This window comes from Cetorhinus maximus, unplaced genomic scaffold (assembly GCF_964194155.1).
Source record: "Cetorhinus maximus unplaced genomic scaffold, sCetMax3.hap1.1 HAP1_SCAFFOLD_315, whole genome shotgun sequence".
In the NCBI taxonomy this organism is placed as follows: domain Eukaryota; kingdom Metazoa; phylum Chordata; class Chondrichthyes; order Lamniformes; family Cetorhinidae; genus Cetorhinus; species Cetorhinus maximus.
The window spans coordinates 337695-467510 of NW_027596265.1; the positions used below are offsets into that span (position 1 = coordinate 337695).

General features: G+C 49.0%; 1 protein-coding gene across 1 annotated transcript; it reads right to left on the reverse strand.

Moving 5' to 3' along the window:
- Positions 1-23920: 23920 nt before the first annotated feature.
- On the reverse strand, positions 23921-116856 carry LOC144673213 (insulin receptor substrate 1-B-like; the record flags this gene model as incomplete). Its single annotated transcript, XM_078535159.1, has 2 exons — positions 23921-24611; positions 114373-116856. Coding segments are annotated over 2 exons (2492 nt in total), but the record flags the coding sequence as incomplete, so codon positions are not given.
- Positions 116857-129816: the final 12960 nt, after the last annotated feature.

Genomic DNA, 129816 nt, shown 5'->3' on the forward strand with positions numbered 1-129816 from the left:
AGTTCTATCAAAGTTTTGCCTATGGGCTGGTGGGGTGGGGTGGGGTGGGGTGGGATGGGGTGGGGTGGGGTGGGGTGGGATGGGGTGGGGATGGGGTGGGATGGGGGTGGGGTGGGGTGGGATGGGGTGGGGTGGGGTGGGGTGGGGTGGGGTGGGGTGGGGTGGGGTGGGGTGGGGGTGGGGTGGGGTGGGATGGGATGGGATGGGGTGGGGTGGGGTGGGATGGGGTGGGGTGGGGTAGTGTGGGGTGGGGTGGGGTGGAATGGGGTGGGGTGGTGTGGGGTGGGGTGGGGTGGGGTGGGGTGGGGTGGGGTGGGATGGGATGGGGTGGGGTGGGTGGGGTGGGGTGGGGTGGGGTAGTGTGGGGTGGGGTGGGGTGGGGTGGGATGGGGTGGGATGGGTGGGGTGGGGGTGGGGTGGGATGGGGTGGGGTGGGGTGGGGTGGGGTGGGATGGGGTGGGATGGGGTGGGGTGGGGTAGTGTGGGGTGGGGTGGGGTGGGGTGGGATGGGGTGGGGTGGGGTAGTGTGGGGTGGGGTGGGGTTGGGGTGGGATGGGGTGGGATGGGGTGGGGTGGGGTAGTGTGGGGTGGGGTGGGTGGGGTGGGGATGGGGTGGGATGGGGTGGGATGGGGTGGGGTGGGGTGGGGTGGGGTGGGGTGGGGTGGGGTGGGGTGGGATGGGGTGGGGTGGGGTGGGGTGGGGGGATGGGGTGGGGTGGGGTAGTGTGGGGTGGGGTGGGGTGGATGGGTGGGTGGTGTGGGGTGGGGTGGGGTGGGGTAGTGTGGGGTGGGGTGGGATGGGTGGGTGGGGTGGGGTGGTGTGGGGTAGTGTGGGGGTGGGGTGTGGTGGGGTGGGATGGGGTGGGATGGGGTGGGGTGGGGTGGGGTGGGGTGGGGTGGGGATGGGGTGGGGTGGGGTAGTGTGGGGTGGGGTGGGGTGGGGTGGGATGGGGTGGGGTGGGGTAGTGTGGGTGGGGTGGGGTGGGGTGGGATGGGGTGGGATGGGGTGGGGGGGTAGTGTGGGTGGGGTGGGGTGGGGTGGGTGGGATGGGGTGGGATGGGGTGGGGTGGGGTGGGATGGGGTGGGATGGGGTGGGGTGGGGTGGGGTGGGGTGGGGTGGGGTGGGGTGGTGGGGTGGGTGGGGTGGGTGGGGGGGGTGGGGTGGGGGTGGGGTGGGGTGGGGTGGTGTGGGTGTGGGGTGGGGTGGGGTGGGGTGGGGTGGGTGTGGGGTGGTGTGGGGTGGGGTGGGGTGGGGTGGGGTGGTGGTGGTGTGGTGTGGGGTGGGGTGGTGTGGTGTGGGGTGGGGTGGTGTGGGGTGGGGTGGGGTGGGGTGGTGTGGGGTGGTGTGTGGTGGGGGGGTGGGGTGGTGTGGGGTGGGGTGGTGTGGGGTGGGGGTGGTGTGGGGTGGGGTGGTGTGGGGGGGGTGGTGTGGGGTGGTGTGGGGTGGGGTGGGGTGGGGTGGGGTGGGATGGGGTGGGGTGGTGTGGGGTGGGGTGGTGTGGGGTGGGGTGGGGTGGGGTGGGGTGGGGTGGGGTGGGGTGGGGTGGTGTGGGGTGGGGTGGGGTGGGGTGGTGTGGGATGGGGTGGGGTGGTGTGGGGTGGGGTGGGGTGGGATGGGGTGGGGTGCAGGGTGCTGGTGGGAACAGAACCAAGGAGGAAAGGCCTCTGTGGTCAATGTCCCAAATACGGAACTTTCAGACTGTCCGTCCAGCGAGTAAGGCCCAGTCATGACGTGTGCTTGTGGCAGGTGAGTGATACAACCACCATGTGGGCAGTGAGTGAGATGGAACTGCTGGTGAAACTGAGGGCACATGAGGACAGACAGAGAGAGAGAGAGAGAGAGCTGGAGCTGGTATGAAACTCGGAATGAAGGTACACAGTGTCCCTGTCAGTCAAATCACGTACATCAAAATACACAGCTTGTTTTTACTTCAGAGGGTTATGCAAACATCTCAGCTGATAATCTCATTACTCTCTCCCTCTCTCTCTCTCTCTCTCTCACTTCACAGCCTCTCTCTCTCTCTCTCAAACTCTGTCAATCAGCCTAACACTTTCCTACACGGTCTCTCTCTCTCTGTCTCTCTCTCCGTCAGCCTCACTCACTCTCTCTTTTACACAAGCAAAATGCTGCAGATGCTGGAAATCTGAAATAAAAGCAGAAAATGCTGGAATAACTCAGGTCATTCAGCAGTTGTGGGGTGAGAAACAGAGCTAACACCTCAAGACCAATGGCCTTTCACTCTGGCTTCTGATCATAAGATCATGACTCGGGAAGTTAACTCTGGTTTTATCTCTCTGCAGAAGTTGCTGAGTATTTCCAGAATTTTCTGTCTTTATCTCTCTTTCTCTAACTCTTTTTCTGTCTTTCTCTCTTGCTGTCCATCTCACTGGCACCCTCTCACTCTCGCTATTTCTCCCTCCTACTGTCCCTCTCTTACGCTCTCTCTCTCTCTCCCTCTCAGTCCGTCTCTCTCTATAAGATGCACTGCAGCAACTCACCAAGGCTCCTTAGACAGCACCTTCCAAACCCACGACCACTACCATCTAGAAGGACAAGGGCAGCAGACACATGGGAACACCACCACCTGGAAGTTCCCCTCCAAGCCACTCACCATCCTGACTTGGAAATATATCGGCCGTTCCTTCACTGTCGCTGGGTCAAAATCCTGGAACTTCCTTCCTAACAGCACTGTGGGTGTACCTACACCACATGGACTGCAGCGGTTCAAGAAGGCAGCTCACCCACCACCTTCTCAAGGGGCAATTAGGGATGGGCAATAAATGCTGGGCCCAGCCAGCGACACCCACATCCCATAAAATAAATGTTAAAAATCACATTTGTTACAGACAGGCAGGGGTCAGTTCAAACAGCACTATTTCCCTCCTACTGCCTGCCCTTAAACAGAAGGTGATTTGAATTAGCTTTTTTTAAGAATAAGCGGTGGTGGGTTTTTTTCCCAACCTCTTGGGTTTTTGTGGGATCCAATTTCACAAACAATTTTGCCCACAGCAAACTCGAGTTAGGATTATCTCAGAGGGTTAGTTTACTCACACATTCAAACCCTGTGAAAGGAGCATTAGCAACATCCCACTCTGCATTCGCACAGTAAAGCAGGGGTGGGGGGAGGGTGGATAGAGAAAAGGAGGTTTTTACAGTACAATGACCACAGAGAAAACGAACATTGATTCAGGTGAGTTCCAAAGTCAGAGTCCAATGAGGCATTCTCTCACGTGGGCCATCGATGGTCAGCCGGCTGCAGACCAGTGTTGTAAGATTCACTTTCCAGGTGGTGTCGAGGTCCCCAGGTGAAGGAGGGAGGCAGAGACTGACACGGCTCTGTAGGCGATGACGCAAAGTCTTCCAGCAGAGTCAGGTTAGATGGGCAGGGGGTCAGAGCTTGCTTCTGTGTGGCCTGTCAGCTGCATGTTAAATAGCAGACTGACTGCACAGCCCAGGAAGATAATATTAAACTGTTCAAAAGGCCAGAGTCTTGGGTCACCTGACCTTCCTTCTCCACAGTGACTTCAACAAAGGACGTTTATCCAGCTTCTGGAATTTGGCTTTATTTTCAGGACTGATAATGTCTCAGCCATTATGGGTTGAAAAGGTGTTGAGTGTCTGGTGCTTGGGAAGCCATTGTCTCAACAGACACATGGACTCTGCTTAGCAAGGTTGGCTTATCAAGTGTAAATGGTGTTCCTGTAGCTGGCTTTGTAATTGGTCTGTCCAGTCCCGGGTGGTCTGTTGGAAACTCTTTAGGGAAAACGAGGTGGGGACATTCCCGAAACTGAGAAGAGAATTCTTTTATTCTGGTAACAAGTTTCAGGCAGAGGGTCGACCACCTTAATCGTCTTTGTTCAGTAGAATACACCAGTTAAAAAATAAGGAATAGTAATGAGGAGAACGTTATTAAATATCTACAGGGTAGGGTTTCTGTTTCGTGTCGGAATCCCAATACGATATTACCTCAATTTTAACAAGACGATGATAACATTCTCACCAAAACTCCATCGAACAACCAGCCTCCATCTCCTGCATGCCTTCTCACTCACTATGTGCATGCTGAGGTTTATAATGCTGGAATCTGTTCTAATGCATTGCTGGCAAGGACCTTAAACCTGTGGAACTCCTCCCCAGTGACCCTGTCCCACCCTCGCCTGACCCAGCCTCCAGCGGCTCAATATTCCCATAATTGGCAGCCACACCAGCTCCCACCTGAACACCCATCCTGATTCACCTCAACCTCCTGCTGCAGTTTAAAAATGAGACCTTTCATCAGAGTTTCAGATCGAGAACAATTCAGACAGTTCCTCGGAGGGCGAGGTCATCTGGAGGGTTCATCCACCCAACACATCTACTGGTGGGAGTAAACAGAGCTAGAAAGTGTTCACAATCCTCTACACTGTCCCCATCAAACACCCACAGGACAGGTACAGCACAGGGTTAGATACAGAGTCAAGCTCCCTCTACACTGTCCCCATCAAACACTCCCAGGACAGGTACAGCACGGGGTTAGATACAGAGTAAAGCTCCCTCTACACTGTCCCCATCAAACACTCCCAGGGCAGGTACAGCACGGGGTTAGATACAGAGTAAAGCTCCCTCTACACTGTCCCCATCAAACACTCCCAGGACAGGTACAGCACGGGGTTAGATACAGAGTAAAGCTCCCTCTACACTGTCCCCATCAAACACTCCCAGGACAGGTACAGCACGGGGTTAGATACAGAGTAAAGCTCCCTTTACACTGTCCCCATCAAACACTCCCAGGACAGGTACAGCATGGGGTTAGACACAGAGTAAAGCTCCCTTTACACTGTCCCCATCAAACACTCCCAGGACAGGTACAGCACGGGGTTAGATACAGAGTAAAGCTCCCTCTACACTGTCCCCATCAAACACTCCCAGGACAGGTACAGCACGGGGTTAGATACAGAGTAAAGCCCCCTCTACACTGTCCCCATCAAACACTCCCAGAACAGGTATAGCACGGGGTTAGATACAGAGTAAAGCTCCCTCTACACTGTCCCCATCAAACACTCCCAGGACAGGTACAGCACAGGGTTAGATACAGAGTAAAGCTCCCTCTACACTGTCCCCATCAAACACTCCTAGGATAGGTATAGCACGGGGTTAGATAAAAGAGCTATAAGAATTTTGTTTTTAATCGTGTCTTTAACGTAGTTAATCGTCAACAGGCAATTCATAGGAGTGTGAATCTGACAAAGTATGACAGAGAGCCACAAAGGACATACTCAATCAGATGAAGTTGGTTTTAAGAAGCGTCTTAAAGGAGGAGAGAGAGAGGCGGAGAGGTTTAGGGAGGGAATTCCAGAGCTTAGGGCCCCCAGGCAGCTGAAGGCAGGGCCGCCAATGGTGGAGCGATGGGAATCGGGGAATGCTCAAGAGGCTGGAATTGGAAGAGCGCAGAGATCTCGGAGGGTTGTGGGGGCTGGAGGAAGTTATGGAGCGAGGGAGGGGCGAGGCCATGGAGGAATTTGAAAAGGAGGATGAGAATTTTACAATCAAATGTAGCTTGACCGGGAGCCAGTGTGGGTCAGCGGGCACAGGGGGTGATAGGGGAACGGGACTCGGTGTGAGTTTGGACACGGGCAGCAGAGTTTTGGATGACCTCAAGTTTACGGAGGGTAGAATGTTGGAGGCTAGGAGGGTGTTGGAATGGTCGAGTCTGGAGGCAACAAAGGCAGAAATGAGGGTTTCCACAGCGGATGAGCTGAGACCAGGGTGGAGTCGGCCAATGATACAGAGGACCACAGAGACAGTGCGAGATTGTCAGACCAGAGGAGGTTGCGGAGATGGGAAGGGCCGGGGCCGTGGATGGATTTGAAGATGAGAATGAACGTATTATAATCGAAGCATTGCGTGCTGGACCAATCCAGGCCAGCCCAGCACAGGGGATGAAACCTGGTGTGGATTAGGATTCAGGCAGCTCCAGGGGTTTCGGAGAAGCTAATGTTTATGAAGGTTGTAAGATGAGCATTGGAAAAAGTTGAGGCTGGAGATGATGAAGACATGGATGAGGATTTCAACAGCAGGTGAGGAGTGGCAGAGGACGAGCTGGATATAGAGATATTACAGAGGTGGTTATTCCGGTATGAAGACAATGTGGAGTTGGAAATTCAGCCTGAGACAGGGGCCTGGGAGTGGGCTGGGATTCAGTGGCTTGGGAATGGAGTTTGTGACGGGGACTGGTCTCGGGTTTTCCGAAGGTTTGGCTCCCTTCAGGCTGGCTGAAGATTTTGGGAAGCAGCCATGAGAGTCCATTTGAGGATTGGTCTGAACGAAGCTTAAAATGGCCATAAATTGCTTGAATGGTTACGTTCAGTCAATGAGTTTTTCGAAGATGCCCTGTGTTCTGATGGTTGGGAACACGTTGCTCCTGGTACCTACCGAGACTTGAAGTGATGAATCTGAGTGATCATCAAACAGCCCGAGAAAGTGCTAAAAACATTGGTCTCCACCATCACCATAGCGATTTCCCCTCTCCCTCAGGCCCTGAACACAAAGATAGAAGGGTAATTACACCCACCCTGGGATGGGGGCAGATTTAATTGCTGCTTCTAGATAGACTCCATCCGGCTGCTAATGGGGAGAGAGAGGAGGGGTGGATAGAGAGAGGGAGAGAGAGAGAGCGAGAGAAAGGGGGAGAGAAGATGGGGATGGAGGGAAAGGAGGCAGCACGAAGAGGAGGGGTGAGAAAGAACGAGAAGGAGACAGAGAGAGAGAGAGGGGTAAATGGAGAGGGGAGGTGAGGGAGAGAGGAGCAGAGAGAGACATTAGAATGGAGGGAGGGAGACAGGTGGAAGGGGAGGTAGAGAGGAGGGAGGGGTAGAGTGGAATGGGAATGCAGGGAGAGGAGGTGGCGAGGGAAGGGAGAGAAATAGAGAGATAGGAAAGAGGAAGAGAGGGAAAGGGAGGGAGTTAGGGCAAAGAGAAGAGGGGGAGAGGGAGAAAGGAGGGGAGGAGAGGGAGAGAGGGGAGGGAGTTGGGATGGATATGAGGGAGAAGGGGAGGGGTAGGGTGGGAGAAAGTAAAGGAGAGGAGTGAGGGAGAAAGGAGAGGGAGACAGAATGAGGGAGGGGAAGAAAGAAGTGAGTGTAAGAGAGGAGAGGAAAGGACAGAATGGTAGAGACGGAGAGAGGGAGAAAGAGAGATAGAGGGAGAGTGAGAGAGAGGAAAAGGGAGGGAGAGAGAGAGAGAGACTGATCAGGACAGGCACCAACTCAACTGTTGACAACTAAGCTTCACAATCACAACCAAAATATCACATGTAGGAGTCTGTGTCCATGGCAACCAGTTGCCGACGTTCTGCTTTCCATTGGCCTTTGAGGTCAGTCACCCACCACAAGACAGACAGCAACAAAGCGGCATGCTGCAGAGGCACAGACTGGCACTGACCTGGGCATGGCAGTGCCAGCAGAGCGGTCAGTGGGGGTGGTAGGGGCACTTTCCAGCCTCTAGTCCATTTACTAAATGTCACACAGCCAGGCCTCCAGATTCATCACTCTCCTCCCCTTCCACCTCCACCTCCCTCCCATCCTTATCTCGCCACTTCATCGCAGCTACACATCTGGAATTAAAGAGCACCCAGGGTTTCCATCAATTTAATAAACGATCCAAGTTTCGGGCAGCAAAACCTTCCCTTCAGCTTTTTGAGTGAATGGTCTAGAATTTTCTAAAACGTAACCTAGACACCAACGACGTCCATGTTTAAAATCTTATGTTGTGAGATGAAGTACGTGATAGGTCATCACGTTTTTCAGTCAAGATCGATCTGTAACCAAAGGGCTAAAGTTAAAATCCCACCCCGGTCTCCTGCTCCACTCTCAGACCCCTACCAATTGCCAGGATGCTAACTCACCCTCCTGTTCACCCATCACACCATCTACATTGGCTTCCAATTGGCAATGCCCCGTTTTTAAAATTCCCATCTTTGTTTTCAAATCCCTCCACGGTTTCTCGCCCCTCCCTATCTCTGTAACCCCCTCCAGCCCCCTACAACCCTCCGAGATCTCTGCGCTCCTCCAATTCCGGCCTCTTGAGCATCCCCCGATTCCCTATCGCTCCACCATTGGCGGCCGTGCCTTCAGCTGCCTGGGACCCTAAGCTCTGGAATTCCCTCCCTAAACCTCTCCACCTCTCTCTCTCCTCTTTTAAGACCCTCCTTAAGACCGACCACTTTGACAGAGATTTTGGTCACCTGTCCCTTGTATCTCCTTATGTGGCTCTGGGTTAAATTCTGTCTGATGGAACTTCTAAGAGACACCTTGGAACATTCTACTACGTATTCAGCCATGAGATGAGTTTCCAGCCTCTTATCCACGCCATCTCTGAGGCCGCCCATTTCCCCCTCTGTAATATCGCCCAACTCCACCCCGGTCACAGCTCATCCGCTGTGGAAACCCTCATTCCTGCCTTTGTTGCCTCCAGACGTGACTATTCCAACACCCTCCTGGCTGGCCTCCCACATTCTACCCTCCGTAAACTTGAGGTCATCCAAAACTCTGCTGCCCGTGTCCGAACTCACACCGAGTCCCGTTCCCCTATCACCCCCTGTGCTCGCTGACCCACACTGGCTCCTGGTCAAGCAACGTCTTGGTTTTAAAATTCTCATCCTTGTGTCCAAACCCCTCCATAGCCTCACCCTCTCTCCCTATCTCTGTGATCTCCTCCAGCCCCCTACAACCCTCCGAGATCTCTGCGCTCCTCCAATTCCGGCCTCAGGAGCATCCCCCCGATTCCCATCGCTCCACCATTGGCGGCCGTGCCTTCAGCTGCCTGGGAGCCCTGAGCTCTGGAATTCCCTCCCTAAACGTCTCCACCTCTCTCTCCTCCTTTAAGATGCTTTTAAAAATCGATCTCTTTGACCTAGCTTTGGGTCACCTGATGAAATATCTCCTTGTGTGTCTCGGTGTAATATTTTGTTTTATAATGTGAAACACCCTGGGATATTTCATTCCGTTAAAGATGCTATATAAAAGTAGTTATTGTTGTTAATGGCACTGCTTGAATGTTGTTGAATAATCCCCCACATTTTTTACTCTATGTTTTCAGTAAGTTTACAGGGTGTTTGTATATTGTGCGAAAGTGACAGGCTTTTAATAAACCGAAGATTCTGAGGGCCTGAAACTGTCTCTGAATTCCCAGTCAATAAGCACCACTTCACACCTTTTCCAACACTATCACATTCATCTCAGGCTGAGACTGAGACTCTGTATGGATCTCCCCACTCAGGGATCGTTTCATGTCCTTCTTAAAAAGGTATATCGTCCTTGGTTTGCTTTCTGAGTGTGTCCACTACTCCCCTTGCCTTAGGCAGCCATTTCCCTGAAGCATTGCAGAAGAAATGACCCTTAAGACATAGGAGCAGAAGTAGGCCATTCGGCCCATCGGGTCTGCTCCGTCATTCAATGAGATCATGGCTGAACTGATAATCCTCAACTCCACTTTCCTGCCTTTTCCCCATAACCCTCGGTTCCCTTACTGATTAAAAATCTGTCTATCTCAGCCTTGAATATACTTAATGACCCAGCCTCTACAGCCCTCTGCAGTAAAGAATTCCACAGATTCACTACCCTCGGAGAGAAGAAATTCCTCCTCATCTGTTTTAAATGGGCACCCCCTTATTCTGAGATTATGCCCTCTGGTCCTAGACTCTCCCACTGATTAACCTCACCTAAATGGACACCTGAAAAAGCACTGTGCATAGTGTACACAGAGTTGGTCCATGACGGACACAGGCCCAATCTCACTTTGCCTTGGACATTCTTCCAAAAACACCAGAGACATTAAGGTCTCAGTTTAGGCCGTTTTGAGGTAGCAGGCCGAAAAGGTGAAAGGTCAGACTTAAGCCTAATCCACCACCTATCGACACTGTCCCAGGATGCACCCTTTGTTCATTCATTAAGACATCCCTGGCACATTCAACCCACACACTTTACACAGCCCTGGTTACAATATCATTAGATTCAGCCCGAGAAGCAGCAGCACAACCAGAGCCTCAGGACAGTGACCCTCGAAAAAACTGACTGAGTTAGGATCTCTTAAAAGACTGGGCTGAACCCTCACAAACCCCTCCGACAGGAATCTTTCACCGTCCTAAAAGGGACACTCACTATCACGGTCCCTTTAAAAGGGGATATCCACTGGCATGGCCCTTTTAAAGGGGGGAACTTGGCATTTGGACCCTTTTCACAAGGACACTGACCATAAGGACCCCTTCCTAAAGGAGTCTGTGAATTGGAACCTGACTAAGTGGAAATCGTTTAACCACAAGAACTTGCTTTGTTGCAGAGTCTTTAATGGACCAAAATATCCACTTCACATGGACCACTAACTTAACAAAAAATGTTTCTGACACCGACTCCGGGAAAAGAGATACCAGGGCAGGTGGTCAAAAGCTTGGTCAAAGAGGTAGGTTTTAAGGAGCGTTTGAAAGGAGGAGAGAGAGAGAAAGAGAGAGGGAGGGAGGGAGGGGGTGGAGAGGGTTAGGGAGGGAAGAGGATAGGCACAGGAGCTGATCACGGAGCAATTAAGAATCGGACAAACTCAAGAGGCCAGAGTTGCAGGGGTGCAGAGGCCTCAGGGGTTCGTAAGGGTGATGGTGGTTTACAGGGGATGGGCCATGGAGCGAGGCGAGGGCATGGAGGGGCCAGAAAGCGAGGGGCAGGAGTTCCCCCTGATCGGGTGGGCAGGCCTGGGAGCAGCCGCAAAGCGAATTAGCGGCCAGTCAGCGTGAAATGCGCGCTGAGAGCGGGAGGAGCGCGAGCGCTGAAGTGCGCGCAGGGCACGGGGTGGGGAGTGCGCACACTGACAGCTCCCTGAAGGCACAGAGGCTGCCTCAGGGAGCTGAGGGGCTTTTAAATGAAAAATGAAGATTCGACAAATAAGATGAACACGTCCCCACGCGTGTGTGGCTCAGTCACACGGAGAGGGACACGTTAAAAAATGTTATTGTTTTTCCAGTCATTGTTGGAAACCTCATCCCGCCCGTGGTTGACGTTTTGCAAAACATGTCAAGGCCGCCCGGCCTATTCGCCCACCGTAAGGTTGGATGGGCAGCGAAAAATCCTACTTAATTAGCTGCTTAAGGGCCTCAATAGGCCTCTTAATTGTCGCTGGGCGTACACGAGAGTCAAAATACCGCGCAGGGTGCTCGTCCGAGGTCATCGCACGCTGTTTCACGCTCGGGCGCGCGCCTGCAGGCCAAGCTGGAAATCCTGGCCAAGGAGTCGGTGCTGTCAGCCTGGGAGGCGGTGTGGATCCGTGAGCACAGAGCTAGTGGGCGAGTGGGACCTGGAGCGAGATAAGATAGGGGCAGCAGAGTTTTGGGTGAAGACAAGTTCACAGAGGGTGGAAGATGGGAGGCTGACCAGGGGAGCGTTGGGATAGTGGAGTGGAGAGGTGATGGACCCGGGGTGAGGGTTTGAGCAGGTGAGTTGAGGCAGGCTCAGAGTGGAACAGTGTTACGGAGGAAGAATTAGGCAGCCTCAGTGATGATTGAGCACGTGGTCAGAAACTCGGTTCGGTTCAAATGCAACAGCGCAACACAACAGCTTGTACCAGCTTCAGTTAACAGGGATGGAAATGGTGGAGAGGGAACAGAGTCTGCAGTGGGCGTCAAGGTCAATGGCTTCAGTTTTTCCGATATTTAGTTGGAGAATATTTCTGCTCATCCGATATGAGGTGTCGGACGAGCAGCCTGGCACATTAGAGACAATAACAGGGGTTATTGAAGAGATGGAGCTGGCCGTTGACAGAATACACGCGGGAGCTGGTGTGGTTACAGATGGTGTCGCTGAGGGGGCAGAGTGTAGGTGAGGAATAGGAGGGGGGCATCAAGGACAGATCCTTGGGGGAGACGAGTGGCAATAGAAGCAGGAAGAGAAGCCATTGCAAGTGTTACTCTGGCTGTGGTGAGGATGGAGCCAGGTGAGAGTAGTCCCGCCCAGCTGGACGGCAGTGGAAGGTGCAGCAGTTTGAGAGGAAAGCGCTGGAAGGTATGGTCAGAGGAAGCTTCATTAAGAGGAAAGGTGCCATCACCCTTCAGCCAGGTCTCCGTCAAGGCCATAATATCAATGTGATCATCCACAATAAAAATCATGGACAGAAAGGGCCTTGTTCACAAGTGAGTGGACATTCTGGAGGGAGATGTAGTGAGGAGCAGAGAGAGTCCACCTATTGGCAAAGCCCACAGAGTTAGAATTGGGATTAATGAAAGGAACGGGGAAGAGGTTGGCAGGGATAGCCCCTGGCAGGCACAAAGGATGAGGACACACTTGGATGGGACAGTTGGAGTTGCTGCTTATTAGGAGGCTGGGACAAGTGCCTTGGACAGTCCTTGGGAGGATTCCAAGACAGGAACAGAGGGAAGCTATAGCAGAGTAGGAAAGGTGGTGAATGCTAAAAACAACCTCTTCCCATGAGTACCAATGGAAGTACGACACACATCCTCCACATCCAGGGCTATCAAGGACTCAGCTTCTGTATGGACTACACAGTGTGAATTATAGAGGGCAGGAGCAACTCAGGTACTAACCGCTACCTGTGCTGATTCCACAGATTCCAATCAATGTGCCAACACGGGGGTCGCTATATTAATGCCCACAGAAGGTGAACAAAATTTTCCAGGGTAAATTTCTCTTGCTCAAAAAAGGGGTGCAAGGATAATGCCAGCAACTACAGACCAGTCAGTTTGACTTCAATGGTAGGGAAACTTCTGGAAACCATAGTTCAGGGCAAAATCAATAGTCACTTAGACAGGTGCGGGATCATTAAGGAAAGCCAGCATGGATTCATTAAGGGAAAATCATGGTTAACTAACTTGCTGGATGGGGTTTTTTGAGGAGGTAAGAGAGGTTGATAAGGGAAACGCTATTGATGTGGTGCATATGGATTTGCAAAAGGCTTTTGACACAGTGCCACACGATAGACTTGTAAGCAAAATTCTAGCTCATGGAATAAAAGGGAAAGTAGGCACTGAGATAAGAAATCAACTGAGTGACAGGAAACATAGTCATAGTGATAAATAGTTGTTTATCAGATTGGAGGAAGGTAGTGGAGTTCCCCAGGGGTCAGTGTTGGGACGCTTAATCTTCCTGATATATATTAATGACCTAGGCTGTGGTGTGCAGGGCATGATTTCAAAATTTGCGGATGATGCGAAGATTGGAAGCATTGTCAACTGTGATGAGGATAGTCTTGAACTTCAGAAGGACATAGACATGTTGGTGGATTGGGCAGACAAGTGACAGATGGAAGTTCAATGCAGAGAGGTGTGAGGTGATTCATTTTGGCAGGAAAGATATGGAGAGACAGTGTAAACTAAAGGGAGAAACTCTAAAGGAGGTGCAGGACAGAGGGACCCCTGTGTTTATGTACATAGGTCATTAAAGATGGCAGGGCATGTTGAGAGAGCAGTTAATAACGCATATAGTATCTTAGGCTTTATTAATAGGGGCATTGAGGACAAGAGTAAGGAGGTCATGTTGAACTTGTATAGGATTAAGGATATAATGTTGGAATTGTATAAAACACTCGTGAGGCCACAACTGGAGTATTGTGTGCAGTTCTGGTCACCACATTACAGGAAGGACGTAATAGCTCTGGAGAGAGTGCAGAGGTTTACAAGAATGTTGCCAGGGTTAGAAAAGTGTAGCTATGAGGAGAGATTGAAGAAGAACAAAGAACAAAGAAAAGTACAGCACAGGAACAGGCCCTTCGGCCCTCCAAACCTGCACCGATCATATTGCCTGTCAAACTAAAACATTTTGCACTTCCGGGGTCCGTATCCCTCTATTCCCATCCTATTCATGTATTTGTCAAACTGCCTCTTAAACACCACTATTGTACCTGCTTCCACCACCTCCTCTGGCAGCGAATTCCAGACACTCACTACCCTCTGCATAAAAAACTTGCCTCGCACATCTCCTCTAAAGTTTTCTCCTCTCACCTTAAATCTATGTCCCCTAGTAATTGACTCTTCCACCCTGGGAAAAAGCTTCTATCTACTCTGTCCATGCCACTCATAATTTTGTAAACTTCTATCAAGTCGCCCCTCAATCTCCGTCGCTCTAGTGAGAACAATTAGAGTTTCTCCAACCTCTCCTCATAGCTAATAACCTCCAGACCAGGCAACATCCTGGTAAACCTCCTCTGCACCCTCTCCAACGCCTCCATATCCTTCTGGTAATGTGGCAACCAGAATTGCACGCAATATTCCAAGTGTGGCCTAACCAAGGTTCTGTACAGCTGCATAGGTTGGGGTTATTTTCCTTTGAACAAAGAAGGCTGAGAGGTGACTTGACTGAGGTGTACAGAATTGAGTGGACAGGATAAAATTGTTTCCCTTGATGGAGGATTCTGGAACCAGGTGACATAGATTCAAGATAAGTGGCAGAAGGTGTAGGGGGGACATGAAGAAGAACTTTTTTACGCAGAGGGTAGTGGGTGTCTGGAATTCGCTGCTCAAGTTGGTGGTAGAGGCAGAAACTTTAAACTCTTTTAAAAAGTACCTGGATCTGCACCTAAAGTGCTGTAAGCTGCAGGGCTATGGGCCGGGTGCAGGAAGGTGGGCTTAGAAAGGGTACCTGGGTGTCCTTGGGCTGGCATGGACAAGATGGGCCAAATGGCCTCCTTCTGTAACTTTTCTATGGTTCTAAGACACCAGTTAGGCCTCAGCTGGAGTACTGCGTCCAGTTATGGGTGCGATACTTGAGGAAGGATGTGAAGACATTGGAGAGAGTACAGACAAGATTCACAAGAATGATTCCTAGGATGAAGAACTGTTGATGTGAGGATAGATTGGCGAGGTTGGGACTGTTTTTCTTGGAGAAAATAAGGCTGAAAGGAGACTTGATAGAGGTATTCAAGATCCTGAGGGGTGTGGACAGGGTAAATAGTGAGAAACTGTTCCCACTCAAGAGAACATCAAGAATTAGAGGGCACAGATTCAAAATAATGGGCAAAAGGAGTAAAAGTCATGCAAGGAAAAGTTTTTTCACGAAGAGGGTGGTTGGAGTGTGGAACGAATTTCCTGAGAGGGTGGTGGAGGCAGGTTCGATCGAGGTATTCAAAAGGGAATTGGGTTGCTACGTGAAAAGAGAGAATGTGCAAGGTTACGGGGATAAGGCAGGGGAGTGGGACCAGGTAGAATGCTCCTTCAGAGAGCCACTACAGACTTGATGGGCTGAATGGTCTCTTTCTGTACTGTAAAGATTCTGTGAGTCCCCCCCTCGATGAACAGTGCTCAATGACTCCTGGTGGAAAGTGTGTGAAGGTAGGACAGAGTTCAGCTCTGATTCTCCTAGGGTGACACTCAGTGTCAGGGCTTACCCATTGTAAAGTGATTCATAGCTGAGGTATTGCAAGATGCCAGGCACCTCACCTGAGTCCCGTTCATCCATCATCCTCCCCCATGCTCGCTGATTGGTTCCTGGTCTGACAATGCCTTAATTCTAAATCTCACCCTATCTCTGTAGCCTCCCCCAACCCCAGAATCCTCCAGCTTCTCTGCACTCCTCCAGTTCTGGTCTCCAATCCCCAATTTCCATTGACCCACCATTGACGGGCATGCTTCCTGTTGGCTTGGCCCTAAGCTCTGGAATTCCACCCCCTCCTCCTGAACCATGTTTGGTTTCTGACCATGTCAATGGAGAGCAAATGCTTGTGATTTTGCCACATCCGTCATTGTCATTATGCCAATGACACCTCTGTAAAGAACAGAAACATATGGAATGTGTGCCCCCACCCACCTCGAGCACGTTACCTTATGGAGCTTGAGGACGGTGGCCTTCTTTGAGTGCGATGAGCACTCGGTAAATTCTTCAATCTCCTCTTGAACCTCTTTACAAATGGCTCTTCCGAACTCAAAGCCCATTTAGAGATGAGGAATGGAAGGGGAAGCCATACAGCATGTCAAATATGGCCATTCCCTGACATCAAGCGTCAATGGTGTTGAAAGGATGATTGGCAGAGAGTTAAACACCTCAACGCTCTATGGTAATAAATAAAATACTTACATTTACCATCTCGCATCGCTCCTCCAGGTCTCAAAGTGCTTCATGTATGAAGAGACGCATTGCAGTCCATTGTTAATGTGTGCAATCATGGCAGCCATTTTGTGGCCAACTAATGTGCTTTCAACGGTATTGGCTGAGGGATGAATCTTGACCACAACAACCAGTGTGAACTCCCTGCCCTTCAAAACATGCCGTGGGATCTACAAACAGCAGAACGGCGCCTCGTTACATCTCACCTGAAGGATGGCACCTCTGACAGTGCGGTACCGCATGAGAACTGGCACTGAATTGCCACTCTAAATCACGTGCTCAAGCCTCTGAAGGGAGACTTGAACCCATGACCTTGCATCCCGCTGCAAGATTGTTTGGCTGTGCTTTAATGTCAAAGTTAATATTTATGAATGGAAATAACTGTATGTAAACAGCAGCCTGTCACAGTGCAGTTGCTGGGTCTGGCCAGTAGGTGATGTGGCAGGGTGCATTTCTGAAGTCACTCCAGCAAAGAAAAGACTGAGGATGGAAGTCTTAAAGACTATGAAGCTGTTCAACAGGATAAACATAGAGAAGACGTTTCCACTTGTAGGAGAGTCCAAAACTCAGGGTTGTAAAGACAAGATAAATCTCATAAATCTAATCGGGAATTCAGGAGAAATTTCGATAGCCGGAGTGTAGTTAGAATGTGCAAAACAGAAGAAATGGGAGCAACAGTAGGCCATTTGGTCCGTCAATCCTGCTACTCCATTCAATACAATCGTGGCTGATCCTGGGCTTCAACTCCACTTTCCCGTCCGCCCCTCACATCCCTTAATCCCCTGAGAGATCAAAAATCTGCCTATCCCAGCATTCAATGTATTCAACGATGGAGCATCCACAACCCTCTGGGGTAGATAATGCTAAGTATTCACAACCCTTTGAGTGAAGAAATTTCTCCTCATCTCAGTCCTAAATGATCGGCCCCTTATCCTGAGACTGTTCCCCATGTTCTAAATTCCCCAGCCCGGGGAAGGGGGGGAAACAATCTCTCAGCGTCCACCCTGTCAAACCCTTTCAGAATCTTGAACGTTTCAATGAGATCACCTCTCATTGTTCTAAACTCCAGAGAATCTAAGCCCCAATTTACTTAGCTCCTCATCACAGCACAGGCAGCGGTTGAGGTGAATAGCATAGACGCATTTAAGGGGATAAACTGGATAAACACATGAGGGAGAAGGGAATAGAAGAAAATGGTAACAGGGTGACATGAAGTAGGGGTGGCAGGAGGCTCATATGGAACAGAAACATCAGAAACAGACCAACTGAGTCAAACAGCCAGCTTTTGCGCTATGTAACTGAGTTGGCGCAATACCCTTCTGCTAATGAACCACGGCGAAACTTACTGGTCTGCGGCTCTTTTGAGTCAACCAAATAAACTAAATTAACAAAACTGGGGACAAATTAAAGAGCAGCCCCTTAAAGGGGAACTGCAAAGACAAAGACAAAATGTAAAGGAAGCTTATAAACATTAAACCAATTTACGGATTTGCAGATGAATAGGTCACATTAAAAAGGACAAGGAGCTGGTCACTGCCAATAATACAGGGAAACCTTTATTGCCAATCAGCATTAGTGACATGTGAAATGATCAAGACGAGAGAAAACATGAAATACCTCGCAAACAAGCATTGACACATCTTTACGCAATCTGCCATAAAATCAGACTACCGCATTTCTCCCCAAAGTTTAATTTTTTTTTTGAGGAAAAGGAAGGTTATATACTTCACTCCAGAGATTATGTACAAGAGAAAGCACAGGTGGCTTTACAAATCATTCAGCCAGTAAAAATCATGGGCTCAAGATAGGCCAATGAGAGTTCATCGTATTGAGAGGTCTGGTATGTACATTTAAGTGTTGAGTAGAACGGAATAGAATCTTTTCTTTTTTAAAAAAAAAAAATACGCACCACACAGATCTTAAATTCTTTTTCTACATCAAAGGTAACCAGAATGGACAGGTTAAGGAAAATTAAAAAAACAAACAAAATGAAAGTATGTGAAAGTATTCATTGCTCTCCTGCAGATAGGCACTTTAGAAATGATCTTTTTTTGCTTCCTCAGTCATGCGAAGGGGGGTCGCAGGATGTGGGATGCTCGAAGGAGTTTATGTTTTAATTCCTCCACCAAGTCCCAATTTACATGGCGTTTTGAGAAAACGACACTGGTTTTCAAGTCAGGGATCCATCTTGGTGAAGTCACGTGAGGGAGAGACAGACCGTTGACAATCCTCCACCTTTAAGACTGGAGTCTCCGGGGCACTGCTGTGAGCGGCAGTCCGGGCAAAAAGTAAATTTTTTTTTTTAAAAACTGGCGTTCTTTCTACATTTTCTTTGCGTTTATAAAAATATCGGATGGGCAAAAACGAAGAAAGAAAAAAAAATCCAAAACGGTGGCTTGACTGACCGCCAAGAATCATCCAATCAGATAACAAAGGTTCTGTTCGCTGTCCAATTGGTATGAGAAGACGGGTCTCCATGTTGATGGATGCGTGGACTATCCACGGTGGGAGGAGAGGAGAGAGTGACGCGATAAAAACCACCCGCCCAGGGATGACCCTAGCGGGGGGAGTGCTGGACACAAAAGCTTCCCAGTAGCCGGCATCGCTGCATCTGCTCAGCACTGAGGGAGGGGGGTGAAAAGGACAATGGTTGGCGGCAGAGATTCCTATGGCTGCTCACTAGGTTTAGCCATAGGGTTAGCCTCCACTTTAAGGCTCTCTGTGTGGATAAGCACTGATCAGTGGCGACACCTCCCCTCTCAGGAGGCACTGGTGATTTTAAGACGACTTGTGTAGGTGGTTGAAAGCTTTTAAAGGACAGGCACAGCAGTGTGTGAGGCGCCCAGACATGGACGGTAAGTAAGGCACCAACCGTCTGTGTTATGAACAAAAGCAATCTTGAGTTGCCAGCTGCAGTCTGTTACACACCGATCCTGTGACATTTGTGGAGCCCATCTATAAAAGCAGACATAGATTTACCCAGTTTGTTGCTTCACAATTCATGGTCATTTCCCGCACCCCAAACTTTCCCCTGCAATGCAAGTAATTCATATTTCTTTCATGTTTATCCCGGGCAACTGCGAGGAAGGCAGAGTTTCTTGGCATCCACCATCTCAACCCCTGACCTTTACCCATAAGTGATACCCCTCATTAATAATAATCTTGTTTCTTTTATAAGGCTGACCCTGGTATCCCCACGTAACCAGGGCTTGGCATTAACCACAGCCGGTAACTGGCAGCCCAGAAGGGTAACCTGTGCGACATGTCAGGTCGATCATAGGCCCGGGAGGGTGAGGTAACCATAGCGACAACCATACACAGGGTTAATCGGCATGGCAAAGATGTGCGGTGGTGACGCAGAAGGTGGTATTGGTGTGTAAGTCTGGGGAGTGTGGACAGGAAGGTGTAGCAGCCGCAGAAAGTGTACATCCTAGACAACAGCGCTGCTGTAAGGTATACAATCATTTGGGGCCTTCCTTTTCACTTGGCTGTCCTGGGTTGGGATGATACTGTGGCCGGTGCCACTCACAGGGGTGAGAGATGGTGAAGTAAGTTACCAAGGTCGATTTATTCTGCGTTGGAGCAACGATTAAAGCAATGGCGGGGGGAGGATAAAGTTTTCTAAAGCTAAGTGGGAGAAGGTCTCCTGAAGGCTCAGCTATTAAATGCACCAGCCAATGTGGGTGGTGAGTCGCACAGACCACGTGTATGATACTCTGGCTGTGCCAAATCACCTGGCCTCACTAAGGTGACAGCAGAGGTGCTACAATGTGCCCCCTGGTCCCTGATCTGTGAATGGGGAGAGGGGGTGGGGGTTGAATCAGCCAGGGTTGATCTCCTGCTTGCTGTCCAACACTCGGCTGGAAGTGCGCGAGAGCCACGTCTGGCGCAGCAGGCCAGTTTCAGGCTTCGCTGTGACCCCCTCTGTGGTCAAACAGCCTGTCAACACCCCAGGCCTGGGCTTCAACCTGAGGTACGCAACCCAAACATGTCTTTTCAGTACCTTAAGAGCAAGAGGATAACTAAGGAAAGGATAGGGCCTATCAGGGGTGTACAAGGTAACTTAGGCATTGATGCAGAAGATATGGGCAGGGTTCTTAATGAGTACTTTGCCCCCCCCATCTTCACAAAAGAGAGGGGATGGTGTAGACATTCTAGTTAAAGACGAGGAGTAGTGAAATATGAGATACAAGCACAGTGAGAGAGGACGTACTGGAGGGACTGGCATCCTTGAAGGTGGATAAATCACCAGGGCCGGATGGATTGTATTCCAGGCTGCTGAAGGAAGCCAGGGAGGAAACAGCGGGTGCTCTGAGGATCATTTTTCAATCCTCACTGGATACGGTGAGAGGACTTGGAGGATTGGAGGTCTGCGAACGTTGTACCAATATTTTAAAAAGGGTGTGAGAGATAGGCCAGAAAATTATAGGCCGGTCAGTCTGACCTAGGTGGCGGGAAAACTATGAGAATCAATTCGGAGGGACAGGGTAAACTGTCACTTAGAAAGGCAGGGTTTAATCAGGCTCAGTCAGCATGGTTTTATTCGGGGGAGATTGTGTCTGATTAATTTAATTGAATTTTTTGAGGAAGTAACAAGGAGGATTGATGAGGGTAGTGCAGTGGATGTGGTCTACATGGATTTCAGTAAGGCATTTGACAAGGTGCCACATGGCAGGCTGGTCAGGAAAGTGAGGTCTCATGGGATACAGGGGAAGGTGGCGAGTTGGATCCAAAATTGGCTCAGCCACAGGGAACAAAGGGTAAACGGATGTTTCTGCGAATGGAAAACACTTTCTAGCGCCATTCCACAGGGCTCAGTGTTGGGGCCCTCGCTGTTTGTTGTATACATTAATGATTTAGGCTTAAATGTGGGTGGCATGATTGGGAAATTTGCAGGTGACACAAAATCAGCCGTGTAGTTGATAGTGAAAAGGATAGCTGTTGACTAGTTCTTTCAGCTGGCGCAGACACGATGGGCTGAATGGCCTCTTTCTGTGCCATGACCTTTCTATGGTCGCTTGGGGCAAGGTATGGGAGGAGGGAGTGGGGGCTTGGTGCCTATTTAAACGTGTAACCCGGAAAGAGTCAATACCTACAGGAAAGGAGGTGGAGGTTGGCGAGTGGGCCATGGGAGGCACATTCTAGGAATGTGACTGGGCAGCGATAGACATGGATACCAGAGAGCGCGGCTACTCTCCAGCGACCTTATCAATTAAATGATCACTTTAACTAAAATATATAAAGTCATTACTAATCTTTCCGTGAGTTATTACGTCCCCTATTTCAACAAAAGTGGACGAGTTTTGGAGGGGTTGGACGAGTTTACTGACCAATGAAAGGCAGTGTCTCTATTAGAGGAGAGTGGAGCCATTGGCCTATGATTCCCTCCAGTGTGTGTGTGTGCGTCTGAATGTGTGTTAGAGAGAGAGAGAGAGGAGAGAGAGGGAGAGAGAGAGAGAGAGAGAGAGGAGGCTTGATAGAAGTTTTCAAAATCATGACGGGTCGGGACAGAGCAGATAGGGAGGAATTGTTCCCACTTGTAAATGGATCAAGAACCAGAGGACAGAGTTTTAAAGTGTTTTGTAAAAGAAGCAAATGCGAGGTGAGAAAAAACTTATTCACACAGCGAGTAGTTAGGATTTGGAAAGCACTGCCTGGAAGTGTGCTGGAGGGAGGTTCAATCAAGGCATTCAAGAGGGAATTGGACGATTATCTAAATAGAAACAATGTGCAGGGTTACAGCAGGAAAAGGCAGGAGATTGGCACTAAGTTAAAATGCTCAGAGAGCCTGTGTTGACATGATGGGCCAAACTGCCTCCATCTACACCGTAATAACTCTGTGTGTGTGTGTGTCTGAATGTGTGTGTATCTGACTGAATGTGTGTTTCTGACTGAATGTGTGTCTAACTGAATGTGTGTTTCTGACTGAATGTGTGTTTCTGACTGAATGTGTGTTTCTGACTGAAAGTGTGTCTGACTGAATGTGTGTCTGACTGAATGTGTGTGTATCTGACTGAATGTGTGTCTGACTGAATGTGTGTGTATCTGACTGAATGTGTGTCTGACTGAATGTGTGTTTCTGACTGAATGTGTGTCTGACTGAATGTGTGTGTATCTGACTGAATGTGTGTCTGACTGAATGTGTGTTTCTGACTGAATGTGTGTGTATCTGACTGAATGTGTGTCTGACTGAATGTGTGTTTCTGACTGAATGTGTGTCTGACTGAATGTGTGTTTCCTACTGAATGTGTGTGTCTGAATGTGTGCGTGTGTCTGAATGTACGTGTGTCTGTGTGTGCGCGCCTGTGTGTGTATGCGCGTGTGTCTGTGTGAGTGTGTGTCTTTGTGTGTGCATGTGCTTGTGTATGAGCGCGTGTCTGTGTCAATGTGCGTGTGTGTGTCTGTCAATGCCAGTGTGTGTCAGTGTGTGCCTGTAAGTGTATGTGTCTGTCTGTCAGTGTGTCTGTGTCAGTATGTGTGTGTGTGTCGGGGGGTGGGTGCCAGGGTGGGGCTGACAGCCAGGCCTTCAGTGAAGGTCATCCCAATGGGTAGGAGGGTATTCACCCACAGGGACAGGGACAGGGAGAGGGAGAGGGAGAGAGAGAGAGAGAGAGAGAGAGAGAGAGAGGAAACAAAATTGAAGGAAAGCTGGAAAGAGAGGGAGGGGAAGAGGGACAAGAAAGAGAGAGAATGAGAGACAGGTGAGAGATGGGAAGAAAAGATAAGTGAGACAGCGAGAGATAAGAGATACAGAGATGTGACAGAATGAAAGTTGAGAGTGAAGAAGAAAGGGATTGTTGTAAATTAGGAGAAGGAAGAGGGATGGAAAGAGAAATGCAAAAACAGAGCGAGAAAAGGCAGTCAGGGAACTGGGCTTTGTGAAGTTACTGCAAGGACAATTGGGACAACCTCTTTGTTATAATGCAAATATAGGCTGGTGCAACATTGATATTTTGCCAATAAATGCCAATAGCCCAATAATTAAATACTCAATTTCACTGTGACATCCAGGCGCATAGCATCATCCCACTGAAAAAACATCTCCACTGAGTCTGTCTGGATGGTAGGTGCAAACTCAAGGTGCTCCTAGCTTCCAATTCTGGGTGCAGCAGTGGCTGCTTACACAGGCAGGAGGAGGGGGTGCCAACACTCCAGCAGTCTCCAGGAATTGAAAATTAATCTCCAGGCTACTGCTCCAAGCGTTACTCCAGAGAAATGTCACAGTGGCTTTAAAAACGCTAATATTTTCATTGAAAATTTATCATAACATTGGGAGGATGAGATAAAGAGGCTGACAGTCACCGCCATCCAATCAGTTAATGAGGAGTCTGTTCACTGGCCAATTAGTGGCGGGAAGGCGGGGTGCTACGAGGATGGACATACCGGGTGGCCAATGATGAGAGAGTGCGGCGACTGGAGGTCGGGAGGTCATGTGCGATGAAGGCTCCAGGGATACGTCTGACCAGTGTGGGTAACGCTAGGCCGAAGACCCCTTCATTGTCACGAGAACTATCTTACGCGGTCGGGAAAAACACGTGGGTGCCATTATTTTTCTAAACGCAAATGTGGCGTCAGCACTCTTTACGGTTTGAGAGGTCAGTTTGTGCGTGTAGGGTACATGGCACCTGGATGGCGTTGGCTGGTTCAGCCGCTGTGCTGGTGAAGTTTGAGCTGGTAATTGAAGCTGGCTTCTGCCCCATCCCAGTCAAGGCAAGTGGCCAACTTTGTTAGATCGAGAAGGCACTGGAAGTGTCACCTTTTCGACAGTGCATCTCTTACAGGTTCTCTCATGATCAGCTGTAGACAGGAGGGAGAGGACATGAAAATGAAAAGAGACTCAAACTGATTGGCTTTACATCTGCTCTCCCTCTACAGAAAGGCATTTATGAGCCGACTGTGGCTGATTCAACAAGTAACGTTAAATAAAAGCATCAAATACAGTCACAATGGCAATGTTCTTGAGTTTGGCAAGGGCAGGTTGCAAACATTCGGCCCTCGCAGTACAGGAGGCGTTGGTACATCTGTACTCCAACGTCCTGGCCTCTTGCAACTTGCCACTCAACATTCCTATGTCGGCCTGTGACCAGGCACGGAGGAGTTCATACAGAAATCGGGAAAGAAAGCTAGTCCAGTTTGCATCCGGTTGATGGGACACTTGCCGTTTTGAAGATTGGCTCGGCAATATGTTTTTTCTCGGCTCCTCCGCACCCCCCCCTCCCCACCTCCTCAGCCCACCTTTCCTCTCCTGAAAGACTTGACGGTAGTTCGAAGCACACTGAGGATGTGGCTAAGTGCATTGCCCATGATGCAGAATGTTTCAATGTGCAAAATTAAAGTAATAACTTATTTCTCAAGTCCGGCTCCTGAGGTGAGTTGGCTGTAGCTTGAAATGGCTGAAAATTGCATCTTGGTTGTAAACGTAGCTCGGATGAGGTTTGGTGGGAGGCGGGATGGTCGGGCTGGGGGGGAGAGCAGTTGCTTGGCTGCAGAACATTCCCTCAATGCTTCAGAAAACGAGGGAGCGCCTGATATCAACAATCTGAAGGAGAAAGGAAGAAAAACAAATTAGACAGGGCTTAACTGGGTAGTTACCACAGTAACTAGGCTTGCCAGCTGCAGTAGGTACCTCTGCCCTGGCAAGGTGAGGACAAAATGGCGCAATGCCAGTCAATAATGAGACCTTTAACGTGCACGATTGACTAAATGATGCCTTTAAATGCCACCCCCTTGTTGCTAAGATAATGATATCAGAAAAGCTGGCTCCTAGTACCAGCACCAGGTAGGCCTCAGGCTCCCGCCGGGGGTTAACTTGGTGCAGTTGCCCTTTTTCAGATTGACATGTTTAAAGGATGGCGCTACTCAAGGCAATCCCACTTCAAATGCATCCAACGGCAAGGTTCGATAAGTCAGATCCTGGAGTTGGTACCAAGTCCAAATCGAGACAGCGCACAGTCTTTGGGGAGGGCTAAATGATTTGAGGATCCCACCCGCTGCCAATCTCTAGGAACCCAGGCTTCACTCAAAAGGGGGGCTTGATGATTTCAGGAAGGCTATTTGAATGTCCTTTTTGTGGAATTTTAACATTTCGGGGCATGCTTACTTTGAGATTAAGGCTTTCTCACAAAACGCAGCAGAGGGTAACTCAAGTGACAACAGGAGAAAACGGATAGGGGCTTCCCAGCCCTCCAAGGGTTGGCTTCGTGTCAGTAGGAAGAGAAGATTAACCTTCAGGGCACTGCTGCAAGGAACACCCAGGAGGCTGTGGGTGTCGTTGGCAAGGCCAGCTTTTGTTGCCCATCCCTAACTACCCTGGCATGGCAGTGCTGAGGACTGAGGGCAGCAGATTTCCTCTCCCAAAGGGCATCAGTGAACCAGATGGGTTTTTACGACAATCGATGATAGTTTCACGGTCACTATTACTGAGACTAGCTTTTAATTCCAGATTTATTCGATTCCTGCTGCCGTGGCGGGATCTGAACCCATATTTCCAGAGAATGAGCCAGGCTCTCTGGATTACTAGTCCAGTGACACTGCCACTACACCACCATGCAGCATTGAACAAAGTTGCGCTTATTTCAATTTCTTTCAACACTTCAATTTGTTAGTTACAAAAATATCGGGGATAGGAGACAAAATGGGAGTCAAGAATCGTCCAGTCCGGTAAGGAGGACTCTGTTCACTTTGCCTTTGGCTATGGGATGGTCCGATGGTGGGAGCGTAGGGGGCAGGACAGTGAGAGGTCGCATGACAAAACCTCCAGGAATGCAGCCAGGCCGAGTTGGGGATGCCGACAGTAGGTGACAGGCAGGCAGGCCTCAGTGTGAGTCTTAGCTCAGCGGTAACATATGAGGAACGTTTGAGGACTCTGGGTCTATACTCGGTGGAGTTTAGAAGGATGAAGGGGGAATCTGATTGAAACTCACAGAATACTGAAAGGCCTGGATAGAATGGACGTGGGGAAGATGTTTCCATTAGTAGGAGAGACTAGGACCCGAGGGCACAGCCTCAGAGTAAAGGGAAGACCTTTTAGAACAGAGATGAGGAGAAACTTCTTTAGCCAGAGAGTGGTGAATCTATGGAATTCATTGCCACAGAAGGCTGTGGAGGCCAGGTCATTGAGTGTATTTAAGACCGAGATAGATAGATAGGTTCTTGATTGGTAAGGGGATCAAAGGTTATGGGGAGAAGGCGGGAGAATGGGGTTGAGAAACTTATCAGCCATGATTGAATGGCGGAGCAGACTCGATGGGCCGAATGGCCTAATTTCTGCGCCTATGTCTTATGGTCTCAGTCTCGCCTGCCGTTGGAGCAGGAGTGGGCGGTGGGAGCTGATGTTCACTGCACATTTCAGCACTGCCATAATGCTTAACAAAGGCTTTGCTGCAGGTTGCTGAATGACCATCTCTGCATTCATCCAGCAACAACTCGCAATCCAGACAACGCACTGAACACAGTAAACACCCCAAGGCGCTACGCACAGGAGTATGATCAGACAAAAACTGACACCGAGTCACATGGGTACAGATGAGCGACGAAGTAGGTTCTGAGGAGGGTCTTAAAGGAGGGAGAGAGTGCAGAGAGGTTTAGGGGGAGAATTGCAGAGCTTAGGGCCCCAGGCAGCTGAAGGCCCGGCCGCCAGTGGTGGAGCGATGGGAATCGGGGATTGTGGAGAGGCCAGAATTGGAGGAGTGCAGGGAACTTGAGGAGTTGTAGGGCTGAAGGAGATTGGAGAGATAGGGAGGGGACAAGGCCATGAAGAGAACTGAATTGGGCAATGAGAAATTGTTTCCTTGCACCAGAGGAGATACAGCCGCAAGTGGAAGGACCAAACAGAGGAGATTTCCTCTCATGCTGTGGCAGGCTGGCTGCAATAAGTAACATATCACTGAGTTGTGAAAGTCTGCTCGTTGGATTGATTTAATTTTGGGGGCTCCCTAGACTCCCTCAGCCTTCAGTTCTCTGGCAAGACAAAGTATCATGACCAGCATTTCTTAATTATAATCTGGTACAGTCTGTGCTTCCCAGTCAGCTTCCCCTGTCCAACTGGTCATTTGCCAGTGCATTGACAATTCTGCAATACAGCTAACAAACACTGTCACTCACCCCGCACACTACCCCCACCGTCACCCACCCAACCCGCACCCTCCCCCCACCCCCAACACCGTCCCTGCACCCACCCCCATCCCAAACACCGACACCAAGCGCGCGCACGTCCACACACACAGGCATATACTGACCCACACACACAGATACACACACACACACTGACACACACACACACAAACACACAGATACACACACACGCTGACACACACACGCACTGATGCACACACAGGCATCAATGTTTATTGAAGTGAAAAGATTTTCACTGTAATCTTGTCAGATGAGCACCCATCAGGTATCCCTCCCCTACGCGTTTGAACTGTGCAAGCTTGCTGTAGTTTGGAACAGTCTGAATTCGTGGACGGCACAATATAAATGGAAGTCTTTATTTGTTCCATGAATGGGAGGCCTCACTCATGCACAGCACAGAAACAGGCCATTCGGCCCATCTGCCCTGTGCTGGTGTTTCTGCTCCACATGAGCCTCCTCCCACCCCCCTCTTCATCTCCCCCTATCAGCATATCCTTCTATACCTTTCTCCCTCAAGTGTTTATCCAGCTTCCCCCTTAAGTACATCTATATATTTGCCTCACAACTCTATGTGATCTCTCTGGGTAAAGAAGTTTCACCTGAATTTCCCATTGGATTTATTGGTGACTGTCTTATGCTGATGGTCTGAAGTACTGGTCTCTCTCACAATGGAAACATCTTCTCTCTGTCAACTCCTTTATTATTTAAAGGAGCTCGATCAGGTCACCCCTATGGACTGCCAGACTCCTGGCGGAACAAGGATTTGCTGCTGAGATTCTCACAAGGAGCGCTGTTCAAACAAAGGACTTCCAGTTCGATAGCACCTCGACCTCAGGACGCTCCAGAAGTGCTTTACAGCCAATTAAGAACTTTTTAGGAAGTTGTAACGTGGCAAACACAGCATCCAATTTGCGCACAGCAAGATCCCACTAACAGCAAACCGACAACGACCAGGTATTCTATTTTAGCCGTGTTGGCAGGGCGCCAATGTAGAGGGTAAACGTGGGCCCCAGGAAACTGCAACTCTACTCTGAATAGCGGCTACGGTGTTTTCTTCAGCTCCACCCGAGAGAGCAGATGGGGCCCTCGGTTTAACGCCCTGTGTGAAAGATGGTACCTCTGGGCAGTGCAGCGAGGCGTGTTCTCACTGCGGCCATCGGGAGTAGCGGCTTGGATTTTGCCCTCGAGTCTTTGGAGTGGGACTTGAGCTTTTCTAACTCACAGGAGAGAGTGCACGTCACTGAACGTTAAAAATAGGTTCTGGGCTGCGAGGGATATAAGTTTATATATAAAACTGTTAAGTATAACCCCTAGCTAAATCTGTATGAGGTTCATGGAAAGTGGGGGCTGCAGTTAAATAGACAGACGCACATTCGCCACATGATTGTAACACGATCTGACATAAGGCCCTGAATTATGGGATGTTTGGAGCGTGAGTCATAATTTCTGTTTCGAGTTAATGGACATACTTAGGATTCTTAACTGGGTCTTTCAACCAACTCGGGCCCACCGAAGGCTTTGCCCACCTTTGCCCAATTTAACTGCTCGATTGTATGGCCCACTCCCTGAGGCACTGGACTTAAAGATTAATCACCAGGTCACTACAGCAAGCGAAGCCAGGAGAAAGAATTGGGGCCTTTGAACACAAAACATGCATTGTTTTGCTTTTCCATGAGCAATTTCGATTATTAATTGTAAAAATATTGGAATTAGGGTCGTCAAGAATCATCCGATAGAGTAACAAAGACTCTGTTCTTTCTCCAATTGGCCGTGGGAAGATGGGCACTGCGAGGATGGACATGTCTGGTGGCCAATGGCAGAATTGTGGAGAGGGGCGATGGGAGGCAAGTGGACATTTCATGAAACCTCCAGGATGAAGTCCAAACAGACTAGGCACCTCTACCTGCATCCCAGCCCTCAAGTCTGCTGCCTTCATCCGCTCTTCGCTCCACCGTTCCTAGACCACAGGGTTCCCCTCCGAGACCCTCCTCAGGATCCACCCCTCCCTGAGCTCTTGGTCACCCCTCCAAATGCCACTTCTTGGCTCACAGTCAACTTCTGCCTGATTCACAAAGAATCTCCCAGCACAGAAACAGGCCATTCGGCCCATCTGCTCCGTGCTGGTGTTTCTGTTCCACACAAGCCTCCCCCCACCCCCCCTCTTCATCTCTCCCTATCAGCCTATCCTTCTATTCCTTTCTCCCTCATGTGTTTATCCAGCTTCCCCCTTAAATGTATCGATACTATTCACCTCGACCACCCCCTGTGGGAGCGAGTCACACATTCTCCCCACTCTCTGGGTAAAGGAGTTTCTCCTGAATTCCCCCATTGGATTTATTAGTGTTTGTCCATGGAAAATAAAATGAGAAAGGTTGGGATCGGAACAAGAGGAGGCCATTCAGCCCCTCAAACCCAATCAGTCCCTCAAGCCTGCTTCACAGTTCAGATAGATTACAGCTGATCTTTATCATAACACCTTTACTTTGTCTTTGCTCCAGAACTCCCCTACCCAACAAAAATCTATCGGTCTTAGTCTTCAAATTTTCAATTCATCCCCAGCATTCACAGCCTTTTGAGTGGGCAAGAGAGTTCCAGTTTTTCACCAACAGGAAGGTATTCCAGTGAAGAATACCTGGCCTGGATAGCCTAACGCTCATTTTAAGATAGTACCTTCCTGTTGTGGGCTCCACCACCAGAGGAAATGGTTTCGCTCTCCATCTACGTGACTAATTCCCTTTTATCATTTTAAACACCTGGAGCACATCACCCCTTCATCAATAGCAAAGATGGACTTGCATTTCTGTAGCGCCTTGCATTGCATTTTACATCCAATGAAGTACTTTGAAAGTGTATTCACTGTTGACTTGCAGGAGGACTGAGAGCCAACATGTGCACAGCAAGCTCCCACAACACCCAACGGGATGACCTTATCATCTGCTTTCCAGTGACGGTTGGTGGAGGGATAAGTATTGGCTCCAGGACACCGGAGAGAACACCCTCGTGCTTCTTCCAATGGCGCCCGTAGGATCTTTTATGCCCACCCCGGGAAGGGAGACAGGGCCTTGATTTAACAGCTCATCCGAAAGATGGTACTTCCAACAGTGCAACACTCCCTCAGAGTGTCCAACTAGAAGGTGCTCTCGTATCTGGGAGTGGGACTCGGCGTGAGAGAAGCGTAGTCTGTCCGACAAATAGAGTGAAGTTAAAACAGGGACAAGGGAAGGATAGGGTAGGGTTAATGTAAAATGTCGGGCTACAACATGGCACAGCCAGGACTGGGTAGCATGAAAGGATTAGACTGTTTGCTAATACTCTGAGACATTCCTGCTGGAACATTCGACGAGATGAAACTGGCTCTCCAGTCAGTCTCTCAGCCACCCTCACGATGGGCCCCAGTCATTTCTGATTCTGTGAATTGCAGGGCAGACGACTGACGGGAGTTATTTTTTTCCCCTCTCTCAATGCAATGCGAATGTTTCTCAAAACTGCAGTTAAAAAGTAGTGGGTAGCTGTGGCGGGAGCAGGTGGGGTAGGTGACTGGGGTGAAGAGGAAAGTGGGGAGGTGTAGAGAACAGAGAACGGAAAGTAACGCGCCGAGTGGTTTGCTGATCAACCAGTCCTCACCCCTCCTTTCCCCTGCCCCGGTACCCAGCGCCCTTCCCCCTCCAACTTGGTCACTCATGACCCACGATACAACCCAACGATGCACACCCAAGCTTTGGGTCACCTGACCGATAATCTCATTATGTGGCCCAGTGTCAACGTTATTCTGATTACCGGTACTGGGAAGGGCCCTGGGATGTTCAAAGGTGCTAAATGAATGCAGTTGTTTACAGCCTCACGGTTGCAATGTCAGAAAGCACGTGGAGATTGGGTGAGGTGGACGGGGTGGAGGGCGGGGGGGCGGGGGGGGGGGATCGGCAGCCAGACTGGAGAGGCAGCGAAGCACCCTCAAGTTGCACAGCCTCGCTGTCTGAACTCTCAGACAAAGGAGGGTCAGCTGACTGAGGCAGGGGCTGTGGGTGAATGTCAGTGCCTTCAGTAAAGGTGGGGGAGGATGGGGGATTCATGCAGGGAGGGAGTGAAACAGGAAAAGAAAATTAGCGAGGAGAGGGGGCGGGTAACTCTCCTCCCGAATGACGGCAGCGGCTCCGCTGGAACACAGACCCTCACTGGCAGCGGGTGGCTGATCCAATACAGGTTGAAAATTGACATAAAGTCAGATTTTGACACTAAATCGGGCCCCTCTCGTATGGCGTTATTTTTAATGTTCAAGACTTTAAATAGTTTTCAAAAATTTTCTGAATCAAGCAGTGCGTTGGGCCAGAATCACTGCGAGAGACATTTCAGCCATGCAGTTAACTCAGAGCAAAAGGAGACCCAGCTCCTGTAACCTTTATCATTGATGGAAATGACAGCTGTTAATGTGCGATTTGGCTAAAAGCCCACAGCTGCTGCTTCTCAGCTCACAGCAGTTCAAGCACCAAAAGGGCTTTGAGCTGTTAGTTTCCATACAATGTTCAACAGGGTCTAACCTTCTTCCACTGTCCCCATCAAACACTCCCAGGACAGGTCCAGCCCGGAGTTAGATACAGAGTAAAGCTCCCTCTACACTGTCCCCATCAAACACTCCCAGGACAGGTACAGCACGGGGTTAGATACAGAGTAAAGCTCCCTCTACATTGTCCCCATCAAACACTCCCAGGACAGGTACAGCACGGAGTTAGATACAGAGTAAAGCTCCCTCTACACTGTCCCCATCAAACACTCCCAGGACAGGTACAGCACGGAGTTAGATACAGAGTAAAGCTCCCTCTACATTGTCCCCATCAAACACTCCCAGGACAGGTACAGCACGGGGTTAGATACAGAGTAAAGCTCCCTCTACACTGTCCCCATCAAACACTCCCAGGACAGGTACAGCACGGAGTTAGATACAGAGTAAAGCTCCCTCTACATTGTCCCCATCAAACACTCCCAGGACAGGTACAGCACGGGGTTAGATACAGAGTAAAGCTCCCTCTGCACTGTCCCCATCAAACACTCCCAGGACAGGTACAGCACAGGGTTAGATACAGCGTAAAGCTCCCTCTACACTGTCCCCATCAAACACTCCCAGGACAGGTACAGCACGGGGTTAGAAATGGTATAAGAGCCATGGTTTGCATGGCTAGCTTGAGGGTGGTGGGGTGTTGCGGTGGGGTGTTGCGGTGGGGTGTGCATTGTTGGGGTGTGCATTGTTGGGGTGTGCATTGTTGGGGTGTGAATTGTTGGGGTGTGAATTGTTGGGGTGTGCATTGTTGGGGTGTGAATTGTTGGGGTGTGAATTGTTGGGGTGTGCATTGTTGGGGTGTGAATTGTTGGGGTGTGAATTGTTGGGGTGCGGGGCAAGCCTTCCTGGCTAATAATAATCCCGCTACCAATATTAGTAAGAAAATATGATCTGATTCCTGGTTGTGTGAGCTAGCTGCGATTCCTACATTACTACAGTGAGCACACCTCAGAAGTGCATCATTGGCTTTTCGGCATCTTGGGACATCCTGAGGTTGTAAAAGGCTCAAGAGAAGTTCAAGATTTTTTAAAGTCTCACTCGTCTTCTACTTGGCATTGAGTGTTTATAATGGGAAGTGTTTCTATCCCTCGTACTGACACCCCTCACCATTAGGAGCACCGAATAGAAAAATATAACTGGCTACTGATAGAAAACAAAATTACATACTCACAAACCACATCCCAAATATACATGTTCACATGCATGACATATACAGACAAACCTACATGCTTATCGCATACACATAAGTACCTACACAAACCCCTACACTCCCAGCAGGTAAGGAGTCCATACACGCTGGGAGGATGTTTCACCTCAAGGAGAATCTGGAACTGGGGGGCACAATTTCAAGATAAGGGGCCTCCTATTTAAGACATACAGGAGGGGGGATTTCTTCTCTCTGAGGGTTGTTTGAAATTCTCTTCACCAGCGAGCAGTGGAGGCTCATTGAACATATTCAAGGCTGAGTTAGACAGATTTTTGATTGACAATGGAGACCATTGGGATTGTGTACAATGGGAGAGACTGGGAAGGGGTTTGGGTCCATTGGGATGGTGTACAATGGGAGTGAATGGGGAAGGGTTTTGGGTCCATTAGGATTGTGTACAGTGGGAGTGAATGGGAGGGGGTTTGGGTCCATTGGGATTGTGTACAATGGGAGTGAACGGGAAGGGTTTTGGGTCCATTAGGATTGTGTACAATGGGAGTGAATGGGAAGGGGTTTGGGTCCATTGGGATTGTGTACAATGGGAGTGAATGGGAAGGGGTTTGGGTCCATTGGGATTGTGTACAATGGGAGTGAATGGGAAGGGGTTTGGGTCCATTGGGATTGTGTACAATGGGAGTGAATGGGAAGGGGTTTGGGTGCATTGGGATTGTGTACAATGGGAGTGAATGGGAAGGGGTTTGGGTCCATTGGGATTGTGTACAATGGGAGTGAATGGGAAGGGGTTTGGGTCCATTAGGTGACTAAATGTAGTGTCAACAGGAAGGTATGTGGACAGGGAGTGTGTGCCCCAGGCAAGGTGTTTTATATAACGTGCCTAAGTGGTTAAGCTCAGTTTCCTTCTTTGCTGTAAATGTACTGTACACTGAGGTAATTCAGTTAAGAATCCCCATGGGCACAGAACAATTATTGAAATATGATTTCTAATTGGATTCACCTTGGAAATAGTCTGATCAAATCTGTGCACATTGACTGACCTCAGAATACACCCCACCACCCCCCACCTTTCAACCTTACTTCCCCGGCACTAAATGCCCAGCAAGTCGTGGTTATTTTATGAATCCCTTCTTGATGCTGGTGGTGTGATCGAGCCATTCCCAAGATTTGATGGCTTGTTTACATGTGACAGGCAGCTCCAAAGAACCTTTCTGTCGTTAATGAAAACACAAGCTGGGTTAGACTCACAAGTTCGATGTCTTTCAACATGCCAGACTCAGCTGCAATGCAACTTAACTCTTTCCTCCCAACCCAATGGTGAAGGCAACAGGGTTGTGCCCTCCCTGCATCCTCAATGCGTTGGCATCAAGACACTTACATTGTCCCCGACTGTATATTCATTCTTTCCACGGGCTCTCAAAACTCCTCTTATCTGTCTCAGTATTACTTCCTCCAACAATCGGCTAATTTTTAATACCCAAGGTTGACGTGGTTGAGGAAGGGGCAGGATTGGCAGCTCAACGTTCCGGGATATAGAATCTTCAGGCGAGACAGGGGAGGGGGTAAAAGAGGAGGAGGCGTTGCATTATTAGTTAAGGAGTCAGTTACTGCAGTAGGGAAAGATGATATCGTGGAGGGGACATCGAATGAAGCTTTGTGGGTAGAGCTTAGGAATAAAAAAGGGGCAGCCACATTGTTAGGTGTTTATTATAGACCCCCAGATGGTCAGCGGGAAATTGAGGAGCAAATATGTGCACAATTTGTGGAGGTGTGTAAAAACAATAACAGTAGGGTAATTATATTAGGTGATTTCAACTTTCCCAACATTAATTGGGATAGACATAGCGTTAAGGGCTTGGATGGAGTCGATTTCTTGAAATGTGCACAGGAGAACTTTTTAGGTCAACATGTAGAGGGTCCAACAAGGGACGGCGCAGTGCTGGACCTAATTCTCGGGAATGAAGCCGGACAGGTGGCTGAGGTGGTGGTGGGCGAGCATTTTAGTGATAGCGACCACAACATGGTACAATTTAAGTTTGTTATGGACAAAGAAATAGACAAGTTGCAAAAAAATGTTTTGGATTGGGGGAGAGCGGATTTTAGTGAAATAAGGCAGGATCTGGCTAGGGTAGAGTGGGAACAGCTACTTGTGGGGAAATCTACAGAGGAGCAGTGGGGGGGGCGTTCAAAAAGGAAATGGGGAGGGTACAGGCCCAACATGTTCCCTCTAGGGTGATAGGAGGGAGTAACAAGCCCAGAGAACCATGTATGACCAGAGAAATTCAGGATACGATGAGAAGGAAAAGAGAGACTTTTAGTAGGTACAAGGGAAGCAAATCAGCGGAGGCATTAGTGGAGTACAGAAAGTGCAGGGTGGAGCTTAATAAAGCAATTAGGAGAGCAAAGAGAGGATATGAGAAAGCTCTGGCTGGTAAAAATAGGGAAAATCCCAAGACATTCTATAAGTATATCAATGGGAAGAGGATAACCAGGGATAGAGTAGGGACCATTAGGGACCAATTTATGGGTGGAGCCAGAGGACATCGGTAGAGTGTTGAACGAATACTTCACATCCGTCTTCACCCAAGAGAATGAGGATGAAGGTATGGGACTCGGGGAGAGAGACTGCGAGGTTCTTGAGCAAATTGATATAAGGAGTGACAAGGTATTGGAGGTGTTGGCAGGCTTAAAAGTGGACAAACCTCCAGGTCTCGATGATTTGTGTCCCAGACTGCTGAGGGAGGCAAGGGAGGAGATCGCAGGGGCTCTGAGCCAAATTTTTAATTCCCCTCTGGCCACAGGGGAGGTGCTCGAGGACTGGTTCTGCTATTTAAGAAGGGTTGTAGAGATAAGCCAGGGAACTACAGGTCAGTGAGTCTCATGTCAGTGGCAGGGAAACTATTGGAGAAAATTCTGAAGGAGAGAATCTAATTCCACTTGGAGAGGCAAGGTTTGATCAGGGATAGTCAGCATGGCTTTGTCAGAGGGAGGTCATGCCTAACAAATTTGATTGAATTTTTTGAGGAGGTGACCAGGTGTGTAGATGAGGGTAGTGCAGTTGATGTAGTTTATATGGATTTCAGCAAAGCCTTTGACAAGGTCCCACATGGGAGACTTATAAAGAAGGCAAATGCACATGGGATATAGGGTAATTTGATAAGGTGGGTTCAAAATTGGCTTAGCTGTAGGAGACAGAGGGTGATGACAGAAGGACGCTTTAGTGACTGGAAGCCAGTGTCCAGTGGCGTACCACAAGGATCTGTGCTGGGTCCCCTATTATCCGTCATTTATATAAACGACATAGATGACTATGTGGAGGGTAGGATTAGTAAGTTTGCAGATGACACCAAGATTGGCCGGGTGGTTAACAGTGAGGTTGAGTGTCTTGGACTACAGGAAGATATATACGGGATGGTCAAATGAGCAAATAAATGGCAGATGGAATTTAACCCTGAAAAGTGTGAGGTGACACACTTTGGAAGGAGTAATTTGACAAGGAAATATTCAATGAGTGGCATGACACCAGGAAGTTCTGAGGAATAAAGGGACCTTGGCGTGTGTGTCCATATATCTCTGAAGGCAAAGGGGCAGGTTAGTGGAATGGTGAAAAAGGCATATGGGACACTTGCCTTTATCAATCGAGGCATAGATTACAAAAGTAGGGTGATCATGTTGGAGTTGTATAGAACCTTGGTGAGGCCACAGCTGGAGTACTGTGTGCAGTTCTGGTCGCCACATTATAGGAAGGATGTGATTGTACTGGAGGGGGTACAGAGGAGATTCACCAGGATGTTGCCTGGGATGAAACATTTAAGTTATGAAGAGAGATTGGATAGACTTGGGTTGTTTTCGTTGGAGCAGAGAAGACTGAGGGGCGACCTGATCGAGGTGGACAAGATTATGAGGGGCGTGGATAGGGAGCAGCTGTTCCCCTTAGTTGAAGGGTTGGTCACGAGGGGACACAAGTTCAAGGTGAGGGGCAGGAGGTTTAGGGGGGATGTGAGGAAAAACTTTTTTACCCAGAGGGTGGTGACGGTCTGGAATGCGCTGCCTGGGAGGGTGATGGAGGTGGGTTGCCTCACATCCTTTAAAAAGTACCTGGATGAGCACTTGGCACGTTATAATATTCAAGGCTATGGGCCAAGTGCTGGTTAACGGGATTAGGTAGGTAGGTCAGGTGTTTCTCACATGTCGGTACAGACTCGTTGGGCCAAAGGGCCTCTTCTGCACTCTGTGATGTCACCAAACCAACACTCTTTGGTCCATCTTATCCCCTCTCATTTCTAACTCAATGGTGCCCTGCACTATGGCCTTTGCCCTTTCGCTTACCCTTGAAGCTGTCCTACACTATGAATTTTGCCCTTTTGTCTAGCCTTGAAGCTGTCCTGCACAATGACCCTTGCCCTTTTGTCTAGCCTTGATGGTGTCCTACACTATGACCCTTGCCCTTTTGTCTAGCCTCGATGGAGTCCTGCACCATGGCCCTCAGCCCTTCATCTGGGTTCCCAAGTAATGAAGTGTTTGAACATAGGTCACTTTTGGCTTCCTCTTGCTCACTGTAGCCTTTATCTTTCTAGGCGGTTGCACAAGACACGTTAGCCAAAATTCAGCTGGTTCACCTGCCCCAGCTCTGGCCTCCAGCGTTCTTAGAGTAGGCACGAAAAGGTTCATTCAGTGTGGTTCGCCTACTAATTATCTTTCCTCAACATTTTGTTTCTGCTTGTCACACATGCCCCAACTGAGTTTGGGAACCAGTGCAAACTAAACCCCCCTACTCATCTACTCCTATTGTATTAAATCGCATTAGACTAAACCACTACAATTCTACACAATCCCAATGGACCCAAACCCCTTCCCATTCACTCCCATTGTACACAATCCCAATGGATCAAACCCCTTCCCATTCACTCCCATTGTACACAATCCCAATGGATCAAACCCCTTCCCATTCACTCCCATTGTACACAATCCCAATGGATTCAAACCCCTTCCCATTCACTCCCACTGTACACAATCCCAATGGACGCAAACCCCTTCCGTTCACTCCCATTGTACACAATCCCAATGGACCCAAACCCCTTCCCATTCCCTCCCATTGTACACAATCCCAATGGACTCAAACCCCTTCCCATTCACTCCCACTGTACACAATCCCAATGGACGCAAACCCCTTCCGTTCACTCCCATTGTACACAATCCCAATGGACCCAAACCCCTTCCCATTCACTCCCACTGTACACAATCCCAATGGACCCAAACCCCCTTCCCATTCACTCCCATTGTGCACAATCCAAATGGACCCAAACCCCCTTCCCATTCACTCCCATTGTGCACAATCCCAATGGACCCAAACCCCTTCCATTCACTCCCACTGTACACAATCCTAATGGGATTCATTCACTCTCAGTGTACACAATTCTACTGGGCCAAAACCCTTCCAAATCACTCCCACTGAATAATAATTCTGATCTAAGTGCGCACTGCAGTCCCAAATCTCTGACTGCAAATACTGTGCTCACTCCACTGTGATAATCTACAAAACTAGCTGAATGCAATGGTTTACAGTATTTCTGCAGGTTCTGTTTGAGTTCAGTTATGGAATGAGGCATTCGATGGATCGGAAGGTGCAGATCCAGCTATTTTTATCTGCAGCTCACAGGAAATCTGCTTTATGTATAATCCCAAGCAAGTGTGACACTTCCTGGCACTGAAGTTGTGCACTTATTCACGATGGAGATTGTGCCAAAACATGGCAGATTCTGGGGGTGGGGAGGCGGGTGGGATCTGAAAGAAGCTCAGGTTGGGGTGAGTTCCCATTTTAATGTTATTGGCTTTCAGGGATGGACGGGTCTCACTAAGAAAGAACTTGCATTTTACACAGTGCCTTTCAGAACTTTCCAAAGCGTTTCACAGCCAACTTTTGATGTGTGGTCGCTATTGTAATGTAGGAAACTCAGCAGGCAAACTGTGCGGAGAAACCCCAACCTGATAATGACCAGACCATCTGTTTTCAGTGATGTTGGATGAGGGATCACTATTGACCCCAGACACTGAGGAGGACTCTCACGCTCTTCTGCGAATAGTGCTTTGGGATATTGGGTGGTTTAGTCCTAAGAGAGGGCAGAAGGGGGTCTCGATTTAACATCTCCCCCAAAAGATGGTACCTCTGACAGTGCAGCACTCCCTCAGTACCACACTGAAAGGAAGCTAAATGTTCTGGGCTGCAATTTATTGGGTCACGTGAGGTCCCAGTGAAACTTTAATTTTGGAATTTGAATCTTTGCTTTCAAATCCCTCCATGGCCTTGCTCCCCCGCTCCACCCCCTTACCCCAATCCTACAACACTCCGAGATCTCTGCATTCCTCCAATTCTGATCTCTGGTGCACCCCCCAGAACTGATTCCCATCACTCCGCCATTGGCGGCCGTGCCTTCAGTTGCCTGGGTCCAAAAGCTCTGGAATTCCCTCCCTAAACCACTCCGCCCCTGTCTCCTCCATTTAGACGCTCCTTAAAACCGACCTCTTTGACCGAGCGTTTGGTCTGGTCACCTGTCCCTCATTATCAACTGTCCCTCATATCACCTTCCGTGGCTTGGGTCAAATTCTGCCTGATTGATGCTTCACTGTGTTAAAGGTGCTATACAAACGTAAGTTATCCTTGTTGCAAGGGGATAGTGCAACAGACCATCCGATACCGTACTCTCGTTCAGCTGACCAGAGTTGTTCTGAGGCAACTCGAACAAGGGACTGTTGTGTTGAACAGCAACTCCTTCCCCCTGACATGTTCCCAATGTTTTCTGTGCTGCCATGCCAACAGAATGAAAAACAGGTTCCTGAGTTCCCTCTTCTCACTGATATGTATTTTCATTTTCCCTTTCCTTGGCTTCAAGGTAAGGTTTCCGAGTTCAAGTCAGGTCCCTAAAATCAACATTCATCTGGCTTGTCTCGTCTCAGAATCCAATGTCGCAGGAGAAACTCCATAAACATCAGGGGCCTGTTTGTACCACACACACGCGCACGCCCCCATAGACACACCCCCAACCCCACACACAGACACACGCCTGACGCAGCTGATGATCTGATGCGGGTACCTGACTGATATGGCTCTGGAGAGATGTACATTTTAAACACAAACCATCACCTCCCAAGAGAGCAATTGAACTCCTCGCCCGACTCCTGCAGCAGCTAACTCTCCAGCTGAGCGGTCAGGTGGGGAGATCGGGCAAAGGCAGCGCCTGCCACACCTAGGGCTTTTTCTCCAAAGCAAAATGAGACTTTGTTAGGTGGGGATCGCTGGCTAATGGTTCTCGCCCAGTCCTTGCTGCCCCGGTCAGCATTTGGAATCAATGACATTGCGTGGATCTGGAACCAGGCCAGACGGGATAGGATTGGCAGCTCCCACGAGCTGAAGGGAATTAGTGAAGCAATTCAGAGTTTGCTGGCAATGTGTGGGGCTTTGATGCGAGTCCAGCATTACTCAGGGCACCAGTCGGCACTTCATTGAATACAGTGCCTCAAATTGCCAAAGGGCGATATGAACTCATGGTGCCCGAGTCGCTGACCAAGTACCATAGCCGCCAGTTGATGCTGAGGCAGCGTCACTCTCGAGCTGGGTCAGTCCTGAGAAGCCATTTCTGCCAAGGTCACTAGTTACAAACTGGATTCTCAAGCAGTTTAGCCACAACCATTGTCACGCTTAAACACGCTCCCCACACACACCCGAGCCCATCTACGCACACACACAGACACCCGAGCCCATCTACACACACACACACAGACACCCGAGCCCATCTTCACACACACACACACCCGAGCCCATCTACACACACACACACACACACCCGAGCCCATCTACACACAGACACACACACACCCGAGCCCATCTACACACACACACACACACACACACACACAGACACCTGAGCCCATCTTCACAGACACACACCCGAGCCCATCTACACACACACACACACACACACCCGAGCCCATCTACCTACACACACACACACACACACACACACACACAGACACCCGAGCTCATCTTCACAGACACACACCCGAGCCCATCTACACACACACACGGACACACACCCGAGCCCATCTACACACACACACCCGAGCCCATCTACAAACACACACACACAGACACCCGAGCCCATCTACACACACACACACACACACACACACCCGAGCCCATCTACACACAGACACACACACCCGAGCCCATCTACACACAGACACACACACCCGAGCCCATCTACACAAACACACACACCCGAGCCCATCTACACAAACACACACACCCGAGCCCATCTTCACAAACACACACACCCGAGCCCATCTTCACAAACACACACACACCCAAGCCCATCTACACAAACACACACACACCCGAGCCCATCTACACAAACACACACACACCCGAGCCCATCTACACAAACACACACACACCCGAGCCCATCTACACACACACAGACACCCGAGCCCATCTACACAAACACACACACCCGAGCCCATCTACACAAACACACACACCCGAGCCCATCTACACAAACACACACACCCGAGCCCATCTACAGACACACACACACCCGAGCCCATCTTCACAAACACAGACACCCGAGCCCATCTACACAAACACACACACCCGAGCCCATCTTCACACACACACACACACCCGAGCCCATCTACACACACACAGACACCCGAGCCCATCTACACACACACAGACACCCGAGCCCATCTACACACACACAGACACCCGAGCCCATCTACACACACACACATACACACACCCGAGCCCATCTACACACACACACACCCGAGCCCATCTTCACACACACACACACACCCGAGCCCATCCACACACACACACAGACCCGAGCCCATCCACACACACACACACACCCGAGCCCATCCACACACACACACACACCCGAGCCCATCTTCACACACACACACACATACCCGAGCCCATCTACACACACACACAGACACCCGAGCCCATCTACACACACACACAGACACCCGAGCCCATCTTCACAAACACACACTCGAGCCCATCTTCACAAACACACACATACCCGAGCCCATCTACACAAACACACACACACCCGAGCCCATCTACACAAACACACACACCCAAGCTCATCTACACAAACACACACACAGACACCCGAGCCCATCTTCACACACACACACACAGACACCCGAGCCCATCTTCACACACACACACACCCGAGCCCATCTACACACACACACACACCCGAGCCCATCTACACACACACACACACACACACACAGACACCCGAGCCCATCTTCACACACACACACACCCAAGCCCATCTACATACACACCCGAGCCCATCTACACACACACCCGAGCCCATCAACACACACACCCGAGCCCATCAACACACACACCCGAGCCCATCAACACACACACCCGAGCCCATCAACACACACACCCGAGCCCATCAACACACACACCCGAGCCCATCAACACACACACCCGAGCCCATCAACACACACAACCAAGCCCATCAACACACACACCCGAGCCCATCTACACACATACCCGAGCCCAACTATATACACACACACACCCGAGCCCATCTACACACACACCCGAGCCCATCTACACACACACCCGAGCCCAACTATATACACACACACACCGCCAAGCCCATCTACACATACACACACACACCCGAGCCGATCTACACACACACACTCATGAGCCCATTTACACACACACACGCCAGAGCCCATCTACACACACACACATATACACCAGAGCCCATCTACACACGTACACACAAGAGCCCATCTACACACACACACACACACACACACACACAAGAGCCCATCTACACACACACACACAGACACCAGAGCCCATCTACACACACACACCAGAGCCCATCTACACACACACACACCAGAGCCCATCTACACACACACACACCAGAGCCCATCTACACACACACACACCAGAGCCCATCTACACACACACACACCAGAGCCCATCTACACACACACACACACAGACACCAGAGCCCATCTACACACACACACAGACACCAGAGCCCATCTACACACACAGACACACCTGAGCCCATCTACACACACAGACACACCTGAGCCCATCTACACACACAGACACACCTGAGCCCATCTACACACACAGACACACCTGAGCCCATCTACACACACAAGCACACACACACCTGAGCCCATCTACACACACAAACACAGACACACCTGAGCCCATCTTCACACACAGATACACCTGAGCCCATCTACACACACAAACACAAGAGCCCATCTACACACACACACACACCCACACACACACACCAGAGCCCATCTACACACACACACACCAGAGCCCATCTACACACACACACACCAGAGCCCATCTACACACACACACACACACAGACACCAGAGCCCATCTACACACACACACACACAGACACCAGAGCCCATCTACACACACAGACACACCTGAGCCCATCTACACACACAGACACACCTGAGCCCATCTACACACACAGACACACCTGAGCCCATCTACACACACAGACACACCTGAGCCCATCTACACACACAGACACACCTGAGCCCATCTACACACACAGACACACCTGAGCCCATCTACACACACAGACACACCTGAGCCCATCTACACACACAGACACACCTGAGCCCATCTACATACACAGACACACCTGAGCCCATCTACACACACAAGCACACACACACCTGAGCCCATCTACACACACAAGCACACACACACCTGAGCCCATCTACACACACAAGCACACACACACCTGAGCCCATCTACACACACAAGCACACACACAACTGAGCCCATCTACACACACAAGCACACACACACCTGAGCCCATCTACACACACAAACACAGACACACCTGAGCCCATCTACACACACAGACACACCTGAGCCCATCTACACACACAGACACACCTGAGCCCATCTACACACACAGACACACCTGAGCCCATCTACAAACACAAGCACACACACACCTGAGCCCATCTACACACACAAACACAGACACACCTGAGCCCATCTTCACACACAGATACACCTGAGCCCATCTACACACACAAACACACACACCTGAGCCCATCTACACACACAAACACACACACACACACAGATACACCTGAGCCCATCTACACACACAGACACACCTGAGCCCATCTACACATACAGACACACCTGAGCCCATCTACACACACAGACACACCTGAGCCCATCTACTCACACAGACACACCTGATCCCATCTACACACACACACACCCGAGCCCATCAACACACAAACACACACACCTGAGCTCATCTACACACACACACACACACACACACACAAACCTGAGCCCATCTACACACACACACCTGAGCCCGTCAACACACACAGGCGCACCTGAGTCCGTCTACACACACAGGCGCACCCGAGCCCGTCTACACGCACCCGAGCCCATCTACACGCACGCGACTCCATCTACACGCACGCGACTCCATCTACAGACACACACACACTCGAGCCCATCTACAGACACACACACACTCGAGCCCATCTACAGACACACACACAACTGAGTCCATCTACACACACACACAGCTGAGTCCCTCTACACACAGCTGAGTCCCTCTACACACAGCTGAGTCCCTCTACACACAGCTGAGTCCCTCTACACACAGCTGAGTCCCTCTACACACAACTGAGTCCCTCTACACACAACTGAGTCCCTCTACACACAACTGAGTCCCTCTACACACAACTGAGTCCCTCTACACACAACTGAGTCCCTCTACACACAACTGAGTCCCTCTATACACAACTGGGTCCCTCTACACACACACTACTGAGTCCCTCTGAACACACACTACTGAGTCCCTCTAAACACACACACACACAACTGAGTCCCTCTACACACACGCACATAACTGAGTCCCTCTACACACACACAACTGAGTCCCTCTACACACACACACCTGAGCCCATACACACATGCCTGAGCCCATGTACACACACACACCTGAGCCCATCTACACACACAAACACAGACACACCTGAGCCCATCTTCACACACAGATACACCTGAGCCCATCTACACACACAAACACACACACCTGAGCCCATCTACACACACACAACTGAGCCCATCTACACACACACAACTGAGTCCCTCTACACACACACAACTGAGTCCCTCTACACACACACAACTGAGTCCCTCTACACACACACAACTGAGTCCCTCTACACACACACAACTGAGTCCCTCTACACACACACTACTGAGTCCCTCTAAACACACACACACACAACTGAGTCCCTCTACACACACACACACCTGAGCCCATACACACACACATGAGCCCATGTACACACACACACCTGAGCCCATCTACACACACAAACACACACACACCTGAGCCCATCTACACACACACCTGAGCCCATTTACACACACACACACACGAGCCCATCTACAGACACAAACACACACACACCTGAGCCCATCTACACACACACCTGAGCTCATCGACACACACACACACCTGAGCCCATCTACACACACACACACACCTGAGCCCATCTACACACACACACACACACCTGAGCCCATCTACACACACACACACACCTGAGCCCATCTACACACACACACACCTGAGCCCATCTACACACACGCACACCTGAGCCCATCTACACACACACACACCTGAGCCCATCTACACACACACACACCTGAGCCCATCTACACACACACACACACATAGCTGAGCCCATCTACACACACACACACATACCTGAGCCCATCTACACACACGCACACATACCTGAGCCCATCTACACACACACACACCTGAGCCCATCTACACACACACACACCTGAGCCCATCTACACACACACACATACCTGAGCCCATCTACACACACACACACACACATACCTGAGCCCATCTACACAAACACACATACCTGAGCCCATCGACACACACACACATACCTGAGCCCATCGACACACACACACACCTGAGCCCATCGACACACACACACACCTGAGCCCATCGACACACACACACACCTGAGCATATCGACACACACCTGAGCCCGTCGACACACACACAACTGAGCCCATCGACACACACACACACAGAACTGAGCCCATCGCCACACACACACTTACCTGAGCCCATCGACACACACACACACACACACACACACACACACACACACACGCGCACACACACCTGAGCCCATCGACACGCACAACCACACCTGAGCTCATCTACATGCACACACACACATACCTGAGCCCATCTATACACACACACACACAAATAAGTCCATCTAGACACACACAACTGAGCCCATCTACACACACACACACACACACCTGAGCCCATCGACACACACAGACACCAGAGCCCATCTACACACACAGACACCAGAGCCCATCTACACACACACACCAGAGCCCATCTACACACACACAGACACCAGAGCCCATCTACACACACACACACACACACATCTGAGCCCATCTACATACACACACAGACACCTGAGCCCATCTACACACACACACACACCTGAGCCCATCTACACACACACACACACCTGAGCCCATCTACACACACACACACCTGAGCCCATCTACACACACACACACCTGAGCCCATCTACACACACACACACCTGAGCCCATCTACACACACAAACACACACACCTGAGCCCATCTACACACACACAACTGAGTCCCTCTACACACACACAACTGAGTCCCTCTACACACACACAACTGAGTCCCTCTACACACACACAACTGAGTCCCTCTACACACACACAACTGAGTCCCTCTACACACACACAACTGAGTCCCTCTACACACACACAACTGAGTCCCTCAACACACACACAACTGAGTCCCTCAACACACACAACTGGGTCCCTCTACACACACAACTGGGTCCCTCTACACACACAACTGGGTCCCTCTACACACACAACTGGGTCCCTCTACACACACAACTGGGTCCCTCTACACACACAACTGGGTCCCTCTACACACACATACACCTGAGTCCATCTACACACACACGCAACTGTCCATCTACGCACACGGAACTGAGTCCATCTACGCACACGCAACTGAGTCCATCTACGCACACGCAACTGAGTCCATCTACGCACACGCAACTGAGTCCATCTACGCACACGCAACTGAGTCCATCTACGCACACGCAACTGAGTCCATCTACGCACACGCAACTGAGTCCATCTACGCACACGCAACTGAGTCCATCTACGCACACGCACCTGAGTCCATCTACACACAAACTGAGTCCATCTACGCACACACACACACCTGAATCCATCTACACACGCAACTGAGTCCATCTACACACACGCAACTGAGTCCATCTACACACAAACTGAGTCCATCTATGCACACACACACATACACCTGAGTCCATGTACACACACACATACACCTGAGTCCACGTACACACACATACACCTGAGTCCATGTACACACACACACACACATACATCTGAGTCCATGTACACACACACACATACACCTGAGTCCATGTACACACACACATACACCTGAGTCCATCTATGCACACACACACATACACCTGAGTCCACCTGCACACATACACCTGAGTCCACCTGCACACACACACACCTGAGTCCACCTGCACACACACACACCTGAGTCCACCTGCAGACAAACTCACCTGAGTCCACCTGCACACAAACACACCTGAGTCCACCTGCACACAAACACACCTGAGTCCACCTGCACACAAACACACCCGAGTCCACCTGCACACAAACACACCTGAGTCCACCTGCAGACAAACTCACCTGAGTCCACCTGCACACAAACACACACCTGAGCCTACCTGCACACAAACACACAAAAAAAACAAAAACAGAAATACCTGGAAAAACTCAGCAGGTCTGGCAGCATCGGTGGAGAAGAGCACTGTTGATGTTTCTAGTCCTCATTACGCTTCAACAGAACTAACTAAAAATAGAAAAGCGGTGAAATATAAGCTGGTTTTAGGGGGCGGGGGGTGGGTGTTGGGACAAGAGGAGCTAGGTAAAGGGCCAGTGATAGGTGGAGATAACCAATGGATTTCAAAGATAAAATGACAGAGGTGTTGAACGTGGTGATATTATCTAAAGGAATGCGCTAATTATGGGTAGAAAGCAGGACAAACAAGGTACAGATAGTGGGGCTGGGGTGGGGTGAAGGAATACTAAAAACGCTAAAAGGTAGAGATAAGACAATGGATGGAAATACGTTTAAAAATAATGGAAATAGGTGGGAAAAGAAAAATCTATATAAATTATTGGAAAAAACAAGAAGGAGGGGGAAAAAACGGAAAGGAGGTGGGGATGGAGGAGAGAGTTCATGATCTAAAATTGTTGAACTCAATATTCAGCCCGGAAGGCTGTAAAGTGCCTAGTCAGAAGATGAGGTGCTGTTCCTCCAGTTTGCGTTGAGCTTCACTGGAACAATGCAGCAAGCCAAGGACGGAAATGTGGGCATGAGAGCAGGGTGGAGTGTTAAAATGGCAAGCGACAGGGAGGTCTGGGTAACGATTGCGGACAGATCGAAGGTGTTCTGCAAAGCGGTCACCCAGTCTGCGTTTGGTCTCTCCAATGTATAGGAAACCGCATTTGGAGCAACGAATGCAGTAGACTAAGTTGAGTTTGTTTTTGTTTTGGATTTCCAGCATCCGCATTTCTTTGCTTTTATCTCTGCACACAAACACGCACCTGAGTCCATCTGCACAAAAACACACACCTGAGTCCATCTGCACACAAACACGCACCTGAGTCCATCTGCGTGCAAACACGCACCTGAGTCCATCTGCGTGCAAACACGCACCTGAGTCCATCTGCGTGCAAACACGCACCTGAGTCCATCTGCACGCAAACACGCACCTGAGTCCATCTGCGTGCAAACACGCACCTGAGTCCATCTGCGCGCAAACACGCACCTGAGTCCATCTGCGCGCAAACACGCATCTGAGCACATCTGCGCGCAAACACACACCTTTGAGCCTACCTGCGCGCAATCACGCACCTGAGCCTACCTGCGCGCAAACACGCACCTGAGCCTACCTGCGCGCAAACACGCACCTGAGCCTACCTGCGCACAAACACACACCTGAGCCTATCCACGTGCACACACGCACCTGAGTCCAATTGCACACATGCACATGAGTCCACGTGCACACACGCACTTGAGTCCACCTGCACACAAACACACCTGAGTCCACCTGCGCACAAACACACACCTGAGCCTACCTGCACACAAACACACCTGAGTCCACCTGCACACAAACACACCTGAGTCCACCTGCACACAAACATACCTGAGTCCACCTGCACACAAACACACCTGAGTCCACCTGCGCACAAACACACACCTGAGCCTACCTGCACACAAACACACCTGAGTCCACCTGCACACAAACACACCTGAGTCCACCTGCGCACAAACACACACCTGAGCCTACCTGCACACAAACACACCTGAGTCCACATGCACACAAACACACCTGAGTCCACCTGCACACAAACACACCTGAGTCCACCTGCACACAAACACACCTGAGTCCACCTGCACACAAACACACCTGAGTCCACCTGCGCACAAACACACACCTGAGCCTACCTGCACACAAACACACCTGAGTCCACCTGCACACAAACACACCTGAGTCCACATGCACACAAACACACACCTGAGCCTACCTGCACACAACACACAAAAAAAACAAAACAGAAATACCTGGAAAAACTCAGCAGGTCTGGCAGCATCGGTGGAGAAGAGCACTGTTGATGTTTCTAGTCCTCATTACCCTTCAATAGAACTAAGTAAAAATAGAAAAGCGGTGTAATATAAGCTGGTTTTAGGGGGCGGGGGGTGGGTATTGGGACAAGAAGAGCTAGGTAAAGGGCCAGTGATAGGTGGAGATAACCAATGGATTTCAAAGATAAAATGACAAAGAGGTGTTGAAGGTGGTGATATTATCTAAATGAATGTGCTAATTATGGGTAGAAAGCAGGACAAACAAGGTACAGATAGCTCTAGTGGGGGTGGGGTGAAGGAATACTAAAAAGGCTAAAAGGTAGAGATAAAACAATGGATGGAAATACGTTTAAAAATAATGGAAATAGGTGGGAAAAGAAAAATCTATATAAATTATTGGAAAAAACAAGAAGGAGGGGGGAAAAACGGAAAGGAGGTGGGGATGGAGGAGCGAGTTCATGATCTAAAATTGTTGAACTCAATATTCAGCCCGGAAGGCTGTAAAGTGCCTAGTCGGAAGATGAGGTGCTGTTCCTCCAGTTTGCGTTGAGCTTCACTGGAACAATGCAGCAATCCAAGGACGGACATGTGGGCATGAGAACAGGGTGGAGTGTTGAACTGGCAAGCGACAGGGAGGTCTGGGTAACGATTGCGGACAGATCGAAGGTGTTCTGCAAAGCGGTCACCCAGTCTGCGTTTGGTCTCTCCAATGTAGAGGAAACCGCATTTGGAGCAACGAATGCAGTAGACTAAGTTGAGTTTGTTTTTGTTTTGGATTTCCAGCACCCGCGTTTCTTTGCTTTTATCTCTGCACACAAACACGCACCTGAGTCCATCTGCGCGCAAACACGCACCTGAGTCCATCTGCGCGCAAACACGCACCTGAGTCCATCTGCGCATAAACACGCACCTGAGCCCATCTGCGCGCAAACACGCACCTGAGCCCATCTGCGCGCAAACACGCATCTGAGCCTACCTGCGCGCAAACACGCACCTGAGCCTACCTGCGTACAAACACGCACCTGAGCCTACCTGCGCGCAAACACGCCCGAGTCCATCTGCGTGCAAACACGCACGTGAGTCCATCTGCGCGCAAACACGCACCTGAGTCCATCTGCGCGCAAACACGCACCTTTGAGCCTACCTGGCAGCAAACACGCACCTGAGCCTACCTGCGCGCAAACACGCACCTGAGCCTACCTGCGCGCAAACACGCACCTGAGCCAACCTGCGCGCAAACACGCACCTGAGCCAACCTGCGCGCAAACACACACCTGAGCCTACCTGCGCACACACGCACCTGAGCCAACGTGCACACACGCACCTGAGTCCACGTGCACACACGCACCTGAGCCCACGTGCACACACGCACCTGAGTCCAATTGCACACATGCATGAGTCCACGTGCACACACGCACCTGAGTCCACCTGAAAACAAATATACCTGAGTCCACCTGCACACAAACACACCTGAGTCCACCTGCACACAAACACACCTGAGTCCACCTGCACACAAACACACCTGAGTCCACCTGCACACAAACACACCTGAGTCCACCTGCACACAAACACACCTGAGTCCACCTGCACACAAACACACCTGAGTCCACCTGCACACAAACACACCTGAGTCCACCTGCACACACACACACCTGAGTCCACGTGCACACACGCACCTGAGTCCACCTGCACACAATCATACCTGAGTCCACCTGCACACAAACACACCCGAGTCCACCTGCACACAAACACACACCTGAGTCCACCTGCACACAAACACACCCGAGTCCACCTGCAGACACACACACACCTGAGTCCACATGCACACAAACACACACCTGAGCCTACCTGCACACAAACACACAAAAAAAACAAAAACAGAAATACCTGGAAAAACTCAGCAGGTCTGGCAGCATCGGTGGAGAAGAGCACTGTTGATGTTTCTAGTCCTCATTACCCTTCAACAGAACTAAGTAAAAATAGAAAAGCTGTGAAATATAAGCTGGTTTTAGGGGGCGGGGTGGGGGGGTGGGTGTTGGGACAAGAAGAGCTAGGTAAAGGCCAGTGATAGGTGGAGATAACCAATGGATGTCAAAGATAAAATGACAAAAAGGTGTTGAAGGTGGTGATATTATCTAAAGGAATGTGCTAACTAAGGGTAGAAAGCAGGACAAACAAGGTACAGATAGCTCTAGTGGGGGTGGGGTGAAGGAATACCAAAAAGGCTAAAAGGTAGAGATAAAACAATGGATGGAAATACGTTTAAAAATAATGGAAATAGGTGGGAAAAGAAAAATCTATATAAATTATTGGAAAAAACAAGAAGGAGGGGGGAAAAACGGAAAGGAGGTGGGGATGGAGGAGAGAGTTCATGATCTAAAATTGTTCAACTCAATATTCAGTCCGGAAGGCTGTAAAGTGCCTGGTCAGAAGATGAGGTGCTGTTCCTCCAGTTTGCGTTGAGCTTCACTGGAACAATGCAGCAAGCCAAGGACGGAAATGTGGGCATGAGAGCAGGGTGGTGTGTTGAAATGGCAAGCGACAGGGAGGTCTGGGTAACGATTGCGGACAGTCCGAAGGTGTTCTGCAAAGCGGTCACCCAGTCTGCGTTTAGTCTCTCCAATGTAGAGGAAACCGCATTTGGAGCAACGAATGCAGTAGACTAAGTTGAGTTTGTTTTTGTTTTGGATTTCCAGCACCCGCATTTCTTTGCTTTTATCCCTGCACACAAACACGCACCTGAGTCCATCTGCACAAAAACACACACCTGAGTCCATCTGCGTGCAAACACGCACCTTAGTACCATTGCGCGCAAACACGCATCTGAGCCCATATGCGCACAAACACGCACCTGAGCCTACCTGCGCGCAAACACGCACCTGAGCCTACCTGCGTGCAAACACGCACCTGAGCCTACCTGCGCGCAAACACGCACCTGAGACTACCTGCGCGCAAACACGGACCTGAGCCTACCTGCGCGCACACGCCTGAGCCTACCTGCGCGCAAACACGCACCTGAGCCTATCCACGTGCACACACGCACCTGAGTCCACGTGCACACACGCAGCTGAGTCCACGTGCACACACGCACCTGAGTCCACGTGCACACACGCACCTGAGTCCAATTGCACACACGCACCTGAGTCCAATTGCACACACGCACGAGTCCACGTGCACACACGCACCTGAGTCCACGTGCACACACGCACCTGAGTCCACGTGCACACACGCACCTGAGTCCACGTGCACACAAACACACCTGAGTCCACCTGCACACAAACACACCTGAGTCCACCTGCACACAAACACACCTGAGTTCACATGCACACAAACACACCTGAGTCCACCTGCACACAAACACACCTGAGTCCACCTGCACACAAACACACCTGAGTCCACCTGCACACAAACACACCTGAGTTCACATGCACACAAACACACCTGAGTCCACCTGCACACAAACACACCTGAGTCCACCTGCACACAAACACACCTGAGTCCACCTGCACACAAACACACCTGAGTCCACCTGCACACAAACACACCTGAGTCCACCTGCACACAAACACACCTGAGTCCACCTGCACACAAACACACCTGAGTCCACCTGCACACAAACACACCTGAGTCCACCTGCACACAAACACACCTGAGTCCACCTGCACACAAACACACCTGAGTCCACCTGCACACAAACACACCTGAGTCCACCTGCACACAAACACACCTGAGTCCACATGCACACAAACACACCTGAGTCCACCTGCACACAAACACACCTGAGTCCACCTGCACACAAACACACACCTGAGTCCACCTGCACACAAACACACACCTGAGCCTACCTGCACACAAACACACACCTGAGCCTACCTGCACACACACACGCACCTGAGTCCACCTGCAGACACACACACACCTGAGTCCACATGTGCACAAACACACACCTGAGCCTACCTGCACACAAACACACAAAAAAAACAAAAACAGAAATACCTGGAAAAACTCAGCAGGTCTGGCAGCATCGGTGGAGAAGAGCACTGTTGATGTTTCTAGTCCTCATGACCCTTCAACAGAACTAAGTAAAAATAGAAAAGCGGTGAAATATAAGCTGGTTTTAGGGGGCCGGGGTGGGGTGTTGGGACAAGAAGAGCTAGGTAAGGGGCAAGTGATAGGTGGAGATAACCAATGGATGTCAAGGATAAAATGACAAAGAGGTTTTGAAGGTGGTGATATTATCTAAAGGAATGTGCTAATTATGGGTAGAAAGCAGGACAAACAAGGTACAGATAGTGGGGCTGGGGTGGGGTGAAGGAATACTAAAAAGGCTAAAAGGTAGAGATAAAACAATGGATGGAAATACGTTTAAAAATAATGGAAATAGGTGGGAAAAGAAAAATCTATATAAATTATTGGATAAAACAAGAAGGAGGGGGGAAAAAACAGAAAGGAGGTGGGGATGGAGGAGAGAGTTCATGATCTAAAATTATTCAACTCAATATTCAGTCCGGAAGGCTGTAAAGTGCCTAGTCAGAAGATGAGGTGCTGTTCCTCCAGTTTGCGTTGAGCTTCACTGGAACAATGCAGCAAGCCAAGGACGGAAATGTGGGCATGAGAGCAGGGTGGAGTGTTAAAATGGCAAGCGACAGGGAGGTCTGGGTAACGATTGCGGACATTCCGAAGGTGTTCTGCAAAGCGGTCACCCAGTCTGTGTTTGGTCTCTCCAATGTAGAGGAAACCGCATTTGGAGCAACGAATGCAGTAGACTAAGTTGAGTCTGTTTTTGTTTTGGATTTCCAGCATCCGCAGTCCTTGGCTTTCATCTCTGCACACAAACACAGACCTGAGTCCAGCTGCACAAAAACACACACGTGAGTCCATCTGCACACAAACACACGCCTGAGTCCATCTGCACGCAAACACATGCCTGAGTCCATCTGCACACAAACACACACCTGAGTCCATCTGCACACAAACACACGCCTGAGTCCATCTGTACGTAAACACACGCCTGAGTCCATCTGTACGTAAACACACACCTGAGTCCATCTGCACACAAACACACACCTGAGTCCATCTGCACACAAACACACACCTGAGTCCATCTGCACACAAACACACACCTGAGTCCATCTGCACACAAACACACACCTGAGTCCATCTGCACACAAACACACACCTGAGTCCATCTGCACACAAACACACGCCTGAGTCCATCTGCACGCAAACACACGCCTGAGTCCATCTGCACGCAAACACATGCCTGAGTCCATCTGCACGCAAACACACACCTGAGTCCATCTGCACACAAACACACGCCTGAGTCCATCTGTACGTAAACACACACCTGAGTCCATCTGCACACAAACACACACCCGAGTCCATCTGCACGCAAACACACACCTGAGTCCATCTGCACGCAAACACACACCTGAGTCCATCTGCACACAAACACACACCTGAGTCCATCTGCACACAAACACACACCTGAGTCCATCTGCACACAAACACACACCTGAGTCCATTTGTACGCAAACACACACCTGAGTCCATCTGCACACAAACACACACCTGAGTCCATCTGCACACAAACACACACCTGAGTCCATTTGCACACAAACACACACCTGAGTCCATTTGCACACAAACACACACCTGAGTCCATCTACACACACACACACAAACCTGAGTCCATCTGCACAATAACACACACCTGAGTCCATCTGCACACAAACCCACACCTGAGTCCATCTGCACAATAACACACACCTGAGTCCATCTGCACACAAACCCACACCTGAGTCCATCTGCACACAAACACACACACACACCTGAGTCCATCTGCACACAAACACACACACACACCTGAGTCCATCTGCACACAAACACACACCTGAGTCCATCTACACACACACACACAAACCTGAGTCCATCTGCACAATAACACACACCTGAGTCCATCTGCACACAAACCCACACCTGAGTCCATCTGCACACACACACACACACACCTGAGTCCATCTGCACACAAACACACACACCTGAGTCCATCTACGCAAACACACACACCTGAGTCCATCTACACACACACACACACGCCCGAGCCCATCCACACACACACACACACACGCCCGAGCCCATCCACACACACACACACACGCCCGAGCCCATCCACGCACACACACACACACTCCCAAGCCCATTCACGCACATACACACACGCCCGAGCCCATCCACACACATACACACGCCCGAGCCCATCCACCCACACACGCACGCCCGAGCCCATCCACCCACACGCCCGAGCCCATCCACACACACACACACACACACACACACACACACACACCCGAGCCCATCCACACACACACCCACGCCCGAGCCCATCCACACACACACCCACACACACACGCCCGAGCCCATCCCCACACACACACACGCCCGAGCCCATCCACACACACACACGCCCGAGCCCATCCCCACACACACACACGCCCGAGCCCATCCACACACACACACACACGCCTGAGCCCATCCCCACACACACACACGCCCGATCCCATCCACACACACACACACGCCTGAGCCCATCCCCAGACACACACACACACACACACACACACGCCCGAGCCCATCCACACACACACACACACACACGCCCGAGCCCATCCACACACACACACGTCCGAGCCCATCCACACACACACACGTCCGAGCCCATCCACACACACACACGTCCGAGCCCATCCACACACACACACACACACACACACACGCCCGAGCCCATCCACACACACACACACATACACACAGGCACATGAGTCCATCTACACACAGGCACTTGAGTCCATCTACACAGGCACTTGAGTCCATCTACACACACACTTACCTGAGTCCATCTACACACACACACACCTGAGTCCATCTACACACACACACACCTGAGTCCATCTACACACACACACACCTGAGTCCATCTACACACACACACCTGAGTCCATCTACACACACACACACCTGAGTCCATCTACACGCACACGCACCTGAGCCCATCTGCATACATGCACACATACATCTGAGTCCATCTACACACAAACACCTGAGTTCATCTACACACACACACGCGCCTGAGTCCATCTACACACACGTACACACCTGAGTTCATCTACACACACACACACACCTGAGTTCATCTACACACACACAACTGAGCCCATTACACACACACACACACACACACACACACCTGAGCCCATTACACACACACACATACACACACGACCCATCTAAAGCTTGATCACCTTGGTTGCCACAGTCACGGCTTCAATCACTGTCATTCAGAACATGACTGAAATAATCATTGACTGGGTGGGTCACTGGCCCAGGGAACAGTCGCTGCAAACCTCAGGAGGGAATATGTCACAGTCAGAAACCCTTTCCAGAAAAAACACCCAACCACGTAGCATCCCATATTGCTGAGTGTATCTCCCACACACTGCCATTCAGTAACTCCTCTCCCCCAAGCTCCCTTACACTGTCACTCAGTAACCCTTCTCCCCCAGGCTCCTTCACACTGTCACTCAGTAACCCTTCTCCCCCAGGCTCCTTCACACTGCCATTCAGTAACCCCTCTCTCCCCAGCACCCTGTGTTACTGACTGTATCTCTACTAATGTTAATCCAGCTCCCTCACACTGTCACTCAGTAACCCCTCTCCCCCCAGCGCCCTGTGTTACTGACTGTATCTCTACTGATGTTAATGCAGCTCCCTCACACTGTCACTCAGTAACCCCTCTCCCCCAGTGCCCTGTGTTACTGACTGTATCTCTACTGATGTTAATCCAGCTCCCTCACTCTGTCACTCAGTAACCCCTCTCCCCCAGTGCCCTGTGTTACTGACTGTATCTCTACTGATGTTAATCCAGCTCCCTCACACTGTCACTCAGTAACCCCTCTACCCCCAGCGCCCTGTGTTACTGACTGTATCTCTACTGATGTTAATCCAGCTCCCTCACACTGTCACTCAGTAACCCCTCTCTCCCCAGTGCCCTGCGTTACTGACTGTATCTCTACTGATGTTAATCCAGCTCCCTCACACTGTCACTCAGTAACCCCTCACCCCCCCAGCGCCCTGTGTTACTGACTGTATCTCTACTGATGTTAATCCAGCTCCCTCACATTATTGCGAAACTAATATTTGAACAATACAAGTGTCTGAAGCCTGAGGCTATAAAGACAGTCACTAATAAATCCAGTGGGGAATTCAGGAGAAACTCCTTTACCCAGAGAGTGGGGAGAATGTGGAACTCGCTCCCACAGGGAGTGGTTGAGGTGAATTGTATCGATATATTTAAGGGATAAATAAGCTGGATAAACACATGGGCCTGAATTTTACCTTTGGTGGACACGTGTGATTGGCGGGTCTGGGAACGGTCAGGCCTCCAGCCGCGATTTCACACTGACTGAACAATTAACGGGCAGCCAGCATGAAGCGCGCGGTGAAGAGCTCAGCGCTGTCGAGGTGGGGGCCAGGATAAGGACGGGCACTGATGTTTCCATGGGCGGGGGTGAGCTCTGCGAGAGAGCTCCCTGAAGGTAGACAGCTACCTCAGGGAAGCTGCAGACCCGAGAAAGCTCAAATAAAGGTTTAAAAAGCTGCGAAACAAAAAATGTCCAAGCATCACAATCAATCACCTGAAAAAAAAGCTGATAAAAGTGCCGTCCGCAGATATTTATTTATTATTTTATTTCCTGACAGAAATCTCACCCCACCCTTGGATGGGGTTTGATGAAAAATGTAAAGGCCGCCCGGCCGATTCACCCGTCCGCCAACCGTAAGGTTGGACGGGCCATGAAAAATCGGAGACAATTGCTCCGTTAATGGGCTTAATTACCCCCTTCATTGTCCGCGGGCGCGCTTCCGAATTTTGCACGTGCCCGCCGAGCGAAATATCGCACGGGTGCGCGATGACATTGGGACGCTCGCCCAATGTCGGCCGGGTCGGGCATGCACCTGTATGCAGGGCGCAAAATTCAGCCCGTGGGGGAGAAAGGAATAGAAGGATATGCTGACAGGGGGAGATGGAGGCTGGTGTGGGGCAGAAACACCAGCACGGAGCAGATGGGCCAAATGGCCTTGTTTGTGCGCTGTAAATTCTATCTAATTCTGGGATTAGCACCTCTTGTCCCTCGTGTTCGTTTAACTGCTGGCAGTTGCTCCATACTTGGAACTGGAGCCCGTGACACTGCTGGTGAGGCCACAGCTGGAGTACTGTGTGCAGTTCTGGTCGCCACATTATAGGAAGGATGTGATTGCACTGGAGGGTTGGAACTTCCAGGTGGTGGTGTTCCCGTGTGTCTGCTGCCCTTGTCCTTCTAGATGGTAGTGGTCGTGGGTTTGGAAGGTGCTGTGTAAGGAGCCTTGGTGAGTTCCTGCAGTGCATCTTGTAGATGGTACACACACTGCTGCTACTGTGCGTCGGTGGGGCAGGGAGTGAATGTTTAAGTGGTCCATCTGCACCTCAAATCTATCTACCCACCTTTGGCTCACATTCCTTGACACTGTACCTAACAAAAATCTCTCTCAGGCTTGAAAGCTCCAATTGTCTCCCAGCGTCCACAATATTTTGCGCCCATATTTTCACTACCCTTTGTGTTTAAGAATGCTTTCTGATTTCCTTGCTGAATAGCTTAGCTGTAGTTTTAAGATTTTGTCCCCTCGTTCCCAACTTCTCCTGCCTGAGGAAACAGATTCTCCGCATCCACCCTATAAACACCCTTTGTGATTTTAAGCACTGTGGTCAGATCAATTGGAAACTCAAGCGAACACCAGCCAAGTTTCAGCAACCTGTCCTCATAATTCAGCCCTCTTAAGCCCCAGTTAGTACCACTATGTGGTTTACCTTCAAAGCGTGACATGAATGCAGATTGTATAGTTTAGACACTGGGCAGACAACCAGCAAGGTCATGCGTTCAAATCCCAAATTAAGTTCAATCAATCTGGTATTCTGTGTGGCCCCTGCAGCAAGAATCATAGGGTCATTAAACATTGCTGCATTCTCCTAACTGTAGCCCAACATCCCCCATGCAGCACCGAGCCAGTCCAGCACTATCAGGGGCCACCATTTTATGATGCTCTCGGGTCAGTGTAAAAGATCAGAGGGGTGGGGGTGGTGGTGGTTGAGTTCTCCATGGTGTCCCGCCGCGAATTCATACCTCAACCAACCTCTCAAAAGTGGACTACCTGGTCATTATCACAGTTGTTTGTGGGAGCTTGCTGGACACGAAACAGCTGCCACGTTTCCTACATCATAACAGTGGCTACACTTCAAGAAAAAAAACCCCACTTCGTTGGCCGGTAAAGCCCTTTGTGTCGTCCTGAGGTCGTGGAAGATGCTACGGGAATGCAAGTTCTTCCCTCCTAACAATCCTTCAGGAAATGGAACATTCCACCCCCAAAACGGCCGGCATACTCCTAACTCCAATATCACCCCAGCTGGGTCAATCTAATGTGGCAAGGCACTCGGTTGTACAGAGAACTACTGCGCAAGAGGGAGACCCATCAGCAGTGGTAGTGTCACTGGATCCAGGGACCCAGGGTAATGCTCTGGGGGCCTGGGTTCGAATGCCACCACGGCAGATGGTAGAATTGGAATTCAATAAAAATCTGGAATGAAAAGTCTAATGATGAAATCATTGTCGATGACGAAACCATTGTTGATTGTCTGGTTCAGGATCCCTGGTTTAGGGGAAGGGAATCTGCCGTCCTTGCCTGGTTTGGCCTACAGGTGACTCCAGATCCACAGTAATGTGGCTGACTCTTAAACGCCCTCTGAAATGGTCCAGCAAGCCATTCAGTTGTACCCAAACTGCTACAGCAAATTGGACCTACACCATGTGCGCTGCAGCGGTTCAAGAAGACAGTTCACCACCACTAGGGATGGGCAACAAATGCTGGCCTAGCCAGCTATGCTCACATCCCATTAATGAATTTTAAAAAGTGTACCCTACGACCCGTCGAGCCTGCTCTGCCACTCAATATGATCCTGGCCGATCTTAGAATTCAACTCCACTTTCCCACCCGATCCCCATACTCCTATTCCGCCTGATAAATAGCATTCACAATCCTCTGGTGTAGATAATTCCAAGGGTTCGCAACCCTAAATAATCAGCCCCTTATCCTGAAACTGTTGCCCTCCTTGTTCTAAATTCCCCAACCTCTCAATGTCTATCTACCCCGCCCAGCCCCTTCAGAATCCTGAACGTTTCAATGAGATCACCTCGCGTTCTTCTAAACTCCAGAGAATACTTACTCAGCCTCTCACCATAGGACAACCCTCTCATCCTACGGACTGATCTGGTGAACCTTTGCTGTACCACCTCCAATGCAAGTATATCCTTCCTCAAATATGGAGACCAGAACTGCACACAGTATTCCAGGTGTGGTCTGACCAGAGTCTTGTACATTTGTAGCAAGACTTCTATATTCCTGTACTCCAATCCCCTTGCAATAAAAAGCTGAGAATAAGTTATAAACATCAAGCACAGAATATCTCTTAAGAGGAATTTACATCAAACCAGTTGACAACTAAACAATACTGAGTGAGCCTGGTCTATATGAATAAGGAATGACAGAAACAAACAGGCTGAAGTGCTACCAGCCTGCCCAGGAATGCAATGAACAGCAATGTCCCCAAACCTCAGTCAGCTCCTTTACTATCTTGGGTTGAGGCATAATACCCCTTTAATAGTAATGCACAGTGGGGAGGCGGGGACTAGTTTAAACTTGAGTTAATATTGTAAAATGGGTGGTATCAAATGAAGTCATCACATAGAAAGATTGGGGGTGAGGCATAACAGCCATCCAATCTGATATCACCCATGTTACACTATTGCCTGAAGATATAATTAATCCAGAAGCTGTTACTGGGATGTTGTAGATATTGTATAGGAGCTCAAGTGGTATTCCTGGGGGTAACACTCCTGTACATATTCTATAATAACACACTGACGTTACTGGGAGTAACACTCCTGTACATATTCTATAATAACACACTGACATCACTGGGGGGTAACACTCCTGTACATATTCTATAATAACACACCGACGTCACTGGGGGGGTAACACTCCTGTACATATTCTATAATAACACACTGACGTCACTGGGGGTAACACTCCTGTACATATTCTATAATAACACACTGACGTCACTGGGGGGTAACACTCCTGTACATATTCTATAATAACACACTGACGTCACTGGGGGTAACACTCCTGTACATATTCTATAATAACACACCGACGTTACTGGGGGTAACACTCCCGTACATATTCTATAATAACACACCGACGTCACTGGGGGTAACACTCCTGTACATATTCTATAATAACACACCGATGTCACTGGGGGTAACACTCCTGTACATATTCTATAATAACACACCGACATCACTGGGGGTAACACTCCTGTATATATTCTATAATAACACACTGACATCACTGGGTATAACACTGTATATAATCTATAATAACACACCGATGTTACTGGGTATAACACTGTATATACGATATAATAACTGGATATAACACTTTATATATTATATAACACACTGTGTGTTACTGGGTATAACACTGTATATACGATATAATAACACACCATGTGTTACTGGATATAACACTGTATATATTATATAACACACCGTGTGTTACTGGGTATAACACTATGTATTATATAACACACTGCATGTTACTGGGTATAACACTGTATATACGATATAATAACACACCATGTGTTACTGGATATAACACTGTATATATTATATAACACACCGCATGTTACTATGTATAACACTGTATATATGATACAATAACACACCATCTGTTACTGGGTATAGCACTGTATATATGATATAATAACACACTATGCGTGACTGGGCAAACACTATATGTTATATAATAATGCACCATATGCTACTAGGTATAACACTGCATAGATTATATAATAACACCATTTGTTACTGGTTATAACACCGTATACATTATATAATACTGGGTATAATGCTGTATATATTATATAATAACACCGTGTGTTACTGAGTAGAACACTGTATATATTATGTAAAAACACACTGTGCAGTACTGGAAAAAACACTGTATATTATATAATACACCATGTGTTACTGAGTGTAGCACTGTGAATATTATATAATAACACACAGTGTGTTGCTGGGTATAACTGGGTATATTGCTGGGTATATTGTACACTTTTCACACCATGCATTACTGGGTATAATGCTGTGTATATTATACAATAAAACACTGTGCATGACTGGGAATAACACTGTATGTATTATATAATAACACTGTTACTGGGTATAACACTGTACGTATTATATGATAACACACCGTGTGCTGCTGGGTATAACACTGTATATATTATATAATAACACACTGCTTTTTTAAATTCATTCATGAGATGTGGGCTTCGCTGGCTGGGCTAACATTTATTGCCCATCCCTAGTTATCCTTGAGAAGGTGGTGGTGAGCTGCCTTCTTGAGCCGCTGCAGTCCATGTGGTGTAGGTACACCCACAGTGCTGTTAGGAAGGGAGTTCCAGGATTTTGACCCAGCGACAGTGAAGGAACAGCGATATATTTCCAAGTCAGGATGGTGAGTGATTTAGAGGGGAACTTCCAGGTGGTGGTGTTCCCATGTATCTGCTGCCCTTGTCCTTCTAGATGGCAGTGGTCGTGGGTTTAGAAGGTGCTGTCTAAGGAGCCTTGGTGAATTCCTGCAGTGCATCTTGTAGATGGTACACACACTGCTGCTACTGTGCGTCAGTGGTGGAGGGAGTGAATGTTTGTGGATGGGGTGCCAATCAAGTGGGGCTGCTTTGTCCTGGATGGTGTCAAGGTTCTTGAGTGTTGTGGGAGCTGCACTCATCCAGGCAAGTGGGGAGTATTCGATCACACAGATAAAAACAAAAAGCTAAAAGCTACTGCGGATGCTGGAAATCCAAAACAAAAACAGAATTACCTGGAAAAACTCAGCAGGTCTGGCAGCATTGGTGGAGAAGAAATCAGTTAACGTTTAGAGTCTTCATGACCCTTCGGCAGAACTGAGAACGCCTGCGGTCTGTCCGCAAGAAAGACCCAAACCTCCCTGTCGCTTGCCATTTTAACACTCCACTCTGCTCTCTTGCCCACATGTCTGTCCTTGGCTTGCTGCATTGTTCCAGTGAAGCCCAACGCAAACTGGAGGAACAGCACCTCATCTTCCAACTAGGTACTTTACAGCCTTCCGGGCTGAATATTGAATTCAACAACTTTAGATCTTAAACTCCCCCTCCCCCCATCCCACCCCGTTTCTCCCTCCTCCCCTTTTTTTTCAATAATTTATATAGATTCTTCTTTTCCCATCTATTTCCATTATTTTTAAATCTAAAACTAAAACTTTGTCAGTCTTTCCACTCCACCCCCACTAGAGCTGTACCTTGAGTATCCTGTCTTCCATTCTTAATTAGCACTTTTCTTAGACAATATCACCACCTTCAACACCTCTTTGATCCTTTTGTCTATGACATCTTTTGATTATCTGCTCCTATCACTGCTTGCTTATCTCCACAATCACCCCACCTGCAACTTCTCTCTCCCCGCCCCGCCCCCCACCTTAGACCAGCTTATATTTCACCTTTCTCCTAACTATACTTCAGTTCTGCCGAAGGGTCATGAAGACTCGAAACGTTAAATGATTTCTTCTCCACCGATGCTGCCAGACCTGCTGAGTTTTTCCAGGTAATTCTGTATTTGTTTAGTATTCGATCACACTCCTGATATGTGTCTTGTAGATGGTGGACAGGCTTTGGGGAGCCAGGAGGTGAGTTACACATTGCAGGATTCCTAGCCTCTGACCTGCTCTTGTAGCCACAGTATTTATATGGCTAGTCCAGTTCAGTTTCTGGTCAATGGATGTTGATAGTGGGGGATTCAGTGATGGTAATGCCATTGAACATCAAGGGGCGATGGTTGGATTTGCTCTTGTTGGAGATGGTCATTGCCTGGTACTTGTGTGGTGCCAATGTTACTTGTCAGCCCAGGCCTGGATATTGTTCAGGTCATGCTGCATTTGGACATGGACTGCTTCAGTATCTGAGGAGTCGCGAATGGTGCTGTACATTGTGCAATCATCAGTGAACATCCCCACTCTGACCTTATGATGGAAGGAAGGTCATTGGTGAAGCAGCTTAAGATGGTTGGGTCGAGGACACTACCCTGAGGAACTCCTGCAGTGATGTCCTGGATCTGAGATGACTGACCTCCAACAACCACAACCATCTTCCTTTGTGCTAGGTATGACTCCAACTAGCGAAGAGTTTTCCCTGATTCCCATTGACTCCAGTTTTGCTCGGGCTCCTTGACGCCACACTCGGTCAAATGCTGCCTTGATGTCAAGGGCAGTCACTCTCACCTCACTTTGGGAGTTCAGCTCTTTTGTCCATGTTTGAACCAAGGCTGTAACAAGGTCAGGAGCTGAGTGGTCCTGGCAGAACTCAAACTGGGCATCAGTGAGCAGGTTATTGCTAAGCAAGTGCTACTTGATAGCACTGTTGAAGACCCCTTCCATTACTTTACTGATGATCGAGAGTAGACTGTTGGTACAGTAATTGGCCAGGTTGGATTTGTCCTGCTTTTTGTGTACAGGACATACCTGGGCAATTTTCCACATAGCCAGGTAGATGCCAGTGTTGTAGCTGTACTGGAACAGCTTGGCTAGTGGCGCGTCAAGTTCCGGAGCACAAGTCTTCAGTACTATTGCTGGAATATTGTCAGGGCCCATAGCCTTTGCAGTATCCAGTGCCTTCAGCGGTTTCTTGATATCACGTGGAGTGAATTGAATTGGCTGAAGACGGCATCTGTGATGCTGGGAACCTCCAGAGGAGGCCGAGATGGATTATCCACTTGGCACTTCTGGCTGAAGATTGTTGCGAATGCTTCAGCCTTATCTTTTACACTGATGTGCTAGGCTCCTCCATCATTGAGGATGGGGATATTTGTGGAGCCACCTCCTCCAGTGAGTTGTTTAATTGTCCACCACCATTCACGACTGGATGTGGCAGAGCTGAAGAGCTTAGATCTGATCCCGTTGGTTGTGGGATCGCTTAGCTCTGTCTATCACTTGCTGCTTATGCTGTTTGGCACGCAAGTAGTCCTGTGTTATAGCTTCACCAGGTTGACACCTCATTTTTAGGTATGCCTGGTGCTGCTCCTGGCATGCCCTCCTGCACTCTTCACTGAACCAGGGTTGATCGCTGGCTTGATGGTAATGGTAGAGTGGGGGATATGCCGGGCCATGAGATTGTGTTTGAGTACAAATCTGCTGCTGCTGATGGCCCACAGCGCCTCATGGATGCCCAGTCTTGAATTGCTAGATCTGTTCCAAATCTATCCCATTTAGTATGATGGTAGTGCCACACAATACGAAGGAGGGTATTCTCAACGTGAAGACAGGACTTCGTCTCCACAATGACTATGCGGTGGTCAGGTTGGTGAAGATGAGGTCAATTATGTTTTTCCGTCTTGCTGGTTCCCTCACTACCAGCTATGTCAGGACTTGGCCAGCTCGGACAGTAGTGGTACTACCAAGCCACTCTTGGCGATGGACATTTCCACCCAGAAAACATTCTGCGTCCTTGCCACCCTCAGTGCTTCCTCCAAGTGATGTTCAACATGGAGGAGCACTGATTCATCAGCTGAGGGAGGGCAGTATGTGGTAATCAGCAGGAGGGTTCCTTGCCCATGTTTGACCTGATGCCATGAGACTTCAATGTTGAGGACTCTCCCAGGGCAACTCCCTCCCAACTGTTTCCCACTGTGCCGCCACCTCTGTGGTATATGACACACCAAGTTTATATACAGTGTTATATCCAAAAACACATCATGTGTTACTGAGTCTATATTATACAATTTTACACCATATGTTACTGGGTATAATATTGTGAATATTATATAATAACACGCCGTGCATGATTGGGTATAACACTTTATATATTGTATAATACGCTATGTGTTACTGGGTACAACACTACGCATTATATGATAATACACCGTGTGTTACTGGGTATAATGCTGTATATATTACATAATAAAAGACCATGCGTTGCTGGGTATAACTCTATATGTACTATATGATAACACAGTGTGTTACTGGATATAACACTGCATACATTATATAATACACCATGTGTAACTGGGTATAAGGTTGTATATATTACATAGTAACACACGGTGTGTTACTGGGTATAACAGTAAATATTATATAATGACACCCTGTGCGTTATTGGGTATGACACTATATATTACGTAATAAAAGACTGTATTACTGGGTATAACACTGCATATAACATATAACACACCGTGTGTCACTGGGTATAACAACGTATATATTATATAATACCATAAGTGTGTTACTGGGTATAACACTATAAATATTGTATGAAAAAACACATGGTGCATTACTGGGTATAACACTGTCTATATTATACCCGGTAACACACGGTGTGAAATTGTATAATAGTGTATATTGTACAGTAACACACCATGCTTGACTGGGTATAACACTGTACATATTATACAATATCACGTTGTGTGTTACTGGGTATAACACTGTATGTATTATAGAATAACAAACCATGCATGACTGGGTATTACAGTGTATATATTAAATACCACAACGTGCATTACCGGGTTAACAATGTGTATATTATATAATACCACACTGTGAGAGACTGGGTATAACACGGTATATAGTATATAACAGTTTGTTATTGGGTATAACACGATATATTATATAATAACACACCATGTGTTACTGTGTATAACACTGTATATGTTATGTAATAACACACCATGTGTTGATGGGTATAACACTGTATATATTATATAATAACATTACATGTTACTGGGTATAACATTGCATATATTACATAATTAAACACCATGTGTTACAGCATACAACACTGTATACATTATATGTCACACCATGCATTACAGGGTTAACACTGTATATATTATATAATACCAGACCCTGTGTGACTAGGTATAACGCTATATATATATTATATAATAACACCATGTGATACTGGGTATAACATTGTATATATTATATAATAACACACTGTTACTGGGTATAACACTATATGATATAATAACACACCAATGTGTTACTGGGCATAACACGATATATTATACAATAACACACCATGCGTTACTGGGTATAACACTGTGTATATTATATAATAATGCATCATGTGCTCCTGCATATAACAATGTATATATTATATAATAACACCATGTGTTACTGGGTATAACATTGTATATATTATACAATAACACACCATGTGTTACTGGGTATAACATTGTATATATTATATAATAACACACCCTGTGTTACTGGGTATAACATTGTATATATTATATAATAACACACCCTGTGTTACTGGGTATAACATTGTATATATTATATAATAACACATCATGTGTTACTGGGTATAACACTGTATATATTATATAATAACACACTGTTACTGGGTATAACACTGTATATATTATATAATAACACACTGTTACTGGGTATAGCACTGCATATATTATACAATAACACACCATGTGTTACTGGGTATAACAATGTATATATTATACAATAACACACCATGTGTTACTGGGTATAACACTGTATATATTATATAATAACACACTGTTACTGGGTATAACACTGTATATATTATATAATAACACACTGTTACTGGGTATAGCACTGCATATATTATACAATAACACACCATGTGTTACTGGGTATAACAATGTATATATTATATAATAACACACCATGTGTTACTGGGTATAACAATGTATATATTATATAATAACTGTGTTACTGGGTATAGCACTGCATATATTATATGATAACACACCCTGTGTTACTGGGCATAACAATGTATATATTATATAATAACACATCATGTGTTCCTGCATATAATACTGTATATATTATACAATAACACTGTTACTGGGTATAACACTGTAATATTATATAATAATGCCATATGTTACTGGGTATACGGCTGTATATATTACTAACACACCATGTGTTACTGGGTACAACATTATATATTATATAACATACCGTGCAGTACTGGGTATAACACTATTGCATTTTACAATAACACACCATGTGTTACTGGGTAAAACACTGTATATTTTATATAACACAACTTGTGTTCTTGGGTATAACTATTTATTACATAATAACACACCGTGTGTTATTGGGTATAACACTATATATTACATAATAACACACTTGTGCTCATGGGTAAAGTACTGTATATATCGCACAATAACACACTGCTATTGGAATAAATGCTGTATATATTATATAATGACAGCGTGTGTTACTGGGTATAACAATGTATAAAGTATACAATAACACACCTTGTGTTACTCGGTAAAGTACTGTATATATTACATGATAATATACTGTATGTTACTGGGTATAACACTATATATTATACATTAAAACACATGTTACTGGGTATAGCACTATATATTACATAACAACAAACTGTGTGTTACTGGATATGACACTGTATATATTATAACACACCGTGCATTGCTGGGTATAATGCGATATGTATTACATATTAACAGTGTGTTACTGGGTGTAACACTGTATATATTACATAATAACACACCATGTTTTACTGGGCATAACACTATACATATATAATAACACACCGTGTGCTACTGGGTGTGACACTATATATTATATAATACCACACCCTGCATTATTGGGTATAACACTATATATTATATAAAAACACATTGTGCATTACTGGGTATAACACTGTATACATTATATAATAATGCACCGTATTTTACTGGGTATAACTCTATATATCATATAATAACACACCACAAACAACAGTCTTGTTCTGGAGTCTTGGATTTCCATAGCAGCATGGAAGAGATTTTAAGGGATGGTGTGCCTTTATTAAAGCTACAGCAGTTTGCTTTGGGTAATATAACTGGATTTTTAGAGTTAAGCATCTATAAGGGAGTGTTGCCAAGAAGGTCTGACCAAGTAGGGACTTTGTGGGGGGAATGTTTTGTAAGACCTATTTTAACTATGTAACTGTAATCTTGTGTGCTTATGTTTTCTTTTCTTCTTGTTAATAGGCTTTTACTTTTAACTTTTAATAGCCCAAATGTGTTACTGGACTTCTAGCTGCTGAGGTCAGTACATTTGCTTCTCGCTTTCAGAATACAAAAAAAAAAGGCAAGGCACTTAAGCCAAATTTCCTCTGAGATTTGGTTTGCTCAGCAACTAACATCTCCTGTGGTTATAACAAATTTGGGGGCTCTTTGCGGGATTTAAAATTCATTGATTGGGTTGGAGTTTATGAATCCAAGGGATTCACGAGAAGAACGCTGAACTCAGGAGCTTTCTGTTGAGGCATTTGAAGTGGTTGGACTGCAAAATGGCTACGGCAATTGCTAAGACTTTTCTGAGAGTGGAAAATGTGACTATGGAGTATTTGAAGTCGAACTAAAACTCAGCTAAGAGAGTTAGCAGATAAAATGAAGGTAGAGGTAAAAGTTGAGTTTCGTAAGGCTGATGTGGTTACGGTACTCAGCATTTAATTTAAAATATATATATATTTTAAGGGATGTGGGCTTCACTGTCTAGGCCAGCATTTATTGCCCATCCCTAATTGCCCTTGAAAAGGTGTCCATGTGGTGTAGGTACACCCAGAGTGCTGTTAGGGAAGGAGTTCCAGGATTTTGACCCAGTGACAACGAAGAAAGGGCGATATATTTCCAAGTCATTGGAAGTCAATTATTCAGGATAGAATTTATAGTCACATGGCAAAATTTGGATTGATTAGGAAGAGCCAGCATAAATTTGTTAAAGGAAAATCGTGTCTAACTAATTTGCTAGAGTTTTTTGAAGTAGTAACAGAGATGGTTGATGAGGGCAAGGCCGTTGATGTGGTTTATATGGACTTCCAAAAGGCGTTCAATAAAGTGCCAAACAACAGACTTGTGAGGAAAGTTATAGGTCATGGAATAAAAGGGACAGTAGCAACATGGATACAAAATTGGCTAAGGGTTAGAAAACAGAGTAATGACTAATGGGTAGTTTTCGGGCTGGAGGTTTGTGGTGGAGTTCCCCAGGGGTTGGTATTGGGACCCTTGCTCTTCCTGATATATAAATGATCTAGATCTTGATGTGTAGGGGACAATTTCAAAGTTTGCGGATGACACAAAACTTGGGAGAATTGTAAAATGTGAGGAGGACAGTGTAGAATTTCAAAAGGACATTGACACATTGGTGGAGTGGGCAGATAGGTGGCAGATGAAGTTCAATGCGGAGAAGTGTGAGGTGATGCACTTTGATCCAAAGTATCGAGACAGTGTAAGGGATACTATTCTAAAAGGAGTGCAGGAGCAGACAGACCTGGGTGTATATGTACATAAGACGTTAAAGGTGGCAGGACAGGTAGAGAGAGCTGTTTCTAAAGCATGCAGTATTCTAGGCTTCATTAATAGGGGCATAGGGTGCAAGAGCAGGGAGGTTATGATGCACTTATATATAAGACACTGGGTAAACCTCAGCTAGGGTACTGTGTACAGTTGTGGGTGCCACACTAGAGGGAAGATGTGAACGCATTGGAGAGAGTGCAGAAGAGGTATACGAGAATGGTTCCAGGGATGAGACACTTCAGTTATGAGGAAAGATTGGAGAAATTGGGGCTGTTTTCCTGGGAGAGGAGAAGGCTGAGAGGAGCCTTGATAGAAGTTTTCAGACGAGTAGTTAGGGTTTGGAATGCACTGCCTGGAAGTGTGGTGGAGGCAGGTTCATAAGAACATAAGAAATAGGAACAGTTGGCTATACGGCCCCTCGAGCCTGCTCCGCCATTCAATAAGATCATGACTGATCATCTTGTGTTTCGATTTCCACATTCCCATCTAACCCTGATAATCTTTGATTCCTTTGCCTGACAAGAATCTATTTGCCTTAAAAATATTCAATGACCCCGCATCCACCACGTTCTGAGGCAGAGAGTTCCAAAGTCGCACAACCCTCAGAAAAAAGAATTCTCCTCATCTCTGTCCTAAAAGGGCAACCCCTAATTTTAAAGCAGTGACCCCTAGTTCTGGACTTACCCACAAGAGGGAACATCCTTTCCCCGTCCACCTTGTCAGGGCCGTTCAGGATCTTATATACTTCAATCAAATCACCCCTCACTCTTCAAGCACAGTCTGTCCAACCTTTCCTCATAGAACGACCCACTCATTCCAAGTATCAATCTAGTAAACCTCCTTTGAACCGCCTCCAATGTATTTACATCCTTCTTTAAATAAAGAGATTAAAATTGCACGCAGTATTCGAGGTGCAGTCTCACCAATGCCCTGTATAACTGACGCATAACATCCTTACTTTTATGTTCAATCCCTCTTGTAATAAAGGATAGCATTCCATTAGCCTTCTTAATTACTTGCTGTACCCGCATATTAACTTTTTGTGACTCGCACTAGAACATCCAGATCCCTCTGCACCTCAGAATTATACAGCCATTCTCCATTTAAGCAATACTCTGCTTTTTTTTGCGGAATTGTACGCTTTTCCCTTAAGTTTGATGCTTTCCTTAACATCTTTAGTTAACCACGGATGGTTTGTCCTCCCCTTAGAAATTTTCTTTATAATAGGAATGTACTTATTCTGAATAATCTGAAATGTCCCCTTAAATGTCTGCCACTGTTTCTCTATCGATCTATCCTCTAGCCTAGTTTCCCAGTTCACTTCAGCTAGCTCAGCTTTTGTCACCACATAGTTGCCCTTATTTAAGTTTACGATACTAGTCTTAGACCCACTCTTCTCCCTTTCAAACTGGATGTAAAATTCAATCATATTGTGGTCGTTGCTACCTCGGGGTCCCTTTACTCTGAGGTCATTAATTAATCCTGACTCGTTACACAATACCAAGTCTAATATAACCTGATCTCAAACCGATTCTACATCCTGATCTCCTAAACCAAGGTCATCTCTAACTATTGTACTAATGCTCTCTTTGATTAACAGTGCTACCCCTCCACCTTTACTTAGCTTCCTACTCTTCTTGAATGTCATGTACCCCTCAACATTCAGGACCCAATCTTTGTCGTCCTGTAGCCATGTCTCCATAATTGCTATCAGATCATATTTATTTACTTCAATGTGGGTCATCAATTCATTTACTTTGTTATGAATGCTACGTCATTCAGATAGAAAGCCTTCAGTTTTGTCTTTTGGTTACCTTTGTAACATCCAGTCTTGACTGCTGATGTATTCTTAGGTTTTTTTTCTCTGTCCCTTCCTGCCATTTTCTGACCCTCATTTCTCATATTATTATCTTGCTCTCCTGTCTTGACTCTACACCTTGAATTGCTACCTCTACCCAAGCTTGATCCCTCACCCCTCTTGTTTACTTTAAAGCCCTGTCTACTTCCCTAGCTATGAGATTTGCGAGGACACTTGTCCCAGCATGGATCAGGTGTAAACTGTCCCCGGTACTGATACCAGTGCCCCACAAACCGGAACCCACTTCTCCCACACCAGTCTTTAAGCTACACATTCGTCTCTCTAATCTTATTTGCCCTATGCCAATTTGAACATGGCTCAGATAATAATCCAGAGATTATTACCTTTGAGGTTCTGCTTCTTAATTTGGTACTTAGCTCCTCATACTGACTATGCAGAACCTCCTTCCTAGTTCTACATATGTCATTGGTAACTATACGGACCACATCAACTGGATCCTCCCCCTCCCACTGCAAGTTCCTCTCCAGCCCTGAGCAGATGTCCCAAACCCTGGCACCAGGCAGGCAACACAGCCATCTGGACTCTCGCTCTTCGCTCCAGAGAACAGTGTCAATCCCCCTCACTATACTGTCCCCTACAACCACTACATTCCTTTTTGCTCCCCCCGCTTCAATGGCTTCCTGTACCACAGTGCCATGGCCAGTCAGCTCATCCACCTTGCAGACTTCGCTTTCATCTACACAGGTTGTGAGCACCTCAAACCTGTTTGACAACTGCAAAGTCTGAGGCTTCTCCACTACTGTCTGCTCGGTCCCATTACCTGCCTCACTGACAGTCACATCCTCCTGCCCCTCACTGCTGACCAAAGCAGATGACCCTCTTCTAAGATGTATGACTGTCTTCTGGAACAAAGTACTCAGGTATTTCTACCCCTCCCTTATGTTGCGCAGTGTCTGCATTTCGGCTTCCAGATCAATAATCCTGATCCGGAATTCCACAAGCTGCTTACACTTCCTGCAGACGTGTTTGTCATGGATCGCCTTGATATCCAAAAGCTCCCACATCTCTTAGCTGCAAATAACACCTATCCTACCATTCTAACTTATGTTATTTAATTTACTTTAATTACTTGCTTCCTATGTATGCTACAATTTACTGTGTTTATTGAATGCTAGTATCACTGACAACTAAGGTCATACCTTAACTACGACGTATGTCTTCACGCTCTTTTATCCTGTGTCTCTGCTGTTCTCCTCGCGCTCTTTTATCCTGTGTCTCCGCCACTCTCCTCATGCTCTTTCACCCTGTGTCTCCACTCTCCCCATGCTCTTTTATCCTGTGTCTCCGCCGCTCTCCTCGCGCTCTTTTATCCTGTGTCTCCGCTCTCCTCGCGCTCTTTCATCCTTTTTCTGCTACTCTCCTCATGCGCTTTTATCGACTTGGATAATCATCCAATGCCCTCTGTTATCAAGAGGGCACTGGGTGATTATCTAAATAGAAATAACGTGCAGGGTTATGGGGAAAAGGCAGGAAATTGGCACAAAGTTAAAATGCTCAGAGAGCAGGTGCAGGCCTGACGGGCTGAATGGCCTCCTTCTACGTGGTAACAATTCTGTGATTCTGAAAGAAGCCAGACAGTATGAATTGTCTAAAGTGAAACTTAGAATAAAGGAGGAAAGGAGAGGTCACGATTCAGATGGGGAATTTGATTTAACTATAAATCTTCGATTAGTGCTTAAATTTACACAGGATGGAGTTGAAAGATATTTTGAAAAGATAGCAATGAGATTGAATTGGCCAAGAGATGACTGGACTATAATGTTACAGAGTGTTTTGTTAGGTACAGCAATGAATGCGTATGCAAGCTTATCAGAGGAACAGTCTACAGACTGAGAGATAGTAAAGAAGACCCTGTTAAATGCTTATCAGCTTGTCCCTGAAGCTTTTCAGTCGAAGTTTAGGACTATAAGGAAGAGACCTCATCAGACATTTGTAGAGTTTGCAAGAGAAAAAGAAATTATCTGGGATCAATGGTTCAGGGCATTAAAATTAGACAAGGCTTTTGAAAATGTGAGAGAGGTTACGACTATGGAGAAATTTAGAAATAGCATTCCAGTAAACATCAAGATATATTTAGGTGAAAGACAAAGTAAAAAGATCAGGGAAGCTGATGTTTTAGCCGATTTGCATGATATTTCACACAAACAGTTGACTGTAGGAAAAGGGTCAGATGGAAATCAGCAGGGGACCCAGAGATTTAGAAAACCTAGTTATAGTAAAAGTGTTAGTAATAAGGATCAAGCTGAAGGATGCCAGTCTATTAAAGATGGAAAGGTGGAAAGTAGAGTTGAAGGGAGGAAACTGATGTGTTACCATTGTAATAAGGATGGACATACGAGGTCAAGTTGTTGGAGGTTAAACGGGAAAGCGGTTGCAGTGATAGGAATTCAGAAGAGCTGTGTAAGTAAGAGTACCGCGGACTCTGCGATCCAGGGGCAAGACAAACTAGTAGCTTTCGCACAGGTGGAGAAGGAAATATCAGTGGTAGCTAGAGTAGTGGGAATGTGTTCACAACCTACCCAAGGGAGTTCGGAAGGGTAGGTTACAGAGATTTTTAAAGATTTTATATGCAAAGGGAAACTATATCCATGTTTACAGGAAAGGATGTCAAAATTTTATGGGACACGAGGGCTAGCCAGTCCTTAATGTTATAGGATAGTGTCATCTGTCGTCCAAAAGGATTACTGCAGGAGAGAGAATTAATTAATGGGATTCATGAGGGAGTCAAACTTATTTCATTGTATAAAGTAAATTTAAAAAGTGATTTGAAAACAGTAGAGGTGATTGTTGGGGTAGGAGAGAAATTGCCCCTTGCAGGGGTTCAATTTATTCTAAGGAATGATATAGCTGGATCAGAGATGTAGACTATGCCTACTGTAGTAGAGCAGCCTGTTGAGACACAAGCAACAGAGGTGTTACAGAAGAAACATCCCAGATTGTTTCCAGATTGTGTGGTGATGAGGTTACAGACTCACAAGTTAAAACAGGAAGAAGAAGAGTCTAGAACACAGGGGGAGGACGCTGAAATTCAATCGAAAAGATTACTCAGGAAGAGAAGATGAGAGAGGATGAGGCCGAGGTGTTTAGTTCATTGAAGTTAGTGGAGTTGCAGCAGCAGGATTCAGGCCTGAAGCAGTTATACCAGACAGCTTATTCTGAAACGGAAGCATAATACATTCCAGAGTGTTACTACATTAAGGACAATGTATTGATGAGGAAATGGAGACCGCTGCATGTTCCAGCAGATGGAAAGTGGGCGATAGTGCACCCAGTAGTGATAGCACCTGGGTACCGTGATGAAATTTTGAGAGTGGCTCGTGAAATTCCAATGGTTGGACATTTGGGAATTAGGAAAACTCAAGCTAAGCTACAAAAACATTTCTATTGGTCTGGGCTACATAAAGATGTAGTCAAGTTCTGTCAAACATGCCACACATGTCAGTTGATAGGAAAACCTCAAGCAGTAATTAAACCTGCAGCCTTTAATTCCGATTCCAGTGTTTGAGAAACCTTTTAACAGAGTCCCAATTGATCGTGTAGGACCCCTCCCTAAGACTAAAAGTGGAGATCAGTACTTACTGGCAATCATGGTTGTGTCCACAAGGTTTCCAGAAGCAATACCTTTAAGGAAAATTACAGCAAAGGTGATTGGAGAGGAGTTAACTAAATTCTTTACAAGATACGGGTTGCCAAAAGAAATACAGTCAGGTCAGGGTTCCAATTTCATGTCTCAGCTGTTTAAAGAAGTAATGAACAGCCTAGGAACAAAGTAATTTAGGTCGTCAGCCTATCACCCTGAATCACAAGGTGCCTTAGAAAGGTAGCATCAGGCTTTAAAGACTATGATTAGAGTATATAGGCAAGGCTATCCACATGACTGGGATCGAGGGATTCCATTCATGTTGTTTGCTATTAGGGACATCCCTAATGAGTCAACAGGGTTCAGTCCTTTTGAGTTAATTTATGGTCATGAAGTAAGGGGACCACTCAAACTGATTCAGGAGAAATTAGTGAGTCAAAGTTCTGAAGCGAATCTCCTGGATTATGCGACAAAATTCAGAGAAAGATTAAGTAAGGCATGTGAGCCAGCTAAAGAAATTTAAAGACATTTAAAGATATCTCAACAAGTGATGAAGGCAAAAGCAGATAAAAGGGCAAAGGCTTGTTGTGGCTGGGAAAAAAGTTTTAGTAGTGTTGCCAGCGCTCGGCAAACCGTTGAAGGCAAAGCTTAGTGGACCTTACCAGATTGAAAAGAGAATGAGTGAAGTAAACTATGTAGTGAATACCCCAGACAGAAGGAAGAGTCAGCCAGAGTGTCATGTAAATATGCTCAAAAAATACTTTGACAGAGAGATTAAACAGGCGGTGGTACTGGCAGTTGTAAGTAAGGAGACAGGGGTAGAAATTGAGGATTCTGAAATTGACCTTCCTCTGAGTAAATTGAACAATGAGGAAGTGTTTGAGAATCTAAATGTGATGTTAGGTTACCTTCCAGAAAAGTGTCGGAGTGATTTAAAAGTGCTTACTGCAGTCACACAAAGAACTTGTGGAAATAAGCCGGAGAAGACAGATTTAGCTGTGCAAGGTGTTGACGTGGGGGATTCGGATTCACCCATATAGATTAAATCCGATAAAATTAGCTCAAGTGCGGAAAGGAATTGCATTTATGCTTCAAAATGGCACCACAGAGCCCAGTCCCAGTAATTGGAATTCTCCTGTTGTAACGGTACCGAAACTGGATGGATCACAAAGGCTGTGCGTTGATTACCGAAAAACGAATGCAGTAACAAAAGCAGATTCGTATCCTACTCCATGATTGGAGGATTGTATCGAGAAAGTGGGACAGGCAACAAAAATTGACTTGCTGCGATGATATTGGCAAGTGCCCTTATCTTGAAAGGGCAAAAGAGGTGTCAGCTTTTGTGACATCGGATGGTCTATGTCAAAGCAAAGTAACGCCTTTTGGTATGAAAAATGCACCAGCACATTCCAGAGGCTAACAAGCAAAGCGATGGAGAGACTGAGCCACTGCGCTGCTTATACTGATGACTTAACAGTATTCTGTCGAACGTGGGAGAAACACGTTTACAACATTTAAAAGGAAACGTTTGATCAGCTGCAGGAAGGCAATTTGCTTGTAAATTTGGCAAAAAGCGAACGCGCGAAAGCACAAGTCACAAGTTTAGGCCGCACTGTCGGACACGGTCAAGCGGCCCCACGAGATGCGAAAGTAAAAGCTATTGCGGAATTCCCAGCGCCGACAGCAAAATGGGGAGTTTTGACATTTCTAGGCATGAGTGGGTTTTATTGGAAATTCGTGCCAAATTTCAGCAGGGTGGGTGGCTGCTCTGCCAACTGGATTGTTAAAGAAGGACAGAAAATTCCAACGGACGCAGCAGCGTCAAAATGCCACCGAAGCAGTTTACGTTGGCTATTGACACCAGCGATGCGGGCGTCGGCGCTGTGTTGCTACAGGAAGATGAACTGGGAATTGAGAAGCTGCTAGGATGTTTCTCTCGGAAGTTGAACGTGCATCAGGAGAAGTATTCAACTCCAGAGAAAGAGGCTTCAGGTCTGGTGTTAGCTTTGCAGCACCTTGAAGCGCATGTGGCAAGCAATTGTTCAGAGACAATTACACATATTGACCACAATCCTTTGAAGGCTCTGGAGAAGTTTCGAAACAAAGGCGCCAGACTTTTTCGGTGGGGTTCTTCCTACAGCTGTTCCATTTACAAATTATACGTGCGGCTGGACGAGAAAATTTCATTGCAGACGCATTGTCAAGAGTTTAAAATTCAAAAGAACTTGGATATTGGCAAATAGAGAATGGACTGGAACGAACGTTACTTTTACTTGTATGTATATTCATGGTTGATGCATGTACACTATAGTGTAATAGCTGTGTTTGTATAGATAAACGTGGTGAGGAATGCGAAATGCGTCGAGAAAATGAAACCATCATTTTGAAATTATGATGGTTCCTTTTTTTGCAAGGGGGGGGTGTGTGAGGATGGGTGTTATTTTCTATATTTTTTTTTTTAAGAGGATTTGTATTATTCTGTGAAGAAAGCTGTGTGTCTATAAATGATTTGGTTAAGCTGGGGAAAAGTCACTACAGACAGGTTGTCTGGGAGGTTAAGACATGAAAGGATAGAGATGTTAGGTGTGCATTCGGAATGAGATTCGGAATGAGATATTATGGTGGGTTTGAGGTACAAGTTTTTTATATTCGTTTGTGGGATGTGGGCATCGCTGGCTAGGCCCAGCATTTATTGCCCATCCCTACTTGCCCTTGTTCAGAAGGCATTTTTTAAGAGTCAACCACATGGCTGTGGGTCTGGAGTCACATATAGGCCAGACCAGGTAAGGACGCAGATTTCCTCACCTAAAGGACATTAGTGAACCAGTTGGGTTTTTTACCACAATCGGCAATGGTTTCATGGTCATCATCAGACTTTTAAGTCCAGATTTTTATTGAATTCAAGTTTCACCATCTGCATTACCCTGGGTCCCTGGAATACTGGTCTAGTGCCAATACCACTACGCCACCAGTTGGATCTAGAATTTGCATTTTTAGATAAGTTGAGAGTTCGGTTGAATATCAAAGGGAAGTCAGAAGTGACGAGAAACATTTTTGCATCTTACAGAGCTCCATGGGTAAAGGGAAGAGGGTATATTACGTTTCACTGACCCGAAAGCAGAGGCAAAATAGAAACGTGAAAGATTTTATATTTGGAAGGATTTGAGTTTCAAAGAGATGTGAGAACAATGGAACCTGAGATGAAAGGAGGGAACAAGGTATTTTAGAGTTACTGTGGCGAGCTTAGGTGTTGGCTGTTGGCTGTGTGAGAAAGATCTGAAAACAGCTCTAGGCTGGAAGAAGATGCATTTTGAATCAGCCATCCAGTCAAGCTGGAAAGGTCTTAGGCTGCAAAAGCAGTCTTATTCTAAAGTCTTGGATTTCCACAGCAGAGTGGAAGAGGGATTAAGAGGCTGTGTGGTATGCTTTTATTAAAGCTACAGCAGTTTGCCCTGAGTAATATTACTGGATTTTTATAGTTAAACATCTAAAAAGGGAGTATTGCCTGGAAGCTGTTTAGTTGTGGGTCTGACCAAATGGGGAGGCTTTTGGGGAAATATTTTGTAAGAGTAACGTTAACTGTATAACTGTAATCCCTGTGCTTAAGTGTTCCCTTCTTCTTGTTAATAAAGCTATTACTTTTGATTTTTAAAATCCCAAGAGTTTTAATGGACATCTTGCTGCTGGGATCAGTACACTTTCTTCTCATTTTCAGAATACAAAAAAAAAAGGGTATGGCCCTGAAGCCAAGATTCGGCTGTGGTCATAGCACTCGATATAATACTGTCTATATATTATATAATAACACACCATGTGTTACTGGGTATTACATAATCACACTGTGTTACTGGATATAACACTGTATATATTACATAATCACACTGTTACTGGATATAACACTGTATACATTATACGATAATGCACCGTATTCCTGGGTATAACACACTATATATTACAAAATATGCCATGCGTTATTCGGTATAACACTATATATTATAAAATAACACAGCGTATGTTACTGGATATAACACTATATATTATAGAATAACATACCATGCGATACTGCATCATATGTTGCTGGGTATATCGCTCCATGTGTTACTGGGTATGACGCACCATGTGTTACTGGGTATGACGCACCATGTGTTCCCGGATATAACACAGTATATGTTATCTAATACACTAAGTTACTGGGCATAATACTGTATATATTACATAATACACCGTGTGTTACTGGGAATAACACTATATATTATGTAATACACCATGCGTTACTGGGTATAACGCTGTATGTATTATACAATATACAATAACACACTGTGCGTCACTGGGTATAACACTATATATATTATATAATACACCGTGGGTACAACACTTTATATATCATATAATAACACACTGTTACTGGGTGTAACACTGTATATATTATATAATACACCATGGGTATAACACTTTATATATCATATAATAACACACTGTTACTGGGTGTAACACTATATATTATATAATACACTGTGTTTTACTGGGTATAACACTATATATTATCAAACAGCACATTACTGGTATAACACTGTGTATATTATATAATAACACACTGCGTTACTGGGTATAACACTGTAAATATTATATAACAAGTGACAAATTTATTAGAATTCTTTAGGAGGTAACAAGTAGGATAGATAAAGGGGAACCAGTAGATTTAATATATTTTGATTTCCAAAAGGTGTTCAATAAGGTACCGCCCATAAGGCTACTTAATAAGATAAGAGCCCATGGTGTTAGGGGTAGTATATTAGCATGGATAGAGGACTGGCTAACTAATAGAAGACAGGGAGTTGGGATATGGGGGGCATTTTCAGGATGGCAACCTGGAGTGCCACGGGGATCAGTGCTGGGGCCACAATTATTTACAACATATATTAATGATTTGGATGAGGGAAATGAATGTACAATTACCATTTTTGCAGATGACACAAAAATAGGTGGGAAGGCTAGTGGTGAGGATGACACAAAGAGTCTACAGAGGGATATAGACAGGTTAAGTGAGTGGGCAAAAATGTGGCAGATGGGATATAATGTGGGAAAGTGTGAGGTTTGGCAGGAAGAATAGAGGAGCTGAATATTATTTAAATGGATAAAGATTGAAGAAATCTGCAGCACAGATGGATTTGGGAGTCCTCGTGCATGAATCACAAAAAGCTAACATACAAGTTCAGCAGGTAATAGGGAGGGCAAATGGAATGTTGGCCTTGATTTCAAAGAGAATGGATTATAAAAATAGGGAAAGCTTGCTAAAACTATACAAGGCACTCGTTAGACCACACCTAGAATACTGTGAACAGTTTTATCTAAGGAAAGATATACTGGCATTGGATGCAGCCCAGAGAAAGTTCACTAGGTTGATTCCAGGTATGAAAGAATTTTCTTATGAGGAGAGGTTGAGTAGCTCAGGCTTGTACTCACTGGAGTTTAGAAGAATGAGAGGCGACCTTATTGAAACATAAAAGATTCTTAGGGGGCTTGACGGGGTAGATGCTGAGAGGTTGTTTCCCCTTGTGGGAGAGTCTAGGACCAGAGGGCATAATCTCAGAGTAAGGGGGCGCCAATTTAAAACAGAGATGAGAAGGAATTTCTTCTCCCAGAGGGTAGTGAATCTGTGGAATTCTTTACTGCAGAGGGCTCTAGAGGCTGGGTCGTTAAGTATATTCAAGGCTTAGATAGACAGATTTTTAATCAGTAAGGGAACCGAGGGTTATGGGGAAAAGGCAGGAAAGTGGAGTTGAGGATTATCAGATCAGCCATGATCTCATTGAATGGCAGAGCAGACCCGATGGGCCAAATGGCCGACTTCTGCTCCTATGTCTTACGGTCTTATAATAACACACCGTGCATTACTGGGTATAACACTGTATATATTATATAATACCACACTGTGTGTTACTGGGTATAACACTGTGTATATTATATGATACCACACTGTGTGTCACTGGGTATAACACTGTGTATATTATATAATACCACACTGTGTGTTACTGGGTATAACACTGTGTATATTATATAATACCACATTGTGTGTCACTGGGTATAACACTGTGTATATTATATAATACCACACTGTGTGTCACAGGGTATAACACTGTAAATATTATATAACACCACCATGCATTACTGGGTATAACACTGTGTATATTATATAATACCACACTGTGTGTTACTGGGTATAAAACTGTAAATATTATACAATAACACACTGTGCATTATTGGGTATAACACTGTGTATACTATATAATACCACACTGTGTGTTACTGGGTATAACACTGTGTATATTATATAACACTACCATACATTACTGGGTATAACACTGTATATATTATATAATACCACACTGTGCATTACTGGGTATAACACTGTGTATATTATATAACACTACCATACATTACTGGGTATAACACTGTATATATTATATAATACCACACTGTGCATTACTGGGTATAACACTGCATATACTATATAATACCACACTGTGTGTTACTGGGTATAACACTGTAAATATTATATAACGCATTACTGGGTATAACACTGTAAATATTATGTAATAACACATTGTGCATTACTGGGTATAACACTGTATATACTATATAATAACACACCGTGTGTTCCTGCATATAATACTGTATATATTATATGATAATGTTCATGCGTATAATACTATATATCATATAATAACACCGTGTGTTGCTGCGTATAACACTGTATATATGATATAATAACACTGTTGTTGGGTATAACGCTCATGTGGATATTATAGAATAACACACTGTTGCTGGCTATAACACGCCTGTATATTTTCTATAATAATCATAGTTTCCTTAGTGAATATTGGATAAGCATCGCTCCAGTGCTCGTGGGATTCAGATCGCAATATCAGTCCCAGTAGATCAACATAAATGACTATTTCCGGTTGTAATATATTCTTGGATTTATTAAACACAAAAGGGACTTTTTGAAATGACATTCACAGCTCTGATGAGGGTCCCGGTGGTTTTCATTCACAAATTACTCTCACTCACACCAACCCATTTAAAGCAAATCAAAGTCCAATTAAGACGAAATGTGAATTTCAAATACCCCAGCATGCAGAGCTGGACAAGGGGGGACATTGTGCTTGGTGACGAGGGCAGGGAGGCCTGTAATCCAGTCACGCATTCCGGCACAGAAGAGCAGAGGGGCCAAGGTTGATGATGGCTGCACAGAGCTGCTGCCGCTCTGCCAAGTGAGGTGATTAAAAAACCAACAACCATTCAACCCCGAATCCGGAGCTCCAGCCAAGCTCCATAACAGAGAGTCATTGACTGAGAGACAGAGAGAGAGGCAGAGAGAGAGAGGCAGAGAGAGAGAGAGAGAGAGAGAGAGAGAGAGAGGCAGAGAGAGAGAGAGAGAGAGAGAGAGAGGCAGAGAGAGAGAGGCAGAGAGAGAGAGAGGCAGAGAGAGAGACAGAGAAAGAGAGGTAGAGGGAGAGGCAGAGGGAGAGAGGTAGAGGGAGAGGCAGAGAGAGAGAGGCAGAGAGAGAGGCAGAGAGAGAGGCAGAGAGAGAGGCAGAGAGAGAGGCAGAGAGAGAGGCAGAGAGAGAGGCAGAGAGAGAGAGGTAGAGGGAGAGGCAGAGGGAGAGAGGTAGAGGGAGAGGCAGAGTGAGAGGCAGAGAGAGGGACAGACAGAGAGAGAGAGGCAGACAGAGAGAGTGAGACAGAGAGAGAGACAGAGAGGCAGAAAGAGAGGGAGAGACAGAGAGAGAGAGAGAGGCAGAGAGAGAGAGAGAGGCAGAGAGAGAGAGAGAGGCAGAGAGAGAGGCAGAGAGAGAGAGAGGCAGAGAGAGAGACAGAGAAAGAGAGGTAGAGGGAGAGGCAGAGGGAGAGAGGTAGAGGGAGAGGCAGAGAGAGAGAGGCAGAGAGAGAGGCAGAGAGAGAGGCAGAGAGAGAGGCAGAGAGAGAGGCAGAGAGAGAGGCAGAGAGAGAGAGGTAGAGGGAGAGGCAGAGGGAGAGAGGTAGAGGGAGAGGCAGAGTGAGAGGCAGAGAGAGGGACAGACAGAGAGAGAGAGGCAGGCAGAGAGAGTGAGACAGAGAGAGAGACAGAGAGGCAGAAAGAGAGGGAGAGACAGAGAGAGAGAGAGAGGCAGAGAGAGAGAGAGAGGCAGAGAGAGAGAGAGAGGCAGAGAGAGAGGCAGAGAGAGAGAGAGAGGCAGAGAGAGAGAGGCAGAGAGAGAGGCAGAGAGAGAGGCAGAGAGAGAGGCAGAGAGAGAGGCAGAGAGAGAGTGAGACAGAGAGAGAGAGAGAGAGAGGCAGAGAGAGAGACAGAGAGAGAGAGAGAGGCAGAGAGAGAGAGAGAGAGACAGAGAGAGAGAGAGAGGCAGAGAGAGAGAGAGAGGCAGAGAGAGAGAGAGAGGCAGAGAGAGAGAGAGACAGAGAGAGAGAGAGAGACAGAGAGAGAGAGAGAGGCAGAGAGAGAGAGAGAGGCAGAGAGAGAGGCAGAGAGAGAGAGGCAGAGAGAGAGAGGCAGAAAGAGAGAGGGTGGGAGGAAGGTGGGAGGAAGGTGGGTGAGGCGAGCAAGTGCTTGCGCCCAGGTCAAATGGAGAAAACGATAGCAGTTTTGAAAGAAAGCCAGGATTTTTTTTTATTGCCGGAAGCTTCATTGAATGCATCCTGACCCCCAGTCCCATACAAACAACAGGGTCTTTCACTTCACCCGCTGCACGTACCACACGTTACACACTGCTAGTGGTTGGGGAATGGGGCTGGGGGTGAGGGAAGGGCCCTCAACCCTCTGGGACTGCCCTGAATGCTACAGGAGTTCACAATTCATCTCCAGGACCCTGCTTGCGGAATCACAGAATCTTACAACACAGACGGAGGCTATTCAACCCCTCGGATCTGTGACAGCTCTTTGAAAGAGCTAGCCAATTGGTCCCACTCCCACCCCCGGCTCTTTCCCCATATCCTTGTAAATTTTTCCCCTTCAACTATTTCTCCAATTCCCCCTTTTGAAAGTTCCTGTTGAATCTGCTTCCGCCGCCCTTTCAGGCAGCGCCTTCCAGATCACAACAACTCGCTGTGTGAAAAAAACATTCTCCTCATCTCCCCCCAGGTTCATTTCCCGATTCTCTTCAATCTGTGTCCCTCTGGTTACCGACCCTCCCGCCCAGTGGAAACGGATTATTTACTTTGCACAGCTTATGTTTACTGGGATGGGAATTAAAAAGCCTCTTTGACTGACATTCGAAAGAATTACCCAATTGGACAGTGAAGAGGTCGCCTGCTTTCCTTCTGGTGTGACAAGAACAGGCTCTGCAAGGATGGATGTGCCAGGCAGCCAATAGTGGCAGCGGGTGGCAGGGCAACGGGAGGCCCCAGATCATGTGATGAAGCCTCCAGGAATCCGTCCTGCAGAGTTGGCAACTCTCGTCCTGGGTCGGCGCCGAATTAACCCTTAGCCCCGCCTGCAGCACGGTGTATCGGAACAACCAGGGAACAGCAGTTCCCACCCTCCGACCAGACGCGGCCACAGCTAAACGGGCGGCACTCCCCCCTCCGAGGCAGAAGGCTGTGGGTTCAAGTCCCACTCCGGGGCTTTGAGGATGTCACCCCAGTGCCAGTACTGAGGGAGGGCTGCCCGGTTGGAAGCACCATCTTTCAGATGAGACGTTCGGCCGAGGCCCTGTCTGCCCTCCCGGGTGCACGTGAAGGATCTCACGGCCACTACTGTGAAGAAAAGCAACGGGTCTTCTACCTGGTGACAATACTTAACCCACGAGCAAGAAACCGATCTCATCATTATCGTGTTGCTCTTTGTAGGAGCTTGTTGTGCGCAGACTGGCTGCTGTGATTTCTACATTGCAACAGTTTAAAAAGAACAGCCTTGGGTATAAAATGCAATGAGGCATCCGTGACGATATGTTTTACAAACGCAAGTCTTTCTCTCCAATGACTGCCGGCATTGACAGGGGGGGAGATCTGTTGTACTCCACCCACACTGCAAAGTTCCTGACCCAAAGTATCGCAGGAACAAAGCCGCTGGAACTCAGCGACAACCACGTCCACTTGATTTTCACATTCTTAATGCCTCTAGCCACTGGACACCATCTCTCCCCCCAGCCACCCCCACTCCCAATATTCTCCCTTGCTCTCCTCTCCATGTGGTGCCAACTCTTCACCATCCCAGGAACCCCACCTCTAGAATTCCTCAGCTCAGCTCAGAGACTGCTGTGGATGAAGCAGCCCGGACGGCAAATGACAGGGAGCAAAGTGTCCAAGGAAACCCTGATTCTGCCTCCACGTGTGTTTCCTGGCAAGCGGCGGAGTGAGCGCTACACCAAATCTTTCTCATAATCCCTTCCCTGTTTGTACTGTAGCGAGCATCCCCACAGTTCAATTCACGTACGGAGACACAGCAATTGATGGGGTACAGTAGCGCAGCGGTTATGTTGCTAGACAAAGGCCTGGGCTAATGATCTGGAGGCACGAGTTCAAATCCCACCATGGCAGCTAGGGGATCGAAATTCGGTTAATTAAATAATGAAATCTGAAATGAGAAGCTAGCAGTAGCAATGGTTACCACGAGGCTACTGATTTCGTCATATATAACCAACTAGCTTCACTAATGCCCCGATCTGCTGTCCTCACCCGGTCTGGGCCTATTTGTGATTCCAGGTGCTCAGCAATGTGGCTGACCCTTAAAAACAAACTACAGCACGGGAACAGCTTCAAGCTGTTGACACCTGTAGACTCTCAGCATTCAGTGTGTCCACTTCCCATTGCCCTGTTCATGATACAGTCCACTGTTAACCGCCTCTACTCTTGTCATTCACCCCAAAAAACGTACAAAGCAAAAACAGTCCTTTCAACCCACCCGCTCTCGGTGTTTCTGCTGCACCCGAGCAGCCTCCCTCTTCATCCACCAGTGTTATCCTCCCTCCCTCCCTCGTGTGCTTCCATTTTAAGTGCATCCAATGCTAGAGAGAGTTCCACCTTCTCACCGCTCTCTAAGGTAAAGAAACTTGAACTGCGGATCCCCTCCCTGCTAAGGGCAGCCACAAGGACCCCCCGCCACTGCCACCCTTGCTAAGGCCAATCAACTCAGGACTCGGTGCTCGCTAATCTGTCCCAGGCAGGGAGCTCATTACACACCCTCTGGCTGGAATGGGCGGAATTTGCATTTATATAGAACCTTTTTGGCCTGACCGTGCTCTGAAGTTCTTTACCATCAACAAAACGCTTTTTTTTTTATATAAGTGCAGCAGCATCTGTGGAGAGAGGAACAGAGTTAACGTTTCGAGTCCGTTACTCTGTTTCTCTCTCCACAGATGCTGCCAGATCTGATGAGTTTTTCCAGCATTTCCTGCTTTTGTTTCCGGTTTCCAACACCCGCAGTGTTATGTTTTTGTTTTGCTTTTTAAGTGCGTTTGGCACTTGTCATCTGTCCCAGGTGGCAGCCAATTTGTACACAGCAATCTGCCAGAAATAGCAGAAAGAAGATCTGCATTTGGCAGCACTGGCTGAGGCAGGCACGTCAGTCAAGACGCCAGGCCCATTCCCTGCCCCTCTTCGAAACAGTGGCTGTGGGATCTTCCATCACCCACCTCTACAGGAAGGTAGGGCCTTGGGTGAATGGCTCATCCCCAAGATTGTACCTCTGACCACGCAGCACTCCATCAGCTCCAGCCTAGGTTATGGGGTCTCGAGAGTGGAGTTTGAACCTTCTGGGTTAGAAGATCTGCATTTGGCATCCGAGCCAAAGTTACACTTAGGGAGCGTAACATGGACACTGGCTCAATACCAGTGACTGGTCTTTCTCTCTCAACTCAACGGAGGTCTGAAGAGAAGGCCACACAAAAAAAAAAGATACCTTAAGAATTCATAAATTAAAGTTGGACTTGAAAGAAAAAAACTTGGTATTCTCTTGGAAAATCAAACCTCTGGGAAAACCTTCACGCGGCAATTTCATCACCAATAAAACACCTCCGAATGTGTTAATAAGTGACGTGCAGAGGTAAGAATGAGATGGAGTGTGACTTCAATCAAACAGATGGGTTTAATTGCTGCAAGATTGCAGGGCCTTATGGAGAATGTTTATCAATTTCTTCTACAGCCTGTCCCACATACCCTGAGTGTTTGAGAGGCCGGACTGCATAATCACAGGAGGCCATTCGGCCCATCGTGTCCATGCCAGCTCTCCGCAAGAGCAATGCACTTAGTGCCACCTTCTCCCTGTAGCCCTGCATGCTTTACCTTTTTCAGATAATAATCCAATTCCCTCTCAAAAGCCTCGATTGACCCTGTCTCCACCACACTCTCAGGCAGCGCATTACAGACCCTAACCACTCGCTACGCAAAAAAAAGTTTCTCCTGATATTAATGTTGTTTCTTTTGTCAATCGCCTTAAATCTGTGTCCCTCTGGTTCTTGGTCCTTCCACCAATGGGAACAGTTTCTCCTTAGCTACTCTGTCCAGACCCCTCGTGATTTTGAGCACCTCTATCAAATCTCCTCTTAACCTTCTCCAAGGAGAACAGTCCCAACTTCTCCAATTTATCTACCTAACTGAAGTTCCTCATACCTGTGAATCTTTTCTGCACCCTCTCTAGTGCCTTCACATCCTTCCTAAAGTGTGGTGCCCAGGACTGGACACAGTGCTCCAGCTGAGGCTGAACCAGAGTTTTATACAGTTTTGTCAAAACTTCCTTGCTTCCCTATATGTAAAGCCCAGAATCCAGTCTGCGTTATTAACCATTTTCTCAAGCTGTCCTGTTGCCTTCAATGATTTGTGTACGTGTAACCACACCCCCTCCCCCCACCCATCCCTCAGGTCCCTCTGCTCCTGTACTCCCCTTTAGAGTTGTACCCTCTATTTTATGTTGTTTCTCCAAGTTCTTCCTACCAAAATAAATCACTTCACACTTTGCTGTAATGTTTAAAATAGGCAGACTCAGCTGGTTTAGCAGCTCCACTAACAATAACTTGCATTTATATAGCACCTTTCAAGTAGGAAAACAAACGTCCTGAGGAATTTCAAAGGTAGGTATCAAACAAAATCTGACACCAAGCCACATAGGGGGAATATAAGGGCAGATAAATAAAGTCAGTTTGAAGGAGCAGAGAGAGAGAGAGAGAGGGGCGGAAAGGTTTAGGGAGGGAATTCCAGAGCTTTGGGGCCCCCAGGCAGCTAAAGGCACAGCTGCCCAGTGGTGGAGCGATGGGAACCGGGGGGTATGCAACAAGAGGTCAGAGTTAAAGGAGCGCAGAGATCTGGGAGGGTTGTACGGGGTTACAGGGATAGCAATGGCTGAGGCAATGCAAGGACTCGAAAACAAAGACAAGGCATTGTTGGATCGGACAATGTAGGCCAGTGAGCACCGTGACGGGACGGGAGGGGGGGTGGTGATGGGTGAACAGGATTTGGTGCGGGTTATTTGCAGGACACCTGAAGCAATTTGCAGCTAGTAAATAAGTGAGGTCAATGCTGTTATGTCACCAGTATAGTTGTACACAGCAAGATCCAACAAAGAAGAACCACATAATCTGCTTTTATTCATGACCAACATTGTCCACGGGACATGAGAGAGAGAACTCTCGTTTTCTAATAGTGGCCATGGGATGCTTTATGACTACTTCAGAAAGCTCAGTTTAACGTCTCATCTGAAAGACACCACCCACTGGCAGTGCAGCACTCCCTCAGTACTGGCACCGGTGGGGGGGGGGGGGGGGGCGGGGGGGCATCAGGCTAGATTTCTGCGCTCTAGTCTCCGGAGCGCGGCGACCTTCTGAGCCCGAGGCGATCGAGAGTGCAACCCACTGAGCCAAGGATGGCGCGCTTCATCAGGCTCTCAAATGATTCCGTGGTTGGTTTCCTTTTTAAAAAGCCATCCAGGGTCAAAGCTTTTCAGATAAACATTTGACAAAGACAAAGGTTGCTCAATGCAGCCTTGCTGGAGTGAGGAAAAAGCGAGATGAGAATTTCAGCACTTCACAGTGATTGAAGTCAGGTTAACTATTTTGTTTTCTGTTTGTGGAACTTTGCTGCGTGTAGGATTTCTGCCATATTTGCTCCCAACAACACTGGCAAAAAAGGACTGGCACTGAGAATAATTCAAACTATAAGCAGCTATAAGCACACCTGGTGCCTTTAACCTTCCATGTTCTGCCTCAGCGCTCTCTCTCTCTCTCTCTCTCTCACAACACAAAATGATAAAATTGGACAAAAAAATTCACTCTTCCCAAAGCAATTCATAAAAGCTGACATTGCTCCTTCAGCTATCGCAGGACATCCCAAAGCAATTTACAGCTAGTAAGCAAATGAAGGCAATGCTGCTGCGTAACCAAGATAGTTCTAATTTGCACACAGCAAGATCCCACAAGCAGCAACGTAATAATGGCCAGATAGTCTGCTTTTAAGGGATGTTGGCTGGGAGATAAATATTGGCCCCAGGACGCTGAGGAAGACTCCCCTGCTCTTCTTCAGGCAATAGCCGCGGGATCTTTTACACCCGCTTGACTGGACAGGCAAGCCTAACACCCCCGACAGCGCAGCACTCCCTCAGTACTGGCACTGAAAGTGTCAGTCTAGGTCTTGTGCACATTTCCAGAGTGGGACTCGAACCCACCACCCTCGGGTTTCAAGGCAAGTGTGTTACCCACGAAGCCGCCTTGTCTTGGCCTAATAAGACACTCCAGTCCCTACAACGTCCCAGAATGTTCCTGCAGTTGGATGAGGCTCGACAGCCTGGTTATCGATGAGGTTCTGGCACTGTTTAATTGGGGTGCCAGAGTGCTGGATTTTACTGGAGGGCTGACTTTCAACCCAGTGAATCTCAGCTTAAATCCTGCGACGAATGATCGGGTGGAATTCTCCACTTTTGAGGACCTATCACACGACCTAATGTCAGTTTACTGGGTGCCACTGCAACAGGGACTTAGGGATAAAAAAAAAGGGGGAGATAATGGGGAAATGCAGAGAAACTGTCGCCTCCGGGAGAAAAGTTGGTCATCAGGGGAGACAGATTTGAGGGAACTTGTAAAAGAAGCGATGAAGAGATGAGAGCAGCGAGTTGCTGTGATCCGGAATGCGCTGCCTGAAAGGACAGAAGAAGCAGATTCAATGGGGGCTCTCCAAAGGGTTCAGTTTTAATTGGTTTATTACTGGAACAGAAACATTTGGAGGGATGGGGCGGGAGTGGGACTAATCGGATAGCTCTTTCAGAGTCAGCACAGGCCGAATGGGGCAACTGGCATCCTCCCGAGCTGGATGACTCTACGGGCTGAATTTTACATCCTGCTGGCCTGAACCGATCGCGCGAGTTGACGTTGGGCGAGCGTCCCGGCGTTATCGCGCACTCGCACGATCTTTCGCTCGGCGGGCGCGCGCAAAATTCGGAAGCGCGCCCACCGACAATGAAGGGGGTAATTAAGCCCATTAACGGAGCAATTGCCTGCAATTTTTCGTGGCCCATCCAACCTTACAGTTGGCGGACGGGTGAATCGGCCGGGCGGCCTTTACATTTTTCATCAAACCTCATCCAAGGGCGGGGTGAGATTTCCGTTAGGAAATAAAATAATAAATAAATATCTGCGGACGGCACTTTTATCAGCTATTTTTTTTTCAGGTGATTGATTGTGATGTTTGGACATTGTTTGTTTCGCAGCTTTTTAAACCTTTATTTGAGCTTTCTCGGGTCTGCAGCTTCCCTCAGGCAGCCGTCTACCTTCAGGGAGCTCTCTCGCAGAGCTCACCCCCGCCCACAGAAACATCAGTGCCCGTCCTCATCCTGACCCCCACCCCCGGCAGCGCTGAGCTCTTCACCGCGCGCTTCATGCTGGCTGTTAATTGGTCAGCCAGCCTGACATCGCGGTCAGGGACCCGTTTCTCGACCGCTAATCGCTTGCGCCTGCGCCACCAAAGGTAAAATTCAGCCCTACGACTCTAACAACAACGCGAAGCAAGGTGCACAAACAAATTTGCTGAGTGACTCATCGATTAGGGCAGCTCTGTATCTCGACTGGCAAACAGCGTTGGGAATCAATCTCCTGTACTTAGACCTTTGATGGTCATATGTACATAATAAAGTAGCTGCCTTCATTTTCCACCCCACCCCCCCCCCCCCAACACCCCCCCCCCACCGCCCACAGCACCCACTCCCCCCATACACATACACACACAGCTCCCCCTTCCTGATAAGTGGTTCTATCTTATCGCCAGAGCTGACTATGTACAAAGAGGTGAGGCCACTGTGGGGCCAGCCGACTACTTAAATGGAACCGCTTCAAGCAGGCTAGGCTGCCCCCAAGCCCAGAGAGCCACCCACAACCCACAATCAACGTCATTAAAAAAAGGTTATCTGATCCTTTATCTCACCGCTAATCATGGGATCATGCTGTGCACACACTGATTGTCTCTGTGTCCTACAATAAACTCCTGCGCTGCTGAAATAATTTAAAGAGAGGCAATTATTTTCCAGCCTAGTTTTTTTTTCCCCATCTCTCAGCAACAAACTGCATTTATTTAACACCTTCTAATGTGGGTGACAGAAGCATTAGCAAACAGAAACTCACACTTGAGCCTTGTAAGGAGATATTAGGACAAGTGACCAAAATCTTGGTCAAAGAGGTCGGTTATAAATGGTGTCTTAAAGGAGGGAGAGAGAGAGAGAGGCGGAGAGGTTTAGGGAGGGAATTCCAGAGTTTAGGGCCCCCAGGCAGCTGAAGGCACGGCCGCCGATGGTGGTGAGATGGAAATCGGGGGGTGAGCCAGAGGCCGGAATTGGAGGAGCACAGAGATCTCAGGGAGTTAGTTGTGGGGCTTCAGGAGGTTAGGGAGATAACTACAACTTCATGGCAGCTTTGCAGATGGGCATCCAGGTGTGAGTTTGGATAGTAAGTCTATTCAACCATATCAAAGAACCATAGAACGCTACAGCACAGAAAACAGGCCATTCGGCCCTTCTAGTCTGTGCCTAAATATTATTCCGCTAGTCCCATTGACCTGCACCTAGTCCATAATCCTCCAGACCTCTCCCATCCGTGTATCTAATTTATTCTTAAAACATAAGAGCGAGCCCGCATTTACCACGTCAGATGGTAGCTCGTTCCACACTCTCACCACTCTCTGAGTGAAGAAGTTCCCCTAAACCTTTCCCCTTTCACACTAAAGCCATGTCCTCTCATGTTTATCTCTCCTAATCTAAGTGGAAAGAGCCTACTCGCATCTACTCTGTCTATACCCCTCACAATTTTGTAAACTTCTATCAAATCTCCCCTCATTCTTCTACGATCCAAGGAATAAAGTCCTAACCTGTTTAATCTTTCCCTGTAACTCAACTCCTTAAGACCCGGCAACATCCTAGTAAATCTTCTCTGCACTCTCTCAATCTTACTGATATCCTTCCTGTAGTTAGGCGGCCAGAACTGCACACAATACTCCAAAGTTGGCCTCACCAATGTCTTATACAACCTCACCATAACATCCCAACTCCTTTACTCAATACTTGGATTTATGAAGGCCAGTATGCCAAAAGCTTTCTTTACAACCTTGTCTACCTGTGACGCCACTTTCAGGGAATTATGTATCTGAACTCCAAGATCCCTTTGTTCCTCCGCACTCCTCAGTGCCCTACCATTTACTGTGTATGTCCTACCTTGGTTTGACCTTCCAAAATGTAACACCTCACACTTTTCCGCATTAAATTCCATCTGCCATTTTCTGGCCCATTTTTCCAGTTGGTCCAGATCCCTCTGCAAGCTTTGAAAGCCTTCCTCGCTGTCCACGACGCCTCCAATCTTAGTGTCATCAGCAAACTCGCTGATCCAATTCACCACATTATCATCCAAATCATTGATATAGACAACAAGCAACAATGGTCCCAGCACAGATCCCTGAGGCACACCACTAGTCACAGAGCTCCAGTCTGAGAAGCAATCATCCACTACCACTCTCTGTCTTCTCCCACACAGCCAATTTCGAATCCAGTTTACAACCTCTCCATGGATACCAAGTGTCTGAACCTTCTGAACTATATCGAGTTCATCCCTAATCTAATCCCATGCCCATCCATGAAGCAAGCTAGGCAAATGTGTTCAACAACCGGTAAAAGGTAGCTGCGATTCACTGCTGTCTGTTGCTGTACAGGCCATGTGTGTCTCACTGTGTACTCCTGTACATCTACCATACGCACACAAGCAAACGTACCCACTCAAACGCGCATACCCATGATCAAACACACTCAGGAAAGGGTTAACTCTCCACCTGAGCTGGATTTGCTGCCTTCACACCACCAGATCGGGAGCAGATCGAGTAGTAGGTGTTAATGAGCTGCAAATTGCCAAACTCCACACTGCCTCTCCCTCTGCCGAGGTGCCGTCTGTGTGGGTTCAGCACTAAGTGCATGCACAGCGCTGGTGCCTCCCACCTGACACAGGCTGGAGCTTGCGAGGCCTCACGTAAACAGGAGGGGCTTCTAACCCGCCAGCCTGCCTAACCCCACCACCCCCACCTCACGCCCTAAACAACATGAAGCCTGGAAAACCTCCCTGTCTCTGTAACCTTCCCCCAGCCACAGAACCCTCCGAGCTATCTGCGTCCCTCCAATTCTGCCCTCATTCGCTTCCCCAATTTCCTTTGCCCCGCCACTGGTGGCCATGCCGTCAGTCCAAGGCTCCGGAATTCGCTGCCTAAACCTCTCCGCGTCTCTCTCTCTCTCCTACATGAGGGCAACCATTAAAACATACCCTTTTTTTTTGTTCACCTGTCCCTATTACATCCTTATGTGGCTCAGTGTCAAACCTTTGTCTGATAATCAACCTGGTGGAGCGTCTTTGGACAGTTTACCACCTTAAGAGCAGTAAACAAAGGGAAGATGTTGTTGGAAATGGCTGACAAGAGGCTGTAGCACCTCCTGGGAGATTAACTGGTCCCTCTATTTGCTCTCCGTAGTCCTCACGGTGAACAAAATGGCTGCAGAGACGAGACAGGACTCGCATTTCTGTAGCGCCTTGCACAACCCCAGGGCGCCCCACAGCCCAATGAAGCAACGTTTGAAGCGGAATCACTTTTGCAATGTGGGAAACAGCAGCCAATCTACGCACAGCAGGATCCCACAACCAGCAAGGAGATATCGCAGGACACCTGGTCACGAGGTCACTTTGCTGAGGGGGTAAATCTTGGCCCCAGGGCACCGAGAACGCCCCGTGTGCTGTGGGATCTCTGGCTTTTTGGAAACTGTGTACATGTCTGAAGGAGCGCGCCTGTTTGGGAGGGTGCAGGTGCAGGGTCTGGGTGTGCGGGTAGGAACTCCAGAACAGTCTGGTTAAAGCACCTTGGTTCTTGGGAAAGCAAAGCAGTGTCTGATTCAGATTAAAAGCCGCTGAATAAATGGACCCGGGATTTGGAGAATAAATTCCTCTTTGCGACCCCTGGTTGAGCGCTCCAGATTCCGACGCCAGGAGGATGGGCCTGGGGTGAACAAATAAGCAACACACAGCAATCAGTCACACACACACAAACAAACACAGACAGACAGGGAGACAGACACACAGACACAGGCACACACAGACAGGGTGAAAGACAGGCACACGGACAGGCATATGCGCAGAAATAAACCCCCACACACAAACATATAAACACACACAAATATTCTTTCTATATATATATATATATATATATATATATATATATATACACATAAACACTTACAAACACACAAACACAAAGTTATAAAAGACACACACACAGTGAAAAACATACACACACAAACTCTTATAGCCACACAGTTCCTGTATGAGCCTTGAAATTCTCGTTGCAACTTCTCCAGTGCCCCTACAATCTATCTGGCCTTGAAACTCTCCTGTAAAGAACCTCATGATGTTGTTTTTCTGCATTAAAGGCAGTTAATGCTCTGTATAAAACAAACTGAATATTTTTGTACCTTCACTAACTGACTTCATATCCCTTTCATAACCAGACCAGACTGAGCACTGAACTCCAAGTGTGAACCAAGCAAGGTTCCATACAAAGATAAAAACAAAAACTACTGCGGATGCTGGAAATCCAAAACAAAAACAGAATTACCTGGAAAAACTCAGCAGGTCTGGCAGCATCGGCAGAGAAGGAAAGAGTCGACGCTTCGAGTCCTCATGAAAGGTCGTGAGGACTCGAAACGTCGACTCTTTTCTTCTCCGCCGATGCTGCCAGACCTGCTGAGTTTTTCCAGGTAATTCTGTTTTTGTTAAGGTTCCATACAAGTTCAACATAACCTCTCCACTTTTCACGACTAATCCTCTAGAACAGCAATCCACAGCTCACTGCAATATGTAACAGCCCTGTTAACCTGCTCAATGCCAACGCTCGCACATGAAGAATGGGACTTTGAGTGAGGGGCAGGTGTGATGCTGGTCCCTGTCAGAGATCTCGTGGAGGGAGAGTCTAAAACGATAGTGACAGGGGCAAAGAAAACACATCCTTGTATTTAAGCAGAGAAGAAACAAATGGAACTCTACTCCGCAGTTCATTATCCTCAACATCATAACACACTGGGCAGGTCAACCTGAAGGTGCTGAATGCCCTACCAAATCCAATCTGCGGAGACGGTAAACTGTGGGGCTCAGCATTCAGGAACAAGCCTGAGGAATCAGCTCCTTTCCGCTGAGATGTCATTGAGCCAAACCCAGAGCTAAACTTAGCCCTAGTCCAAATATGGTCCTCCAAATAAACCAGCTCCTGCCCGCTCCCTGAAAGAAATCTTTAGTGACAGGGCTCATTCCATCTATCGCCCCATGGCCTGAAACCCACCCCGTCACCCTCCACAGCCAGTGCGGAGAGGGAAACTCTGAAAAATATCTTAATATCTCATCCTTATGTTTAATGGGACAGTGTAGAGGGAGCTTTACTCTGTATCTAACACCGTGCTGTACTTGTCCTGGGAGTGTTTGATGGGGACAGTGTAGAGGGAGCTTTACTCTGTATCTAACCCCGTGCTGTACCTGTCCTGGGAGTGTTTGATGGGGACAGTGTAGAGGGAGCTTTACTCTGTATCTAACCCCGTGCTGTACCTGTCCTGGGAGTGTTTGAAGGGGACAGTGTAGAGGGAGCTTTACTCTGTACCTAACCCCGTGCTGTACCTGTCCTGGGAGTGTTTGATGGGGACAGTGTAGAGGGAGCTTTACTCTGTATCTAACCCTGTGCTGTACCTGTCCTGGGAGTGTTTAATGGGGACAGTGCAGAGGGAGCTTTACTCTGTATCTAACCCCGTGCTGTACCTGTCCTGGGAGTGTTTGATGGGGACAGTGTAGATGGAGCTTTACTCTGTATCTAACCCCGTGCTGTACCTGTCCTGGGAGTGTTTGATGGGGACAGTGTAGAGGGAGCTTTACTCTGTATCTAACCCCGTGCTGTACCTGTCCTGAGCACAGATGTCAGGATACTGTGAGGGAAAGTGTTCCATTCCTGAGCACGAACACCCCACACCTCTCTTTGTTCATTCTTTTAAGAAGGGAACTAAATTGTGCCGGCCCCTCCCTGGCTGTTGTTTGCTGGTCCCGACCACGAGGAGTTGGGAGTGAGGTTTCTCAACGCTTGGAAATGTCCTTCCAGGAAGGGCCACCGCCCTCCGAGCTGCCCTTCGCTCTCCATTCCTGCCAAGTGGGGCCTCCGTCTTTATCTTATGTCGAGCAGGAGAAGAGATTTCAACGAACCACCAAAAGCTTCCAAGAAGTGCTCGGTAACCATTAACCATAAACATGTCCACCAACAGGGGATAAGACTTTCATAAATCCAATGTATTTCACAACATCATTACACCCCAAGCACTTTGCTGCCGATGAAAGACTCTTATGAAGCGCAGACATTGTTCAACACAGCAATCTGCACACAGCCAGACCCCACAAACAGCAGAACGAGATAAGCAACCAGATAACCTGATTTTATTTACAATTATGTTGGCCAAGGGATGAATGCTGACCTAGGATTCTGGGCAGAATGCTCTACGCTTCTTTGAAATGCTGGCCACAGCATCGTACATCCATTCAACAGGCAGTTTAATGTCACACGAGATATCGCACCTACGACAGAGCGGGGCTCCGTCAGGTGCTGCACCGGGAGCGTGAACCTGGAGGGGACTTGGGCCCACGGCCCTTCTGACCCCAAATAGGGAGATTGCTACCCAGACTGAAACAGATTGCCTGGTCATCATCTCATGGCTGATTGTGGGATCCTGCTGTGCGCAAGTAGGCTACATTACAATTGTGGCTATACTTCAACGAGTACTTCACTGGTTGCAGTAGTGCACTTTGAGACAGCCTGGGGTTGTGGAAGGTGTTTGTACAAAGCGTGTGTCTTTCATCATATAGACTGAAAGGGGGTGATCTCAGTGCCTGACCGACTGGTGCCAATGGACATACATCCTCCATCAGAAAGCCTTTAGCTCAGTGCTTAGCATTTCCGCCTCTGGCTCAGAAGATTCCGGATTCAAGCCCTGCCTCAGACAGTCAGGAAACCGGCTCTGCAGCTCTGCATTCTGGACGTTAGGGGGATACTCACATCCAGTGGGTGCTGGTGAATCCCCTCTCCTCTCGGCACAGGCTGTGGGAGCCCACAAAATCCTCCCGCCGCTCCAAGGGCTGCCGGTAGAAAGATGGTTAGGGCCAGGGAAGGAGCGGTCAGGCTGTGACTTGTTAATAGGCCCGTAAAACCTTCCACTATTTACACTGCCCTCCGAGGAGTGGGTGGGAATAACAGTTTGCCTTCCCAATCACTCCGCATTAACCCCAATGGAAAGCTGTGCGCGCGTCAGGCCCCTGCAGGAGTGAACTCGGCTGTGATGCCTTCTGCAGTGAAATAGCCAGCCGGCACTCAGTATCTCTGCCCCAGCGTTTGCGAATAGTAGTTTTGTGCCAGTGGGACTGAGAGTTATCAGTTCAGAGAGCTGAACGTATCAGTGAGAGGAGGGCAAAGAAAAATAACCAGGGGTACGAGGCCCGGCAAGGCGCTGTCTGCCTAAAGTCAACATCAAAGGGTCTGCACTTACTGGAGAGAAGGAGAGAAAGACTGATAGGCAGACGTGCCGAAAGAGGTAGCAAGAGAGGTGGAGAGACACCGTGAGATGGGGCCCAGACAGTGGGAGCGGGAGAGACTGAGAGAGAAACAGGGAGAGAGAGAGAGAGAGAGGCAACTGTGAAGCGACTGAGGATACAATGCAGTGATACCCCAAGGGTCTAAATGGAGCACGCCAGGCCTTCTCATTCGGCACAACTGACCTACACAAACCCCCACACCTCCCACAGAACTGGCGGCTCGCCGTGACAGGAACAAGAAGACGGTGCCAAGAGCGAGCGAGCGAGCGAGCCTCAAAACACAGGCCAAGTCTGCACTGGACCAGGCCGAAGGTAAAAAAAAAAACAAGACCACCTCAACATCACAGCACCTTGAGCCTTATGGGTCAGCCGCACAGTGTTGGGACTGGAGTCACGTGAAGGTCAGACTGGGTAAAAACGTCAGGATCCCCCTCTCTTGAATGAGCACAGCTGGAGCAGTGTCCCCAATTCTGGGCATCGGAACTTGAAGGGTGTACTGACCTTGTAGGGGTTGCAGTGTTGATTTATCAGAACAATACCCAGACACCAAGCGTGAGGAAAAGATTACACAAACCAGGGCTGTACTCACTGGAACCTAGAAGGTTAAGGGGTCATTTGTTCGGAGCTTTCAAGACATTAAGTGGAACACTTGGGGTAGATTGAGAGGAACTCTTTCCACCGGTTGGACGGTCTAGCACGAGAGGTCAGAGACTAAGAATTACAGCGTCACCTTTCAGTAGCGAAATTAAGCAATATTTCTACAGCAAAGGGTGTTAGAAGTTTGAAACTCTCTTTGGCAAAGGATAACTGACACTGGATGAATGATTAATTCTAAGGGTGAGACTAATAATGCCTTCGGTTAACAAAAATCTAAGGGATATGGGGGAAAGGCAGGTACATGGATTAGGTCACATATCTCACAAAGTGGCAGAATGCGACTGTACCGCACACGGCGGTCCAGTCACTTGGCTGTTTGCTCGTACCTACAGGATTCCCAGTCCAGGAGAAACCACTCTCTATTACCGTCAAACTTGCTACTCGGCAGATGCAGAAACTCCCCCCGCTTCAAGAAGGAGGCCCTTCGGAAATAAACGCTCCAGTCGGGAATCCCACGGGATGGAACGGAACCCTCGTCTCACGAGCCCAGCTCGATGTTACGCCACGGCCACTTCAGGGCAGGGTGAAGTCAGGCGGGTTGTAAAACCAGCACTGCCCTCGATGCCATCAGTTCCCCCACCCTCGCCCACAAGGAGGGCAGGTTACTTTAAAATGGCGCCTGCTTTGAGTGTCTAACTGAGACTTGGCCAGCAGGTTGTTAGGCACAGTCCACAAAGGGCCCAATCCAAACAAAACACTTCACGGCTGGAGTGTGGCTGCGTTTCTCAGGACTGAAGTCAATCCAGCGGGAGGATGTTTTTATCCCGGGTCCCGCTTTTATTTTTTTTTTGCTAACTTGGGAAAAAAATGTTGTCTCCGTGCCGAGAATAAACAGGGCACACGTTACCTTAAATAACTTTATAAATCATTGGTTAGTCCACAGCTGGCGGCCTGTGTCCAATTCTGGGCACCACACTTTAGGAAGGATGTCAAGGCCTTGGAGAGAGTGCGGAGATTTTACTGGAATGAGGAACATCAGCTAAGTGGAGAGGATGGAGAAGCTGGGATTATTCTTCCAGCTGCTTTTGAAGTGTAGTCACTGCGGTAATGTAGGAAACGCCGGCAGCCAATTTGCACACAGCAAGATCCCACAAACTGCAATGCGATGGGGACCAGATAATCTTTTTTTTTTAAAAAAAGGAACTTGGTTGAGAGATAAACCTTGACCAGCGCATGAGGGAGAACTCCTGTGCGCTCTTCTTTAAATTAGTGCCGCAGTATCTTTGACATCCGGCTGAGAGGACAGACAGGGCCTCAGTCTCAGCTGAAAGGCAGCGCCTTTGAGAGTGCAGCACTCCATCAGTACAGGCTCAGGGAGTGCCGGCCTGGGGTTTTATGTTCAAGTATCTGGAGTGGAATTTAAACCCACAACCTTTCGAATGAGAGGAAGAGTGCGACCCACTGAGCCATAGCTAACAATTATATTTCTAATTTATTCTTTGCCCTTCTAATAATCCTATTAGATTCGTACAAGAGATCTCACAAGCTGGCTGTCTATATATAAGAGTCCAGGGTATGGATGTGTACAATTTTACTGACTGTGTGACGCTTAAGAAACCAGCTAATGACTTGATTAATATCTTGGCTGTTTTTGTGGCCTTTAATCCTTCAGGATATTCTACGCCAATTCAAGTCGCCTGCCACAAGTGCTGTCAAACACTAGACTGGCAAATTGTGCACCTGCCACAAGCAGGAGGAGGCACGCGCGGGCGTGGGAAGGTGCGCACAGGCATGCGCACTCTCAGTCTCTTTCTCACATACTCTCTCTGAGGCATACATGTGCTCTCTCTCCCGCGCTCCCTCCCTCCCGCTCTCGCCCACGCTCTCTCACGATCACAGGTGCTCTCTCTTTCACACCCACTCCCTCGCTCGCTCTCGCATACGCGCACTCCCTCCCTCTTTCCCCCTCCCTCCCTCTCATGCTCACACTGCCCTCCTCTCTTGTACGTTCAGTCCCCCTCTCTCTCTCACGCACGTGTGCGCTCCCCCTCACTCGTATGCGCATGTGCTCCCTTCTCTCTCTCGCGCGCACTCCCACTCCCCTTCTCTCTCTCTCTCACATGCGTGCATGCTCCCCTTCACTCGTATCCACACGCGCGCTCTCACTCTCTCTCGCAAGCGCTTGTGCTCTCTTGCACACGCGCTCCTCCTCTGTCGTGCGCACACTCTCCCTCTCCATCTCTCTCTTCCATGCCTACTCCCCCTCCCCCACGCACCAGCGAGATCAAGTGTGCACAACCGGGAGCGAGTGTGTGCGAGAGCCACACAGAGCTTCATGGAGGGATTTCCAGAGTTGAACGTACAGCCACCAAAGGAGTGAAGGAAATGGGGGTCAATAATTTTTGTCTGATCAAACACCCAATTACCCTTTAACTGACCCAAGAAGACATAACAATTACACCACAGTCTTAAAGAGAACACACTGATTTATGTACTGCTCTACTTCAGTAGCAGGATACTACACCGCATGGTACATGAAGCCCTCATAATGCAGCAGAGGTTTCAAGCAATGCCACAAGCCAGCCGCTGGGTCCCTCAATCACATTCATGTGGGATTGGGTAATTTTTCCAAATGCTCTTTCTCCTTTACTGTTCTCTGAAGATAGCCATCTAGAATCAACTCAGTCCTTTCAAATGGTGACCGATTTATCAAGTTACCGATAATCGGCTGATTAACTAACAAGGCCGTGCGCTCCTGTTTGATTGTAGGTTTGTGGTGTTGTGCAATACTCAGCGTGTCTCTGTATGATCCTGATGATGACGATGCACCTTTACATTCAGACCGACTCACTCAGCTCTCTCCATCTCATTCTCCCACAGTTGCTCTGTCTTCTCTTGCCTGCCCCCAACCCTCCCGCTCACCACCCCAGCATCAACGTTCTCTCATTTTGCCTTTGTCTTTCTCCGTCCCCCCATTTTCCCCCTTTGCCTCTTTCTCTCTCTCTCCACATCACCCAGTGTCTCTTTCTTGCTGATGGCCCTTCTCCATGTCTCCCTTGTCTACTTCTGCATACCTGCCTCTTTCTACCAATCTGCCTTTTGCACTCTCTCTCTCCCTGGTCTGCCTCTCTCCTGCACTGGCTGTCTCTCAATAGCAGGGCTTTTATGTTGCTCTCTCACATTAGTTATGAAATTACTACAGTTGCAGAGAATCCCAATAGACTAAACTTATTTCCATTCACTACGACTGCATAGGTTATTCATGGAATAAGCTTTTCACTCACTTATACTATACACAATCCCAAAGGATCAAACTCCTTCCCATTCACTCCCATTGTACACAATCCCAATGGATCAAACCACTTCCCATTCACTTCTTATGGCACCAACACCAAAAGCAGATCACCTTAAAATTTGACTAATTGCTGCCTGTACGATCGTGCTGTGCATAAGAACAGTGACCGACTTCAAAATGAAATTCACTGGCCGCGAAGCACTCTGGGTGTCCTGAGGATGTGAAGGAATGTGGGCATTTCAAACCGAGAAAGGACAAAGATCCATCCATTTTGCTGCTGATTCTCTGGCAATCATCATCATCATCATCCAATGATAATGGAGTTATTGACCAATCACTGTGATCGATCCCGATCAAGGAGTCCACAACGGAGCCAGATTGGAGGGGAGGGAAACCCGTGGTGGAGACATTGGAAAACTAGAGATCCAGCGTCACCAAACTCTCCCAAGCAGGCGACTCTCACCCCTCATCGTGCCTCCAATTAATCCAATACTGCATCCCAAAATTTTATTTTCTGAAAAACTACCCAATTTGTATTTGAATGAGTCAATGGCAGTGCTCGCAGTATCTCCCGTGGGAGCTCGATCCATGAGCTGACCGTTAATATTCTGAAACAATGGCCCAGGTATTCACCAGGAAGCGGGGAAGACGTGGAAGATGTAGCGGCCCAGAATCTAGGAAGTACAGGTTTCCCTGAAGTCCTGCCCACCAAGTTTGTTCGAATTAATCCTGAACCCCCATCCCCCACTCCAAAACCTGGGGATAGACTGGTCAAAGCTGCAGAGATCAAGATGCTGTGGGAAGATCACAGGGACTGATCAACAGGTCAGCTCAGGAGGGGTGGGGTGGGGGGGGGAATAGAAATACTCCTGTCCCTCCTGCTTGACATATAGGGCGAGATAGGCACTTCCCAAAAAATTGGATCCATGCAGCCCCTATCATCTTTGGATGAGGGGCCTGCTTCTGCATGTGAGCACCTCCCCCCACCCCAACCACTTCCCCACCCACGACCCAACCCCGTTAAATCTGAATACGTGGAGGTCGAGTCTTAACATCCCCTGCCATCCTGCCTGCCCTGGGAGTTTAAAATACCCAATTATTTTGCAGATTTGTATTTAATTTCCCGCGTCTCGAGAGCAGGGCATGCCCTCTGCTCCTCATGTTCTGGGCACGGTGAAACCACTTGGCATGGTGGATATAATCGAGTCCCTTCAGAATCTGCAACAGTTATAATTCCACCTCTCAGAAGTTTTCTTTTCCAGTGAGAATAGGCCCTAATGTATGAAATGTGCTGCCTGGAAAAGGAGTACAACAGTAACTTTTCAAAAGGGCCAAGACAAAATATTTGAAGGGGGGGAATTTTCAGGGCTATAGAGGAATGGGCGATGGCGGGACTACTGTATTTGGATAGTTCGCAGAATTGATACAGTGCCGAAGGAGGCCATTCAGCCCATCGTGTCTGCAGCAGCTCTCCAAATGAGCAATTCGCTTAAGTGCCATTCTCCAGTTTTCTCCCTGGGACCCTGCGCGTCCCTCCTTTGCTCGGAGGCACGGGGCAGGGGAGGTGGCCAGAATGGTCACCTCCTCCCTGAGCTGTTATGATTCAACAACAGAAAACAGGGTACACAAGCAAGTGCGCTGAGTGAGCCATCAACCGGAGCATGCCAGTGAGTTGCCCTGCACAAGTTGGGAGTTCGTCTTAGGCCTTTGACGCTCCACATACACGGTGACGTCAATCGTGACGTTCCAAACGGAATTGCAGGGGGAAAGGTTTGCACGGCTACAGGGAAAAAGAGCAGAGAAAGTGGGACCAATCTGACAGCTTTTTCAAAGAACCAGCAGAGCCACGACGGGCTGAACGGCCTCCTTCATTGCCATGTACTATCCTCTGACACTTGATCTACAAAGAAAGCAAGACTGGCAGAACTACAACACCTTCCACAGCCTCAGGACACCTAAAAACCCATTACAGCCAATGAAGTACTTTCAAAGTATAGTCACTGTTATAAGGCAGGAAAACGCGGCAGCCAATTGGTGCACAGCAAGATCCCACGAACGGGAATGCAATAAAGGGCCAGACATATTGTTTCCATGACGTAAAGGCAAAATTCCGTGTGTCCTGGAAATCTGGAATAAACACAGAAGATGCCGGAAATGCTTCAATTCTGACAAAAGGCCATCGATGATCTGAAATGTTAATTTGGTTTCTCTAGTTGCAGTATTTTCAACTTTTCTTTGCGTTTTTGCAGCGTTGGTTGGGAGGAGGAAGGAGTGTTCAGAGGGAACCAGGCACAACTCTCCTGAACTTTCCCTGAAATGCTGACCATAGGGTGTTTCACATCCCCCTAAGAGTGCAGCTGGAGAAAAGATGGCACATCCGACAGTGCCGCACTCCCTCAGTACTGACCCTCTGACAGTGCAGCACTCCCTCAGTACTGGCCCCCCGACAGTGCCGCACTCCTTCAGTACTGATCCTCGGACAGTGCCGCACTCCCTCAGTACTGACCCTCCGACAGTGCCGCACTCCCTCAGTACTGACCCTCTGACAGTGCAGCACTCCCTCAGTACTGATCCTCGGACAGTGCAGCACTCCCCCAGTACTGACCCTCTGACAGTGCAGCACTCCCTCAGTACTGACCCTCCGACAGTGCAGCACTCCCTCAGTACTGACCCTCTGACAGTGCAGCACTCCCTCAGTACTGATCCTCGGACAGTGCAGCACTCCCCCAGTACTGACCCTCTGACAGTGCAGCACTCCCTCAGTACTGACCCTCTGACAGTGCAGCACTCCCTCAGTACTGACCCTCCAACAGTGCAGCACTCCCTCAGTACTGACCCTCTGACAGTGCAGCACTCCCTCAGTACTGACCCTCTGACAGTGCGGCACTCCCTCAGTACTGACCCTCTGACAGTGCAGCACTCCCTCAGTACTGATCCTCGGACAGTGCAGCACTCCCCCAGTACTGACCCTCTGACAGTGCAGCACTCCCTCGGTACTGACCCTCCAACAGTGCAGCACTCCCTCAGTACTGACCCTCTGACAGTGCAGCACTCCCTCAGTACTGATCCTCGGACAGTGCAGCACTCCCCCAGTACTGACCCTCTGACAGTGCCACACTCCCTCAGTACTGACCCTCTGACAGTGCCGCACTCCCTCAGTACTGACCCTCCGACAGTGCAGAACTCCCTCAGTACTGACCCTCTGACAGTGCCGCACTTCCTCAGTACTGACCCTCTGACAGTGCCGCACTCCCTCAGTACTGACCCTCCGACAGTGCAGAACTCCCTCAGTACTGACCCTCTGACAGTGCCGCACTTCCTCAGTACTGACCCTCTGACAGTGCAGCACTCCCTCAGTACTGACTCTCGGACAGTGCAGAACTCCCTCAGTACTGACTCTCGGACAGTGCAGAACTCCCTCAGTACTGACTCTCGGACAGTGCAGAACTCCCTCAGTACTGGCACAGGGACCGTTTACCTGGGTTTTGTGCTCAAGACTTCTAAGTGGGGCTTGTACCCATGACTTTCTGACTTGGAGGCGAGAATGCAACCCACTGAGCCAGGGCAGATAATAAAATGGACTAAAATAAAATAGCCCTTCCCATTCACTCCTGTGGCATATAGACTTGCCAGAAAAATAATGCAGGGGTATGGGGAAAGGGCCAGGGAGTGGGGCAGCACAGCATCGAAGGCTGAATGGCTTCCTTCCAAGCTGTAGTATTCTCTGATTCCATGTTATAATTAGGGTTCTAAGCATACATTTAAACTGCGATCAAGTGGTTTTAATACTCAGCTGTCTAAAGTGCACCTAATCACAAGCTAATCTCACCTGGAGACAGAACGATAAAAGCTCTTATCTCCTCTGTGTACAGTGTGTGTTTGACTGCCCTGTGTTTTTACTGTTTGCACTTGGGCTGAGTGTTTGGATGAATGATTGCATAGTCTGAGGTGGAAAGATGTGCAGCCTGGGTCTTATTGCTGCTTTATGGTTTGCCCGCCCCTTAACTCACCCAGGGTTAACAGTCTACTTAGTGCAGGGGCAGCCTGTGTGAGTTTCAGCCCAACACCCAATCGACACAGCTCACACTGCCAACGGCTACTTGGGGCCGATCACCGCGGAAAGCACCCGAAATCTGCACCAACCCGGCTGCAGCACCTTCGAGGGGGGGGGCGCAGGGGTCGAGCTAAAAAACTAATCCACTTCAACTTCTTTGCCACAAGCCTGATATGATCAGCGACCCACCCCCACCCTGTATTTATACCCAGCCACATGCTCCACTGCAAGGACCCAGCGTCGACTGGGAGCTGCAGTATTGCAGAGAATTCTGCCAGCAAACATCCGATGTACCTTCAGAGTCTGGGGGGGGGGTGGGGGGGGAGGTGGTGAGCAGATCAATGAAGCAACAGGTCAACCACTCTCAGATAGTCAGTCAACGGAAGGGGTGTCGCACCTTCCACTGAACAGTCGACAGGATACTGAGCAGAGTGAGCTCCTCAGCGTTTACTCAGCACTGAGATTGCTGCCAAAAAGCTTTCGCCCCATCACTGAATCCATTGCTTGATCTCCTTCAATCTACAGTGTCAACGCAGGCAGAATTTAAATGACCAAATGTCCGCTGTGTCACTGACTGTATCTCTACTGATGTTAATCCAGCTCCCTCACACTGTCACTCAGTAACCCCTCTCCCCCCAGCGCCCTGTGTTACTGACTGTATCTCTACTGATGTTAATCCAGCTCCCTCACACTGTCACTCAGTAACCCCTCTCCCCCCAGCGCCCTGTGTTACTGACTGTATCTCTACTGATGTTAATCCAGCTCCCTCACACTGTGACTCAGTAACCCCTCTCCCCCCAAGCGCCCTGTGTTACTGACTGTATCTCTACTGATGTTAATCCAGCTCCCTCACACTGTCACTCAGTAACCCCTCTCCCCCCAAGCGCCCTGTGTTACTGACTGTATCTGTACTGATGTTAATCCAGCTCCCTCACACTGTCACTCAGTAACCCCTCTCCCCCCAAGCGCCCTGTGTTACTGACTGTATCTCTACTGATGCTAATCCAGCTCCCTCACACTGTCACTCAGTAACCCCTCTCCCCCCAAGCGCCCTGTGTTACTGACTGTATCTCTACTGATGTTAATGCAGCTCCCTCACACTGTCACTCAGTAACCCCTCTCTGCAGTCTTCTGTAAGGTATTGACTTCATCGAAATAGTGAGCTTTCACCAGGGTGGGCAACTCTCGGGGAAAAATAATTAAGGGACACATTGGTGTGGGGGAGTGTGAAAGAGCGGGCGGGGGATACGATCGAGCCTGTGCGATGGGTGGGGTGGGGGTTATGATCTGTGACAGTGGCAGGGAATGACCCGAGAGATTAGGGGAGTGAAGAAACTTGTGAACCTGAGGGCTCGGGGGTGGTGGGGTGGTTAATGGGACCAGTCTGATAGGGCAGCGGGCAGTGACGTCCAGTGTGTGTGCTTGGCTGCCCTGTGTTTTTTTTTATTGTTTGCACTGGGTCTGAGTATTCAAAATTCGTGATAAACTGTGCCCCAGCGACCTGCAGCCCAGGACATGGGAGAATCACGTCGGCTAAGGGAGGACCCCCTGTCTCATCCAGGAGATGGTATCTCAGACAATGATGCACTCCCTCAACACTGCCAATTGGAGTGTTGGCCTGAATTGTATGGTGAGGTTAACAGAATGGGCCTTCAACCTGTAAGCACCAGACAGGAGCCTGACTCACCGAGCCATGGCACACAGTGAAGGCAGGAAACAAAAAAAGCTGACGTGGCTGTGCCAGGTGAACAAAAGTCGGAATCTCTCCCCACCCGAGTCCACCAATGCCTAATAACTGGTCAATAATTCCCCGGGCGTCACCCTGCGGAGTCAGGGCTGCTCATCTGCTGACTGTGTGGTCGAAGCAGTGACAGACGTGGGCTGTGGTGAACACTGCTTCACTCGTTCACACTAACAGCTATTTCCTAAAACATGCCACTTTCTCCTCTGACGAGGAGGGAGAAGCTGCGAAGGACACGGAGTAACCGAGACTCTGTCAGCAGCTCACCAGTGGGAAGGGAACGTTAACCCATTCTTGCCCAGCCGTTGCCTCCAATGTGTTCCCTCACTGACCATAGCCGCCTCTGTGGTTACCTCACCTTCTGCTGGCCCTAGCTGGGGTTTGGGGGTGGGGTGGGGGTGACGGGGTGGGGGACGGGAGAGGCACAGCTTCCACAGGTGCGAAGTGTCCTTCAGCAACTCTCTCAAAGCACCAATGTATTACATGGGTAGAGAGTGAGGATATTTGACTGCAATGGCACCACAAAAATCTAACCCCACCTACATCTGCTATTCTGTTCCCCGGGCAGACACCCAGACAGCGCCTCCGGTTAAACTGAAGCATGAACAGGTAATTTAATTTCAGAGATTGCTGGCACTTCAGCACCGTGTGGGAAGTACAACAAAAGGAGCCACAATTCACCGTTACAAAGCAAACATGTCACAAGGTGCCTCACAAAGATAATTAAAAACCAGGAAAAATACCTCTTTGTTCAGTTGAGTCAGTGACCATGAGAACTGTGTATAAATTCAGAGGTTGTACTACAACACAGCACCATTCAGTGCCTGTGCCGAGGGAGTGCTACACTGTCTGTGGGCCGGTGCCAAGGGAGCGCCGAACTGTCCGAGCGTCGGCACTGACGGGCAGCTGCACTGTCCGAGCGTCGGTACTGATGGGCAGCCGCACTGTCTTTCAGTTGAGACGTTAAACCGAAGCCCCATCGGCCCTCTCGAGTTAATCTAAAAGATCCCGGGAGGTCTAAGGAGATAAGAGGGAGGTCTCCCTGCTGCCCTGTGGATGATGTTTACCCTTCAACCAACGACAATGAAAACAGGTTAACTGGTCAAGCAACTTGGTGCTGTTTGTGGGATCTTGCTGTGTGCAAACTGTCAAGACTGACAGCGCTTCATTATATGTAAAGCATTTCAGGATGTCCTTCGGTCGTGAAAAGGTGCTATATAAATGCATATTTTTTGCTTCACAGGCTGTGTGGTGTTGTGAGAAATCCCAAAGAGGTGTAAACTGCAGTCAGTTTGCGGGGAAACTGAGGGAACTGTACCATGAAGTAATGATGCTCTGCAGTGGAGGGGTGTATGTTGCCTGATGAACTCAGTTTTACTTAAAGGTGAAGTAACCTTCACTGTCGCTGGGTCAAAATCCTGGAACTCCCTCCCTAACAGCACTGTGGGTGTACCTACACCACATGGACTGCAGCGGCTCATGAAGGCAGCTCACCACCACCTTCTCAAGGGGCAACTAGGGATGGGCAATAAATGCTGGGCCCAGCCAGACAGTGACACCCACATCCCATGAACGGATAAAAAGTAGAGGGAACTGTCTTTATCACTGCATTCCCCCACCCAATGCCTCTGATCAAAAGGAGATGAGAAGGAGAGGGTGGCATAGGTGCTATGTCACTGGGCCCAGGCTAATGCTCTAGGGGCAGGGGTTCAAATTCCCACATCAGCCGGCAGAATTTAAATTCAAATTTTTAAAAAAATCTGGAATATGAAGCTCGTCTCATTAATGATGACCATGAAACCCTTGTCGATTGTTGTAAAAACCCATCTGGTTCACTCATGTCCCCTTTAGGGGAAGGAAATCTGCCGTCCTTACCCGGTCTGGCCTACATGTGACTCCAGGCCCACACAGCCACATGTGGTTGACTCTTAAATGCCCCTCTGAAACGGGCCGAGCCAGCCACTCAGTTCAAGGGGTAATTAGGGACGGGCAACAAATGCTGGCCTTGCCGGCGACGCCCACATCCCGTGAAAGAGTTTTTAAAAATTACTTCCCCGTGTGCTGGTCGCAGCTCAGGCGTCACAAACATACAAATTAAGAGCAGGAGTAGGCCATTCGGCCCCTCGAGCCTGCTCTGCAATTCAACAAGATCAAGGCTGATCTGATTGTGCCCTCAACTCCACATTTCCGTCCGTTAGTCAAGAATCTATCGACCTCGGCCTTAAAAACATTCACCAACCCTGTCTCCGCCTCTCTCCGGGGAAGAGAGTTCCATTGACTTACAATCCTCTGAGAGGAAACATTACTTCTCACCTCCATCTTAAATAGGAGACTCCTTATTTTTAAACTGCGTCCCTTAGTTCTGGCCTCTCCCACGAGAGGAAACATCCTCTCAGCATCCACCCTGGCCAAGTCCCCCCTCAGGATCTGACATGTTTCAAGAAGATCACCTCTCGTTCTTCTGTCAAAAGGAACACACATGGGAGCGAGTCGCTTCCCACTGGTTCTTCTGACCCCAGGTGAATCAGCACAGCCTCTGACACTCTTGTCAGCCAGTGGATCTGGGGGCGACGAGAACTTAAGTAGGACTCACAGCAAAAAGTCTAGTTCGCAGAGAGGGTCTAGTTAAACAGCGCACAACAGCAAACAGTCTGCAGAGTTTGTTTAAACAGAGGACTACAGCAGTCTACAGAGTCTATTTAAACAGCGTACTATACAGCAGTCTACAGAGTCTATTTAAACAGCGTACTATACTGCAGTCTACAGAGTCTATTTAAACAGCGTACTATACAGCAGTCTACAGAGTCTATTTAAACAGCGTACTATACAGCAGTCTACAGAGTCTATTTAAACAGCGTACTATACAGCAGTCTACAGAATCTAATTACAAAGTGTCTACAATCTACAGAAAACAGAACTCAGGACTGAGACTACAAAACCTCCTGATAAATAAAATAAAATCACCTCGTGCAGGGTGATTTCTCCAGCAAGATGCAAGTCAGTGGAGGATAGTTAGACAATACGTGCCTAAAATCAATCCCCAATTGCTTACAGCAGCGTTTCACAGGGGAAATTGCCTCTACTCTGGCCGTGAATGTTGGCGTCACGGTACGCAGCTAATAAACTGGTCTCTCCCTAGGGACAAGAGGTCGTGATTGATTTGAAAGCCATGGAACACTTCCCTCCACGGCCGGGCTCTAATTGATTTCAGGATGTGCCCTTTTCGACCACTTCTGCAGGCAAACACCCCACCCTGTGACCTTAAAAGGATAGGCACACTTGGCATGCAGATTCCACCCCATGGCTAAAAGGCTAGAAACCGACCTCGGAATCCAGTCTGAGCAACAACACTGAGGTTGGTGGTTGGGGTGGGGATTGGAGGGGGGGGTGGGATTGCATCAGTTCTTAATTGCAAAAACACTCAACACCATCCGTCAGCCAAAACACGACATTCACCAAGTTAAAAGCAAAAAACTGCGGAGGCTGGAAATCGAAAACAAAAACAAAAATACTCGGAAAAACTCAGCAGGTCTGGCAGCGTCCGTGGAAGGGAGCACAGTTAACGTTTCCAGTCCGCATGACTCTTCCACAGAACAGTTCTGTTCATGAGACTCGAAACGTTGACTGTGCTCCCTTCCACGGACGCTGCCAGACCTGCTGAGCGTTTCCAGGTATTTTTGTTTTTGCACACGACATTCGCTACCAGCCTTGTAAAATATATGTCACTGTAACCAAGGCAGCCCAGTCAATTTCCAGCCAGACCCCCAAGCTGTGGCCACGAACCCCGTGCACCATGAAACCAGAGGAGCAGAAACGGAATTCTTCCAATGCTCTCCAATCTAGAATGCGTTGCCTGACAGGCCCGGGGAAGCAAATTCAATCTTAACTTTTATCACCAAGACCAAAGCAAAATACCGCGGAGGCCGGAAATCTGAAACAAAAACAAAAATTGCCGGGAAAACTCAGCAGCTCTGACAGCGTCTGTGGGGAGAAGGACGGAGTTAACGTTTCGAGTCTTCAGAACTAAAGAGAAGTAGACACGTGGTGAAATATATACTGTATAAGGGGGGGTGGGACAGGTGAAGCTGGGTAAAAGGCCAGGGATAGGTGGAGGCAAAGGAAGAGATGGCAAAAGATTTCATAAGGAAAAGGGCAAAGGGGTGTTGATGGTGGTGATACTGGCTAAAGGAGGTGCTAATGGTGACATTAAGAGTAGAAAGCAGAATGAGCAAGTGACAGAGGCCCTAGTGGGGGTGGGGGGAGGGGACGGTGTGGGGGGAAAAAGATTGAAATAGGCTAAAAGGTGAGGATAAAACAGTGAATGGAAATAAATCCACCATCAACACCCCTTCGACATCTTTTGCAATCTCTCCTTTGCCTCCACCTATCGCTGGCCCCTCTATCCAGCTTCACCTGTCCCACCCCCCACCCCGCCCCCCCCCCCCCCTTAAACAGCTTATATTTCACCATATTTCTACTGCTCTTTAGTTCTGAAGAAGAGTCGTACGGACTCGAAACGTTAACTCTGTTTCTCTCCCCACAGAGGCTGTCAGACCTGCTGAGTTTTTCCAGCAATTTTCTGTTTTTGTTAACTTTTATTACGCCGCCTCACTGGTGGAAAAGTTGCGGCGCCCCCAGCGGTGGGAGGATGTCATTACACAACGTGCCATGTTTACACCAGAAAGTTCCCATTGGGGTCGGTGATGGATAAAATTGATAGCAGAAGGCAGCCTAATGAGATTAATTGGTGGAAACAGGGATAACGCTAAAAGCCACTCACCTTCTTTGTTACTTTTATGGCTTCTTAATTCTTCGGACTTGTGAAAGTCAATGCTGGCGTAAGTGTTCAAGGCAGCGCTCCCGTTCGCTTGCGTGTAAAGTCTTGGCTGTGAGGCCGACCCCTCCACACAGCTGCTGTCTGTGCCCAGGTCCAAGTCAATGTAGTTCAGGCCGTTCTCGAAGCCGATCGACATGTGCCGTGACATTCCGGGGCACGGCTCCTCCGCGGCTCCCCTTTCTGCCCCGCCGGCGTTGCCGTCTTTCAACCAGCCGCCCTCAAGGGAGGCGGAGCCACGGCGCCTCACATGGTCAGCAAAGGGTGCAGCGGGCGCGGGGGCCGAGGGGGCGGTCAGGAAGGTCTCAGAGCAGTGGCGGCGGCGCCCCTGGGGGTCGGAGCGGACTACCCGGGCGCCCTGGCGGGGGTCGTGGCTTGGCTCGGGCGCATCGGCGGGGTCCCGGGCGCCCTCAGGCAGGGCTGCGCCCGGGCAGCAGGCTGTCTCGGCCCCGTCGGCGGGGACGGGGCTGCGCATCCTGCGCTGGGTCTCGAGCGGAGCCGCCGGAGCCTCGCGGCAGAAGCCGGCGGCGGGGCCAAAGTCCACGTTGACGTATTCGGACGGGGCCACGGGGAGGTGCTGGAGCCCACCCACACAGGAGGCGGGCCTGGCCAGCGGGCGGCAGGCCCGCGGCTCACACCGGAACTCGATGCTGACGTACTCCCCGGGGCTCTGCGGCTCCGAGGGCAGGGGGGCCTCCCGCCTCCGCGGCAGGGTGCTGGCCCTCGCCACGTCGAGGTAGAGGCCGGCCGGGCGGGGAAACCCCCCTCTCCTCCCGGGCCTGGAGGGGGCCTGGGCGCTCTGGGGCGCCGAGGGGGGCTGGCCGCTTTCGGCCTCCCCCAGGCTGTCACTGCTGCTACTGGTGGAGGAGGAGGAGCAGCAGGAGAGCTGGCCTGAGGAGGCAGCGGAGGCCGGCTGCTTGTAGGAGCGGGGCAGAGAGTGATAGCAATGGGGGCGGGAGTCAGCCGCCTTGGCTTCCTCCCCGCAGGGCGGGGCGGGGTGGGGGTGGCGCCTGGAGGGGGGCGTGCTGGAGGCCGAGCGGCTGGCGGGGGACATGTTCATGTAGTCACTGCTGCCCGCCAGCGACTTGGAACTGCCGGGCAGGGCCCAGCCATCGGGCGAGCAGCTCCCGCTGGGCGACATGAGCATGTAGCCAGTCCCGCGGGGGTCTTCGGCTCCCAGGCTCTCGATCTGCCGGGGTGCCGAGGTGCCCTTGGGCGTCATGGCCATGTAGTCGCCTCCCGGGTCCTGGCCGGTCACCACCCCAGGCAGCATGGCCACGTAGCCGTTGTCCGCCACCTCCTTCCGCCCTCTCTCGGCGGGGTCAGGGGTGGCCGGGGGCCTCCACGCCTCAGGCCGGCCCTCGGCCTTCCCGCCACGCGGCGCCACCCTGCCCAGCCAGGCGCGCTTGCTCAGGCCCCGCTCCACCTCCTCCTCGCCCCGGCTGCACGCCCGCCTGAGCAGCCTGCGCTGGCGCTGAGGGTCCTCCTGCCCGGCCGAGGCCGGCCGGCCCATGGCGATGTAGTCGCGGCAGTGCTGGTGGCCGCCCGGCGCGGGCAGCGGGAACCCGCCGCAGGAGCCGGGGCTGGAGCCGTACCCCTCCTCGCCGTCGGAGGAGGAGGGGATGGAGGAGGAGGAGGAGAAGCCTCGGTCACAGGGCGAGCCGGGGGCCGGCGGGCAGGCGCACTCCAAGCCGTGGACGCCGGAGGAGAGGCTGACGGGGCTGGCGGCGCAGGGCGAGCGGCGGGCGATGGGGTCGGGGGTCGACCTGGTCTGGGCCAGGGGCGGGTGGGCTTTGGTCAGCCTCTGGCGGGGCGGCGGCCCGGGGGAGGGGCTGGACGGCGCCTCGTCCGCCGAGGCGGGGCGGGAGGTGGAGGTGGCACTGCAGCCGTCGCTGGAGGTCCGTGCCCTGGCGAAGCTGTACCGCTGACCAGGCGAGGTGGTGCCGCTCCTCCTGGCGGAGAAGCCCACCTGGCTGGGCGGCGGGTTGGGCAGGTGGTGGCGCCTGGACGGCACAGAGATGGGGTTGGAGCTGGACGACTGGCTCTTGCTCCTCAGCCGGAACTCCTCGCTCATGGCCTTCATGGCCTCCAGGATGGTCTCGTGCATGTTCTGGGCGACCACCGAGTCGTCCACCTGCATCCAGAACTCCCCGGGCCCCGTGACGGCCGAGCGGCCCACCTCCACGAAGAAGAAGTTCTCCGAGTGCCCACAGCGCCGGATGTTCATCAGCTGGAGCACCACGGCTGCCACGTCCGAGTTGAGCTTCACCAGGTTGATGGTCCTGTCGGTCAGGCACAGCCGGTAGATGCCGCTCATGTTCCGCGACTGACCCAGGCCCCGGGGCCGAAGGTTGACCTGCCAGACCTCCTTGAAAGGTGGACCGGGCACCATGGTGTAGTTGGAGTCCCCATTTTCCTCTTGATCTTTGCCTACGATAAAAAAAAGAGGGAGAAAAAAAGAAACAGAAAATTAATGATCTTTTGGTGGTGACTTTAATTGATGAGCTTCAGTTACTGACTGACTGACTAATGGGAATAGCTTTCCTCAGCTTATCACATCAAAAACCTTCAGAATGTTGAACCCTACCACGAGATCTCCTCGTACTCAACTTTGAAATTTGCTCCCTAAATCCTCTGCCTCTTCCTCTAGCTTTAGAGGGAGCCGCCGAGCCAATTCGGCCATTCAATTACCCCATGGGCTGATCTGTACCTTAACTCCATCTTGGTTCCATAACCCTTAACACCCTTGCTTAACAAGTCTCTCTCTCTCTCTCTCTCCTTTTAAAGATTTTCAGCTGAGCAGCCCTGCGAGGGAGAGCGTTTGCGAAGCTGAAAAGGCCACTCGAAAGAGGAATGTGAACGAGTGCCACGGAAACCGTACAGCACAGGAGGAGGCCGCTCTGCCCATCGTGCCTGCGCTGGCTCTTGGGAAGAGCTCTCCAATTAGTCCCTCGCCCACTTCTCTTTTCCCTGTAGCCCTGCAAATCCTCCCCCCCGCACCCCCACCCCAAACTTTGGAAAGTCACGATTGGTTGACGGTGAGGCAGCCACTTTACTGTGTACATACGAGCATGAAAGGTCTAGGTACAGGAGATTACCTCCCAATTTGTGCAAGGCAAGTTACCGGCCTGCTCCAATTGATGACTCACTCGGTAGATTTGTTTATGTACCTCGTTTCCTGTTGTTGAAAACTACAGAATCGTAACAGCACAGGGGCTGAACACTCAGGCCCCAGTGCGCCTTTGAACGAGCTATCCAAATAGGGTTGACCCACCATGACGGAGCCCTCAAAAGCACTGTAATTTCCTCCCTTCACGCATTTGTCTTAGCCCTTTTCTAAAGTTACCACCGAATCTGTTTCTAATGCCCTTTCAGGTTAGGACCACTCGAATCCCTTCATGGTTTTGAACGCCCCTATTAAATCTCCCCTTAACCTTGCCTGCTCTGAGAACAATCCCAGCCTCTCCAATCCTTCCACCCTCTCGGGCCTCTCCACTGATAACTAAAACCATTCATTCCATGCACCATTCTCGCTCACCTCTCCCCCTCTCCAAGGCCTTGAGACAGACTGACGCGCACATACATACAAGTCCCACATTCTCACCGCTCTCTGGGTAAAGGAATTTCCCCTCGAATATCCTACTGGATTTAGGCACTGCTTTAAGAAGTTGAACCCATGGCCCCCAAAGTCGGACAATAAAAAATGCTAACCTCTGCCTTTTTTTTTGGGATGTAGCAGGAGACACACAAGATAATGGTAACAAAAATACCGAGATGGTTTGACCTTGGCTCAACATCTGTGTTATGTCCTATCCCCTCTATCAATGCTTTGTGTATAGCATTGCATATATACCAACATAGGAAGGAGGCCATTCAGTCCCTCTAGCCTGTTCAGCCATTCAATTAGATCATGGGCTGAGCTGTACCTTGACTCCATCTGCCCACCTTGGTTCTTTAATCCTTTATCCCCTTACTCAACAAGAATCTATCAATCTCATTTTTGAAATTTTCAATTGGCCCCCAAGCTTTTTGGGGAAGAGTTCCAGATTTTCCCTCCCCTTTGTGTGAAGAAGTGCTTCCTGACATCACCCCTGAACAGCCTGGCTTGGATTTTAAGGTTCTTATCCCCTTGTTCTGGACTCGCCAACCTCTCCCCCCCCGCACCCCAACCAGAGGAAATAGTTTCTTTCCATCGACCCTATCGAATCCTTTACTCATCTTAAACCCCTTGATTATATCACTCCTTAATCTTCTATATTCAAGCACTGAAATACTACAAATAAACAAAAGCCAGTTGGGTTTTTCTCCTGACACTTCCAGATGAACTACCAACCCGCAGGAGTCTCTCTCTCTCTCTCTCCCTCTCTGCAATTATCCTCTGACTGACCCTCGCAAGAGGCCATTTCAGTACCACAGCCTTAAAACTAACAGGCCAAGCTCAAACTCACTTTCCAACTTGGCAATAAAACATCACAACCACATTGTGAACCCAAGGCTAGCTGTGGCAGAGGACTTTACTGGTGGGAGTAGGTTTGGAGATGGTGGAGAAGCGCCTTTCAAAAAGGTATTCTTCCTCCCGATTTCTAAATTAAAAAAAAACCTTGCTGAAATCCCAAAGGCACAACAAGCAAGGCTAAGCATTTCTGCAGATGAAAGATCACTGGAAACGTGCCTCCAATTTCCTAAAGGCAAATGCCTATGTAAACAGGTCACGCTGCACTCTCACTAGTGGCGACATTACAGCGCCCTATTTTTACTTGCTCCAGTTGCACCACAGGGAAATTCACACATTTCAAAACACTCCAATTCCCCGCTACCCAAACTACAGCCTGTTTTGCTACAAATAATGCCAGCTGCGACTCAGTATTTAGCACCCTCGACCGTCCCTGAAGGCCGTGAGAGCAAGTCCCTCCTCCAGAGGTGCCATCTTTCCGGTGAGATGATAAAACCCATCTGGGTCTCTCAGGTGGGTGTAGAAGATGCCACGGATACTATTTTGAAAAAGAGCAGGGGAGCTTTCCCCAGTGTCCTGGGGCAATATATGTCCCTCCACCAACATCACCAAACCAGATTATCCGGTCTCACCTCACTGTGGGAGTGTGCTGTGCACAAACTAGTCAACACGTTTCCTACGTTTTATAGCACTGACTACACTACGGCAGCAGCTGATGGGCTGTGCGGCGCTTTGAGACATCCTGAGGTCGTGAAAGGCACTAGATAAATTCAAGGGCTTTTTCCTCCGTCACGATCTCGAGCCTGTTTCTGGCCTGTCGCAAACCTTCAGCCTCTGGGCGAATTCTCACACCTTCACCTGTCGAACGGCTCCATGATTTAAGGGGCAGAACACTCCCCATTCCGCCATGGGGCGGGTGAGCAAGTCAGGGCAAAGGAACGAGGTTGTTCTGAATGAACTCAGTTGGACATAAAAGGTTGCACAGCCGCTCTGTGGGAGCAGAGCAGAGGGGGAAGTCAATGTTTATCCCACAACCGACGTTACCAAAACAATTTCTGCTCACTTATCTCGTTGCTGCTTGTGGGATCTTGCTGTGCATAAACCAGCAGCCCCACTTCCCGACATGTCGCTTCTAAAGTACTTTGCTGTGTGGTCGTAAAATGCTTTGGCACATGCCGAGGGTGTGAGCCACGCTGTGTGAACAAAAGCCAATCTGTCCTCCGTCGCTTCTTCACCTTCCCTCCATCCCACCCTCCTTAAGTCCAGCCCTCAGGAACTTCCTCAGGCTTCCTGTTTGAGCGACTGGCCAGACTCCAGCCACCCCTGAAGTTTTGGGGTGCACCAAGGCTGTGGGAGGTACAATCGGGATGCAGGTTCCCTGTCTCTTCACTGGCTACGTGTGGTAGATTAAATTACATTAGCAGAGTGGCAAGTCATGGTAATTGCACGTTAGTTGGCTGTTTAATTCTATTCAGGCGGTGGGCTTCCATTGCTGACTTCTCTGTGCTCCTAAACAAATGCGCAGGCTGAAGATGTAGCTGCTGGATTAGAGGCCACAACACGTACAATGTGCTTCGTCAGAAACCACATCTCATGAGTGTATGAAGACCAGGGTCCAGTTCAATCCTTCAGCCCCTGGCTCCCTCGCAATCCAGGAAGGAGGGCTTGTCTTCAATCATTCGCAAAACACATGCTCCCTCCCTTCTGCTCCTGAAGCTGTTCCCTTTTGCTGAAGGGAGGATAGGAGAAGAAAAGGCTGCCTATCAAACACTCCCAGGACAGGGACAGCACGGGGTTAGATACAGAGTAAAGCTCCCTCTACACTGTCCCCATCAAACACTCCCAGGACAGGTACAGCACGGGGTTAGATACAGAGTAAATCTCCCTCCACACTGTCTCCATCAAACACTCCCAGGACAGGTACATCACGGGGTTAGATACAGAGTAAAACTCCCTCTACACTGTCCCCATCAAACATTCCCAGGACAGGTACATCACGGGGTTAGATACAGAGTAAAACTCCCTCTACACTGTCCCCATCAAGAGACAGAGTATTACAATTAAGCACCAGTCTCTCATATCCCAGCTTCTGGGCCTCTGGTGGGTAGACAGCTTATGCAATTTGCAGTCTGAATGCAGATGAGTTGGCATGGAGACACAAACAGCCACAGGACAGCAGGCGCCAGTCGATACCCAGCTCGTACTGTGCAGTGAGACTGGATCAATCATCAGACTACACTGCCTGCATCAATCCATAGACTCGCAACATTTCTCCAATTTCAAAAAAAAACACAGAATGAAATCTGGAATCACATCTGTCGTCTGGGGAAATTGAACCTGGATTTAAACAGGGTGACATAGGGAAGCAACAGGCCATTCAGCCCAACCAGTTCATGCTGGTGTTCCTGCTCCACACGAGCCTCCTCCCACCCCCCTCTTCATCTCCCCCTATCAGCCTATCCTTCTATTCCTTTCTCCCTCCTGTGTTTATCCATCTTTCCCCTTAAATGTATCGATACTATTCACCTCAACCACTCCCTGTGGGAGCGAGTTCCACATTCTCCCCACTCTCTGGGTAAAGGAGTTTCTCCTGAATTCCCCGTTGGGTTTATTACAACAGCTTGCATTGGTATAGCATCTTTTAACATAATATGATGCCCAAAAGCACTTCATAGCAATGTTATAAAACAAAGCATGACACTGAGCCACAGTAGGAAATGCAGGGGTAGACCACCTGGTTTTTAAGGAGTGTCTTAAAGGAGGAAATCGAGGCAGAGAGGGAATTCCAGAGCTCAGGGTCCCCAGGCAGCTGAAGGCACGGCCGCCAATGGTGGAGCGACAGAAATCGGGGGGGATGCTCAGGAGGCCGGGATTGGGGGTGCTCAGAGATCTCGTGGGGCTGGAGGAGGTTACAGAGAAAGGGAGGGGGGTGGCGAGGCTATGGAGAGATTGGAAAAGAGGAATGAGAATTTTTTTTTTCAAAATCGAGATGTGGCTTGACCGGGAGCCAGTGTGGGTCAGCAGGCACAGGGGGTGATAGGGGAACAGGACTCGGTGTGAGTTCGGACACGGGCAACAGAGTTTTGGATGACCTCAAGTTTACGGAGGGTAGAATGTGGGAGGCCAGCCAGGAGGGTGTTGGAATAGTCGCGTCTGGAGGCAACGAAGGCAGGAATGAGGGTTTCCACAGCGGATGAGCTGTGACCGGGGCATGATCAGGCGATGTTACAGAGGGGCTTTAGTGACGATGCTGATATAGAAGGCTGCAAGGTTCAGCTTGTGGTCAATGTGACACCAAGGCAACACTTTTAAGGACCTTGGAGAGGAAAGGGACATTGGGGATGGGACAGTAGTTTACAAGTACAGAGGCGCTAAGGGTTTTTCTTCTGAGGAGGGGACTGACTGATGGCTGCAGATTTGGAGGAGAGAGGGACAGAACCCAAGGTGACAGAGAAACTCATGAGTTCCTTGCACTTGTCGCTGGGAGGGAAGAGTGGGGGAGGCAGGGGAAGAGAGGTTTAAGAAGGCAGCTTGCAATAGAGGAAAGGAGCCGGGGGTTATCTTTACACTCTCGGGTGATCCTGGAATAGTGACCGGAACTGGGCCCGATCGCGGGCACGAACAATCGTGGTTCAGCAAGATGTGACAGTGAACAGTTGTCCACCATATCCAGTCAAGTCTGCGTCCTTAGACTTAAGGGAACAGAGATGAGCGCCATACTGGGGAACCAGCCAGACCAAGAGGGAGGGAGGGAGAGAGGGAGTAAGGGTTTTAATAAGGACAAGAGTATACAAGCTGGAGGTGATGGTGTGGTTCAGTGGTTTGATATTAGTAAGGACCTTAAATTTTTGATGCTGGCTGGGTCTCTCTGGTAAGTGAAACATCTCCTCTCCTGCTTCCCTGTCAGACCCTCTTCATAACTTTCAGACAATGGCCAGATCATCCCTCAGTCTTTTAGCCACAGAAAACAGCCTGTTCAGCCTTTCCACAACACAGAGCTACCATCTTTTAAATCATTATTGTGTCTTCTCCAGTATCCCAAGGCCAAAGCTCATTCAGGCATCCGACATGAAGCACAAATCCTGTTGACATACAATAGGCTGGTTCAGACCAAAAGCTTTTACTTCTCCTTGTCCCTATTTGAATTGCAGCCTGATCAAGGTTTCCCCATCACACCCACACCCAGTCTGTCTCACTCTCAGACACCAGCTCCCCCATCACCCACACCCAGTCTGTCTCACTCTCAGACACCAGCTCCCCCATCACCCACACCCAGTCTGTCTCACTCTCAGACACCAGCTCCCCCATCACCCACACCCAATCTGTCTCACTCTCAGACACCAGCTCCCCCATCACACCCACACCCAGTCTGTCTCACTCTCAGACACCAGCTCCCCCATCACCCACACCCAGTCTGTCTCACTCTCAGACACCAGCTCCCCCATCACCCACACCCAGTCTGTCTCACCCAGCTCCCCCATCACCCACACCCAGTCTGTCTCACTCTCAGACACCAGCTCCACCATCACACCCACACCCAGTCTGTCTCACTCTCAGACACCAGCTCCCCCATCACCCACACCCAGTTTGTCTCACTCTCAGACACCAGCTCCCCCATCACCCACACCCAGTCTGTCTCACTCTCAGACACCAGCTCCACCATCACACCCACACCCAGTCTGTCTCACTCTCAGACACCAGCTCCCCCATCACCCACACCCAGTCTGTCTCACTCTCAGACACCAGCTCCCCCGTCACCCACACCCAGTCTGCCTCACTCTCAGACACCAGCTCCCCCATCACACCCACACCCAGTCTGTCTCACTCTCAGACACCAGCTCCCCCATCCACCCACACCCAGTCTGTCTCACTCTCAGACACCAGCTCCCCCATCACCCACACCCAGTCTGTCTCACTCTCAGACACCAGCTCCCCCATCACACCCACACCCAGTCTGTCTCACTCTCAGACACCAGCTCCCCCATCACACCCACACCCAGTCTGTCTCACTCTCAGACACCAGCTCCCCCATCACCCACACCCAGTCTGTCTCACTCTCAGACACCAGCTCCCCCATCACACCCACACCCAGTCTGTCTCACTCTCAGACACCAGCTCCCCCATCACACCCACACCCAGTCTGTCTCACTCTCAGACACCAGCTCCCCCATCACACCCACACCCAGTCTGTCTCACTCAGACACCAGCTCCCCCATCACCCACACCCAGTCTGTCTCACTCTCAGACACCAGCTCCCCCATCACACCCACACCCAGTCTGTCTCACTCTCAGACACCAGCTCCCCCATCACCCACACCCAGTCTGTCTCACTCTCAGACACCAGCTCCCCCATCACCCACACCCAGTCTGTCTCACTCTCAGACACCAGCTCCCCCATCACACCCACACCCAGTCTGTCTCACTCTCAGACACCAGCTCCCCCATCACACCCACACCCAGTCTGTCTCACTCTCAGACACCAGCTCCCCCATCACACCCACACCCAGTCTGTCTCACTCTCAGACACCAGCTCCCCCATCACACCCACACCCAGTCTGTCTCACTCTCAGACACCAGCTCCCCCATCACACCCACACCCAGTCTGTCTCACTCTCAGACACCAGCTCCCCCATCACCCACACCCAGTCTGTCTCACTCTCAGACACCAGCTCCCCCATCACACCCACACCCAGTCTGTCTCACTCTCAGACACCAGCTCCCCCATCACCCCACACCCAGTCTGTCATCACTCTCAGACACCAGCTCTCCCATCACACCCACACCCAGTCTGTCTCACTCTCAGACACCAGCTCCCCCATCACACCCACACCCAGTCTGTCTCACTCTCAGACACCAGCTCCCCCATCACCCACACCCAGTGTCTCACTCTCAGACACCAGCTCCCCCATCACAACCCACACCCAGTCTGTCTCACTCTCAGACACCAGCTCCCCCATCACACCCACACCCAGTCTGTCTCACTCTCAGACACCAGCTCCCCCATCACACCCACACCCAGTCTGTCTCACTCTCAGACACCAGCTCCCCCATCACACCCACACCCAGTGTCTCACTCTCAGACACCAGCTCCCCCATCACCCACACCCAGTGTCTCACTCTCAGACACCAGCTCCCCCATCACACCCACACCCAGTCTGTCTCACTCTCAGACACCAGCTCCCCCATCACCCACACCCAGTCTGTCTCACTCTCAGACACCAGCTCCCCCATCACACCCACACCCAGTCTGTCTCACTCTCAGACACCAGCTCCCCCATCACACCCACACCCAGTCTGTCTCACTCTCAGACACCAGCTCCCCCATCACCCACACCCAGTCTGTCTCACTCTCAGACACCAGCTCCCTCATCACCCACACCCAGTCTGTCTCACTCTCAGACACCAGCTCCCCCATCACACCCACACCCAGTCTGTCTCACTCTCAGACACCAGCTCCCTCATCACCCACACCCAGTCTGTCTCACTCAGACACCAGCTCCCCCATCACACCCACACCCAGTCTGTCTCACTCTCAGACACCAGCTCCCCCATCACACCCACACCCAGTCTGTCTCACTCTCAGACACCAGCTCCCCCATCACACCCACACCCAGTCTGTCTCACTCTCAGACACCAGCTCCCCCATCACACCCACACCCAGTCTGTCTCACTCTCAGACACCAGCTCCCCCATCACACCCACACCCAGTCTGTCTCACTCTCAGACACCAGCTCCCCCATCACCCACACCCAGTCTGTCTCACTCTCAGACACCAGCTCCCCCATCACACCCACACCCAGTCTGTCTCACTCTCAGACACCAGCTCCCCCATCACCCACACCCAGTCTGTCTCACTCTCAGACACCAGCTCCCCCATCACCCACACCCAGTCTGTCTCACTCTCAGACACCAGCTCCCCCATCACCCACACCCAGTCTGTCTCACTCTCAGACACCAGCTCCCCCATCACACCCACACCCAGTCTGTCTCACTCTCAGACACCAGCTCCCCCATCACACCCACACCCAGTCTGTCTCACTCTCAGACACCAGCTCCCCCATCACACCCACACCCAGTGTCTCACTCTCAGACACCGGCTCCCCCATCACACCCACACCCAGTCTGTCTCACTCTCAGACACCGGCTCCCCCATCACCCACACTTTTTTACGCAGCGAGTGGTGATGACCTGGAACTCGCTACCCACGAGGGAGGTGGAAGCGGAGACGATGAATGATTTCAAAAGGGGAAATTGGACGGTGACTTGAGGGAAATAAACTTGCCGGGGATACAGGGATAGAGCGGGGGAATGAGTGGATTGATCTAGAGAGGGCTGGCCTGGGCTGGATGGGCTGAATGGCCACCTCCTGTGTCATAATGACTGTGTGAATCGATGTAACGGATTAGATGGCTTTGTTAGGAATGGTTCTGAAAACAGGCTCCGGGTCCCATTTTAGACCCGATGCCGTTGTAAATATTTGGGGACTGCAGTTCGGTTTTGCTGTGACAGAGGTTTAACAATGGGCTTTAAAATCAAAGTTTAGATGTAAGGGCTTCAGTGTCACATTGTGGGTCAACAGCTAATTTAGAATTAGAAGTTTCAGATCCAATAAGTCCTTTATAACAGGCTTTAAAACAAACTTGGAGAGAGATGGGTAAATGGGTTTCCTAATTATAAACCCCCATTCCCAACAAACACGCAGAAGCTGATTTCTCAAAGAAGGTTCTCCTGTAATCTCGCTTGCTCTCTCTATCAAAACATGAAATCCAAACTATAATTACATCAAACATACATAAAGCAGCACGAATAGATGGGAGAAATAGCCAAAGGGCAGGTCAAAAGGGAACAGGGCACAAGGGAAGAGGGAAAAGACGAGATGAAAGCTGGGGAGGCTGTGTGAAGGAAAGGGGGTGATCAAGTGTTTCGCGGAGAGACGAAGGGGAGGTCGAGTGAGTGAAGAGAGATTTATAAACAAACTATGTCGGGCCAGTGAATGGAGGAGCGTGCCAACGAGAGCAGGAACGGTAAGCAGAGGAGAAGAGGGGAAGGCAGCTTAAGAGGACAAGGAAGAGGATGGAGGAGGGAGAGGGAGAAGGAAAGGATGGCGGGCGGGCGAAGACAGTGGGAGCTGAGAAAGGAGACGGAGGAGAGAAAAAGCGAAAAGGAGAGGGGAGCAGCGAGTGGAGGTTTAGACAAGGAGAGGTGTTATCCTCTGGCAGAAAGAAGAGGGGGGCAGCGAGGGAGAAAGTGAGTGAAGCAGTTATACGCAGGAGCGTAGCAGAGTCGGAGAAGAGAGGGAGAGGGAGAGTGGCGGAGCAGGACACCAGTGAGGCCAGCACTGAAAGGAGTAGAGTAGGTGCCTTCCTTCTGGAGAGGGGAAGCGTGACAATGGTCGAATGGAGGTGTATAGGAGAGAGGGAGTGTGAAAGTCTCTCAGTAGAGGTATACCATTCTGAAGGAACTAGGTCCCAGTGCCAGCTGGAGAGCAGATAAGGGAGTGGAGGAGAGAAGGAGTAAGAAAGACAAAGGAGGTGAAGTGGAGAGAGGGAGTGTGACAACCCATCAGTGGAGGAGTGAAGGAGTGTGACAATGGAGGAAGACTGCCACACAGGGACTGTGTGATGAAGGGTGAGTTAGGAGGGTGTAGAGAAGGGAGAGCGCAAGGGAATAGAGGTGTGGGGGTGGGACGAGGGTGGAAGGTGTGAGGGATGAGGGTGTGAGGTGAGGGGGGTGAGAGTGAGGGTGGGGGTGAAGGGGTGGGGGGGTGAAGGGTGAGGGGGTGGGGGGGGTCAAGGGTGAGGGGGGGTGGGGGGGTGAGAGTGAGGGGGGTGGGGGGGTGAGAGTGAGGGGGGTGGGGGGGTGAGAGTGAGGGGGGTGGGGGGGTGAGAGTGAGGGGGGTGGGGGGGTGAGAGTGAGGGGGGTGAGGGTGAGGGGGTGAGAGGGTGAGGGGGTGAGAGGGTGAGGGGGTGAGGGGGTGAGGGTGAGGGGGTGAGGGTGAGGGGGTGAGGGTGAGGGGGTGAGGGTGAGGGGGTGAGGGGGTGAGGGGGTGAGGGTGAGGGGGTGAGGGTGAGGGGGTGAGGGGGTGAGGGTGAGGGGGTGAGGGTGAGGGGGTGAGGGTGGGGGGTGAGGGTGGGGGGGTGAGGGTGGGCGGGTGAGGGTGGGGGTGGGGGCGAGGGTGGTTGTGAGGGGGTGAGGGTGATGGTGGGGGTGATGGTGGGGGTGGGGGTGAGGGTGAGGGTTGGGGGGTGGGGGTGGGCGTGATGGGGTGAGTGTGGTGAGGGTGGAGGTGGGAGTGGGGGTGAGGGTGAGTGGGGGTTGGGGGTGGGGGTGGCAGTGGGGGTGAGGGTAGGGTGAGGGGGTGAGGGTGGGGTGGTTGTGAGGGGGTGTTGGTGAGGGTGGGGGAGTGTGGGTCAGGTGGGAGAGGTGGGCGAGAGTGGGGGTGACGGTGAGGGGGGTGAGGGTGAGTGTGTGTGAGTGTGAGTGTGAGTGTGTGAGTGTGAGTGTGTGAGTGTGAGTGAGTGTTAGTGTGAGTGAGAGTGAGTGTGAGTGAGTGAGTGACTGTGAGTGTGAGTGTGTGTGTGTGTGTGAGTGTGAGTGTGTGAGTGAGAGTGTGTGTGAAAGTGAGTGTGAGTGTGAGTGTGTGAGTGTGAATGTGAGTGAGTGTGTGTGAGTGTGAGTGAGTGTGAGTGTGAATGAGTGTGAATGAGTGTGAGTGTGAGTGTGAGTGTGAGTGTGTGTGAGTGTGAGTGTGAGTGTGAGTGTGAGTGTGTGAGTGTGAGTGTGAGTGTGAGTGAGTGTGAGTGAGTGTGAGTGTGAATAAGTGTGAATGAGTGTGAGTGAGTGTGAGTGTGAGGGTGAGTGTGAGTGTGTGTGAGTGTGAGTGTGAGTGAGTGTGAGTGAGTGTGAGTGTGAGTGTAAGCGTGAGTGTGTGTGAGCGTGAGTGTGAGTCAGTGTGAGTGTGAGTGTGAGTGAGTGTGAGTGTGAGTGGGTGTGAGTGTGAGTGTGTGTGAGTGTGAGTGAGTGTGAGTGTGAGTGTGAGTGAGTGAGTGTGAGTGAGTGTGAGTGTGTGAGTGTGAGTGACTGTGAGTGTGAGTGTGTGTGAGTGTGTGTGTGAGTGTGAGTGAGTGTGAGTGTGAGTGAGTGTGAGTGTGAGTGTGAGTGTGAGTGAGTGAGTGTGAGTGTGTGAGTGTGAGTGGACTGTGAGTGTGAGTGTGTGTGAGTGTGAGTGAGTGTGAGTGTGAGTGAGTGTGAGTGTGTGTGAGTGTGAGTGTGCGAGTGTGAGTGTGAGTGAGTGAGTGTGAGTGTGAGTGAGTGTGTGTGAGTGAGTGTGAGTGAGTGTGAGTGAGTGTGAGTGAGTGAGTGTGAGTGAGTGTGAGTGAGTGTGAGTGAGTGAGTGTGAGTGTGAGTGTGAGTGTGAGTGAGTGTGAGTGAGTGTGAGTGTGAGTGAGTGTGAGTGAGTGAGTGTGAGTGAGTGTGAGTGTGAGTGAGTGTGAGTGTGAGAAAGTGTGTGTGAGTGTGAGTGTGAGTGTGAGTGGGTGTGAGTGTGAGCGTGAGTGAGTGTAAAGTGAGTGTGAGTGTGAGAGAGTGTGAGTGTGTGTGTGTGTGAGTGTGAGTGACAGTGAGTGTGTGTGTGTGAGTGGAGTGTGAGTGTGAGTGTGAGTGTGTATGAGTGTGTGTGAGTGTGAGTGTGAGTGTGTGTGTAAGTGAGTGTGTGTGAGTGAGTATGTGAGTGTGAGTGAGTGTGAGTGAATGTGAGTGTGTGTGAGTGTGAGTGTGAGTGTGTGAGTGTGAGTGTGAGTATGTGAGTGTGAGTGTTAGTGTGAGTGAGTGTGAGTGTGAGTGAGTGAGTGACTGTGAGTGTGAGTGTGTGTGTGTGTGTGTGAGTGTGAGTGATTGAGTGTGTGTGTGAAAGTGAGGTGTGAGTGTGAGTGCTGTGT